The 143,475-nt window shown below is 50.4% G+C and overlaps 1 protein-coding gene across 4 annotated transcripts; it reads right to left on the reverse strand.

Annotated features, from left to right (window-relative positions):
* Positions 1-461: 461 nt before the first annotated feature.
* Positions 462-108,212, reverse strand: WHRN (whirlin). 4 transcript variants are annotated; one of them, XM_037879918.2, is made up of 13 exons: positions 106,745-108,210; positions 79,541-79,756; positions 57,743-57,868; positions 42,209-42,411; positions 41,664-41,700; positions 31,806-32,018; positions 29,745-29,951; positions 26,454-26,486; positions 13,364-13,435; positions 12,344-12,914; positions 6,977-7,155; positions 3,932-4,054; positions 463-1,637 (listed from the first exon to the last, which is right to left on the reverse strand). In XM_037879918.2, exons 1-13 carry the CDS (start codon positions 107,507-107,509, stop codon positions 1,455-1,457), a joined length of 2,928 nt encoding a protein of 975 aa, XP_037735846.1. In that variant the 5' UTR covers positions 107,510-108,210; the 3' UTR covers positions 463-1,454. The 4 variants fall into 4 exon arrangements, with proteins under 4 accessions (XP_043386369.1, XP_037735846.1, XP_037735848.1 ...); XM_043530434.1 differs by lacking the exon at positions 6,977-7,155 and having other exon boundaries at positions 462-1,637; positions 106,745-108,212; XM_037879920.2 differs by lacking the exon at positions 79,541-79,756 and having other exon boundaries at positions 106,745-108,211.
* Between the last annotated feature and the right edge of the window lie 35,263 nt (positions 108,213-143,475).

Genomic DNA, 143,475 nt, shown 5'->3' on the forward strand with positions numbered 1-143,475 from the left:
CACGCATGCCCCCTGTACATGGCCACTTCCGTACTCTGCACTCACACACACACACTGCCTGTGGTACACACCTCCTCTGCACACACACCGCACGCGGCACAAACGTGCTCTGCACACACACACACACACACACGCCCTACACCACACACACAGTGCATGCTGCATGTGCCCACGGTGCTGCAGAATGAAGGCCTGGCGTGGGGTGTGCACATGGGTTTCTCTGTTCTCCTCCCCGCACTTTGTGTGTCTTGGCTATTTAAATGCAAGCTCGTCGGGGCAGGGACTCTCTCACTCTGTGTCTGTGTAGCACCCAATGGGGCCCTGATCTCGGTTGCAATGCAAACAATAACAACAACTCGTAGGTTGGGGACCCCTGGGTACCAATTGTTGAAACACAGAGAGCAACCGCCCCTGCCCAGAGCTGATCGCCACACCTCTGCAGCCGGCCGGGATCGGGAGAGACCCCCACTAGCCAGCCGACTTTTTTTTCGAACCCGTTCGATTTATTGAAAAATTAAAAGCACAAGCTCTGTATATATAAATACACTGACACGGCTGGCAATGTACAAGGCATCCATTACTGTACACGCTGGGACACAAGGCGTGGAGCCTTGATGGAGGCCAGTGTCACGTGCCTGCCACCCAGCTCCCGAGAGAACACATTAAACCAGTGATCACCAAAGAAATCCCTCCTCCGTTCCCCACCCCCACTTCACTGATGCCATGAGCAGCCCTGGAGTTCCCTGCACAGCATGTGTGACAGTAACGTTACTGCATGGCAGGGCACCCTGCACCTATGGCTGCACTCCTTCACCCCACCCGATGTCCCAGGCCTGGAGGGATTCTCTGTGCGGAGGAAGGGGGAATAACGGAGGGGAGAGAGACGCCGGTGGGGGAAGGGGCAGGGTGGGGGTGAGCTCTCAAGGATGCGGCTGGCTCCCCTCATCGAGGAGGAGGTGCAGGGAAAGACCATCTGGAATATGGCTTAAACTGGGAAATGAATCTGAACCACTGAAGAGAGACAGAGGAGGGGCAGTGCCCAGAGTAAATGCCCAGGCAGGAGATGCGGGGATCAGCTGGAGTCAGTGTTCTCTCTCCCACACCCTCCGTTGCTTCCTCTCCCTTCCCTGCCTTTGCCCCCACCCTACCCACGCTCTCCCACAGTCCTTCTCGGCGCTGGGGCCTGTCACCGGCACCGCTGCTGTCAGCCCCAGAAGCAAGGCACCGCGAAGCGCCCGCCTGGGGCTGGCCGCCCATGTTCTGTGCCTGGAACGTGCGTGTGTGTGAACGGGCATATGCAGGACAGGGGACAGCGCCAGCTCTGCCATGGAGGGTGGCTTCTGTGCTGGGGCATGTGGGTGCACGTGTTAACCCGTGTGCCGATCCGCCTGAAGCCCCGTCCAATCCAGCTCCCTCCCTCTTCTGTCCGTTTGGCTCGGGGGCGGCCAAGCCCCCTAAAGTGCGACGTTGAACTCAGTGACTAGGAAATCGATGTGGTCCTTCTCTTTTGTTTTAAAGGCCTCAGCGATGACACGCGCGGCTTCCCGGTGCTCCTTTCCCCGCAGCGTTGTGCCGTTCACCTCCAGGATCACGTGTCCCACCTTCAGCTTCCCGCAGTTGTGGGCAGATCCTCCTCGCTGTGGCAGGGCAGGAACAGACGAGAGGGAAACGCTCACATATATAGCAGCCTTTATCCCCAGATGCTTCAGGGGTCGCTTAGGCCCAGATCCTGAATGGTTTTTAAGTGCCTAAGTCCCACTGATTTCAATTCAGGCACCTAAATACCTTTGAGGAGCTAGGCCTTAGCCCACTCTGAAATGCAGCCATCTCTGGGGCACAACGGCTGCTTAATAGCTCCATGCAACATTACACAACAGTTTAGGACAACGAGTGAAGAATACTGTATCCAATCAAAAACCAGGGACCTTTAAAGAGGCAGAATGTAATTCCCTGGGTTGTGCTCTGGCCAATGGAGCTGGGTTAGCCTTAGGTTTACAGAAAGTGCCCAGGATGTTGGGGCATCGGAGTAGGACACAGGAGACCCAGGGTCAAATCCCAGCTCTGGCCGGCGGCAAATCCCTTCACCTCTCTGTCATCTCCCTCCCTGTGTCTATTCGTTCTGTAAGCTCTTTGAGCAGGACCTGTCTCTCGCTGTGTGTTTGTACAACGCCAGGGGCCGTGGGGCTCTGATCTCAGGTGGCCTCTTTTGGCGTTGCTGTCATACAAATGAATGACACTACTAGAGCTGGGGCGATAGCATTGCGCGGTCTTTGGTTTGCCAGCTCCCCGGTCGCTGCGTTTGCGTTCGTATTTGTTGCGTGCAATACCGTTATTCAGCCGGACTCCCTGATTAGTCTGGACAGGGAGTTCTCAGCCTGTGGCGGTCGCCTGAACCGTTTGCTTTGCCTTTTGCACATTGCGGTGCCTGGTTGCTCGTCTAGTATGAGCGCTGCTCCCTCAGGGAACCATCTTTACTGGAGATGCGTGAACAGCGGGTACCCAAGACCCAGCCACGAAGGGCATAGCTTTGCCGGCATTGCTGGAGAGCCGGCACTCAAATGAGTATTATGGCCACCCCAGCAGCTGAGCTGATTGTTTGAAGCGGTTTGCAACTCTGCTGCTTCACTTTTTGAGCCCAAGGGGGCAGGGCTGAAGAGTTACCATCAGAGACTCATAGAAGATCAGGGTTGGAGGAGACCTCAGGAGATCATCTAGTCCAGGGGTCTCAAACTCAAATGACCACGAGGGCCACATGAGGACTAGTACATTGGCCCGAGGGCCGCACCACTGACCACCACTCCCGCCCGCACCTGCTGCCCGGCCCCGCCCCCACCCCCACTCCACCCCTTCTGTGAGGCCCCACCCGTGCCCCACCTCTTCCCTGCCCCCATTCCAACCCCTTCCCTGTGGTTCTCAACCTTCCCAGACCACTGTACCCCTTTCAGGTGTCTGATTTGTCTTGTCTCCCTGCAAGTTTCACCTCACTTAAAAACTACTTGCTTACAAAATCAGACATAAACATACAAAAGTGTCACAACACGCCATTACTGACAAATTGCGGACTTTCTCATTTTCACCATATAATTATAAAATAAATCAACTGGAATATAAGTATTGTACTGACATTTCAGTGTATAGTATACAGAGCAGTACAAACAACTCATCATCGGTATGAAATTTTAGTTTGTGCTCACTTTGCTAGTGCTTTTCATGTAGCCTGTTGAAAAACTAGGCAAATATCTAGAGGAGTTGATGTACCCCCAGAAGACCTCTGACGCGTACCCCTAGTTGAGAACCACTGCTCATGGACACTTAGTCCAAGACAGGCTGAGGTGTGAGTCTAGCCCACCCTAACCTGCTGCACACTAAGTGTCCACGTGGACCTGCTACTGCACACTAACAGTTCCTTAGTGCGCTTTGATCTCACTTGGAAACTGGAGTAGGTCAAAGTGCACCAGGGAACAGTTAGTGCGCAGCCAGGTCCAGATGGACATTTAGTGCTCGGCGTGCTAGTGCGGGGCGGCTTCACACCCCAGTGTACCGTGGACTAAGTGTCTGTGTAGACAAGCCCCAAGTTACAATCTCATCCCCTAGGGGAAACGCAAGATGAGCCTCCTCTCCTGGACCTAGCTGACTTTTATACTCTCCCCTCCCTGAGAACATGCTCGCCCTCTGCTGGAGACTGGAAGACCTGAATGGTGGCAACACCTTGATATGAGAGGGACGACGTAATCAACAGCCAGCATTCTGTCTCCATCTCCCAGTGAGGGGAACGATAAACCCAGCAGGTGTAGAAGACAGGAGGGAGGCTGGATTCTGGGCATGTCCCTGTTAGAAGAGCCCAGGTGTGAAAATCTCACAAGACGTTTCAGAGCTTGGAGCCACGGAGGAGCATCTGCACCGAGCTACTCCCGTTCCCAGCACGCCGTACCTGTATGGTGACTATCCGGGGCAGAGGCTGCCGGGTGTTGGCGCCGCCCTCGATGGCGATCCCCAGGGTCGGCGCGCTCTTCACCACTCGAATCAGACACGATGTGGGCTCCAGAAGGCCAGGCTGCGGAGGGAGAAACAGCAACGCGATTGAGGAGGGCTGGGTGGGGAGCCTTCTCTCCAGGCCATCCTGCCCCGCCCCAGACAGACCGGACCTCCTGGGTCTGGGGACCCAATGCCAAGCAGGTTAACCCTTTCCAGCCTGCCTTGTTGTGCTTGTATGGGGCCCTTTTCCGTGGCTGAGGAACGTGGAGCCTGCAACCTCTCTGGCCACGGCCCTGTAGCCTCTTCAATGACCTGGTGGGAAGAGCAGCGGAACGAGCTGATTGCCTGATGCGAATGAGACTCTGGGCGGCCGAGATCCGCCATCCTCGGCTTTGCAGCTGAAGTGGGACATCACAGCATCCTGGGGGCAGCCGCAGCAGGATGGTCTCCAAAAGGCCGTCGGCCCTGAGGCACACCGGGCAGGGCAGCTGGGTGGCCAGCACCTTAGTACTACAAACTCCGGCCCATCCCAGCCTGCCTTTGTGTGCGGTGGCCTGTCTACACTGCACACTCCCTACAGTGGCGTGGAGAGTACGGACACTGCACGCCCCCAGCACAGGGCTAAATAGCAGGCTAGATGATGGGGTGTGGTTAACGCGAATAGAGTCCAGACACGCCACAATCCCCAGCCTATATACCCTGCATGGCCCTCTACACGCTCAAGCAGCGCCTCCTCACTGCTCTTGTTAGCAATCATAGCATCGTAGGACTGGGAGAGACCTCGAGAGGTCATCTAGTCCAGTCCCCTGCACTCAGGGCAGGACTAAGCATTATCTAGACCATCCCTGCAGGTGTTTGTCCAAACTGCTCTTAAAAATCCCCAGTGATGGAGATTCCACAACCTCCCTAGGCAATTTATTCCAGTGCTTAACCACCCGGACAGAAAGTTTTTCCTAATGTCCAACCTAAACCTCCCTTGCTGCAATTTAAGTCCATTGCTTCTTGTCCAATCCTCAGAGGTTGAGAAGAACAATTTTTCTCAATCCTCCTTGTAACAACCTTTTATGTTCTTGAAAACTGTTATCATGTCCCCTCTCAGTCTTCTCTTTTCCAGACTAAACAAACCCAATTTTTTCAATCTTCCCTCACAGGTCATGTTTCTAGACCTTTAATCATTTTTGTTGCTCTTCTCTGGACTTTCTCCAATTTGTCCTCATCTTTCCTGAAATGTGGCACCCAGAACTGGACACAATACTGCAGCTGAGGCCTAATCAGTGTGGAGTAGAGCAGAAGAATTACTTTTTGTGTCTTGTTTATAATAATACAATCATAGAAGGGTTGGAAGAGACCTCAGAAGGTCATCTAGTCCAACCCCCTGCTCAAAGCAGGACCAACCCCAACTAAATCATCCTAGCCAGGGATTTGTCAAGCCGGGCCTTAAAAACCTCTCTGGATGGAGATTCCACCACCTCCCTAGGGAACCCATTCCAGTGCTTTACCCGCCTCCTAGTGAAATAGTGTTTCCTAATAACCAACCTAGACCTCCCCCACTGCAACTTGAGACCATTGCTTCTTGTTCTGTCATCTGCCACCACTGAGAACAGCCGAGCTCCATCCTCTTTGGAACCCCCCTTCAGGTAGTTGAAGGCTGCTATCAAATCCCCCCTCACTCTTCTCTTCTGCAGACTAAATAAGCCCAGTTCCCTCAGCCTCTCTGTGTAAGTCGTGTGCCCCAGCCCCCTAGTCATTTTCATTGCCCTCCTCTGGACTCTCTTCAATTTGTCCACATCCCTTCTGTCTTCGGGGGATCAAAACTGGACACAATATTACAGGTGCGGCCTCACCAGTGCCGAATAGAGGGGAATAATCATTTCCCTCGATCTGCTGGGAATGCTCCTACTAATACGGCCCAATATGCCGTTAGCCTTCTTCGCAAAAAGGGCACACTGCTGACTCATATCCAGCTCCTTTTCTGCAGAACTGCCGCATAGCCAGTCGGTCCCCAGCCTGTAGCGGTGCATGGGATTCTTCCATCCCTAGTGCAGGACTCTACACTTGTCCTTGTTGAACCTCATCAGATTTCTTTTGGCCCAATCCTCCAATTTGTCTAGGTCACTCTGGACCCTATCCCTACCCTCCAGCATATCTACCTCTCCCTCCAGGTTAGTGTCATCTGCGAACTTGCTGAGGGTGCAATCCACATCATCCTCCAGATAATGGATAAAGATGTTGAACAAAACCAGCCCCAGGACCGACCCCTGGGGCACTCCGCTTGATACTGGCTGCCAACTAGACACTGAGCCATTGATCACTACCCGTTGAGCCCGACAATCTAGCCAGCTTTCTATCCACAATGGAGCATCCTGCTGCCTCAGCCTGTCCCTGTCACATGTAGCCACACACCACAGTGTGGATGCAGCTTGCTTTTCACTGTGGCATGTAGCTACACATACCCTAAAGCCACTGCCAGCTGTGTGCAGGGTAGACATAGCCTCTGAGTGAAGGACCAGTCGTGCTCTCTCGTGGCTGGGTCAGCTAATGCTAGCAGCTCCATCATCTCCAGGGGCAAAGGGCTGCATGCTTAGGGGCATGTCTCCACTGCAAACAGGGGCGCGACAGCCGCATGTGTAGACATACCCGAGCTAGCTTTGATCTAGCTAGTGCGAGACCCAGGAGCAGCGAAGAGGCACCAGCACAGACTTTACAAGCCCCCCGGGACCCTGGGGATGCTCTGCTTGGACAGCTAGCTCGTGTTGCCGCGGCTTTGTTATCTGATCTCGCTAGTTCAAAGCGAGCTCAGGCCTGTCTGCGCGTGCGGCCGTCACACCTCTGACTGCCGCGTCGACACAGAGCACGAAGGGCCCTGGGTTCTAGGCCTGCCTCCCCAAGCGGGTATGAGACGTGCGGTACTTGTGTCTGCGGGACATGGGGCCTTTATACGCAGCCTGTCTCTTTGCCCAGCAAGGACCACCGCCTATGCTAGCCCTGCTGGGTGCCTCACCGGTTTGGAGGCTGCCTCTGCTGGCCCATCGCTTCTCGGTGCCTCCTTGGGACCTCGGCTTTTCCCAGGGATCTGCTGCTGGGTCTTGTCCCTGCCGCTCAGCTCCACTTCGCCGATGTCCACCCCGCTGTCCTCGCTGAGGGTCTGCCCGCTGTCCGACAGCTGGGAGAGCGTGGAGGCTGGGGGAAGAGCAGGACCAGGGCTGTCAGCAGGAGGGAAAGAGCAGCACAGAGGCGGCGTGGTGGGAGACTTCACTCGAACACCGCAAACTTGGGCTGGTCCACACTGAGAACTTGCACTGGCATAGCTGTGTCGCTCAAGGGTGTGAAAAATCCACCCCCCTGAGAGACGTAGTTAAGCCAACCTAACCCCCAGTGTACGCAGCGCTAGGTCAATGAAAGAATTCTTCCATTGTCTTAGCTGCTGCCTCTCCGGGAGGTGGATTACCTAACCCCTCCTGTCAGCCCAAGTAGTGTCTACACTGAATAACTGCAGTGGTTGAAGTGTAGACATACCCTCAGTTTCCCATTGGGAACCCCCTGCACCCAGCGCTGCCTGGCAAGCAAGACTCCCATATGTCAGTAAAGCCACATCACCCCCCAGTCTGCAACGGTACCTGGAGTGGGGAATTCCCTGATCAAGGGCACCTGGGATTCACGCAGCACCAAGGACCTCACCTTTCTCTGTGCATCATGCAGCTGGGGGAGACTTGCCTGGAGTGTTTGCAGTTGGCTGGAATGGGCCCCGCTGAACCCCAAAATGCAGCCAGGGGCAGCTGCTTCCAGGTCCGGTTTAGAGATGGGCCCTGAGCTGCCACGTTCATTCCAGATTCAGATCCGGACATGAAGGCTCAGACACTACGTCATTGGGAGTTAGGTGCCTAAACATCTTTACAGGTCTGGGCCTAACTTCCCCAATGTTCAGATGTGGGGGGTGGGGGTGTGTGGTTTGGGCTAAGTGTAGACACAGGCCCAAATCACGAGGGCTCAGATTTTCCAATGAACCAGAGGCCCAGAAATGGGGCCAGATCATCAGAACCGTGCACATTAAGAGCTTAGCTTTTTAGAAAATTTGGCCCTAAATTCAGATCTAGGACCAGATCTGAATACAGATCAAGTGGAGGGGATGGCTCTAGGGTTCCTTTTTAGGCCCATCTCTCATTTTGACACAAACTTGAAAGCCAGCACACATTCAGCCAAAGGGTCTTCTCCGTCTCTGGAAGGAAAATACGTCCAGATTCAAGCAAACCAGAGCTAATTCATGGGGTTTGTAATAAATCCACATTCAGTTTGCAATTTCATAGGTTTTCAGGGATGTTTCCAGTGAGATTTGACACAGTCAGAATTTCCTTTGGGGCTTGTTTGAAAATAAATCACCAAGCAAAACATCAGGGGTTCTGCACTCAGTGGACTGAAAGCAGGAACCTAAGCCCCAGAGAAATGGAGCCCCCTAGTTTTGCAGAGCTGTGCGTCTATGCCTAACGCACATCAAGAAACACAGTGAGCTGCCGAACAGCTTGCATTGCGCTTCAGGCAAGCTGATTTAAAACGTTCATTTGCATATATTTGCATGAGATTTATTAACCAGTAATAAATCATAAAAAAAATACACCTCAAATTGGGTGTAAATCGCCCGTTTTATAGACCCACCATTAACTAGGGAAACCGCATTTCCCATGCGCTGCAAAGGCTGAGCAGCGGGCTCAATCTCTGCTGCTGCTCTGGGCAGCCTTTGATGTCCCCTTGACATTGCTTCGGGGCATCTTGTCCGTCCCACCCCCCACCCTCGGCTGAACGCAGATATTTTCACCTGACGTCCTTGCTGCATTCTGTGCAGCAAACAAATGGTTAATCAGAGAACTCAGCAATCAGACCTATTAGGACATCTAGGTGAAATTCCCCCCTACGCAGAGGGCCGGCAAAAGACCTACATGCCACTTAAACCCTCAGAAGAGGTCCCAAGTGGGACTAAAGTGGCATAGAGGCAACGTGGTAGCCCGCTGCACAGAGGAGAATTTCACCCAGAGGCCATTCCTCCAGACCGTGCAGGATTGTCTCCCTGCGGCACATGCAAGCAGCAGTGCTTCTCTGACACTGAACTTTCAATCCCATCTGCAGAGGTTAAGCACTCAGACCCAATCAAAGTGCCAGCGTGGCTGTCCACAGTTCTGGATGGATATCAACCAGGGTCTACTCCACACACCCCTGCAGAGCGTGGGTAGTTCTGCCCCAGAGACATTGCAAAGTGGAGGGGTTCTACCAGGTCTTCAGGACATGTGTTGGAGGGAAATGACCCCCAGGAACGGGGTGCTTCTTGAAATGATTAAGTATTAAGATACTGAGGTAAATGACTATCAGCTTCATTGCTCAGCTCTATCCTGCTTGGGTACCTCCATGGGACTAACTCAGCTCTCAAAGCCCTATCAGGCATTGGGCCAATGTAGAACCTGAGATGAGTTGGGGCTGTTCCAGGACATTACGGACGCGAGGGACGGGAAGGTTAGGTGGGAGAGGTTTGTGACGTGCAGAATGCAGTGCTGAGTCAGGCTACCCTTGACCATGGTTGGGAGGCAATCTAGGGGAGTGCCGGGAACCGGGAGAGAGGCTGGGTGCGTGCACCTGTTTGTGCAAGGGATTGGGCTGATGTCTGTCAGCAGAAGGCTCTCGGAGGAGCCTCCATCCACAGGCTCAGCAACAGGGAATCAAAGCCAGTGTCCCGGCTGAATGTATGTAACAAGAGCTCAAACTGGACTTGAAATGGGTCTCAGTAATGAAAATTCAGTTTCTTATCAACCAAGCCACCAAGCGTGCGAGGAGAGCTAGCAAAGCAGTGTGGTGAAAGCACTGGACTAGGACTCAGGAGAACTGGCTTCTGGCCCTGGATCTGCCATTGCCCAGCTGAGTAACCGCGGGCAAGTCATTCCACCCACTTTCCTTTTTCACACTGTGTCTGTCTTGTGTATTTAGTGTGTTAGCTCTTCAGGACGTAGCCGGTCTCCTATTATATCTCTGTACAGCACCTAGCGCAGTGGAACCCTGACCTCGGCTGGAGCCTCTGCTGCTCCTGGAAGGATAATAATCAGTAATAATAAATCTGAACAAACATTCTTAATGGGATTGCAGGTGGGGACTCAAACCATGACTGGGAGGAAGAAGAGGGGGGATGACGGGCTGTATCCAGAGCTGCACTGGGCCCTACGAACCCATTGGCTATGCCATGGTGGTGGCCAGGCAGAGCACCCTATACAGAACAGAACGGAATAGAAAATCACGTCATCCATCACCCACCAGCAGTGACATCTGCAGTGTGTAAATGGTACCACGAGAGGGAAGCAAAGCCACCTGCATGGAGTGTTTCCAGAGTCTGGTGTCTAGGAGAAGATGGAAAATTGCCCTTTGGGGTTTCCAGGGCTCAGGCCAGAGTCCATTCCAGGTGGGCACAGAAAGCCAGTTCGGGTGTTTCCCCCAACTGTATTTTGAGTGAATCACCAGGAGGTCTCTGCCTGTCACACAGTAGGACAAACTTTGAGGCTGATTTTCATTTACATCAAGGCCCCTTTACAGGGCTCGGGGGGGGGGGGGTGGGGGGGGAGGGGGGGGGTGGGGGGGTAAAGCGAGTCATTGACAGTGTAAACAGGCCCTAGTGACAATGAGAATTGGGTCAAACAAGTGCCAGAGAAATCCAGTCCTGGAGTCTTGGTCACGCTGGAACTGGATTCTGGCCTGGGGACACCTCAGCCAGCCAGAAAGCACTGAGCAGAGGACTGATGGGGTGGAATATCAGTTGACTCGAGTACACCCCAACATCGATCCACTGTCATAGTGACTCTAGTGGGGTCAAACGGCAGCTCTCTCCTTTGGGACCTCATGTTTCCTTCTGGGTAACTTTCCCTTGATGTCCTCTTTGCACTTCCCTTACCCCCCACCCCCACCCCAAACACACGTTTAAAAGACCAACACCTGGTTAAATCGGGCCTCTAAATTCAGCTTTTTGCCAAACAAGCTTTTCTCAACCCAGAGACTACTGGAAAAAGTCCTGGGGTTATTTCTCTTTTCTTTTAGAATTCTACCAGAAACAGATTTTATTAACAAACGCAGCAAGACTTGCCCAGGAGACCAGATGCAATGAGCTGCCTAGCGGAGCTTGGTCTTTAAGTAAAGGTCAGGTAAAATTGCACTGGAAAGCTAGGGGAGGCTTACAAAAGTTCACTGAGCACAAGGTGGTAGGAGGCAGGGTACTGTAATGAGTGCCAAGCCCCGCACCCCGTGCTGACAGCATTGCCAATGCCAAGCATTCAAAGATCATGAAATCAGCTTAAAACTCATGAGATTAAAACCATAATTTGGGCCTCTTCTGAGTTGCCCTCTCGATTTTTGATCCTAACACTTAATAATAATTATAATGATACAACACCTGGTTACATAAGAGCTAGGGATTGTGTTATATTAATTATTATTCTGAAAGGCGATGTCAAACTTTTATTCGCAATTAGGAGACCTAGACACTGATTTTTTTTTAACATGTAATCTGAATATTCTCACATGACTCCAGCATCTGGGGCTTCAAGAACAGCAAAATATTCCAATAAAATCAGGAGAGTTGGCAATGTTGCTTTTACCACCGCACGCAATTATTGGGCGTTGCCCCAATTTACCTCCTTCCTGCGGTTTCAGTAAAGGGCTTGCTTACATGAGGAAGTTATTCCAGAATAAGGTAGGACATGAATTTAAAGTGCAGTAGCTATTCTGGAGTAGCTCCCCCTTGGACATTCTTATTCCAGAAGAGCTATTCCCGTCAGTTTTCTCGTGCAGACAAACCCTTTGAAACAAAGGCCCAGATTGGAGTGTCGAACCTAAATACCTTTGAGTATCTCGAGCAGGGCTGTATTTACAGATATAAGACTCAGTCCTCAAACTCCCCCGTCAATAGGCTGTTCTCAAGGGTTTCTCCCTGCCCTTCCCTCTAGCTCTCTCTCATCTCAGAAAGACTCTCTGCCTTTTCAAGCCCAGATTTCTGGGGCTTCTCTGATCTAGCTGCCTGGGTGAGGCAGCAGAATAGCCCTGTTTTTTCCCATCACTGCAAGTCCTTAGAGTGGGTTTCACTGTCAGTTCCTCCCCCTGTGGTGTTTGCAATGCTAACATCCAGGCCTTGTGCTAGGTCAGGAAATGGAAATGGACTAGAAGTGGCTGTAAAGAAGAGTGAAACCGACTAGTCTCATTGTCCAAACAGAGCAATGCAAAAGAGGAACAGAGAGAACAGAGCGTGAACAAACCCCTTCAGTGTTACTTGCCTGAGTGGCAATTTGTACAGTGGTTCTTTAACCTGGCCATGCCCCCCAGGGTCACTCCAGCAGGCACAGCCACCCACCTCGGGCTTGGGGCAAGGATCTCACTTCATTCACGTCCGGCTCGCTGTTGGGCCGATGCACCTCCACCATGACGAAGTGCTGGTTGATCGCTGACTGCAGGCTGCCTTTGTCTGGCTCCGGATACGATGCGGGAGGGGGAGGAACAGGCATTGGGAGGCTACTGACTGGGGTGCTCTCAGGAGATGGGCTCTTCAGCCTGGTTGGAGACTGAACTCGGGGGAAGGGGCCTATCGGGTGCTGGTTGACCAAGGACAAGTGGGCACCCATGTGCCTCCCGGAGCTGAGAGTGGCAGGGGAAACGGCGGCATAGACGGGACTCAAGGCAGAATCCTCAGTGGACACAGAGGCCGAGGTGGAAGTCATGCTGGCTGTGTCCTTGTCGGGGTGGCTGGGAGGTGGGGTGGGGCTGGGAGGGGCCACGAAGAAGAGGCCTGACTGGGAGGATTCAGAGGAAGGGCGCTTGGGTGTGACTTTCGCGAGCTGGGCAGTGGAGGAGTCCAGCTCTTGAGCCGGAGGAGGAGGTGGGGGCTTAAAGCTGGGCGGTTCCTCAGGGAAAGACGAAACATCGTCCTGTGAAAAACCAGAACAAGAAGCCATTAGATGCCGCTATGTGGGACGAGGGGCCCTTCCCCCGCCTGGACACCTGAGAACTGGCCCATCACCCCCGGAGCCTGGTGTCCTGTCACCTCCAGTGACGCGTGTCAGACGTTTCACCTGGATTGGAGGTGACAGGCTGGAAGTTTCTTCCTGACCTCAGGAGCAATCTGAATATCCCCTGGAGTGTGAAGATTGATAGAGGAATAGTCCTGTTTTTAGCTCCAGTAACTGCGGATGCTGTTCTTATTCACAGACCCCAAGTCCTTTTTTCTAACTATGCTGCATTATTTGTTCCAATCGTGCCCTGCTGCAGTGAGTTCCACAGGTTAGTGATGGGGGAAAGTATTTGAGAAGATGATGCCTTCAGTTAGCATCTGTTTCCTTTTGAGGAAGCACTGGCTAGAGAAGGTGAGATCTCTTACCAGGGAGATGTCCGGCAGGGCATTAATACTGCTTTGGAGTCCCTCTCCGCCTCCCTCCAGGTCTGCGGTGTTCTAGGCACACAAAGGAAGGGGAAAAACAGCCAGTCACTGCACTGTACAGCAACACAAAGCAAAGCAGAGGCCCTAGCACGAGACGCTGCCCAGGGGTTTCGGGTGAATCTTAGAAAACCTCACGTGGACAGAAAGGTTTGCAGCAAATGGAGCTTTTCGGTTGCAATGAGAAAGGTTTGTATTCATGGCAAGGTCGCCCCTGCAGCATGGGAGATCCAAGCACCACAGCTCTGGCAAAGCAACCCGGATGGGAAACTGCTTCTGCCCCACGTGCAGACTAGGAGGGCAAGGCCTTCAGCTCAAGCAGTAGCTTTGTGGGTTCAAGCGATGGACTGTTGTTACATTTGTTAGTTTTAATAATGCAAGGGACCCCTGCGGCCTGCTGCCGCCGTCTGCATGGCCCCAACCCTCCTGTTAATTGCAGTGGGGAATTTTAGGGGAGCAAGGGATGTAACCGTCCAGCCCACGGTTTTTATCTTGGCAGCATCCCCTTTAAACACAGCCCTTTGCTGAAGCCAAAGGGCTGGCTTCTCCTCTCGCCCACTCTACTGGGAATCAGGAGCGCCACCGCTGTGAGCAAGGGGACGCTCCAGTCCGGTGCAGCGTCTGCAAGAGGTGAGAGAGGACTGATCGCCGGTCCATGGGCGCAAACGCCCTTGATTTCAATGGAGGAGGCACTCGTGTTAGTTAAGAGCAGAATTTGGCCTATGATCTAGGTAGCGTCGAGTGCTCAGAGCCACCAGGGTGGGAGAAGGGTCCTTCCAAGTGAGTGGATCTCTCTGGGATCTGCCTTTGCTTTGCTCAGGCCTGGGCCGTCTTCAGAGGTGCCGCTCCAAGGACTGGTGGGGATGGAGCCTTCCAAGGACCAGGTGATGATCGTGGTGCATAGCTGCGCTAGACTGGGGATGGGGCGCAGGGAGTCCCTTTCCTGCTCTAGGCTACCTGGGGAAGAAAAGCATGGCCAGCAACGAGGGTGGGGCATGGCTGAGCCCGCACGGAGAAGGTGCACTGGCTATGACCTTGCTGGTCACGGTGTGAGATCACCGCTGGGCATTTGAGTCTCGCTCTCCAGGTTGGAGGGTCTGGTTACTCTTTGGACTATGGGCTTGTCGGTATTGGGGTGGGAGCCACCCTCACGGTAGCGGCAGCTCTGTGTGGGTGCCTTGCCCCAGTGACTTGCCCTGGTGAGTAAAGCAAACCCCGCTCCAGGAGAGCTTAGCACTGGCGAGATGTGTGGTCATAGCCTCAGACCGGACTCGCCCTGAGTCTGCCGTGACTGCGTTCAGGACCCAGAGGGTGAGGTGGTGTGTGCGGGTCTCCCTCTCTGCATCTGGGCCTCTCTCTCACTTTCCGCCAGGAATTGCAGCATCGCTGCAAAGAGATCACCCTCCAGCTTGGCAGCACTTCCCTTTCCACATTCCCTTCCATTTCACATCCTTCTCCCCATGCTTTCCCCCTAGCAAAATGCTTCTTCGGGAGCCAGCATGCCCCAGGAGCCCAGTGCCGTTGGCTCGCTCCCCTTGCTCGGCTGAGCCACTCTCATGGTTTGACCCAATCATGTTTTCACTTCCTGGTGGGATCTTCCACTCTTTGCGGGCTATGAAAGGGTTAAATCAAGATGCTCCCCCCCATCCCGCGCACACACCGCCCTGACACGAAATCAGACCAGACGGTTTCCGATGCAAATGCCTGGCAGATGTTGGGTGTGTTGGGTTTTTTTTTTCTTCATTATAATTATAGCCAAAATTAATGATCAGATGTCAAAATACAGCCTGGAATATGTCAACGCCGTCAGCAGAGCCCGAGAAATCAGCAAAAGAATTCAATGAGTTCGTTAGTCTCTCGGCACGGTGGGGCTGTCAATCAGGGGCGGGGGAGAGATGGGTAACGTCAGCCGGAGGAGAGAGGCTCGGAGCAGTGAGCGCCTGGCTAATGAACGCCGGGGAATTCAGGGAAATGTCATTTCCCTGCACGGAGGGGTTGTGCAGATCGGCGAGGCTGACGCAGCACTCTGCATCCCCGTGGGGCTGGCACAGTCCCGGCTGGCCCAGCAGAGGGGAGGGCAGGGGCCCTGGGCTCCAATCTGACTCCACCACATGGCGGGAGTTTGCCTCAGATGGGCTATGACCCCTGTCCCAAGGCCAGAGCCATCACTTTTCTGCCACCATGGCCCCTGCTGATTAGAGCAGCTCCCTGTTCGAAGTGTGACTCCTGGCACTCAGCACCCGCTAGGATTTCAAAGCACCTGGCACAGCAGGGGTAAGGGGCACAACTTACCCCTTTCAGCCTCTGAAAGGCTGAGAGTGAGACTCCTGCCATCTAGTCCTGCAGGCCCTGAGTGTGAATCCAGGCACGAGTGCCCTGGACCGTGTGAGTTCTACTGCGCTCCACGCTTGGGAGTGTGAATTGTAACATGCTGGGTGGGGCCCCTGGCGCTGATAGGCTGGGAGCACGAATGCGGACACGAGGGCGTCATTCTCACTGCATGTGGGGGCAGGGAAGGAGAGAGAAGGCAGGCCGCTGTGTCCCCCTGCCCATAGTAGCGTGCTCGGGGCCTGTTGCAGAGCATGGCTTGATTTTGTCTGTGTGGAGGGGACGGAATTGGGTTAAAAGCCCAACGATCAGATTCACCCTGGTTTTAGGCCAGTGTAAACCCCGGCAGAGGGCCCAGATGGATGGTGGCAAGTCCTCCACAGCATCAGAGTGGAGTGGCATACTGGGACTATACCCCCACTGGTACTAGGGGACAGAAGGGGGCCAGCACAGGCTCCAAATGCTGGCAGGTAAGCCCAGAATCAACCTGCTTGTGTAACCCTGACAGACCCCACTCGCTGGCGAGTGGGATCGAACCTGGGACCTCTAGAGCTAAATGCACGAGCCTGTACTTCATGAGCTAAAAGCCACACGGCCCTTCGCTCAGGCTGTAGAGCAGACTCATTAATCTCTCCCGAAGTGGTCTCGATGCCACTGGCTGGGACAGAAACCACACCCAGGAGGTGTGTGGGTGACACTTGCAGAGTAGCGGCTGCTTGCAGGGTTTAAGTTGGCTTCCTCCCGCAGGAAACCCGAGGGAGGGCCGTGGTGGAGAGAGCTCCCTGGGGTGAAACTCCTGGGTTCCAATAGCACCCAGCACTGTAGTATCCAAGCCCTGCAGCCTTGCTCGCCTGGAGGTGGAACTGGCTCTGCAGTGTGGTTATAACATCTCTTGATCCCACGAGGCCAGGCAAGAGCAAATCACGCTCTCCAACACACTGTCATTTGGAGGGAACCCGGACAACTGGATCCTCTCCTTCCCACCCTGGAGAACCGCTGTGCACTAGCGCTCAGATCCACACTCACAGGCCATGAGTGCAATGGGACCTATCTACCGGGGGAGGGCGCAGGGGGCACTGGTGCTAGGATCCATGTGCCCCACATATAAGCACAATGGGATCTCTAGAACGAGGGAGCGGCATTTGCACCAGGATTCACACTCATGCTCAATGACACTTCGCCAACCAGGTAAAGCGTGTAGCCCAGAGGGGGGCTAATTAACAAGCAAATCAAATGTCATTTGTATTCCCATGGGAACCAGTTTATTCTCATGGCGGGGGCATTTAGAAAGAATAATATACAGCTCCTGCTGGATTAGCAAAATGCCACTTAACCCACTTCTATTTAGACTGATCTCGCCTGCCTTCCGCAATTAAGTCAACAATCAGGCAGTTTACATCTGCAGAAACACTGATCCACAGCGTATTTCCTTTCCCTGGCATTAATGAGGCTGTTGGTTCCTTTGTGCTGGAATGGGCAGGGTCCAGACTGTGTTTAACCGCATGTTGTCTAGTGTCGGATAAACAACCGGTTTGTTTGAATCTGTGGTACATGTGCATTTCCCCATCTGCTGGAAAGCACTCATCCCAAGGCCTTCCACCCGTTAGATGACTCACATCCAAACCAGGCCCCGCAGGCACCCTAGGCAGGGAGAACATTTGAAGAAATTGCTTCTCCTCTTTGCAGCTTTAGGACAGGGACTAGGGGGCGGGGGAGAACGAGGACTTGAATGGACATGGCTTGAGAGCAATGGTAGCATGGGAGCCCGTCCCACAGCCTGGCACACCGGCAGGAGTAGAAAGCAGAAAGCCTTTGTTTCAGGGCAATGAGTTCTCATTCCCAGCGAGCCCAGTGTTGGGCCAAGGGTTATTTGGCAAGAAGGATGGGTTTCAGTGGGGTTAGGCTTTGGGGACAGATAGCCCCATTAATGGATAGGGGATGAATTCATCCTTAGTCCCAGCCTGGCTAGCTGTGGGGCGGGAATTTCAGGAAGGTCTGATTGCATGCAGGGTTAAGGTGGGCCAGTGGATGTCAATGGAGGCGGGGTGGGGGGAGACAGTGATTTCAAGAAGAGACAATTTTAGGGAGCGTGAACTTCAGTCACCCCCCACCCATGCGATCCAACAGAAGAGGGGGACACAGTTACTGGGCCAAATTCAGAATTGGGCTAAGCACCTGCAGTGAGCTGCACCCTCTTACCCCGGCTCCGTACCCCCTCGCAGGAGAGAGCCGCCTAAATATCACCGTCTCCTCCATGATACGATCTCCAGCTGCTGCCCCTAAGCCTATAATCCCACCATGGCTTGTCAATAACCACACAGGAAGTGGTAGCACTTCCAGTCCCCTCCCCATGTCGCTGTGGGGGGAGGCAGCTGGGTCTGTAACCCTTCCCTGGCCAGACTTTCAACTGCCTGCCTGATGTGCCAGAGACAAGAGCTCCAAGCTTTCAGGCTGCCACGTGAGCCAGGATGTTAACAGTTCACCAGCCATATGCAGCCCGGAGAGCTTCCAAAATGCACATGCTAGACCAGGGGTGGGCAAACGTTTTGGCCCCAGGGCCACATCTGGGTATGGAAATTGTATGGGGGGCCATGAAGGCTCATGAAATTGGAGGTGGGGTGCAGGAGGGCTTGAGGGCTCCAGCTAGGGGTGCGGGCTCTGGAGTGGGGCTGGGGATGAGGAGTTGGGGGTGCAGGAGCGTGCTCCGGGCTGGAACCAAGGGGTTCAGAGGGCAGGAGGATGATCAGGGCTGGGGCAGGGGCACGGGAGGGGGTCAGGGGTGCAGGCTCCAGGCGGCGCTTACCTCAAGCAGCTCCAAGAAACAGCGGCATGTCCCCCCTCTGGCTCCCCTGCGGAGGCATAGCCAGGCAGCTCTGTGTGCTGCCCTGTGCGCAGGCACCGTCCCTGCAGCTCCCATTGGCTGCAGTTCCCAGCCAATGGGAGCTGCGGGGGCGGCACTTGGGGTGGGGGCAGCGTGCGGAGCCCCTTGGCTGCCCCTACACGTAGGAGCTGGAAGAGGGACATGCTGCTGCTTCCAGGAGCCATGCGGAAAAGGGCAAACCCCAGACCCCGCTTCCAGGCGGGAGCTTGAGGGCTGGATTAAAATGTCTGGAGGGCCAGATGTGGCCCCTGGGCCATAGTTTGTCCACCTCTGTGCTAGACCCCCAGCACCTTTGAAGCCTGAAGCCCTGCAGGGTGAAGTCCACTGAGTTCCTGTTCAAAAGATCTTCCCCTGGCAGGATGGGTGAAATATTAAGGCTCCAGAGCCTTATAAATAGGGAAGCTTAGGAGACAGGAATCGAGACCCACCTTTAACATCATTGGGTTAAAAAAGTTTCCAGGGAAGGTGGAGTGAAGAGAGAAAGTATTTACAGAGACAGTAAAGTCTGCTCCGCCACACCAGGCCTGTGTGGCTACAGATGGCCTGACAGCTCCCGCTCTTACACCATGGCCATCACCAGGGTATCTAAAGCCTTTCCCAAAGACCTGGTCCAATGTGCAGTCTCAGTATCAGCACTACACAGGTAGGGGAGTTTGCACTCTGGTTTGATGGATGCGCATTGCAAAGCTCTCCTGTATGGCGCAGGGCTGCTGGCAGGGTGGCTGCTGCTTTCTCTCCCTGATCCCGGTGCAGTTCTACTCCAGCCAGGCCTCAGAGCTAATGGGCTCGGTGAGGAGAGTGGGAGGGACGGGGTGTTTCTATTGCACAATTTGGCTAGCCTGGGTCTCACGGGAAATAAACAAAAAACCTGCCCACACTGATCAGGGAACCCCTGGAGAGACCCTGCCAGTAACAACCAGGCCTAGGACCAGGTGCAGCTCGCTCAGTTTGGATTATCAGCAGGACCTGGGCTTTCTGGTGACTGTGCCCTTTACAATTCCTCTCCCCCTGCAGGGTGAACAGCACCGAGTTCCTTCCCTTCCTGCAGGACAGGAGGATTTCTCAAGGGTCACACTGCAGCAAATCTTTACGCTGACCCATGAGTAGGGCCCTACCAAATTAATGGTCCATTTTGGTCAATTTCATGGCCATAGGATTTAAAAAATTGTAAATTTCATGATTTCAGCTATTTAAATCTGAAATTTCACCATGTTGTAATTGTAGGGGTCCTGACCCAAAAGAGGCCTGGGGGGGGGGGGGGGGGAGTTACTAGGTTACCGTAGGGGGGGTTGTGGTATTGCCATCCTTACTTCTGCGCTGCTCCTGGCTTCAGAGCTGGGCAGCTGGCTAACAGCTGCCGCTCTCTGGCCACCCGGTGCTGACGGCACCACAGAAGTAAGGATGGCAATACCGCCACCCCCCTACAATCACCTTGCGGCCCCCCCCACTTGTCTCCTCTGTGGAATCTGTATAAGACAGGGTAAAATGACACAAAAGACCAGATTTCATGGTCTGTGACGTGTTTTTCATGACCGCGAATTTGGTAGGGCCCTACCCATGAGGATACCCCCCACTGGTTTACTCTGGCGGAGACTACAGGACTCCTGTGATTTTACATCCATTCCACCCCATCTCTGTTTTGACCAGGCTGTTCCTGTATTAGATCTCAGCTGGAGATACTTCTGAAATGTTCTGCCATAGTAATGGGCATTTCAGGGAAAGGGCTGGCAGGCTGTCTGTCTCCAGACATGCCAGGCACCGTGTGCAAGGGGAACATACTCACTGAGTCAAGGCAGCCTGCCAGTCTTCTCTTTGCTGCTAGGGGGTTCTCAGCAGCCCCCGGGCTGCTCTATGCCTAGGCCCTGCCAACAATGCTGCTGACCCTGGCTGTTTTCGGCCCGTCTGCGTGGAGATATAAATATGGTTCCATTTTTTGCTGAGCTGCCCTAAAAGAGGACTGGATTTCCCTTATGCCTAATATTTCTGGGCAAAGTAGAAATTGCTCCTGGCCGTAAAAGGTAATGGCTTTTAAGCAAAAACGTGCCTTTAGGAGCTCACTCTATTTTAAGATCAGGTTTTATTGGCTCTCACTTTAAAAGGCCACTGAGGCCCCATGCCACAGCTTTGAAAAACAAGTGTTTAGAAATAGCTCTGCTCCTATCAACCGTCTATTTCTCCTCCCTCTAATGTACGTTATTCATGGATCCTAAGGGCAGAAGGGGCCTTTGTGATCATCCAGTCTGACCCCTGCAGAGCACAGGCCAGAGAATTTCACCCACTGATTTCTGTACTGAGCCCAACCTGTAGCGGAGCTCGGGTGTAATCTTTTAGAAATATACCCCGTCTTGCTGTAAAAACTCCAAGTGATGGAGAATCTACCACATTCCTTGGCCATTGGTTTCAATGGTTAATTAAACTCACTGTTAAAAATTAGCATCTCCTTTTTCCCAGTTATTGCTAACGACAGGAGCCGGGCAGAGAAAGGTCATTCTATTTCGAGGAGGGTTTTGGTATTTTGAAATCTGGTCTTATTCAGAGTTGGAATAAAATTGAAAATTCCCCATGAAAGGGAACAAAGTCCCGGCGCTGGGACAGTCTGCCTGGTGGGCTGCCACTGAGTCCCCGACCCTGGACGGCCCAGGGATACCAGGCTCTCAGTTCCCTGGCAGCCTACAGGTGGTCTGCTGGGGAGGTGGGTAGGCAAGATGGCAGGAAACCGGTGGAAACCTAGTTTCTGTTGGAAGTTCGTCAAATCAAACTGTGTCCACAGAACATTTCAGTTCTGACAAAATAAAGTTTGTCAAAGTTTTTCCAACAGCAGTACTAACAACATGGGCATGGACACAGGGTAATAATAAAATAACTACTTATATGGAGATGTATTTTATATTCTCAAGTCCCACTGCGCTTTACTAACATATATTGCTATACAACTGGGATCACTTTGCCCTCGGCTGAAAGGTGACCATTTCTGGTGTGTAGCTTGACAGCGGTTTAACACCTCTGAGCTACACTACACATCAATGTCATTTTAGCACAGGAGATAACAGATATCCCACCTGGGGGGCTGCTTGGCATGGTTCAATTGTTTCCTTCTAACCCATGGAAATTAGCTTCCTTTCTCATTTTGTCTGTATGAAATTTTAGTTTGCGCTGACTTTGCTAGTGCTTTTTATGTAGCATGTTGTAAAACTAGGCAAATATCTAGATGAGATGACATACCCCCGGAAGATCTTTGCGTACCCCCAGGGGTATGTGTACCCCTGGTTGAGAACCACTGCTCTGGATCATGCTGCCTTCCCCAAATACGCAGGTGGGGTGAAGGGGTGGAAGACCTTTCACGAAACACCTTAAAACATCGGACTCCATTCTTTCAGCCACAGCAAGCAATATTGTGATTTCCTGCCAAAATTCCTTGTGCTTCTACTGAGATGCTATCTAAACCCACTGCAGATTCATGTGAATTATTACTTGTCAGAAATGCCTGGGAGTTCCAGATTCCATGGTGATGTTAGCAGAGACCCACCTCCAGCACCATTACATTGTTAAGTGAATTTATTGGTCCTCTTGCTTCATTAATTGAGTTTATTATACTGAGAAGTGGGGAATCTGAGAGCACTTCTAGAACTTCAGTCTCAGAACTAAGTTTTCAGGATGAACAGAAAGGTCACTGCTGAATGGTAAATTTGGAGGAGATGAACTGAGATAATTTAAAGCCCCTGTCTAATCTCCCCTCTATGTGGATTTAAGATACAACAGCCACAACCCATCATTTCTTCAGGAGACGGGAAACAGGCAGGCAAAGTGACTGGGAAAACAGGTATTTCGTTTCACCACCTGCAGGAACCTGGGATCATTCTAACACCTTTTCCAGTTGTTCTCAAGCACCTTCCATTTGAGGGTCTCAAAGCACTTCCCAGATATTAATTAATTAAGTCTATCAAGTCACTGGTCCCTCCCCAGGATGGCAGGGCAATACACTAGTCTAACTTTACAGTTGGGAAACTGAGGCACAGGAAGATAAGTGACTTAGTGATCATTCCCTGGGGTTGGTGGCTGAGCTAGATGCAGGGTCCAGAAGTCTTGACACCCAGCTCCTTGCTCTAATCACTAGATAACCCCACCTCACTTTTATTTAGACCTCTGTCCCTTTAAAACCAGGCATGGCTGATCCATTTTGGGTAAAATAAGAACCAAAACTGAAACTTTGTTCTGAACCCAACCCCAAGCTAGGCCTTTTCAGCTACTGGTGAGCATGGTCACTCAAGGATGAATGGACAAGGAGATCAAGTTACCCTCCCCATCTCCTGCAATGAGTTGTTCCACCCAGAATGGAGTTCATGCTTATTCGCAGGGGTCAGGATGTGGGAGGACACTGCTGCCCTCTATGCAGTGTCTGTTCTGGAGCTACAGGGCCCAATCCATCCTGGTGTCGAGCGCCTCCCAGGAGCTGCTCAGCCCCTCGCAGGATTGGGCTCTGTATAGAGAACTATGCTGTCTGTCAATCTGGCACTACATTCGCTACGAAATAATGACCACATAAAATCAATGTAGATTTCAATTTTGTAATCATAATAATTACACAGCCGGGAAAAACCCAAACCCCTCTCCAAATCCCTCAGGACTAGCTCGTTTTTAAGCAAATTCTACAATACCTGAGCTCCTGTGATCAAGAGACTGCAGCTGATTATTACATTGTACAATTAACCCCTGCTTTGCAGAACTGAGCAGAGAGCCAAAGACACATTAAACTAGGAGGTGATAACCAGGTCTGGCTGGGTCATAGGAGGAGGAGAAGGACCTTGGAGTATTGGTTGATCATAGGATGACTATGAGCTGCCAATGTGATATGGCTGTGAAAAAAGCTAATGCGGTCTTGGGATGCATCAGGAGAGGTATTTCCAGTAGGGATAAGGAGGTGTTAGTACCGTTATACAAGGCACTGGTGAGACCTCACCTGGAATACTGTGTGCAGTTCTGGTCTCCCATGTTTAAGAAGGATGAATTCAAACTGGAACAGGTACAGAGAAGGGCTACGAGCATGATCCGAGGAATGGAAAACTTGTATTATGAAAGGAGACTCAAGGAGCTTGGCTTGTTTAGCCTAACTAAAAGAAGGTTGAGTGGTGATATGATTGCTCTCTATAAATATATCAGAGGGATAAATACCGGAGAGGGAGAGGAATTATTTAAGCTCAGTACCAGTGTGGACACAAGAACAAATGGCCTCAGTTTCCCCATCTGTAAACACCTTTGCAAATGCTTTGGTCACTTACAATGATTTAGTTACAAAGTATGATTATTACTACTACCTGGGGGTGACACATCCCCCATGATGGGAAGGAATACAGATGGCCTGCACACCAGATGGAATCATGCGATCCGCGTGGCTCATGTAAGTAAGTCCCTTTATCAGATAGAGGGCCAGAGTCTGCTCTCAGTTATACCTAGGTATATCCCAAGTAACTTCACTTAAGCCCACATATATACACGGGATTTTCTGCTGGTGTAAATAAAATAAAAATCTGGCCCTTAGTTTGGTGTGAAGTGGCACTTCCCAAGTTTCTGCTTTGTCAAATGCATTATCATACAAACTAGTGATTAAAAGGGGTAGCCAATCATCTAACTACCCTCGCGGTTCATTTTTAAAAATGTCCAAGAGACCAAATAACCAAACGTAGCCAAATGTATTATCTAAAGACAAAGTACCACGATACGAAAACGAGATATACATGCCCTGCTTCCAGGAAGCAAATTCTTACCTTGGAGCAAGTTCACTTCACACTGAAGGTGTGCTTCAAAGTTAGACATTTCAGCTAGTAGAACTGATAGTGTGATGTTACAAGTTACAAAACTCTTTACACATCACTTAAAATTTAAGTTTGTCCCACTACTTTGTGCCAGCTTGTCCTTGGTACCTCCCTATACTTTCCAGAGCTCATTTTGAATGCTATATTCCAAGCATTGATGAGCCATAACAAAAGTACTCTCTGGCTGTACTTGGTACGAAATGTTCATGCATCTTTGCCTTGACAAGTTTCCTCTTTTTTAATTCCAAAGCTGCTTTCAGTTTTGCAAAGTGTTGTGGGATAGGTGACATGGGTGAAGAGAACTGTGGGAAGCGAATAATACATTCAATTAACATAACTTCCCAATACCCATATATATAAATACCACGTGCATACTACTTATTAACATGCTGTATACTACAGCTAACATATATACATTGGCTAACGGACCCCAAACCACTCCATTTAACCTTCATTGTGCTACCTTCCCAGCCTAAATAGCACCTTTCACCAAACACGGCGCTATCCCCTCTTCACGGGAGCATTCTGACAATCTACGGGACTTCCCAGAGAGCGGGGTCATTAGATGGTGGCGGGGGGGGAGTGCACAGCATGAGGGATTTATGAAGTTCCTCCTCTTTCCCCAGAGATGCCCCCCCCAGCTCACATCCAGCGCAAGGGGATACTAAGCCCATCTGCACCAAAGGAGACACTGACAAGAGTTCATGGCAGGCAAAGTCAGGGGTTAGCAAAGCACTTTGAAGCAGAGTTGTCCAGTGAGGTAGTTCTCATTAGCCCACTGCTCACTCGAAGCACATTTCGTCAGACAGGTATGCATTTATCTCCGCATGGACTAACTTCAAGCGGTCCAAATGCAGGCGCAGTTCCACTGAAACCAATTACTACACCAGCTACAGTCCAGGTGCTTTACGATTCCACCTGCCCTGCAGGGTGAATTCCATCCAATAACCTTGAGATTCCTCCCTGCAAGATAGAAGGGGCTTTTAAAGGTCCATTACGGGATGCACTCAGCCTCACAAATGAGACCTTGCAATCATTCACCGTACAGTGGGGTCAGGCTCAGCCCCTGCGGGATTCCCGTGCAGCTCAGCAGAGCGGCACTGGGGATGAGTTTGGACTGGTGTTTTTACACACCTGGACCCTGTAATTTAGCCTGCTGTCGTGTATGATTCCGCCCCGGTTGCAGCCTTTTGGGGCTCAGTGTGTCTGGAAGATGTTCTGCAGACGGATTAGAATTGCAGTACATGAGAGTGCCGGGCTTCTCAACCAGTTCTGTCCTAGAGCCCATGGTACAGCAGAATACAGTTTCAGCAGCCCCTCCCCGAAACATTTTGAGACCCTCTCCCCATCTAGCCATACCAAAAAAGGAGAGTGGTCACGCCCCCTAGGTTAAGAACCCATGCTATTATACATTGCTCTTTATGGCGCTTGAATCAAAGACAATGTGGACCTAAGATGGCCAATGTGGCCTGCCCTAGATGGCCAATGTGACCCCCCAGCCAGGGCATAGACTGGCTGATTACACAGAGCAGCGGACAGATGTGGTGCCATGATGGAAGGAGCAGGTACAAAGGTATCATGAGACAAGCTGGAATGAGACAGTAGGTAGAAAGGACAAACAGGGATAGATCAGATCAGCCCAGGAGACTGGCGCTGAACTTGCCCTTCAAATCTGCCACTGTTGCACCATCAAGTGCACTGGGAGCTTTAGTGTAGACAGGGCGCCAGCATTTTCACGTGGCCCGAATCGGGTCAGAGGGCATGGCGGTAAAGACTTCAGAGCCGTGTCTACACTGGAGCTCCAAGCATCGCTGCCCCAGCAGGAGTTCCAGGGAGGGAGATGCTAAGGAAAGGCTGAGAGCTGGCAGAGGCAAAGGAAATGAAAGCAAACACCGAACGAGAAGGCATCAGCCTCTGGCAGCAAACAATTGAATTATGCCCCCCCCCACTCCCCCATCTCTTTCACTATGGAAACCACAGCACGCAACTCCCCACCCCACTGAAAGGACCCTACCTCCATCAGGTCTATTAGCCACAAGAGCCGCTCCTGGGGGAACAGATTCAAACAGACATAAAAGGGAAAAACAAAATGTTAGGGAGGAAACAGAACAAACGAATGACACAAAGAAAACACTGCACAACCCCCTCCCCATCCCCAACCTTGCCATCCCATGGAACATGCCTTGGGTTCTCTCCAATGCATTCAAATAAAGGCAGCAAGAGCCCCGTTCAGAGAGAAGAGCAGGGAGATGGGGCCAGATAACTAGCATCGGTGGACTACATGGGCCCTTTCTTGGTTTGCACAGAAATAACAGGCCCCCTTGAGTTCCCCCTCTGTCATCTCCTCCTTCGGCATTACTGGGCAGAGTTAAAGCAAAGGATCAGGGTTTTAGGGGCGGGGGCGTTACAGGAGCTGGCTGATCTGGCCACACTGGTAGCACTAGACTGAGGCTGCAAGTCTCACGTGTGGAAAGGAAGAGCAAGGATTGCCTGAGGAGTGGCTGTTTTGCATGCCCTGGCTTCCCTACAGACCCTGGGGCAAACCCGGGGCTGATTTACACCCCAGGCAATCCCACTGATTCCTATGGGGTATGGCTCCGTGTGCTCCGAACAGGGTGTAATTTGGGAGGGGGCTGCTCACCCTGACTCCCGCATTCTGAAGCTCTATCCCGTGTGCCCAGAAGCAGGAATCAGTCCGTGGTTGGAGAGTGGTGGATGAAGGCAGGAATGCATCCACCTGCCCATTTGGGATCTGAAGGAGTCACCCATATTTTCCCAGCCTTCCCTATCCCCCTGGTAATCATTTGACTTCAAAGAGCTAACCCCACTCCTGGTTGAGGATTGTTATTTGCCAGCACCTTCTCCTGCCTTCCACAGCTCTGGAGATATTTTGCTGGCAACCTCCTATGCCCCAGAGTGACTCTGGAGTCTCCTGTTTGGACTAGAAATGTAGAAAATCATCCAAATCATAGAATATCAGGGTTGGAAGGGACCTCAGGAGGTCATCTAGTCTAACCCCCTGCTCAAAGCAGGACCAATCCCCAATCTTTGGCCCAACAAATGGTCCCCTCAAGGATTGAACTCACAACCCTGGGTTTAGCAGGCCAATGCTCAAACCACTGAGCGATCCCCACCCCCTTGATCCAGCACGCTGCTTTAATCCAGCTCAGCTGGTGCAGAAGGTATTAACTATGGGACTCCCATTAAAGGCTGAAAAACCATGCCCAGTGCCATGAAAAACTTTTAGGACCTATTAGGAAAAACTTTTTCACTAGGAGGGTGGTGAAACACTGGAATGCGTTACCTAGGGAGGTGGTGGAATCCCCTTCCTTAGAAGTTTTTAAGGTCAGGCTTGACAAAGCCCTGGCTGGGATGATTTAGTTGGGATCGGTCCTGCTCTGGGCAGGGGGTTGGACAAGATGGCCTCCAGAGGTCCCTTCCAACTCTGTTATTCTATGATTCTATGAAACTTATGCTCGGAGCTCAGATCGGGCTGCCTCATCCCCAAGAAAGGCCCCTCTGCTTCTCCCCTGTTGGCTGCAGAGCCTCCCATTAGAACAGAAGCCTGGCCTGTTTTCCTACTGCCCCCTCGCCGCGCTGATCGGGCAGCAGCCGCGGTTGTCTGTTCCTTTCATGGAGGTTTTAATTTCCAAGGCAGCTAATGTGTTTATGATGAAAGCCAATTTACGGCTGGGAAATTAATTTTGTGACCGCGCCGCTGCACGCTTAGAGGTGATTATGATAACTTAATGAGATGGTGCACGCGGCGACGACCCCGAGACATTGTCACTCACGCGCCAGGAGGAAGAGGAATGCAGATGGCGCGATTTCCATCATCCCTGCTGGGACGGGGAAGGGGGTGGTAGGGAGCACGTGTGGTTATGGGGGCATGGGGAAGAGGGGGACTTGTTTAAAGGGACAGCTAGTATCATCACTATAATGGCAGGCCAGGGGCTGGGAAAGGCAGTTGGAGCCCGGGCCTGTGCAATGAGAAACGGAGGGCGGTGATATAAGGAGGGATTTTCAAGCGGGCTCAGTGTTGGTCAGACTCTGCTGGCACTCCCCACTGACTTCAGCGGGGGCAGAGTGTGAGCACCCCACCAGGTTCATCACCTCTGCGGTCCCCAGGACCCTGCAAATGGCCCTTTCCCAAAGACCAGGTGTGTCATCTCCAAGGTCCCGCATGACCTTCAGCGGACGTCTCCTCACAGATCATGGACACAACCCCGAGGGCCCTAAGGACTTACAACCGGACCCTCCCTAGAGGAAAGCAGAAATCCTCCCGCTTCTTTGGTTCCCTTTGGCCCATAGCGGCAGGAGGGTGGAGTGCAGAGGGTGATTCAGTGCACTGGTCTCCAGCACAGCTCTGCCCCCTCCTGCCCCCATTCCCACTGGAGATCAGGCATGTGACTGCTGAATTGCTTACAGGGCGTGCACATGCATTTTCCATGTGCTTCAAGGGTCTCTCCGTTTGCCCTGGCTGCCTGGATGGGGTCCACCAATACCACTCGTACACAGGTCAGGGGAGATCTCGGGGCACGAGTCTGATGCTTCAGCACCATTTCTGGCTCTCGACCAACCCCCACCTGTTACTGAGCCCATGCGTGTGGCATCGGGGGTAGAAGTGCTGTCACGGAGCCACCGGGGGAGCCTTTCCAAGCAAAACATGATATTCTCCAGTATTATAGCTATACCTCGGTTATTCAGGGTTACAGGGTTTGCCCAATGAGAGCCAATCACAGGCCAATCAAAGCTGGCACCTTGCCATCAACAGTGGCCCAGTATCTCTTGCTTCAGCGGGAGAGATTTCCTCTTCTCTCACACAGTTCACTCAGCTGATTCTGCCATGCTGTGGAGGTGGAGGAGGGGATGGGCTAGGGGGTTGGAAGGTAGATTCTTCCCGGATGCCTGTGGCGATCTGCTTGTGCCCTGAAGCATGTTCGGTTTGACCACTTTGATCTTAGCTTCAGAGCCGTGGGTGCAGTGAATGGGCAGCAATTTTAGACCGAAGCCAGCAATGCTGTTCTCCTGCCCCCAGGCACCTTCTCCGCCCCACCTCTGCATACGAGACGAGGGTCTCCGTGATGCCTGCAACCCACTGCCAGAGTGGAGCCCCTGCACCGTGTGAGCTTGGCGATCATTTTGGAGAGCCGAGGGGGAGTAGGTTTGTGGAGGGTTTGGGGGGGGGGCGGGAGGGGTTTGCAGGAGGACTTCACGAGATGGCAGGGAGCGGGTAGGGCTTCACGGAGAAGCAGGGTGGTTCGGGAGGCTGACTGGGAACGGCAGGAAAGCCGAGTGTACTCACCCGAGCCGAGCTGACCGTGGTGGAGGTGAAGTGGCTGCAAGTGGAGGAGCCGGCGTCGCTGTAGGACGTCATGGAGTAGGAGTCGGCACTGGGCACCGAGGGCTGTCGGGCCTTCATGGACTCGATCTCCCGCTTCAGAACCAGGGTATTGAAGCGATCGAGGTCCTGAGGGGCTATCACCCCCCTCACCTCAGATAGCAGCGAGAACTGGATGGGGGGGGGTGGGGGGGAGGAAAAGGTCAACATGAAGATAGTGCATGAGACAGCTGGCCTTTCGCTGCACCATGATGCCACGCGTTTTTTAACGCCTTGGTGCCAGGTGTTGGAAAGCCGAACACCTTTGCAGCCAGGCCTCCTAAGCAGATCCCGTAGTATTTACAGGTTTGCCTGGTCACAAAACGACCACGTGTGCTCCAGCCAGCAATAATGCAAGCCGGTGACCATTGTGCATGTAGAAATGCACAGATTTGCATGTGCAAATGTTGCATTTACTAACCGTGTGTGCATCAAACCCAGCTGAGCCCATAGCCCCATTCAGAACAATGCTCTCGGCTCTCAGCACAGCGGGTGCGTTCCACAGCCTAACGGAGGAGGGCTGAAGAAACCCCAGTAAACTGGACATCCATTTGCTTTTCACTCTTCCCTCCTCTGGCAGCAAACTCCATTTACTCCCCTTGTGGCAAGGAGCCTGGTCTCATTACGCAATCGGTAAAAGCAGAGTGAGCTTCTGTTCCCTTACTTAACCGCAGCAGTAGGGGCCATTAGGGTGTAGCGGATTTAGAACGAGACCTGCCCCCTGGTTAGCCGCAGCGGGAGCGGGAAGGGCATGCGGCATCTCCGACTCTGCTATTGCAATGGGGGACACATGCTGGCAGCCCTGTTACCTGAGTCCCGTGGGATGGAGGCTTTGTGCTGCCTGCAGCAGCCCACATCCATCCGGCACTCGTTAGCTAAGAGCAGTATGGGGGGGGAGGTCAGGGCAGTCAGTGACCACCCCCATTCTCAGGGAGAGGTGTCTTTCAGGATGTGCCCCTCCCACTTTCTTGCCCCTTTGCTCTGCCCCCCGTAAAGCCCTGGGTGATTTCATTGCCCACCTGGCGGCTGTGGAACGGATGCCCCATCACCCGGGGGGAGGGATAGCTCAGTGGTTTGAGCATTGGCCTGCTAAACCCAGGGTTGTGAGTTCAATCCTTGAGGGGGCTATTTAGGGATCTGGGGCAAAAATTGGAGGATTGGTCCTGCTTTGAGCAGGGGGTTGGACTAGATGACCTCCTGAGGTCCCTTCCAACCCTGATATTCTATGATTCTATGATTCACCCTCCTTCAGAGACACTCTCCAGCATGGTTGCTGGACTTGCCTGGGTTTAGAGGGGCTAAGCCCATGCTCCTGCCCTCTGTTGGCTCCAGGCTTCCCTCCCAGCTGAGCATGAGCACGAAGAACTGTGTGCATGGCCAGATCGCACGGGGGCTCTCTCCACGGGGATGTCCGCTATCTCCAGCCCTATGGCTGGAGTGACTCTAAGCTCCTCAAACCCTGGGACAGAGTTTGTGCACACGGGCATTCTGGTGAGGTGGTTCAGGCTGTAACCAGCTGCCATCACAGCCCCTTGTCTCAGCCACTCCCTGCACCCATAACCAGTCATTAGTTGTGTTGTGGCAGCACCTAGAGGCTCCAGATCAGGGCCCCATTGTGCTAGGTGCTGCAGAGACACAGGGAGAGACAAAAAGTTTACAATTTAAACAGACATGGGTGGGAGGGGAAACAAGCCCAGAGAGGAGCTGTGACTTGCCCAAGGTCACGCAGCAGGTCAGTGGCACGGCTAGGAACAGGCCCCCCAGTCTCCTGACTCCCAGTCCAGTGCCCTCCAAGCAGACCATGCGGTATCTCTGCTGCAACTTTGGCTTGGGGAATTCGCTGGCCTACAAAACCGCCCCATTTACTAATGGCTCGCCAGCTGTGGTGTAGTGGAGCTGGCCTGACTTCAGCCACAAGGTGCGGTTCCATTTGCTCTGCTGTGGGTGAGCCGTGCTTCCCTGGAGCTGGGGGTGGCTCTCCCTTACCTTGGCGTGTGTGTTGAGTAGCTCGAAGAGAGCCATGACGAGGGAGTCAACAGAAATGTTGGTCTCCTTGTATTCGTCCAGGTAGTAGGCCATGGTCGCCCGCTCCTGTTCATTCAGAAGGTGGCGAGCTTGCGCCTCTAGCATGACGCGGGTCTGGTTCACCAGGCTGCTCAGCGTCACCTGGGAGCCAGCCAGGCCCCTGTAAAACACGGGCTGAAAGAGAACACATGGGAACTGGTTTACCCTGGGGCTGGATGGCTGAGAAACTGGCCTCAGCAGACAGAGAGGTCGACCGTAGCACCACGTTAAAGGTTACATCCCACAACCCAGGGCCCCTGCTCAGCCATTCCTGGCTAGCTAATACTGGCTTCTGTCAAGGCTGAACTGAACTGAGAGCTGGGGAGAGGTGCCTTGACAGAAGGCAGCGTCTCTGATCTTCAGAACCGGTGCAACGTGGACAGCAGCAAAGCCATCTGCTCCCCAGCCCAGAGTTGCCGTGCCTCAGCCCAGGCTGGGAGGTACCAGGTCTCGGGTTGAGAGGGGAGTGAGGTCGTCTGGTCTGGTTGATCCTCGGCCGCCCTGCTCAGGCTCCCACTGGTGGTTTTTGTGAGGCGGACGCTGAATGGAGAGCGCAAGCTCATTTCCCGCCGGCCACCAGGTGCTATTGACTCAGGCCCCCTGTAACGGGGGAGTCCGCCACTGAGCGCAGCAGCGCCTGGTGGTCAGCCCACCCCACCGGCTGGCATTACGGGTGCCCAAGGGTCCAGTAGATACATCTAGACCTAAGGGTCCTGGGAGTGAATGGTGCTTGGGGAAGGAATCTGGACACGGTACCTCTAAAGGCCTGAAACCTTGCAGAGAAAGCAGGGCAAATGTCCCCTCTCCCCCAGCTAAGTGGGAGAAGGGGAGCAGCAAAGAGGCCGCCAGCTCCTCACATAGGGCAGGCGCTGGTGGGCGGAGGAGTGGGAGGCTAATTGGGAAGGGAAGCCTTGCAGTTCACTTCATTCACAATCCCAGCTCCAGGAGAAGGGCTGGGGAGGGAACCCTGCCTGAAGCAGGGCACAACTGACTGGCCTAAGGCTGAGAGTCTGGGAGAGGACCCTAGCTCCAGAGACAGGGCTGAGCGGAGCTCCTGCCTCCAGGACCGTAGGACTGACCAGTCCCAGGCAGAGGAGTGACTCTTCACAGGCCAGCTGCTGCAAGAAGGGCTGGGAGCAGCTCCAAAGGGGCACCGCCATAGCTGCCAAAGAAGAAATGGAAAGAAGTCCTAGATTCCAGGCAGGGATAGTAGAATCCAGAGAGCTGGGGAAAGATGTTGACAGGCTTGGAGAAAGGGAGGCGCAGCCCCGGGAGAATGGCAGAGGGAATGAAGGGAACAGTCCTTGGCCGCCTAAACAGGGCTGGAACCCGGAACAGAGGGTGGGCCTGGGTTCCCCGACCCTTCCCCAGGCCAAGAGCGAAGGTGTGGGCATCAGAAAGAGAAGAGGCCAAACATCCTGGGTCCCAGATGGAGGTCGAGGGGCCCAGGCTCAAAAGCCACTAGACTGTGGGTCCTATCCGGCACTTTTCTGTTAACCCCGGAAGGGGAACGGCCTGAGCAGTGCCCTGGCCACAGGTCACATATAATGACAGACCGTTGTGGCATCGGAATGACTGCAGGGGGTGCTAGACTGAAAAAAGCCCTGCAACACCACACCCAGGCCCAGGGAGGGGCTCTGGAGGTGAAGTGTGACAACACCCCCATTTTCAAAATCAGCCTCTCCTTTTGGGTGTCCAGCTCTGGCTCTCCAGTGGCGCTGAGCATCTGCAGTTCCCCTGGGCTTTAATTGGAGCTCTGGGCACTCAGCCTGCTTGGCAAACAGCACCCACGTGCTCAAGGCTGGGCACCCACACGTGACAGCAACTAGCACTAGCGGCCACTTTTAAAAAACGTTGGCCTTTGTCATTACTAGGCTGGATTTGACTTGGCCTCTTAAAGGGGAGGGAGCTCGCTGGTCCACTCCCAATCCCCCTGAGCCATCCAATCTTTCAAGCTGAGAGCAGGCTCCTAGCTGAGATTCTCCACTCCCATTATGTGCTTCCAGCAGAGCCATCCCCTTTAAAAAGCCGCCTTTATGAGAAATCATCGCGAGAAGACAACCCCGCCCAGATTACTTCTTAGCCCTGAAACAAGAGGTTTGTTATCGGCTTTACGTTGAAGTGGCTCCACAAGCCACAGGGTTTTAATATTAATCTTTTCCTCTGGTCCCAGTTCACATCCTTCCATGGGACTAAAGCCTGATATTTAAAGAGAACTTATTGATGTCCTGCACATGACTCGTCTCAACAGCAAGCTACAGAACTGCCTGTTATTCGTTAAACAATCCACTGTAATTGCAAGGTGTCGCTTGACTGAAATCAGACGGATAACTCTGAAAGGGGGTGTCAAGGTTCCTTCCCCACTCTGAACTCTAGGGTTCAGATGTGGGGACCTGCATGAAAGACCCCCTAAGCTTATTCTTACCAGCTTAGGTTAAAAACTTCCCCAAGGTACAAATTTTGCCTTGTCCTTGAACTGTATGCTGCCACCATCAAGCGTTTTAAACAAAGAACAGGGAAAGAGCCCACTTGGAGACGTCTTCCCGCAAAATATCCCCCCAAGCCCTATACCCCCTTTCCTGGGGAAGGCTTGAGAATAATCCTCACCAATTGGTACAGGTGAACACAGACCCAAACTCTTGGATCTTAAGAACAATGAAAAATCAATCAGGTTCTTAAAAGAAGAATTTTATTTAAAGAAAACATAAAAGAATCCCCTCTGTAAAATCAGGATGGTAAATACCTTACAGGGTAATCAGATTCAAAACTTAGAGAATCCCTCTAGGCAAAATCTTAAGTTACAAAAAGACACAAAAACAGGAATATACATTCGCTCCAGCACAGCTTATTTTACAAGCCATTAAAAAAAAGAAAATCTAACGTGTTCTAGCTAGATTCCTTACTAACTTAACAGGAGTTGTAAGGCTGCATTCCTGATCTGTTCCCAGCAAAAGCATCACGCAGACAGACAGAACACTTTGTTCCCCGCCTCCAGATTTGAAAGTATCTTGTCCCCTCATTGGCCATTTTGGGTCAGGTGCCAGCGAGGTTACCTTTGCTTCTTAACCCTTTACAGGTGAAAGGATTTTGCCTCTGGCCAGGAGGGATTTTATAGCACTGTATACAGAAAGGTGGTTACCCTTCCCTTTATATTTATGACAGGGGGTGTGGCATGGGGAGCTCGATCAGGTAAGAGACGCTCATTAGTGCTCTGTGTAATGAGAATAGTCGGAAGCTTGTCTCTCACCAACAGAAGCTGGTCCAATAAAAAATATTACTACACCCACCTTGTCTCTCATTTCTGTAGGCATTTGGCAATCTGCTTTCCTTCAGAGCTGGCAATGATCCAGTTCCCCTCCATGGTGCCTAGGGCTCTGTGCCGAGATGTGTCACTCTACGTTGAGGGGTAAGATTGAGATCTTGACCGCTTGCAGTCATGAATGACCTCCTGGCACTATTCAGAGTCCACAGCCAGCCGTCCTGGCCAGATTCCAACCTGGGTCATTCAGCCAACCTGACCTCCTGTTGTTTGAATTGGTTAGGATGTACCTCACTTCTGTTCTGCCCTGTTGCTGGGCACTGTTAAGCAGCTGCTATGTTTCACCGCAGAGGTGGCTGCCCTTCAGTGCTGGGCTAAGTGATTCCTTTATAGAAAAGTTTAGGAAGTGCTTTGGCTCCATTTGGATGGTAGGGGAGATAGCAAGGAAACATCTTTACCATGCGGTAGAGCTAATCTTATGTTTCTAAAAGTAACAGACACCTCTGTGGCGTAGGATGAAGCTGTGCTGAAGGGCCCCAAGGAAAGTCCCAGCCAGGTCTCTTGGCAGGAGTGACAGCACTTTGCATGTCTCCAGTGCATCACAGCTGAAGATCTCCCACCCTTGAGGTGAGCAAACTGTATTCAGATGGACAAACTGAGGCACAGAGAAGCAGGACTGCTCCCTCCTCAGCTGTGACTCCCCAACACCAGTTCCATCGCACTCACAACCATCTCTGATCATCCCTAGGATGTCAGCAACACCCCTCCTGCCAGGACCTGGCCTAAACACACCACCTGTTTGCCCTCTGGAGCCAGCCCTTCTACACGGACTCTGCTAGGAGATGAATGTGGAAGAAGGAAGCAAGGGAAGACATTGAAGAACAGGACTCGGGAGAGGAGAATTGAACAAGTGAGTGCTAAGATCAAGGGAGAGCTGCTAGTGGCATACAGGTGTGCTGTGTGATTGGGTGGGTCAGAAGAGGTCCCTGCAGCAAAGTGAGGAGAGGTCATTCAGTGCAAAGTCAGTGGGGCCTAGAGGCCACCATGACTGTCGTGCTCCACATGAGTACAGAGAAAGGCAGACAGGGACAAACAGAACCCAGGAGTCCTCACTCCTCGTCCCCTAATCTGACCCTGGGCCCACCCACAAGCAGGAATAGAACCCAGGAGTCCGGAGTCGCAGGTCATTGCTTTAACCACTAGACCACACTGCATCTGCCAGTGAGTAGGTGATGTGAACCAAAACTGCAGTATCCCTAGGTTCCTGCCAAGAAAGTAGTCCCCCGCCCCCAGAGATTAAAGTGTGACTATCTAAAGCTGTAGCTATATAGAGCTAAAATATTACTGCACAGCAGCTGGAGAAACAAAGTGTTTGCCCTGTCCCCCTTCAGCTAGCCAGGAAGTTACGCCTTCAATAGCTACTGAGTTAACACCAGGTTGTATTGCTCCCGGGGTGGGTGAGTGCCAGGCTTCTTTCTATGTGAAGGGACAAAACAAGATCAACCACAGTTCCCTCCCGCCCACCCCCACTGATGCAAGCTCATAGCAGAACCCAGACTGAAGAGCCTGCAGGGTATACAAGGCAGCCAGCAGCTCCCAACTGAGTGCCAGGGAGATTTTCAAACCTGGCTGAGTTGAAAGGGCGTTTTCTTTTGGAGCAACTTCTAACCTGATGCGTTCCCTGAAGAGGCCAGGGGTCTGTTGTTCAGCCTTCCTACATCAAGGATGCAAATTGTTGTAAAGAAACAAAAGCCAAGCGAACGAGACACGGGGAAGCAGGGAAAAGCATGCAGACCGTGCAACATGTTTTGCCAAATAAGGAGTGTACATCTGTTATCAGCGCATTCCACCTGTGAAACTTCCCAACTCATTTCCATTTAAAAGGAGGAGGCTGCACCGAGAGAGATGCCGATAATCTCAGCAAAGCGGCAACTCCCCGTCGCCGGATTCCTGGCTGCGTTGTGATGTGCGGTGCCCGGGTGGGGAGCTACCCGGTCTCAGAGACCTGGCTCCGCTCAGACTGCTGGGCGTGGGTGTGCGAACGTAACATAGCCAGGTAGAAGATTATATTGGCGTCCAGGATGTTTCAGAGTTCTCAGCTGGCAGTGACCGGTTCTGCTCTGTCCCTTTTTCAACATATAATTATTCTCAGTAAGAAGGCAGCGTGATCTATTTGAACTCATTAATCACAATCTGACCCTGCTGTTTTCCCTGCACTCTTAGTTCAGAATTAACCGCCCCCCCGCTCCCCGCCTGCAGCATCTCCTCCCAGGCACAGAGCCACATCTGGGTTCCTGGATCTCTCTCCTGCTGATGCGTCTTCGATTTTGCTCCACCTCTGGGGTGCAGCTCAGTAAAGCTCCCATGGGGCACAGCCCCGGGAGGGCCAGCAGTGCACCACCATTCGCTTGCAGGAGGGAAATCACCTACTAACACTGCAGCTCTGAGCCCCGGTTGAATGCAAAGCTGTCTTGGGCAGAATCAGATTGAAGAGCGTCTCCACTCTCTAGGGGCATGCCAGGGTGACTTGGGGGGGTGACAGAGTCATTTAAATGTACCCCTTCGGATGATCATTCGGGGGAGGCGGCTTTCCAGTCTTCATACCCACTGCTGCAAAATAGACCTTCAAACTCAGCCGCCACGTTAAGATAATCGGTTTCTATGCCCCTCCTCTGAGCAACGATTATAGTGTAGGCAGCTGTCCCCTCCGTGTCCTCTCAATCCAGGTCTTAAGCAGACCCGAAGGGGAGCTGGTGGGCAGGTGAAAGAATGTGACTGCTCTCAGCCCTGTGGCGCTCCAGGGCTTTGGAGACCTGGGACAGCACAGGGTTTGATTGACCAGCTGAGGAGCCAGAGAGAACCCCAGGGTCTCTCGAGGGCCAACAACCTCAATAAAAAGAATTTCGTTTATAGTCTTTAACATTGAGCCCCATCTCATCTTGCCTGGAGTGGAGGAGGATTCCGGATGAGCTGAACAGAGCCTTCAGGGTGGTGGCTTATAAAGCCATGGGATAGGTCCAAGGGCTGCTTCCTATGGTCTTTCTCTCCCGTTCCCAGGGCTGAGCGCTGTATCAGTATGGCAGCAGCCGGCAGAGACAGAGACAATAAAAGAACCAAAGCGAAATGGAGGAGGGTGCATGCCTGTGTCAGGCAGAGCTTTGCTGATCTCCCTTCTGCCTCCAGTCTCCTGGCACTGCTGCGTGAATAGCCTCGGAGTGCAGCTGAGCACAGCACATGGGCGCCCGCGGTGTGGCAGACCTGCAATATCTGCCAGACACCCTCATGACGGACTAGACTCTCTCTCCACCCACAGCCTTGAGCAGGTTGAGCCTGCCAGGTATTACAGGGCCCTGGACTGAGTCTGATGGTTGCCAAGTATCCCCATAAGGTCGCTGACCTTCACCTTTGCCTGTAGGCTTCCATCAAGTGAGTATAAGCTAAGGACAGGGCTACTGTTAGACTTGTCATTGTGAAGGGGAAAGACAGAGCTGGTGGCACACAGGTCCCTGCCACACCTCCCACCTCCTGGGCACGCAGGTGAAAGGGTGTGGCTGCTGGCTGTGGCCTGGCCTGGCCGTGGTGCGTTGTACCAGCCCTCTAGAGAACCAAGACTTGCAGACCTGGTCACCCACCTGCCCCCACTGGGACCCAGACCCAGTGGTACATACTGTCCCAGCCCCGAATGGCTGGAGACAGAGGAAGGGATGTGATAATGCATCAGGATCAGACTGGGATGGAGATGGCTGAGATTAGTCTCTAGGATGTCCCCTCTGCCTACTCTCTTGTAGCGAGGATGCAGCTGTTGATTCCCGGTTGGTCACGGGTGCTGTAAGAATGGCAAGAGAAATCCAAAGCCATCTGTCATCCTCTTCCCCCTCCAAGAAAGGGCACTATCAGTGTAATGAACTGGAGTTATGGGATGGGGTGGGGGGGAGGAGAAGCCTTCTATCTCTGCTAGTCCATCCGGAGAGTCTAATTTCCACAGCGCAATGGACGAAAGCACCACCAGCGAGTTATCCCATTGCCCAGCAGCCTGGGTCGTCTCACTCATGAAACCATGCAATGCAGAGATATCTGCAGCTGCCAGCTCTATCCCAGGGCCTGGCTCTTTCACTCTTGGGTTCAGCTGTGGCCCTTTATGACTTCCCCCAGAACTGACACATCACCAGGGAGATCTGAAGAGCGGGGAATGTGAAGTTCCCCTCACCTTTGCAAGAGTTTGGCTCCATCCTTCTAGCTTTTGTCTGTTTAAATATCTCTTCTTTGATGCATATGGGAGATCTAGAGATAAGCAACCCCCACCGTAGCAGAGCTCTCCCCTGGAGCAGGGCTTTGGCCAGGCTTCCCCACCTTCTCACCTTTTAACCCATCTGGCAATCAACTGGATTGCCTTGCCTGATGGAAACTCAGAGCATCCCCATCCTCACTGGCGTCCCGATGCCAGTCACTCCCCAAAGGTCTACAGCACTTGCACCCATGCATGGGCAAGAGGGTCTCGTGACCCTGACCACAGAAGGTGGCTGGTGGAAGGGAGGGCAACAGCCAGTTCTCATGATGGAAGGGGATCAACCTCTTCCCTCTCTCCTAAATAAGGGTCAGACACCAAGGCCAGCTGGAAAGCACTGACGAATCAGGAAACATCTGCATGCTCTTGAAGAGCAACATCTGGGTTGTCTATCAGAGTGGGTGAAAACATGTTTGGCTATTAAGGTTCTTTCTTCTTTCCTGCAACTTTCTTATTTCCAAGCCATCTCTTCCTGTTTTAGAGCGGAGCCCACTGGCAGGACACAGGGCTAAGCCGGGGCTCGCAGAGCAGCTCCGCCCCGACACTGCACGGGGCGGTAAGACCTCGCTCTGCCTGAGTTATTAAAGTACTCTGAGATCGAGATCACTTTCCATCAAAGTGCCACATAAGTGCTCCGTATCATTATTCTGTCATTCTTGGAACTACAGAATTAACCATCTGGGATCAGTCAGTTGGTCCGTCAACTCCCATATCCTACCTCCAAGGTGACCAATACTTGATGCTGCTGGAGGAAGATGAAATCCCTGCCCCAGCACACAATGCCCCAGGATAATTGTGCCAGGCTGCACATGAGGGAAGGGAAGAATTACACCCTGACACCCTTAAGCAATCAGTTTATGGCCCGGAGCATGTGATCTGATGATCATTACACCTCCGCTTGCATGACTGTTGCTATTTCTGTTGGCCATCAAAACTATTTAAAAAGCCAGCCACCATATGCATCCTAGGCAAGATGCATCTTCTTTCAGCACCAGAGCCTGATGAGAACTTCCCTTCAGAGCTGACCTTATTGCCAACTCAAAGATCATTCAGAGGTGGCAGATAAAGATCTGTGTATCTACTACCCTGTTTTTTATCATGGCCTGCAAAACCTCTCAGAAAGTCGGAATCCAGAATCCTTGGCCACTGCAGCATTTCCCCAGAAACCTTTGCACTGTCACACTATTGCATCCTGCCACTGCACTGTTGCAAGACCACCATCTCATGCCACCGAATGTCACTGCTTATCTATCACTATAAAAATCAGTGTGCCCCACGAAAACCCACAGTTGATCCCACCTCTTCTCCCCCTCCCCAGTGATAGGAAATGGAGCAGAAACTGCAGTGCACAGGTGAAGGATTGAAGAATCAGAGCATCATAAATCACAGTAGCCTGCAAAACTCATTCTCCGAGAGGGAGGAGGAGGGAAAGAGCTGGGAATGTCTGATGGGGTGGGGGAGGGAGCGGAGAACTGCTATGGTAATTAAAAGCAACTTACAAGCTTTTTAAAGTTCTTCCGCAAGATAAACCGCTGACAACTGGACATCAGCTACCTGCCAGCTGCACCACCCAGAGCAGCTGCTTCCCGCCCAGATCCCCGTTGCTCCAGTAGGCTGGCCCTAGCTTCACAAGAGATGAGCAGCTGGCGAGCATTAGGAAGAGGGGGCTATTGAAAGGGAGGGGAATTGCAAGAGGTGCAATGGAACGAGGGGGCCGAGCAATGGGCTATCCCAGAGCAAGAGTCTTCAAGCTGGGAATACGCTCAACCCACAACACGCAGAGCTGCATTTCCAGCACCGTGGTTTGTTTGGGTCTTTGGTTCAGTGGGCTTAAAAGAGAGGGTGCCGGATTTGGATCTCACACACCGGTGCTCCGTTCGCTTGGCTGCAGGGACTCTGCATGTCCGCTGGAGTAACAGCGATCACAATCTGGCCAACAATTGGATCAGGACTCGGATTCGGATTCCAAGTGCTCCTGGAGCATGGGGGGGGGGTTTAGTTTCAGATTGCAGGAGAAGGGGGCTTATCTCCCAGAGCACGAGATTTGTACTGTCTGACCAAAGAAGAGCAAGGCAGCTATGCAAAGATGGTGCTCCTCTCCCCGGGGAAGCTGTGCTGTCTTTCACGCATTGCTGGTGTACAACTGGCTCTCCAGCTTGCCCAGGGCAAAGCCTAATTCCAGCCCGCAGGGGCTCCTCGGGCATCTCGTTTCATCTCCCCGTGTCCGGAGTCTTACCTTTGCCGTTGCCTCGGCTGTGTGATCACCAGCTGCCCTGTGAGGAGAGAGAACAACCTTTAGCACCGACCCAACTCAGAACAGTCCGAATTGGCAGGGTGGGACTTATTGGCATGGACCTTATTAAAAAGGCTGCTTGCCCCTCCCCCATTGTGCTAGGTTACCACTAGAATATTAAATTGCAGGCCATACGTCACTAATGGCTTCTAGACCAGAGGGAGACATGTTCTAGACCCCAGGGCACTGTCCCATGCTGCTGGGTTCTAGGCTATGGGCACAGTCTGCTGGGTTCCAAAATATGGTCCTAGGGTACAGGTTACCAGGTTCTAGGATAGGGGGTGCTAGGTTTCAGGCCACCGGTTGCTGGGTTCCAGATTACAGGTACATATAACGGGTTCATGGACCATAGCAGGCCAAGTCATGGAATACAGGCCACTAATCTCACAAAACGACATCCAGGCAACTCTCTACATAACCCCTGGGATGCTGGCTTGCAGGCCATACAAAGCAAGGTTCCACAGATCTCACGCTGAATGCATACAAACCCTGCTGTGTTCACCGGGGTCTCTCCGATCTGGGAGCTCGCGATCCACTGGGTCTCATCCACAGTGGTGCGGGCGTGCGGCAGCCTTCCAATGTCCTTCACGGTCATGATGAGGTGCCGTGAAGACTTCAGCAACTTCACCGCCTCGTCGTGGGGGATGCTGAGGAAGCTTCTGCCGTTCACCTCCAGGATCTGATCTCCCACCTGCAGACACAGGGAGAAATGAGTGACCTGGGTGAGCCCGGCAGACATCCCAAGCATCTCTTCATGTTAGAGCCAAGCATTCCTCTCGCTGGTGTTACCAGGTATCCACCGCGTATCCTGGTGTCATGCCTTATCTACAGAGCAGTGCCCCTCTCCTGGCATTACTGCATCTCTAGCGTTTCCTTTCTTTTTGATACAGCTGCAAAACCCCTTCCTGTGATGGTCTCCATCTTGGCCAACTCACTGGGGTGTTGAACTGGGGACCCGCAGAACTAAAAGAGTGAGCTACTACAGCTTAAGCTAAATCACCCAACTCATCTCCTCTGTGGACCAGGCATAGAGAGGGACCCATAACACACGCTCACCACTGGGTTACATTTCCATCCTCCTTAAGTAATGCTGAATCACCAACACTCACGGGGTAAGATATTCTAAAGGGATCAGCGGCCTTTAGCAAGTGAAGGTGTGAGTCTAGCATGGGTATACCTACCTGGGCTAGCTTTAATCTAGCTAGCATGGGTAACGATAGTCGTGTAGAGATGGTGGCACAGGCTAACAACCAGCGTACAAGCTGGCCAGGGAGCCTGGGTATGTACTTGGGTTGGTAGCCCATGCTGCTACAGCTACACTGTTATTGTATGCCTACACATGCTACAATCACACCTTCCCTTGCAGTGTAGACGTACTCTTAGGGGGACCAACTAAGTGGCTGGGTTTTCCAAAAAGTTCAGCACCTGGGGTACACGCCGGGTGCTGAGTGCTTTGAAAACCTGGCCCTTATTTAGGTGTCTCAATAAGTCTACACGGCAATTAGACACCTGCGGCTGGCCCGTGCCAGCTGACTCGGGCTAAGAGGCTGTTTTATTGCAGATATTTAGCCTTGGGCTGCAGCACAAGCTCAGGGACCCTCCCACCTCGCAGGGTCCTAGAGCCAAGCCTGAATATCTACACTGCAATTAAACAGCCCTGCAGCCGGAGTCAGCTGGCACAAGCCAGCCATGGGTTTTAACTCCAGTGTAGCCATGCTCTACACAGGAGTGGAGCTCTTCTGAAACCCTGGTTCCAACTGTGCGCGATGAGCAGTCACTATCCGGTTGCCCACTGGGCACAGAAGTGAGGGATGAATGTTGCTTTGGGGCAAATACGGATTGGCTGGTTTTTGTTTTTTTTAAATGGAACATAGTTTCGTATTTTTCACCGACTGAGTATTTTCCCTGGCCACCCCTCTGCTAGCTGCTGCGGTCTACCCACTGTCCTGCTTTGACCTCCCACTAATACCTCCCTCCTTGAGTTCAACCTCTGCATTTACACTAGCTCCAAGCTTGCCCTCAAATTCTCTCGCAGTTCCTCCTCTCTGGCAAGAAGCTGAGCTAGCAGGGTTTCTCCTCTGCCTGGTGTCTCCGTATCACAACGCTGTCCTTAGCCGGAAGCAGAAATCAGTCGGATGGTCCCTGGTTAGCTGTATTTGTCACCCAATAGACATGTAGGCAATTAAAGGCTTTGGCGCTCCAGTGGGGCAGGGCTGCATTGATTCCTCCGGTAGCCAATCTGTGTCTCTGCTGATGGCTTCTATAGCTGGGACCTGCCATGAGCTAACACACTCTGTAACCTCTTCTCTTTGTGCTCCCTGGGGGAATCACCTGTTTTATTACCATCCTGGCCCTGGGAGTCTAAGCCTCATCTCATTCAAACCAGCGGGATCTGGCCCTAGGTTCACTGGCTGGATTAACACTGTCCCCTTATTCTGTAATCACTCCTAAACCCCCAGCTGATTTCCGAGCCCCCACATGGCGCTTACAAACCAAGCCAATTAAACAAATCAGCCGGAAGCTGGGAAAACACTCCACTCCCCTGATCAGTGCCCTGTTCACCCTTCCAAGTCCGGATGAAATCTGGGCTTGGTTCCGTTTTGAGCTGCAAACCCTGCTCCGCGGCTCTGGGTAATTCACTCCCGGGGGCGCACATTCTGCATGATACATTGCACGGTTTTTAACAACTCTCCTCTGTTAATCCATCTGCACCCTTCGCCCACTCGGAGCAAGAACCGTTGCTGCCTCCCATGGGTTTTTCATTAGTTTTCCTCTTGCAATTGTGTGTCTGCAGTGGTAGCGAACTTTTCTGCAAAGGAGTCACAGCCTGGACTGTGCCTCCTGTATCCATGCTCATTATTTTGGCTTCAGCTGTAGCTGACTGAATCTGAGTAGCAATGGTTATTGCTTTTTCTCGTGTAAGTTGTGGTTCTGAAGTAAGCGTTCTCTTACACGAAGCATGGTTGTTTTCTCAATGAGCTGGTCTCTAATCATCTCATCTGCCATATTCCCAAAGTCACAAATTACAATCAGACTCCTCAGGGAAGCAATATACTGCTTTATAGTTTCCCCTGATTTCTGCTCACGCTGGCGAAATCTGTAGCGATTAGCTACTACATTCACTTTTGGCACAAAAACATTCTTTAATGCAGTGAGTGCAGTCTCATATTTATCATCTGCAAGGGGAAAAGCGTAAAATATACGCTGCCCTTCTGCTCCAAGGCAGTGGATTAGCAGAGCACGCTTTCTTACTTCAGAAATCTCTGTAGCACTGATTGCAAGCAGATAAATCTCAAACATATGGATCCAGGTAGTAAAAGCAATTGGAGGCTCACCTGGGCTTTGCAGAAAGGGTGCAGGTGGATTCAGAGGCAGAAGATCCAACCTCACTGCCAAAATATTGTATCAACCAGGCAAGATACTAACAAGCTTCAACAGCTTGTTCAAGAGGTTTCCACTTTATTTTCAAATAAAATAGAGCAAAACTCTATTTGCTCTATGCTGTTGCACCCTCGGTAGCTCTCTCCCAGCCTCTCAACTCCTCCCCCGCCCCCCGTCCTTTCAGACTCCCAGCAGCCAGTGCTCCCAATTCTAATAATTACAAGCAACATCTAAACACCACAGTTGGCCTCTTGGAGCTTCATCACACGGTCTCAGGGGAAACCAATGTATAATCTCTTTGGATCAGGCTTCCATGCTGCTGGAGACTGTCACCTTGCAGCCAGATAAATGTTGGCTGCCTGGAGTGTCACATGGATGCATCATTTTCAGCACAGCTGAGAGTTTTATCTGCAGCAAGGAGTCCATCTCTTGGCATGACAGGGCACAGCCCTTAGCAAACAAGGGTGCAGCCGACACCTTGCTCTCACTCCCCGTCTTGAAAATCTAATGGGGAGTCACCTGCAGAGAGAACAATTGGCCACTTCAAACATTTCACTAGCCTATCTATCAGGGCCACTTGAAATATCCTGGCAACATCAAAGACAGAACTCAGATCCTGAACCTGCTGCAAAAGCACAGCGACTACCAGCTGAGCTAAGGGAGAATCCCCATCAGCCGTTAGCAGTATAACATATATGACACACAGTGGAGCAGTGCTGATTCAATGCAGTAAAGGGCATTGGGGACACATTGGTCAGTTCAGCACGGTCACTGTGAACTTAGTTCTTCCTGGTGGAGTTTTGCTCTATGTTTGTGGCTTTACGTTAGCACTAGGCACCCATACAGTTAGCCAAAATGGGCCAAGCTGTGACCCTTGAAGGAGCTTGAATCCAGGGTTCCAGTCTAGACCAATCTCCCCGCTCCATTTATTAATGTGCAGTGCTCCAAAATCCCCCTGAGTTAAAAATAACGCCAAACTATGCAAAGACAGAGGTCTTCTCCACCCGCTGTGAGTCCTCCTGAGTGGAATGCTGACAGCAGACACCTTTTCAATCTCTGTCCCTGCTCACTTGCATGCAGTCGACTGGCCATAAAGCACCCGCCAACAGTATGAGAGACTCCAATCCCTCATTGCAGTCTCTGGGGTTAATTCCACAGTGTCTCACTCCTGCTTCCAAATCCAGGCCAGCTTCGGGGTTGAGGACAGGGACAAGACTTCATTTTTCTTCTGCCTCTTTATCCCCCCATCCTTTAATTAAAATAATCTGTCATTTCATTTCACGGCCCATAGTTCCACTGTAATCGGAGGCTTCCTCAGGCTGCTCCACACTGCTTGATATGCACCATTGTTTTGGGCCTTTTTTTTTTTTTTTTTAACTTGGCTTCCAGTGTATCCAAATCAGCTTCTCCCTCCACACTGTGTCACAATCCCCTAAGTTTCTGATAAGTGGCGGCTTTGAAACAGCTCCTTCATATCTGCTTAACCACAGCCTTCTCTTTAGACCTTTGTTCTGACAAAGCTGTTGCCTTTATGCTTTGATTTCAGTGGAACAAACCGTTCCCTTCAGTAACTCCCTGTCTGGAGGGGAGCCAGAATTTCTGAAGCTAAATATAATAAAATGAAAAATCAATTCCAGTGTGGCTCATTCTGCCCACCATGGTGGGGCTCAGAGCTGGCCAGCTGGGTCTTGGGGGTCCTCCGGGCGCCGTGGGGCCAGCCGGGGTTCGGAGCTGCTCCAGGTGCCGGCTGTCTGGCTGGGGTTCGGGACTGCTCCGGGCGCCAGCCGGGGTTTGGGGCTGTGCCAGCAGTCCAGCCTGCGAGAGGGGGGCAGCAGAAGGGGCAGAGCCGTGGGTGGAAGAGACAGGGCGGTGGCTAGCCTCCCCGAACAGGAGGTGCATACGCTGCCCATGAGTTTTACTGCTGTAATTCCACTGATTTCAATACGACTGGGAGCAGAATCTGGCCCGGTGTATCAAGGATAAAGCATCAGGAGACACAGGTTCTTTTCTTGACACTGACTCGCTTGCGAAAGTCATTTAACATCTGTGCCAGTGGGTGTGGGGATAATGATCAGTCTTGTAGGGATCCGTTGGCTTACGCCGCCCTCATTATCACAGTATCTGAGCCTCACCCAAACCTTGAGGTATGACAGCGCCAGCACCCTCACTTTATAGATGGGGAGCTGAGACAGAGACTAAGTGACTTGCCCAAGAATTAAACTCGGGTTTGCCAAGCCCGCGACTAGCATCCTAACCACCGGCCCGGCCTCTCTTCAGAACAATGTTCATGCAACCTTGGCTAAGTCCACCAAAAAAAATGCTACCCATTATTACTGCATTTATTACTGTGAGTGTCAGGGCAGGGGCGGGAGCTGCCAATTACCATACGCCACGTGGCACCAGAAAGTATTGCAGCCTCGGCCTTGAAAGGTCTCTCGTTGGGCAACACTGGAGCAAGGCCAAGGCCAGTCTCTGCTCTCCAAACGTTAAGATTTCAGCCTGAGTTCCCCAGCCTGCCGGGAAGGGTTTTAAGGGGCTGTTTGTGCTCTAACAGGGTTAGGTAATCTGGTCACAGTGCATGATGGCAACAGAGACACTTGCTCTTGTCTGCCTTTGTCATCCTGGTGCCATAATCTCCTGCTGAGCCCCTTAAGATGCAAATGGCTCCTTGAATTGCACTGCCTAATGCTAGCCAGCCTGCGCTTTCCCTCCTGGTGCTGGCTATTGAGACATTCCACAGAACTGATCTGAATGGCCCGGAAGAGACCCCTCTGTTTGCTGGGTGCTAGGGCCTGGCTCACAAGCTCGTCCTCTTTCCTTCCCAACGCTGCTCCCAGACGAGGCGCGCACGTTCCACACAGAGCAACATGTTAGAGGGCCAGCTCGCACCTCTCCCTGTCCCAAATACGCGATGTGTAATGGACTATACCTTTAAGAGATTTGGTAATGGATCATACTAGGAAGTGCAAAGGGCTGGATCTGGGTGTGGTAGATGCAGAAGGAGTAAAACGGAAATAAAGGGCTGTTGGACCCTTCTGGCTTGTGTCTCTGTTACACTGAAGCTCCACCCTGGTTGTGTTGCACAGCATTGTCTGATCCATATTGAGGTGCTGTTCCATCCCAAAGACGGCTAGATGTCCGTGGTAGGTGAACCGATCCCTGTGTATAATTTACAAACTACTCTGGGTTCCTCTGGCGTGAAATCCCCATCCCACAAAGGAGAGTTCTAACTAATGACTTGCTCTCTGCCTGATAAACCAGGACTCCTTTGATCCCTTGAGATCTCCAAGAGTGACATGGAAATCATACCTATATTAGTAAATGCACATAACTGTGGATTAAACACAAAAGCCTCTGGAAATGAAACCTGCATCATGTGAGGGGGGGGAACCCAGGAGAGGCAAGATCTGTGGATGACAAAATTATTCAGACTCAAAGACAACAAGAAGGACCTAACAAAGTTGGGGGACTGACTGGGCAAGACAGTGTAGGTAAAATTATTTGTAGAGTAGGGTAGGGTCACACGCATCGGAAGGAACGACACATGCACTTTGATGGGTGCTAAATTAATAATAACTAGTCAGGAAAAAGACCTCGGCAGCATGGTGGACAGTTCGACGAACATCTGCTCAATATGCAGCGGTGGTTTAAAAAAAAAAAGGGGGGGAACAAGATTTCGTGTAAAGCCAGAAATAGAGCATAGCCCCTAAATTGTTCTACAGCTCAACTGTATGCCCTCACTCTGAGCTCACCCTTCAACTCTCCTCTCAGAAAGGATACCAGCAGAAATTGAAAACGGCCCCAGAGGAGGGCAAAAAAGATGACTAGCATCATAGAAAGGCTTCCAGGCAAGGACAGAGTAAAAAGATGAGGACTGTCACATTTAGAGAGCAGACATATGAGAGAGGACATGGCAGAGGTATCCAAAATACTGAATGAGATCGAGAAGATAAGGCAGGTGCTCTCACTTACCCTTTTTCATAAGAAGAGAACAAGAGACATTCGATTAAATGGAAAGGCAGTACATTCTAAACTGATCAAAGGAAATCAGTTGGGATCCTGCGCACGATCTGTGGAACTCCGTGCTACAAGTTAGCACTGAGGCTAAAAAACTCAGTCAGCTTTAAGACGGGATTAGGCATTTATAAGAGCTAAAGGCACAGTACTGTAACTCAGCCAACCTGGGTTCTAGTCTCAGCTCTGCGCTTGGCCTACTGGGTGACCTTGAACAAGTCACCTCACCACCGTGCCTCAGTTTCCTCCTCTGTAAAAGGGGATAAAGATACTGACCTCCTTGGTAAAGTGCACTGGGATCTGTAGATATAAATTATTTTACATCCATATAAAATAAGTCCCAGAGTTTTTCATGAGTAGACCGCCAAGTGCTTTACAAAGGTCAGAATCATTAGCCTTACTTTACAGATGGGAAACTGAGGCACAGGGAAGTGAAGTCATTTCCCAAGGTCACCCAGCAGGCCAGTGTCAGAGCCAGGAATAGAACCCATATCTCACAATTCCCAGGCCAGGGCTCTAACCAGTAGACCACAGTGCCTCTCCTTCTATAGTTAAAACTAGAATAAAAAAGAATCTGTAAGGGCTACAAGCCCTCATGCTTCAGGTCCTGAACAAACCAGTAGCTGGTGGGGGTAAGGCAGAAACTTTCCTTGCGAGCAGGTTATTCCATAAGTGTCCAATGTCTGCTACAGATATAGAGCCCCAGTCTCTTCCTACGTGCAACTCCCCTGGAGTCAAACCGGGGTAAAGCCAGCATGAGTTGAGAATCAGGCCCAATGTTTTCTGAATTCTGTATAACTGCAGGTGTGTTAGAAACAGGTCCTGCATCTACCATCTCTGCAGAACCACCCCATCATGTGCTATTGCAGCTGAGGGCATCTGACTATTGTCTCTCTCCAGCAAACAGGTCCGATGCAGTAACCCACGCCTCATTCATGCAGCCCACATGAAAATGGCACTTTCCAGCAAGTTAAGAGTCAGACTGTTACAGCACCCACAACAGGGGCCCAGTCAGCAAAGACAGATGCAGCTGCTCCTCTTGGCTGGACCATTCCCCCATTCTGAATACCACCTCCTCCCTTGCATGGCCTAGCAGAGGGGTAGGCAACCTACGGCTCGCGTGCCCAAGGCGGCACGCGAGCGGATTTTCAGCAGCACTCACGCTGCCTGGGTTCTGGCCACCGGTCCGGGGGGCTCTGCATTTTAATTTAATTTTAAATGAAGCTTCTTAACATTTTAAAAACCTTATTTACTTTACATACAACAATAGTTTAATTATATATTATAGATTTATAGAAAGAGACCGTCTAAAAACGTTAAAATGTATTACTGGCACGCAAAACCTTAAATTGGAGAGAGTAAATGAAGACTCGGCACTCCACTTCTGAAAGGCTGCCGACCGCTGGCCTAGCATCTTGCATCGAAGAAACCCAAAGTGCTTTGACAAGAATCATCATCATCCCCAGGCAGCAAGAATTTCCCATCATTGATCTCATGGTTGCAGAGAGGGTTGCTAGGGTTAGATTGTTGATTAATGAAATGTCAGATAAACTAAGCTCAAACGGCTTTATTGACCAGAGAAAGGGTTAATATTTTACCCAGTCCTGTGAAGCAGTTTTCAATCTGTGACTGCTCCAAAGGGTGAGCTTCATTTGAGTTATTTGTATAGGGTGCTTGTTTACAAAAAGCAGGAGATTAATATACCTCACTCCTTTTTCGCCTCTGTGTTCCATACAATACCATTCCGGATGCCAGTAGACCATAAAGTACAAATAGTATTAGACCCACAATGTGAACTACTGTTTTGTATTCCAGTGCCTAGCAACATTCATATATAATACTCCGGAGAGGATCCCACATGCACGTACAAAAAAACCCAGCCTTGAACAATTTAACTCCTCAGTAAATTTCCACAATATAGCTTAACATAAATGCAAAAGCATGCAGGAAGTTTGGTTTCTAGCTCAGCATAAGCATCCTGGTTCATTTTATAATACTGGCTAACAGGATGGTGGTAAAACACCTGTAGCAGCTGATGTCCTGCATGGTTGCAGCCCCACCACCTGTGGAGCTGCTAGGAAGAAAGGGCTGGTGTAGACAAGGCCAGAGACTCACTCCAAACCATACCAGGAGTCTGAACTTGGGTCTCCTACCTCCCAGTCCCCTTTGTCACTGAGTAGAGCCCACTAGGACATCAGTGTTGGCAGTACAAGGGGAAGAAGAAAACCAATAGTTGTAACATAGCCTCTGAAAGGCAGGGATACAAAACAGAGCTGGTGACTGGTGGCCTGGAATCACAGCTCGCCACATTTCTGTATGGCTTCCTGCTGCCTTTCCTGGGAACAGCAGCAAAGGGTTTGGTGCAAGAGGCTCATAACAATCATTGGCCCTTCTCAGATTTGCTCTGTTCCCTCCTCGGCTTTCCCCAGTGGAAGGTGCTCCAGGATCAGGCGCTGAGTTTCTACGCTGGCTCTGGAAGCAGATCAAGCTGAATGTGTCTAAGTTGGTGGGATACAGAACCCAGGCCAGCTGGAGAAAGAGCTGCGGATGGGGTCAGGCAGACAGCAAACCTGGCAGCCCCACTGCTTTGTTAGAGTGAGTTTAACTCACAAATGTCATGAGTTCTGATGTTCTCAGAGAGCAGAATTCACAAATCCCCTTCACACTCCTCTGGCTTTACACCAGTGTTCAGAAAATTCCTAACCGCCATAGAAACAACTAGGGTAAATTATGCAACAGCCTAACCAGCTAAGACAACAGCACGTCGGGGTGAAGAAGCCTTGAATTAAATGTGCAGTGAGCATCATCTCCTGAGCCTCTTTAATGCACTGAGCAATCCATACTGGAATGGAGTTTTGCTGCTAAAATAAGGAGTGTCTATGGCACTGCAGTACTAAAATGATGAACATTCAAGTTCTATCAAGGAGTTTTATCGCAATTATGAATCTTTAATAGTTTTTCATATCAAGTATTAAATTTTCATATTTTTTTTGTACAAGACAGATATGCAGTTTTAATGAGCCATCTGATAACTATTTCATAGAGGTCCAAAATACCAGCAAGCCCTTTCCATAATAAGGAGTCTAGGGAGGGGATCAGACAAAGGAAATGAAGGAGAACTAGCACCACGATTAGATCTCCAGGGCAGATGCCTGTGGTGGGATGCAGCACAAGGAGTTTGTGCTGTTGTAACAGCGCCTTAGGATGACAGGAGAACACAGTCTTAGCCAGCAGTTTCTGGTACTGTTTTGTGTGGGGTCCAGCAGAAGGGACACTAACTTGGACTCAGAAGACCTAGGATCTTGTTGTCTCTGCCACTGACCTGCCGTGTAACCTCTATCAGCAACCTCTTTCACCTCCTGCTTGCCCTTTGGCTATTTAGCTTATAAAATATTCATGGCAGAAACTGTTTCTTACTATGTGTTCTGTATAGTGCCTACCATCATGAGGCCCCGATCTCCATTAGGGCCTGTAAGTGCTATTGGAATAATAATAAGAGAGGAGAAACTACAAGCAAAATACACCTATCAGTTACAGATCCTGTAAAATAGTTATTGATGAAAAGCAAATGATGGAATACTTGGGAAAACTGAGCATACACAAATCAATCAGCCTGCATGATACACATTTTTTGCCAGGGATTTTACTAATTAACACCAATAACCATTTTTCATAAACCAAGGACAACTAATGACCGGTGAAGGGAAAATGTAGTACCAGGTTTGGTTTTGTTTTTTAAGTTGATCCTGGCAATTACTGGGCTGTAACTCTAGCTCCTACAAGGGGAATAGAGGCAGAAATAAGAGGAGAAGTATTCAGAGAGAAAAATCACCGCAGTGGACATGGTGGGACAGATTTTCAAAGGGCTCATCACATTGGGTGTCAACACCGGGAACTACTGGGAGCTGAGCACTTTTGAAAATCTGCCCCAAAATATTGGTGCTGAGCACCACCCATAGAGGGCAATGGAACCAGCAGCAAGAAGCAGGATGAGTTCATAAAGAGCAAATCTTGCTGGACAATCTTGGTGGCTTGTTTGGAGAGAATTGCAAGATGACTAGATGAAGGGAGGTGCAGTGGCTGGAATATAGATGGATTTCGGTAAAGAATTTGACACTGCACCTTGAAAAATTAATTCAAACTGGCTTGGGGAGGAAGGCAGCCACGTGGACTGAACGCGAGCGAAAAGCCTGGAAACGGAAAGGTAATGCTAACTAGCATTTAACTGATCTGGGAGCAAGGTGGCTAATGGGATGCTACAGGTGTCAGTGTTAGGACTGGCCTCATTTAACATCATTACTATACCAGAAGATGAAGGTGAAATGACATTAATATTAAACTAGAAGGAGTTGCAAACCGCAGCCAGGATAGAGAACTAATACAAAGACCTAGAGAGATTCAAAATATGGTCAGAAAAGAAAAAAAAAAGAATCAACTTGGACGAATGTGATCTAATATATAAGGGCATATAACCGGAGACACCGGATGCAATCAGTGGGAGGCAGTAATATGGAACAGACCTAGGTGTGATGGTGGATAGCAAATGAGACCAATGCACTTGTCGTCGGGCACATGCAAAGGCATCTCATTGCAGAGCGGGGAAGTCAGAGCCCCTCTCTATGGAGCTGGTCCAGTGCCCATTAAAACCAGCGAGAGTCTTTCCATTCACTGCACTGAGCTCTGATGAGACTCTGTATGCCGCGGCTGACCAATCACACCTGGAACACGTTCTGAGGCTAGTACCTCTGAATTGCAGTAGGATTTTAATTAGCTGGCAGTGGGCTTTCACCGAATGTTTTGCATTGTCCATGTAAGGATCAGGAAGCCTTTAACGAATCTTGCCCCTGTGAGTAAGTAGTATTTCCATTGGGCTTTGGGGGTACCCGAAGCACAGAGAGGCTAAGGATGATGCTTTTAAGACTAAGAAAGTACAACGCCCACTGGCTCCTTGGCGGCTCAGACAATGTTCAGCTCCTTTGAAAAATCAGGCCATGGGAGCCGAAATTTACACATTTAAACCCCTATTTGTGCTCTCCTCATTTGTTTATTGTCTCCATTGGCTGCTCTTCACCAAATACTGTTTGTCTGTAAGTGACTTATCCCAGGTCAAACTGGGAACCTGTGGAAAAGCTGGGAATGAAACCCACATCTCCTGAATCCCAGTCTAGTACCTTAACCATTAGGCCATCCTTTAGATGGCTGATATTTGTTGGCTCCTTGGGTGAACACTTAATAGGACTGGAGTTAATGATTCACTTATAAAATTATCATTCACCATATTAAATATAGCTGAGGGCAGATAACGTAGTTTAATATGCATAGAGATAGCCGGTAATTTAGGACCTTATCCAACGCCAATTGACGTCAGCTGGAGTCTTTCCATCAACTCCAACAGATGTTGGATCATGCCCCTAGGGAACAGAAGTCTTTCTATTTGCCTGGTATAACCCGTTACTTGGAAGGACTTGTTTAACTTCAGTTTCTTTCCGCATCTTAGAATCAGGTCTCTCTGTGCCTCTGCCCATCTTAGCTTAGGGAGTATGCAAATACATTCTATAGTATCATTTTACGTGGATAATAACAAGACACAGAGACCCCTTTCTGTTCCTCCCGCCACCAAAGATTTCCAAATTTACAGCTTGCAGTGTACGGAAATCAGGGAGAAGGAACTATATACAAGGATGCAGACCCTGGTGTTCAGCAAAGCGTCCGGCTTCTGGCACACACAAATCAGTTACAGGAAAACAGCACAGCGAGGAGCAAGGCATAAAGAATCAATAAGCAGAGATGTAATGTGAAGACAATGCTCGCGGCATGAAGCCTTGCATAGAAAACACTGCCGCCTCTTAAATCCTCACTGGCTAACGTGGAAGAAAATAACACAGGATTAGACAGTGCATTTTTATAGAAGTGTCTTCAATTATTTCCTTCCCTCCACCGCCTGGGAGATGAAATGGTAGGTGGAGAGAGAATGCTGTGTATTATAAATGGAAATAATCCGAGAGGGTGATAATAGAAGGCTGTATTCTTATATGGCTGCTATTATTTTTTCCTATACGTATTTCCCTTAGCCCAGATGTTCCATTAGCTGCTCTGGCCTTCTGGCTGAGCTAGGGAAAGTAGCAATTTTTTCTGGGTGGTGACGGGGGCTGGTTGGGGGAGCTTGGTGGAACATGGAGGCATCGATTATGAAAATAATCTCAGGGAATGGGCACCAGTTCCCCTCCCTCTCCTGCCATTAATCTTGCAGTGTTTACAAGGGGAAGCCTGACAGGTCGGTGCTGGGGACACATAGGTTTGATCTCACCTCAGCCCAGTGACTTGCGTTATGTCCGAAGGCAGCCCCGGGTGGCACGTCTGTTTTCTCTTTACTTTAGGGGGGGAAATGCAGCTGCTGTGCAATGGTAAATATGAGTGGGATAACAGTGCTGCCCTTCCATTTCGTCCGCTACGGAGCACTGTTCCCGCTGCCCCTCATGTACATGAACTAGGGGAAGTGTCAATGTCTTCCCGGGGCCAGGGGTGAGCCTTTAACTCAAAGAACAGCTGTTTAAAAAGTTCTGACATGTGGGCAGAGTGGTTCCAAAGGGAGAAGCCCACAATCCCAGAGGCCATGTGACAAGGGTGGTATAAACACTGAATAGAATGGAAATGGTCCAGCACGGGAGGTCTGTAGGGCCAGCTGGGAGTAGAAAGACTGAAGGAAGATCAGCTCTCAGTCTTTGTAAGGGATCTACCTGGCCCCCAACACTGCAGTACTGGAGTACCTCGATCTTTAATGGGTTTATCTGCACAATACCCTGTGAGGCAGGGCAGTGCTATCATCCCCATTGTACAGATGGGAAACTGAGGCACCAACAAGTTGAATGATTTGCCCAAGGTCACACAGGAAGCCTGTGGCAGAGCAGGAATGGAACCTGGATCACCCCAATCCTGGATGAGCCCCCTAACCCTTGGCCCATCCTTCCTGTCCAGCCTCCACTCTCAGGCAATTTAGCACACGCTGCAGTAGCGTCAGAAGGGCAGTGCCGTGAGGATGTGGGATTAGCGCTCCGCTGCAGAAAGTTTAGCAGTGAGGTAGTGGGAGTCATTTGCCAGCCCATCACAGGGGCAGTGGGATCAAGGTGGATTACACCTTGATCCCTGATAATCCAGGCCTTTGTCTATGTCTTGAGGGAACATAAACAGCAGATTACAAGGAGTTTGTTACCCATCAGCCCTACACTGAAGCAACAGATACAGTCTTATCAATAAATTTCCAAGGGAACCCCCCACAACACCTTACCCTCAGTCGCTGCTGAATCGCTCTGAACCAGAGATGAGGAGCACGAAGTTGCGACCCTGAGGAGATGGGCCATTTACAGAAAAGCCAAACAGAACTGGGTTATTTTGAGCAGCACAGCCAGAAATTACAGCCCGTAAACCTGCTTCTGAAACACGCTCCCAATCAGAGGAGCTAAGGACTATTCCAGAGTCCAGTGGGTCTCTTTACAACTTTACAATTTTACTGTCTGATATTACATCATTTTCTACCGCATCTGCCCCCAAAGCCTGAGCCATCAGCTGAGCTCCTGCATTTCCCCTGCCGAGACCTCTCTCCTGGCTAATGACTGGGCTCAGGGAGTCCTTCGAACCAAGCAGAAAAAAGACCTTGCCTAATGCTACCTCAACAGTGACCGTGCACCAACCCCTGGGCATGAGGGCAACGCAGCTGCAGAGAGAATGCCATGGGAGATGCTGTGGCAGATCCTCGGAGAGTCCTTGTATCGCTGAGAAAACCCTGAAGCAGGTGTTGGTCCTAACAGTAGGAATTGAATACGGAGATGCGGAAGTGGCCAGAAGCAGATGTAAGCGGCATCAATTTCGGCTGCCCGCAGACGCACGCCGGCTCAGCCCTGCATTTGCCACCTACGGTGCCGATTGTTAATGGAGATTACTCTTGCAAATGTCACTGAAGCGGAAGGAACCCAACACAGACATAGTGTCGTGCCAGCTGCTGCTACTGCGAACCCAGGCCCTCGAAACCCGACATCACTGCAGCTAATGCAGACTCCCAAGGAAGTACCGAGAGGAAGAAGTTCAAAACTGCAGCTCCAAGCGGCTAGCAGTGGCAGGTTTCTTTGATCAGGCTGGAATGAGAAAGATGCACTGGGTGGGGGCATCAAAGCCGGTCACTTTAATAGGAAAAAGTCTCTTCTCTTGCAGCATGGGGAGGCGGGACAGCGAGACTTGCTTTTCCCTCCAGATGCCCAGCTTTGATTGCCGCCTAGGATTTCGACGCTGGGCTCGCTCCCAGCCCAGCTCCTAGTGGCGAGACTTCCATTCGGATTGGAAACAAGGTCACACGGGTCGCCACGTGGAGTGCACTAGTGCCGAATGGCAGGTGCCGCCTGCTCTGGAGGGCTGAGTCCGTTGTGTACAGCGCGCCTAATGGGATGCTACAGGGGTCAGTGTTAGGATTGCTGAGGTGGACTCCGAGAGGCCCAGGGCAGCGGCTGGGTTACCGCGTCGGCAGCACGAGCACTGAGACCCACATCGGTTTGAGCTCCTGCTCTGTAAATGCATTCCCAGCTCCCAGATGAGCCCCAAACCTACCCCCCCCACACACTTCCGCGCTCGCATCTCACCTTCAGGCCGGTGCTCTCCGCTTCCGAGCCCTTATCCACGCCGGTGATGTAAATGCCCAGCGCGTATTCTGCTCCTCCTCGGATCATGAGGCCCAAGGACTTCCCTTCGTTCAGCACCAGGTTCACCTGCGGAGAGGGAGAGCTGGTATTTACGGAGCCCTGGAGACGTGCCCGATACTTTACGGGTGCAGGGAAGAGGCACTGCCCCTACCCCAAGTCTGGGACAACATGGTGTCCAACCGCTGGCCATCGAGGCTGGTCCTGGCTCGAGGGAGATGGTGTTTAGAAGACAGCGTGTACCTAGAATCGGAGAATCTGGCTGATTATGAACTGAAAATGTGCTCCTTGTACAGGGTCTGAATCAGCCCCTTTGCTATGAGGAGGAGAGAGGGGGCAACGCCTCCCCAGCCCCTCCAGCCATCTCCCCTGCAGCCCCCGAATGGTTCTGGTGTGATGCGGGCGCAGTCTGAGCCGCGGCAGTCCCTTCCCTGCTACGGCAGTGCTGCAGCGCCCCACCTGGCTGCCTGCTGCATTGCAAGGGAGGGGAGTGAGTCATTCCAGTGCAGGGGTGGCCAGCCTGGGGCTCCGGAGCCCCACGCGGCTCTTCAGACGTTAATATGCGGCTCCTTGTCTAGGCACCGACTCCGGGGCGGGAGCTACAGGCGCCAGCTTTCCAATGTGCCCGGGGGGTGCTCACTGCTCGACCCCTGGCCCTGCCACATGCCCTGCCCCCACTCCACCCCTTCCCGCCCCCTCCCCTGAGCCGGCCGTGCCCTCGCTCCTTCCCTCCCTCCCAGAGCCTCCTGCATGCCACGAAACAGCTGATTGGTGGGACTGCTGGTGGGTGGTAGGCGCTGGGAGCGGCGGGGGGCGGGGGGAAGCTGATGTGGGGGCTGCTGACGTATTACTGTTGCTCTTTGGCAAGGTACATTGGTAAATTCTGGCTCCTTCTCAGGCTCAGGTTGGCCACCCCTGTTCTAGTTGCTCCTTTTGCCGACTTTCCTGCCACGCTAGCGGAGACCCGAGGAGAGCAGGATGGCGAGAGGCTGGCTCCAGGGCGAGGGAAATAGCTGAAGGATTGGTTGTGGGCCCTTGCCATGTTTGTGTGGGTGATTATGACAAACAAAAATAGCAAAAAGACGAAAGGTCTCTCCAACCTGGAGCATGTGGTATCAAGTAGAGCCTGCCACATTGCAGCACTAACATGTGTCAGACCTGACTGCTCTGGATCTGAAAAGTCATTATGGAGTCCAGAGCATATTCCTCTGCTGGACCAATCTTAACCCCAAATCTAGGGAGCAAAGCTGCATATCGGAACAAATCTGATTCCACTGAATATCGGTAAGGGAAACGGAGAGCTCTTGTTCCTGTTTCCTTCCAACATTGTCAGGACTAATTGCCCGTTTGCCTGAGGGCTGGCCAGTGGCTAGATAGTCAGCGTAACATTTTCAGAAAGCCCCAAGGATCTGTGGGGTCCAGTGCTCCAAAGATATCCACCCCAACCGGTGTTGCAAAGCATGTCTAAGTTGAAGGTATTGCCATTCCTTCTTTGGGACCGGTTGGAATTTCTCCCTCAGGAGAGGAAAAGGCACAAAGGAATCATTTTCAGTTATGTGCTCAAGATCCCCTTCGTAATCCAGCACAGAACAGGTTGATGGGCAATTAAAATGTTCGCATTACCCCAAACTGAAGGCTGAATGTAATAAAGGGTGACATTTAAACTTAGAAGCAACCAGATATCCGGATTTCCTTGCGGCCACAACTGTGACTGATTTCTCCTCAGGGAAACAGGAGAAGTCTGAGTTTAGGACAGATGCTAGTGCAGAGGTGGGCAAACTACGGCCCACGGGCCGCATCCGGCCCATGGGACCATCCTGCCTGGCCCCTCAGCTCCGGCCGGGGAGGCTAGCCCCCGGCCCCTCCCCTGCTGTCCCCCTTCCCCCGCAGCCTGAGCAAGCCGCGGGGTGGCCCGCCGCTCTTGCTGGGCAGTGCGACGGCATGGCTGGCTCCAGCATGGTAAGGGGGCGGAGAGTGGGGGGTCCCAGGGTGGCAGGCAGGGGACAGGGAGCAGGGGGTGGTTGGATGGGTCAGGGTTCTGGGGGGGCAGTCAGGGGACAGGGAGCAGGGGGCAGTTGGATGGGGTGGAGGTTTTGGGGAGGGCGGTCAGGGGACGAGGAACGGGGGGGGGGGGGGGTTGGATAGGGCGCGGGAGTCCCACGGGGGCCAGTCAGGGGTGTGGATAGGGGTTGGGGCAGTCAGGAGACAGGGAGAAGGGGGGGTTGGATAGGGGGTTGAGTCTTGGGGGGCAGTTAGGGGCGGGGGTCCCAGGAGGGGGCGGTCAGGGGACAAGGAGTGGGGGGGTTGGATGGGTCAGGGATTCTGAGGGGGGCAGTCAGGGGGCAGGAAGTGGGAGGGGGCAGATAGAGGGCAGGGGCCAGGCTGTTTGGGGAGGCACAGCCTTCCCTATCCAGCCTTCCACATAGTTTTGCAACCCTGATGTGGCCCTTGGGCCAAAAAGTTTGCCCACCCCTGTGCTAGTGGGAGCGGGGCTACAATTTCTCTTCCATGCACAGCCAGGCTGGGGGCCCGGGGTGTCAGAGGGTCAGCCACGGTGTCAGTTGGCTCAAAATTGAGGCTAGATAGTAAAGGCCAAGATTGGGCAGACCACAGCCTTTGGATTGAAAACGCAGCTTCATTTGGTCAAAGGATAATCTGGCAACAAGCCCACATGCCCCACAGCCTTTAAAAAGCTGTTCATTCTGGAAAAACAAACAAACCACAGGGGGAATATGAACCATCAAGGAGCTAAGAACAAATAGAAGTTTGAAGAGGACATTCATCTTTATTATACTAACTCAATCCCAAGTGATAGGGGGAGGGCCCGCTGTCTGTGTAAATCCAAAACCAGCTGTGTGATAAAAGGATTGAGATGCATTTTGCCTATTTCTTTTATGTTCCTAGGAAAGAGGACTCCCAAGTACCTGACTTGCACCTGCTGCCAGCAAAAAGTGTTACCCAAGAGGTGGCAACATGCACCCATCTAGAGATACTGAGCACCTCCGACATGTGCCAAGCCATCGATACCCTGCGATTTCCCCAACCAATTCAATAGTTTGTAGAATCTGTGGGGGATGGCCTGAAGGGGTTTGCTGATGAATAAAGGTAAATCAGCATAGAGGCATATTTTTGTCTCTCGGAGCTCTATTTTATCCACTAACACTCTAATTTTTATTGCCAGAGGCTCTTAGGCCAAATCAAACAGGAGTGGAAACAGCCCTGACTGCTACCCAAGAAGGGGAGACATAGTGATTGGTTAAGACACAAGAGGTAAGACTGGAGTACAGAAGTCTAACCTGGAGCAAATTACAGCAACAAGGGAAACAGAAGATAGTGCTGATTAGAAGCTATTTGCCGGTAAGTCTGTCTTTTCGTTCACTGTTTGTACAGCACCCAGCACAATGGGTTTAAATCAAAGGCCACCAGGGCTCAAATCGAGCAGCTGTTATACTTTCCCAAACTTCCCCTGGAGAGACTGTCCACCCTTTGACAGCTCAGATCTAGGTCTTGCCGGACACACATCACTACGCACACAAAGGGGCACATGGCTGTGACCGTCCCTCCTAACGCAGCCCACAGAAGCAGAGAAGGAAGATGTGCAAATGGAGTGAGACACTGCTGGAGGAGTACCTGAAACAGGACTGCCTCTCTGCTACTCAGACACCTCAAGGAGCTGTTTTACATCCTGCATGCGCTTTTGCTGTACCACAGGCAGGGTACGATTTGCCCTGGTGAGGGTGCAGGGGAGATCAGAGCGAAAGCTAGCCCTGAAGAATCTAAAAAGCTCTGGACTTGCCAGGAGCTCTGCCTGGGATGAGGATCAGTCCAGTATGCACGGTCTGGGACCCAAGTTATGCAGAAAGGCAGAGGCAGGCTCTCTGGAGACCTCTGAGTAGATTTTCAAAATGGGGGAAAGCAGGATTTACATGGATACCTGCTCTACACTGGGAAAGAGTTCAGAACTTAGGGACCACGATGTAAACATTGGGGGGTTCGGAGTAAATAGGGAAAGAAATGCAGACGTGCTGCATCCAAAGGGTAACACCATCATGGAGGTAGCTCCTGAGAAAGTGACTCAAAGAAAGAGTGGGGAAGAGATCAAGAGATGGCGGCATGTGTTTTGTGGGGGAGGAGACTGAGGGATCAAGTAAACAAAAAAAGCAAAAACAGAGAGATGTAGGCCCTTGACTAGGACTCAGGAGATGTGGGTTCAATTCCCAGCTTTGCTACAAAAACCCTGGGCAAGTCATTTAATCTCTCGGTGCTTCAGTTCCTGACTTGTAAACCAAGGAGAGTGATTCTGACTTTTCTATTGCTTGTGGGCTCTTTGGATCAGGGCCTGTCTCTAACTATGTGTTTGTGCAATGCCTTAGGGCAAGGGAGAACCTCCTCGATTGGGGCTATCGAAATACAAATTCTTGACACACACCCAAGGCTGGTTCAAACAGCCTTTGTCTCCCCATTCCAAAACCGCCACAACACCCTACTAACTAATAAATGATGGAGAATAACCACACTCAACATACAGCAGTATATCACCTCTCCTTCAAAGCTCTCACAGCACTTGACACTTATTAATTAACCCCCCTGTGAGGTAGGCAATGATTATTGTTACCCTCAGTGTATAAAGGGGGAAGCTGAGACACAAAGAAATAGTAAAAAGAAAAGGAGTACTTGTGGCACCTTAGAGACTAACAAATTTATTTGAGCATAAGCTTTCGTGAGCTACAGCTCACTTCATCGGATGCATTCAGTGGAAAATACTTCAAGTTTGAAGTGAGCTGTAGCTCACGAAAGCTTATGGTCAAATAAATTTGTTAGTCTCTAAGGTGCCACAAGTCCTCCTTTTCTTTTTGCGAATACAGACTAACATGACTGCTACTCTGAAAGAAATAGTGTAACTTGTCCAAGGTCACACACCGAGTCAGGAATAAAACTGGGAAGAGAACCCAAGAGTCCTAGCTCTCACATTTGCTTGTTCCAGATACGCTTTCTGAGCCGGAGCCTCAGCTGGCAGAAATCTGTGTAACTCCACTGACTTTGATGGAACTGGGCCAATTCACAACAGCAGAGGATCTGTCCCACTGCCCATGTTCTTATGTAAACATGAGATTACAAATGAGTGACACGCTTTTATACGGGTTATGAACTAGACTGAGAGTTCTCTCTCCCCTTTATGCCAGCACATAGCCTAGGAGTCAGACAGAAGCAGTAGCTACAAAGCTGCTCCAGGTGACCTCTTCTTCCAGAATGACACAATAAAGGAACAGCAGGATGAAAAGAGGCCCTCAGAAGGGTGGGGAAGGCCTTTGGATCAGAGCTCCCTGCAACATCCCAAGCCACTGTTAGTGAAACAAGTACTGATCTGCAAGGAGGGAGGGATAGCTCAGTGGTCTGAGCATTAGCCTGCTAAACCACAGGTTGTGAGTTCAATCCTTGAGGGGGCCATTTAGGGATCTGGGGCAAAAATTGGGGATTGGTCCTGCTTTGAGCAGGGAGTTGGACTAGATGAGGTCCCTTCCAACCCTGAGATTCTATGAAAGCAACAGCCATGGCTTCAAGGCAGAGATGAATTATGCAGTCAGTAATCTCTTCCTTTCTCCCATACAAATGTCTGTCCTGCATATTAGGGAGGGGAATTACAAAGCCTGCTCAGAAATACAGGGGGAGCCACCAGTCAATGTATTTCAAGCCCATCAGGCATTCTTATAGGGCCAGATTTTCACAAGACCTCTGAGCCAGATTTTCCAAAGGCTCAGTACCCACAGTTAGATCCAGATTGTCCAAAGAGCCAGCAGGTACCTGGTGTGCTGAGCTTTTAAAATCTGGCTCACAGGTGCTGTATTCCTTCTGGGCCCTGGTCTGGTTATGGTACTCTATTGTGTACACCCATGAGAGACATTGCCCGGGACTTAACTCTGTGTTTGCTCAAGAACAAGCCAGGGCTTCAGGATCCCCCTGGACATGTGTGTGTTATCACTAATGAATAATACAAACACGGACTCCACCCTGCCCAGGGACAGCTGGCACACATGCCGCAACAGACAGGTGTTAATTACTTTCCACAGACATCTGGCAGCATCATTATCAGGCAAACGTAGGGCTGACATTTCCCCCCTGCCATAAGCTGACACACTAGACCGTGGAGCTGCTTTTACAGAGTTTACAGTTATACCCTATTTTCCCATAGCCTCTCAGATAGTCACCCTTAATTTTTCCCCTGAACATTCTGCTCTAAAAGTTTGTCTACATGGGGACAATCAGGAAAGTTAATCTGAATTAACTAAAGTGGTGAATTTAAAATGGATTAGTAAAGCCACATCAAACCCTTGTATGGATACCCTCATTCAGAATGAAAGTGGCCTTAAATCAGTTTAGTTTCCGGAGTGTTTTGTTCTCATATAGACGAGCCCTAAGGGCGGTAGGAAGATTGGGTTCAGTAGAAGACAGGAGGCCAGGTCCCCGCTACAAAAGTTTGTTGACATAGGTGCGTCAGTCAGGGGTGTGAGAAAACCACAGTCCCTACCCGACCTGGCTATGCTGGCAAACCCCCCAGTGTACATGCAGTTATAGTGATAAAAGAGTGTGTCAGTCAGCGTAGTGTACGTCATTCTGGGAAGCAGCGTCACTATGTGGGCAGAAAAGCTCCCTCCGATGGTATATGCAGTGTCTGCATTGGGGGCTATGCTGGCAAAGCGTCTGTAAGGTAGACAAGGCCAGAGGACGGGAGAGCAATGTGGAATTCTGGTCATTGTTTAGGTAGCACCAGTGTCTGCAGAGCGCTGGATACTTTCCAGACACCGTCCCTTCCCCTGAAAGCAAACGATCCAAGACAGAGGTTATAGAATCATAGAATCTCAGGGTTGGAAGGGACCTCAGGAGGTCATCTAGTCCAACCCCCTGCTCAAAGCAGGACCAATCCCCAATTTTTGCCCCAGATCCCTAAATGGCCCCCTCAAGGATTAAACTCACAACCCTGGGTTTAGCAGGCCAATGCTCAAACCACTGAGCTACCCCTCCCCCTTCTGAACTCAGGTTCCGAACTCAGGAATGGCAGACAGATGTCAGGAGAGAATCGCTTCCTGTTCTGGGAGAATTTAAGATTTCAAACATTTTTCCCACCCCAAATCGGGATGAAAAGTCAAAATCTCGAAAATTTTTGGCAACTGACAAATTGGGGGAGGAAAAATTAGTTCAGGTCAAAGTGTTTTGTTTTGATAATTTCAAAATGTTTCCATTTCAACTTTTTTTCCTATTTTTAAATCTTTTTAGTCTAAATTTACTGAAATTTTAAAACACAATAGGCCGCGTGACCAGAAAAACCCAAACTCTCCAGTTCAAAAATGTCAAAATGGGGACATTTGACAATTTCAGAATGGTCTCCAAACAGTTTTTGAGTCAGGAGATTCCCTGTTTCAATTTAGATGAATTGGCATTTTTCAGCAATAAAACAGTTCATAAAAAAAAAAAAATTCTTGACCAGCTCTAGTCACGACCACCTTGTTCGGGGTGTCCTGGTATTGACCTAAGGCAGAAGAGGGAGGGGGAAGGCTTTGAACAGAGTTTCTCAAAACCTTCTTGTAGCATGGACCACATCATAATAGACTGGGCATCTTCTCCTCCTATTTGTGATGGCATGGACCACCTTCCCCCACCTACACATTCATGACTACAGAGACCACTTCTCCCATCTGCAACAACAGAACATCCCTGGGGCAACTATTTACATGGGAAAGCAATGTTAGGAAAGTAGTTCATGCATTTCCAAGGGTTTCCAGTGCAATCTGGCAGTTGGAAAGGAAAGGAAAGGAAGACCCAGTGTAGTAAAGTCTCCTCAACTCCATGCATTTACCATCTTGGAAGGGCTCCTTCCAGGCCTTCTTTGCCTGTAGTCTTAGCCCCAGCCCTCTCGGCTGGACAAGGCTGCTCACTCACAGCAAACTCTGGTCTCGCTGAGCATCCCCCCAGCACTTTATAGGGAAGCAGGTGTTCCCTGTTCAGCTGTACCACCTTAGTGATCAGAGTTGGCTGGCCCCAGGACTCTAGCCCTTAAGGGGCAAACCGCCCTGGTACAGGACCAGATTTGCAAGGTGGCTCAGCCCACTGGGCGCTGAGCTCTTGTGAAGATTTGGCCTGCCGTGACCAGATAGCTCATAGAGGAGCACCAGCAAGGGCTCTGTAGACATCGGTGGCCGTGGGAAACTTGAGAAATGCTACACTGTGACAGGCAAACTAAGGGCCTGATCCGCAGCTTGCCGAGGACAATGAGAGTCTGTCCATTGACTTTAGTGGGCTTTGGATCAGGCCCTAAGTGATCGAGGGGAGGATTAGGTGCTTGTCTTGTTAGTTACATATTTGTTTGCTAAAGTTACATAATCAAATTCCCCACCTCTCACATGCTCTCCAGTCCAACCCACATTTTTCCTCCCACTCACCAATGGCAATTCAGCTTCAGGGTCTTTAGGACCCTCCCTCTGCCTAAAGGGGTGGCTCACTCCTAAGATAAATCAATGAAGGCTGGGATTTTCTAAAAAGCCTAAGGGAGTTAGGAACCCAAGTGATTCCTGTCTATATATGTTCTTATACCATGCTCATCACCATAGTGTTTGAGCCCCCAGCTCCCACAGGCTCTTTTGAAAACCCCAGCCGAAGGAGATAAGACAAGGACTTAGTTAATAAATCCTTAGATACAAGAAACTAGCTAAGAAAAGGCAATAGATGTATTTACAAGGTTAAAGCAGGTAAACAGATGCACACAAATTAGTTACGCTCTTAAGTTCCAAAAAGTAACAGAAGCTGCTGTAATGTGTCAGCTCTATATGTCCTGTAGGGCTAACTCAGGCTAAGCCGCTTGGGGATCCCTTGCTTATGCTTAGAAATATTGCCCTCTCCAAATTCCAAGTGGCACAGCAATCCAGTACCGTCTGGGAGTTTTATTCCCTTCCCCCAGAGTTGAAGCGGTGATGGGACAAGCATTTGTGCACGTGCCTTCTTCATGGGTGTGAGGAAAACAATCAACAAAGTATTTTGTCCCCTGATGTTCCACAATGGTTTGCCTGGTGTCTGTAGGCCTTCTTCTGTTGGGCAGGAGATGACACCTCTTGTGGTAAATTAGTATTTCACATTTGGTAATGCTTCTCCCCTGACTGTGTGAATTTCCAGTTTCATAGCAAAGACTTTTATAGTTACAAAGCAAATACTTAAATCTTGCTTTATAACATGGGATGCAGATATTATGAGTGAGATTATGAAATGCTTGTGAGTTGCTGCCTGCATTAAAGTCCAAACACTAAACACACTCTTATAAACTTAACAGCTGTTTTAACCATGCTAACACACAGGTGAGCCAGATGTTTCCAGCTGTGCATTAGTCAGTGTTCGGTGAGGCCTAGGGGCCTTGGCATGAGCTGGCACCTGGTCTGCCAGCGTCACCGTGAACTGTCAATTGGTGTCTTAGCAGCAGGGCAAAATGCCAATTCCAAATTCATTGCATTTTATGAGCTGGATCCAAAGGCAGTTCTCATTTTTATAACCTGATTTTATAGCTACTTTGCAGGCCTGCTAATGTCCCATTGTCACCCATTCAAGTTTTTACGGGACGGCCAGCAGCCAATCGGATAATGACTTGGTGCATATTAGTGGACTCTGCAGAGACTGCTCCATATCCACCCCAGCCTTGTAGTTCCTCACCTGTTGTTCCCTTTTATTACTGCTGGCTTATAGAAAGAGAGGGCAGAAGGCTGCTAAGCTGACTTCACACTCTAATATGGACATCATTAGCCTTATCAGGGTGGATGAGAAAGAATGAGAGGAAGGCTTCCTAGCCACTGCAGCCAATTCATTCATGCTGTCTGCGTTCCTTGGAATGGCTACAGCTGTGAAGGCTAGATAGTCATACATACAAGAAACTAGCTACCTAGGACCTCCTCTTATCCATGCCTCCCAAATGTTTACATTAATTGGTTTTTAACCCCTTCATCGCTTTTAGGGGCACAAGGTACTGAAATCAATTATAGGGTTACATAGTCATTAAAGACTTGTATCAGGCCCTCTGCTCTCCATGCTAGACACTAGAGCTTGACAACAATTTGCAACCAACATTTTTTCTTGTCAAAAATGGGATTTTGGCTTTGTGGAAAAAATGCTGTTTGGGACCAAAAACTAATTTTTGATGGGAGATTTTTTTTTCTGTTTAGCTTGTTTTGAATTGAATTTCGTTGGGTGTTGTTTTCAAAAACTGAAAAATATCTGATTTTTCCCCACCTTTTTCCTTCTTTCCCCTTTATTTATTTATTGGCCAGTGATTTCAATAAAACTAATTCTATTTAGGGTTCCCTTTCCCACACACGTTTTTCCTCTCTCTTTTCTTTCTTCTTATTCCTCACTAACTTTTCAAATCTCCTCCAACTTTGGAAGAGTCACAGAGTGGGAAAATGAAAAACAAAACTAACTCGGCATTGTTACAGATGAGTCAATTCCATACTGTTCTATAGATGTTCTTATATAGCGTTCATCCCATAGTATCCGAGTGCTTTCCAACAGTCCATTAAGCAACAAGACTAACATCTGCTATGTGCTTATTTGCTCACCCTCTCCCCTGGGGGAGAAGTGGATCCAGTGGAGTTTCTTTTTTTGGTGGAGTTAATTTTTTAAATTTGTTTTAAACATGCACTAAGACAACGCCCCCCTTTCCCAGAAGATCCAGAGTGCTCCAAGAGCTAGAACAATGCAGCCCAGAGTGAAACAATGGTGCAGGAAAAAGAACAGCCTCATAACAATACCAGCAAACAACTGAAGGTGGTGACAAATCTCCATGGTCTGTGACTGGTGGGTACCTCCCAGCTAGTCACACACTGATAGGAAACCTTGGGTGCCTATAGTACCTGCTGCCATTTTGATAGGGTGCTGGATTTTTTGGCGGGGGGAAGGGGTTGTTTTTAATATACATGCTGCTATGCATTTAGAGGAGACAAGGTCAAAGAAAGATTAATGTAATCAACCACACATTTCGTGTGCTTAAAGTTCAGCACCTGCTTAAGTACCTTGCTGAATTGGTGCCTTAAGGATCAAGGAGCGAAAATAACTAAACTCAGGCCACTGGCAACTAAAGAGTAAAAAGCCCCCCCCTACATCATGAGCCTGAATTACTGGGTAAAAAACCCAAGCACTGCTTAAAAATACACAGCTGCTGGCAGCCACAGAACACTGGGATGGCAAGAACTTAATTGCATTTCTTAATCAACTAATACCGAAGGCTCTCAGATAAACACTGAAGAAGACCCAATTTATATTAAGCTGCAGGCTGCCAAAGAGAACATCAACTGGCAGCAAGGGACAAAAGAAAACAATCACATTTAGAGGGCCTGACTTCTTGACAAAAGGCAGATCCACGCTGTAGCCAAGAAATGAAAAGGAATTGAGTGTATAAAGGAGGAGATCTATTTCTTTTCTGATTTGGGGTCAGTAGCCAGGCAGAAAGGAGGAGGGCCAAGAGTACACTCCAGGACCTGAACATGGAGACAGGCTTATTACACTTTAGTACTTATTGTACTAAATGAAGAATGAAATACTGGGATAAAAGCTACGGGCTTTGAGATAAGAAGTCAGAAGCTGTGCCAGAAAAGGTGCAGATTTTATGCAGGAACCTCTCACTTCTTAGGGCTTGATCCTTCACCATTGAAATAAATGGGACTTTTGCCACTGAGTTATATGGGAGCTGGATCAGACCCCTTAAGGAGCAAAAAAGGTTAAGGTTCTTCACAGACGGCCCAGTCTGTCGATCACCTGCCTTCCATAGGTCCTTGAACTGGGGGTGCTGCCACACCCACCGGCTTTAAGTGCTTTTCATCATATAAGGGGTTTATAGTTTGGTTCAATGGCTCTCAGCACCCCCACTGTACAAATTGTTCCAGCATTCCTTCTGCTTTCTTCAGATTCTGGACTGCTTCAGGAGCCAAAGCAGCTCTGCATAAACTGGAGCAGCCCCAGGGGTGCTCTAATTTATAGCAGCCTTCCTGGGCATGCCCTGCAGTTTGAAGTAGTACAAAAGTCTCCATAGTCATGAGTGCTACAGACACTCCCCTGTCTCACTCCCACCCCCAGCACATCCTCTGAACTGCAGCTAGCCAGGGCCCCTTTGCAACATGCTGTCGGCCCCTGTGCACTGCTGGAATGGCATACAGCGGGCAGGGAACAAAAATCTGTCCCTAAATTATTTGCATCAGCTTTCATTTTAGTTCCACTCACACAATTTGGGGCAGTTGGGCAGAATTGGTTTGATCTATCTTCAGGTTTTATAATAGCCACCCGAGGAGCTGAGTGTATTCCATGTAAAATTAACAGAAATAACAGAGGCCCTAGTGAGTGGAATTCATGGAGTCTCTGGCACTTTTCCCTTATGGAGGTCCAAACGTTTGTTGGGGTAGGTTTTAAGATTTTTATTAATTTCCTCTTCTTGGTTGGGATAGGAGGAGGTGTCACTCTTAGGGTGGAAAGGTGTGTCAGATGTGTTATCGGTAACCATCAGAGAAGTTTAAACTCTGTACCCTGTATCAAATACAAAACAATTCCACTGAGCTAAATAGAGCGGGTCAAAGATTTATTAACATTTTCATCCAGATTTTGACACAAAAGGAAATAGTTTGATGAAATTTATGCTACATCCTTCCCCCCCGCCCATTTTCCAGCCAGCTCTGCGGCTAACTATTAAGTTAGTTTAGGGCCTACACAGCTGCCATTTAAAGTGGGGGGCACAGATTTACCTCTGCCTGACCCTCCTCTTCCCCTTTCTGGTGCCCCCGCATCAGCAGCCTGAACCCCCCCAAGCTGATGAGCCCCAACACCCACCCCCTCCAAATCTGAGTGAGTGGCATTGTGACCAGGCGCATAAGGTTGAAGCGTTTGGCTCAGCAAAATGCTCTGGTCCCCCAGCTCGGAGGGCTATGGCTCTGAGTGACAAACTACATTATGGCTTGATATTACAGGGACACAGAATCGTTTTGAATTGTACAATCATCATTGCAACAAAATAGACAGATGCAGGCGCCTAACAGGCCCTTAATGGTACATGCATGAGAAGCCCCCATTGAGTTCAGTGGGGCTACTCCCATGTGTAAAAGTAAGTATATCTAAGGCTATGTCTGCACAACAGTTTATGGTGGCATAATTTGTGTCACCTGAGGTGTGAATAAGCCACCCGAGTGACATATGCTACACCGGCGTAAGCACCAGTGGGGACAGCACCATGAGGCCAAGAGAGCTTCTCCTGCGGACACTGCTACCGCCTCTCACAGAGGTGGTTTTATTATGCCGCCGGGAGAGCTCTCTCCCATCAGCATAGGGCAGGGGTGGGCAAGCTTTTTGGCCCGAGGGGCACATCAGGGAATAGAAATGACATAGCAGGCCATGAATCCTGACAAATTTGGGGTTGGGATGCGGGAGGGGGTATGGGCTCTGGTTGGGGGTGTGGCCTGGGGATGAGGAGTTTGGGGTGGAGGAGGGTGCTCTGGGCTGGGACCGAGTTTGGAGGGCGGGAGGGGGATCAGGGCTGGGGCAAGGGTGCGGGCTCTGGGGTGGGGCTGGGGGTGAAAGGTTTGGGGTGCAGGAGAGTGCTCCATGCTGGGATCGAGGGGTTTGGAGAGCGGGAGGGGAAATCAGGGCTGGGGCAGAGGGTTGGGGCATGGGGAGAGGCTCGGGGCATGGGGAGAGGCTCAGGGGTGCAGGCTCCGAGCGGCGCTTACCTCAAGCGGCTCCCAGAAGCAGTGGCATGTCCCTTCTCCGGCTCCTACGCGTGGAGCAGCCGCCGACCCTCGGAGCGGGACCATGCGGCTGCTTCTAGGAGCTGCGTGGTGCGGCCCCAGACCCAGCACCCCACGTGGAGCGCCGGAGCGGGCCTGAGCCCCAGACCCTGCTCCCCAGTGGGAGCTCGCAGGCCAGCTTGATTCGGCCCACGGGCTGTAGTTTGCCCACCCCAGCATAGGGCATCTTCTCCAGACGTGCTGCAGCACTGTATGCTTAGACAAGCCCGTGGTGTTTGCAGGATCAATACGGCAACTTTCCTCTTCTCCCAAGCAAGGATGGAGACAATGAAAACGCCATAACAACATCTTCAGTAAGGAATAAGTCTTAGGTCGATACTGGTGAGATTTTTTTTGGTTGGTTTATACAGTTACCTGGAGATGGATTCAATATCTTTTAGAAAAGCATCTGCAGGCAGGACTTATTCCATACTAGATCAATTCTACATGTGACTGTGTTCCAATTTTTAAAAGTTTCATATTCCTGATGTTATCTTGGTGACATTACTGCTAGAATACAATACAAATAAAGTTTTAAAAGACAGATAAGGTCCCATTCATACCAGGATAACTCTACTGACTTTAACAGGGTTATTACTGATTTACACCAGCATACAGGAGCAGAGGATCAGGCCCATCCACTTTGTATCTAATCGAATGCACCGTACATTTGGATGGGCAAAATTCAGATCTGAGAAAAACAGGTGAAAGGAAGAACCGAAAAAAAATAAAAAATTAATCTAACTAAAATTCTGCACACTTGATTGCCTCTAGTAATAACACTATTGTCAGCATTAGTGCTTTGGACATTATTATTTGGACTTGTAAAAAAAAAAAAGTCAGTGGAATGATTTTTTGTGGAAAATGCCTGCTTTCCTTTCAAACGTTTGATTTCTCATTGGAAAACCAATTCCCCTCCGCCACCGAACAGCTGAATTTGCAGCTCAAAGCAGAAGCAAAAAATAATAAAAAGCCCGAACGAGAAGGAACTGTATCTTTCATGCTGCTAGGACATTGAGTGGGCAAGGACGACTAAGCATAACAAAAGATCCCCTGTGCAGAGCTTGCTTATTATAGAAATTTCTATTACCTTTTGAAACTTATGACTAACTCATCTCTGTGTGTGTTTACCTGCTTTAACCTTGTAAATAACTCTGATTTCCTTTTCCTAGTTAATAAATCTTTAGATAGATAGCCACTCTTATAATAAACTACAAACACTGTGGTTGGTGTGAGATCTAAGGTGCAATTGACCTGGGGTAAGTGACTGGTCCTTTTGCATTGGGAGTAACTTGAATAGTATTGTGATTTTTCATGTAAGGGACCATCTATCACAAAGGCAGCTTCCCAAGGTGACGAGAGATCAGAGTACCCAAGGAGACTGACTGACTCCATCTTATAGCGCCTAAGAAGTTCACACTGGATACTTGGTTGGTGAAATCTAACAGAACTCACAACCAATTTGGGGTTTGTGCCCTGCTTCTCACAGTCTGCCCTGAGGTTGGTACTTATGTTCTTGAGCCACTGCAAGACAGCCTGACCATTGGGGTAGAGCTTTGTTTAACTGCTAGGTCCATGATTTCTTGCCATGTGAGATGCTGACAGTGTGTGGTCAGGGTGACTTCTGCGAAGGCAAGATCTTGCTGGGAACATTTAGCCATCCACTCAAGATGATGCGTATGATCTGGAGTTAGAAAACGTGAATCCAGATCCCTGTACCATGCAGCAAAGGGGACAAGACAGCCCTGAGAAAACAATGACCTAGTGCAGCCAAAGCAGCCCTCGTCAAAGAGACCATTGCTAGAAGGACCTGGGGCCAAATCTTCAGAAGAGTTCCGCACCCAACGTGCACCTGATGGGCTGAGCTCTTTAGAAGATCTGGCCTATGGGGCATATCAAGGCTTACAGGTTCCTCTTCTTCTCCCCCTTTTTCCCAGCTAGCTGAGGTCAGGTCTCCAGATCAGTCTTTTCCAGGCTTCCCAGTCCAGCACTTGTTGCATATTCATTCCATCCTTCCATCTATCCACCATTTTCTTGGCTTTCTTTTTCTTTGTCCACAAACTCTAGTCTCAATTGCTTCCTTAGCAGGCTGTCCTTCTTCCATTCTTCATACGTGCCCATGCCACCTCAACTTCCTCTCTTGCAACTTCTCTCTCCTGCAGACCTTGATCTCACTCCTGGTGACATTATTCCACATATGGTCCAGCAAAGTCAACCCTCTCACTGCCCTCCAACATCTCATTTCAATAACTTCAGGTCTTCTCAAGTGGCTCTCTTTGGTCACTCAAGCCTCTGATCTATACAGAAGCACTGGTCTTGCTATGGTTTTGTCCAGTACCCCTTAAGAAGTCTGGGCATCTACTTATAATAAATCACTCCACTTATCTTGACCCAGACTTCCCCTACACTCAGAAACCTTGCTTGCAGTTCTATGATAACGTCTCCATTTGCGGCTAACCAGCCCACAAGGTTCTGAAATGCAGAGAACTGATTTAGGCGCCAGCCCTCAATGCTGATATTCATCTGTCTTGGTTTTGCATAAGTCACCCATATGACTTCAGTCTTTTCTTTACTCCTTTTGAGGCCTTCATTTAGTTCCTGTTCCAGATATCAATTGCCTGGACCAATTCTTCCTCACTATCAGTGGTCCGCTCAATATTGTCTGCATAGATCAACTTCATACCATTTTCTATTTGTATTTGCTTACTTATGCAGTCCATCACAATTCTGAATGGTAATGGACTAAGTGCTGATCCCTGGTGGAGACCAACCTTCACCACAAAACCCGCTGTTACACCAAAGGGCATCTGCACCTTTGCCATGGAACCACCCTACAAACCCATCACCATCTGGACAAGGTCCTCCAGTGCCCCACAGAATCATTGCAGGGACACTAGCAGTCACCTATGTACTTTGTCTAAGGCTTTCTCCACGTTCAGGAAAACAGCGACTGTGCTCAGTGTTCCCCTCCCATTTGCCACCAACTATCTAGCAATGAACGTACCGTCTATTGTCCCTTTTCCTTTCCTAAAGCCAAACTACTCCTTTCCTAAAATGGGCTCTGCTATTTGGCAAATGCAACGAACTAGGATTCTCCATTTCAAGCTGTAGGACAGCAACTTAACTCCTCGGTACTTTGAACAGTTGTGTACACCACCTTTTCGTTTGTCTATTGGTACCAGTATGGACTTTCTCCGTGCTCTGGGCATTTTCTCCTCTTTTCAGACTATGCATGGGACTCACGCGAGCCGGCATACATCAAACTCTTTCAAGGCTTTGATCATTTCTGCTGTGACTTTGTCCGGACTTGCTGCTTTTCTGGGTGCCATCTTCAGCAATGCAGCCTTGACCTCTGCCTCCCACAGGTCATGAAAAGCCAGGATTGCTGGTTCACACAATGGCAGTGTAGCATATGAATGGTTCTCATCATTAAGCAGACCCTCATAATATTCTTGCTATCAGGTACGTACTAACAGCCTGCCCCTTGCATCCTTCATAAATGAAGTGTCCACTCGGTCTTTCTTCCTTTTGTTTTTTGTCCGAACCATCACTTATATTTTCTTTTTGGGAAGTTGAGGGCAGATGTTCAACTCCTCATACAGCTCCTCTAAAGCTGGGTTTCTCGCCTGTCTTGACTGCAACATAATTTGCACAAATGTGGGCGCATGCACCCACAAAACCATCCTTCTCCATACCTTTGACCCCATCACCCTCTCTCTCTCTCAGACACACACATTCCTGCCTCTCCCCAGATTGGTTACACTGCTCCCACCCCCCCAATAGCAGCTGTTTCCATTTCAAGCCTTCCTTATAATGAACGCTCTCACCTACAGATAAATGAGCTTGTTAAACAGTGCTACAGACAGCTTCCTGCCGGGCACACAGAACAGAAGTGCCAGGGAAGAAAGCTGGCTGGGAACATTTCTACCCCGACAGGTGTGCGATGCCTGCTTGGACCTTGAGTTTAACCTTGCAAGAAGAGAAAACGACAGGAGCATTATTCCTATATTTAGCTACAGCCCCTCCCTCTCCAGTTAACCTTCTGTTTTGCGTCAGATCTATCCCCAGGTCTAGGGCTGAATTCAGATCTCTGAATTGTTCTTCTCTTTCAAATGCCACTCATTCAAGACATCTGAGTATTTATTCCCAGACATCCAGGCTAATTAGAAATGGAAGCTGTGGGGTGGGGAGGGGGGATCTCCAACCCTTTCCAAGGATTTTAAAGCTGGCTAGACATCAGACACCACCCTAGGCTTCTGTCACTCCTGCCTGGCAGTGCTGAGCTATCCAGGGACATGGTGCATTTATTGACATTTCTAAGCAGGATAGCCACATTCATATGAAAGGCAGAGGCACAGCGTGGGTTAGGGCCTGATCCCAAGGGGAGTAGCTGAAAGCCAGTGGCTCCTGTTGAAATTGATGGGAGTTCCGGGTGCTTAGTACCTTTCGGGATCAGGTCCTGCAGTCTGGGACATGTTTTGAGAGCTCTGTGGTGCACGCTAAATCAGGGCAAAATGACTTGGATAATTCATCCCTTAAGTGCACCCTAGGACAAATGTTATCCCCCAAACACGCCAAAACAGCCTCCTCAAATTCTCTTGTAAGGTCGCACTCCCCTTCGCTCCCAACCGTGGCTATTGATCGATATAGTGCCGTCTGGCAGAGCGAGGCACCTCTCGGTAATCAGCCTGCCGGGCAGCACTGAATAAAATAAAGCATGCTATGGCCCAGGGCTTTCTTCCGCTCCACATATTGATGAGGCTTCAGGAGCAGATTTTTCTGCTTCGCTCAGAGGACAGTGTAACGGACATACCATACTCTGCACACTGGTGCTAAAAAGCATGAAAGGGTTGGCTTGCAAGGCAGGCGCTGAAAAGCTGGAGAGCTTTGGGGGAAAAGGAGCCCCACCCCCTTCCTTCGGCACTTTTAGCCTGTAGTCTCGCACAGCAGCGGGCCAGGCTCAGAGACAGCAGGCACGGAGGGCTCCCGCCTTCTGAGCATTTTGCATTCATACAAAAGGAAGAAGAAGAAAGAGAAAGGAAAGGCAAGAGGAGAGTGACATGCATGAGAAACACTTCCAGGCTCTGACTTCAAAGAACCCACGGCCACCCCCCTGGATCCACATGAAGGTGACACAAAGCAGGGAGGAGGGACACGACCAAACCAATCTCCCTCAACAATGGCTGGTTTTCTCTTCTCCTTATATGAAAATAACAGCTCCCTTCTCCCTTGGGGCCGGCCTGACTATTTCATCAGTGAAGCAAAACATCTTGTCCCTTCACAGATTTTTCTTTGCCACCACCCGGAGAGGTGCTAGCTCACAGGTGCCTCTTCTCACATCAGGCTGTGCTAACAGCCTCTTGGGTGAGCAGTCAAAGAGCCTGGAACTGTTAAAGCAATTGAGGAGAAACCTCAGCCTGAGTGGTTAGAGGCCTATCAAGGCCCAAGCAGCACTGGGTCTCAGAGCTGGGTCAATTGACTCAGGCTTGTGGGGCTGAAAATAGCTCTGTAGACATTCCCCTTTGGGCTGGGGCCTGGTCGCTGAGACCCTCCCTCCCTCACTGGCTTCTCACTCCAGCTGCAGCCCGGGCTCTGGAACATCCGCACTGCTCTTTTTAGTCCTACAACCCCAGTCAGTTGACCCAGGCTATGAGACAAATCTCCGTGGGTTTTTCTTTGCAGTGTAGACATAGCCTTAGAGTTGCTCCACAAATAACTATGCTTCCACGGGTCACAGAGTGAATGGGTCTCCCATGCACTGACATCGATAGATACAGTAGCTGGATAGGTAGTCCTATCTAATAGAAAGATACTCATCTGTATGTCTGTCCAGCCACATATATGTCCCTCAACATCACTGTAGTGTCTGAGCACCACAGTCCCAGCAAACTGAAGATGGCAATGCTTCACCAGCTTTCTTCCATGGGTAACGCCGATGCCCCTGGGTGGGTCGGTGTTAATGGGGATCAAAGCTGGGACCTCTGGATCTTAATGCGCAAGCCTCTACTGCCTGAGCTAAGACAGCCACTTCTTAGCCCAGGCTATAGCAGGTTCATCGATCTGCCGCTGGCCTAACGCTCTAGAGGGGGACACGTCTCCTGAGACTCAGAAGGATGGAGAGGAAACATCTGACTCCCCTGGGACCAGGCAGTTCTGCACATGTGCATCCAACATTGGCTTCCTTTCAAACATTTCTCGTTTCAAGAGGGCGTGGACCCAGGATGTCTGTCTCTGATCCCAGCTTTGCTAGGAGCCTGATCCAACGGCCATTAAAGTCAACAGTAGTTGGACCAGTTGCTGTCCTGCTGCGAGTCCTTGTGCAAGCCACTCCATCTCACTGTGCCTCTGTTTCCCCATCTGCAAAGTGGATAAAATACCTCCTTCAGAGGGGAGCCATGAGGTTTCCGGCTCGTAAAGTGTTTTGAGACCTTTATCTGTAAGGCGCTATGGAAGCACAAAGCATTATTTCAAATCTCAGCCACTAAATACTTTTTTTTTTTTTACACCAGAAAAGACAGACAAGGAAGGCAAAACCAAGTTGGGTCGATATACTTTCCCCCCACCAAGCCCTGACTCCTATGCTTTCTGTTTTGAGGACTGTCTGGGAGCTGGACGAGAGAGGAAGAGAAGTAGAGGAGCAAAAAGGATGAGAGAAGAAGTAGGATTAAGTGAGAGAAAGAGGAAAAATACAAAGGTGTGAAAGAGGAAAGGAAGTTTGGAATAAGTCAATTTCCCTTCCTCCCCTGCTCTCTCCACTCACACCCATGCATACAAGGTTGTGTCCAAAATTCACCCCTTCCTGGGAATTATGGTTAAGTTACAAGCCTTTGCTTGGCTTCTTCCTAGATCTTCTATGTTTGTCTCCAATTCCCTCTAAGAGCCATGACCCTGGATGGGAGTTTATGAGCCTCCCCATATCTGGCTGTCATGTGAGTCAGCCAAATAACCCTGACTCTCGCCACAGAGTCCTAAACCCACATCCCTTGATGGAGAAGAAAAGCAGATGAGAGGTGCTATTTGGAGAGAAAAATCCTGAAGTTCTTACTCAGGCTTTTTCCAGCCTTTATCCAGGCAAGACTCCCACTGAAGCCCCTCCCCCCCCCAAGGTTTTGGCATTTGGCCCAAAATTAAATGGTGAAAAACCCCCAAGAAGGATCCAAGATGGAAGGAAAGCAGCAATAAGTCCTTTTGCTATACAACCATCAGAAGAACCATGCCCCAAACCACCACAAGAGAGGCCAGTGTGGATTTTTTCCTATTAATCAGATTTGTTATTAACATCAGAATTAATGGTCAGCATGGGAAACATCACAGAAACAGGTTCTGCTCTGATCAACTACTTCCCAGCTGCAAGTGCCACTGACAGTCCTATTTGCATCTGAAAGAGACTTGTTTCCATCTCCAGTTCAGGAAGGGTGTTGGCGCTTTGATGTTCAAAACCACCTCTGATTCTAAAAGCCTGTAAGAAGGGCCTCATTTTCTATTCCATTCTATTGAACCCGGTTATATTTTGTCAGGGCCTTGCTGGCTTCATTCCCATTCAGTTCTGCATGATTCTGCCATTACAAGGATCTAGAAGATGGAGCTCAAACTAAAATCTAGACAGAAAAATCACACAGAGGTGTTTTCTGGGCATCACCTGGAGAGTCAAGAGAACAAAGCTGTGAATTTGGGGAACGGATCAGAGACCTGGGGGTCCTCTTCTCCATCACCCTGCCCACTTCTGTAGTCATTTGTACCACTGCAAAGTGAATGCAAAACACCTTGGAAGCATTCTGCACTATGCATGGTACAGGGCAATGGCACAGGACCTAGAGAAGCAAAGGGCCAGCCCTTGTTCTCGTAAGAACCGATGGAAGATGGAATGACAGAGTGGAGGGGGCTTGAACTTCCGTGACAAGAGGAGATGAGGCCCCAGGGCTTTGAATTTCTCCCCCACACTCACCTTTTTCTCATCCCCCTCTTGCAGAAGCTGCAGGTGACTCCTCTTCTCGCCGTCCTTCCGCAGGGAGCTGCTCTGGTGCTGAGGCAGGCCCATGGGCGGGGACGCGCTCCGCCCCTGGGGATCCACCCAGGTGTAAATGTGATTGGTGACATAGCCCCCAGGGATCCGCCCAACTGAATGAACTGACAGGTTCAGCTTCTTGGAGCCTTTCAGAGCCTGTGAGACAGTCCGGGAGAAAAAAGGAATTAATTTCAGAGCCCAAGGGAAAGAACAGCAATTAACGCTAATGGAATTTCAATAATCCCAAAGCTTTGCTTTTCTATGGAACCGTTCATCTGGTGATCTCCAAGAACTTTACAAACATGGATGGAGCAAGCCTCACAAATCCATGAAACGGATACAGAACTCAGGATCTCTGAACCCTCTGCTGAAATGCAGCCACTTCCGGGGTAGATCACAACAGCTGTTTAACAGCCCACATTGTCCCTACAGGACAAGCAGCAAAGAAGAGCTCATAACAACTTGAAACTGCAGCAGGGTCAGAGGGAAGCATGTTGGAATGAGGATAGGACACTGGAGTTAACTCTAATTCTTATGCAAAGCACCAGGGGATTGAGAATGATCTCACATGGGCAGGATGCTGTATTCTGTCTAATGTAACTGTGGGTACCAGATGGGTCTCCTGAGTTGCAGGCAAGTGCCCTAACCACTGGACCATCCTTCCTCTGCAATATTTGCATCCGGATCTACTGTATGCTCTTGCCATATTTGAGGAGCAGCCACACACTGTTACCCAGAGTTACATTAGGCAGGGTGCAAATGCTTTAGAGGAGATATATTTCCATGTCTCTGGGCATAATCCAACCCCTACAGCATGGGGTTAGGAAGCAGCTCCTCTGATAGGCAGGCTATTCCATACTCATGCACTAGGGGTTTTCTTTTCTTGCACCTTCCTCTGAAGCGGCTGGGTCTGGTCTCTGCCAGAGCCAGCCTCTCAGGGGACAGGGACCATGGGTCTGGCAATTCCCCAGGCCTGCTCACCCCAAATTCCACACACCATCCTCACCACATCCCAACCGCAGGACTCCTCCAGTCGTCCAGGACAGGGGATCTCTGCTGCTCAGGAGCAGCCTAGGACTGACCCAGGTCTGGAGACGGAGCCATTTCTCCTCCTTGGGAAAGAAGGCCAGACCAGGACAGGGCGACATGATCGACAGGGACTGGCGCTTGTGGAAACCTGCCCTGCCTCTGCCCAGGCCATTGAAGACAATTGGAAAGATTCCCATTGACTTCACTGGGCTTTGGACCAGGCCCATGAATGAGAACCTCAGTCTCAGGTGCCATTCGTTACCGTACGCCTCCCAAGCACAAATAGTCAATTAACATGTGCAATAATTAGTTAAAAAACCTCCACCCCACCCTGAGGGGACCAGGAGATCCAGCGGGGCCTGTTTCCCCTCTGGCAGGTACTGCAAAGGGCGGACGGACATTCTGTAGTTAAATGTCATGTAATTAACACTAGGGAGCTTGACCAGCTGCTCACAGGGCTCAGTAACAGCGAGGCAGCTCAGCATTCACAAGCGGCCAGTGGCTGCATTGCTGCTTTAATATACATATGCCTGTGGGGCAGACACAGCAGATGCTCACCTTGAATGGGTGGCAGGGAGCGTGTGCCAAGGAGCCCAGCGCGTAGAAGGGGCTTGGGCAGTGCCTGGGGCAGCAGCAGGGCTGGGGGCAGCTGGTGGGGCAGGCATTCGCCTTGGCCCCAGAGATGCACAGCAGACTGAGGAAGGGGACCAGTCAGGGCACCTGGAGCTTCAAGGTATCCCCACACCCCAGCCCCAGGCACTCACAGCAGCTGCCTGCCCAGATCCCGCTGCTGTTTTCGTGCAGCTGGCAGCGGCAGCCGCCCCCGCCCAGGGGAGACAGCCTTCCCACCCGCCCAAAATGGCACAGATCTGCCTGGCTGCCCCTTCCCTGCCCAGCCCAGCTCCAGGCCCCCACTTCCAGGTGTTGAGGGAGTTAGACCAGAAGAAAAGGGGGCCCAGGCTGCCCCACCTCAGACACTCTCCAGGTTCAGAGGACATATTGTGGGGGCAGAAAAAAAATAGATCATTCCTCCCCCGACAATGTTTCTGTGACTGGGATGCTCGCCCCCACCCTCCTCCTGGTTCTTTCACCCGTGTTTGGGGGCCAAGTCTCCTGGTGAAACTAAGTGAAGCACCGTGCCTGGGGTGGGGACTTGCCAAGAGGTGCTGGTGTTGGCTGCTCTCAGATCCAGGAAATGGGATTAGATAGACACCTGCACTGATCTGGTGGGGCAGTTCCGATGCTCCCCCGCAAGCAGATCCCCATGTCGGCTGCAGAGAGGAAGCCCTGGATCCAGCACATCACCCATTCCCTGATTCCCAAGCTTCACCACGGTAGCCACTGGCTGCAAGTTACCTCCAGCCCACTCAGGGAGTTTAAGGGAAGTGTCACTGAGACTGGTCACCACTGCAACCCTGCTCCAGACACGTGCTGCCACTCCCAGTCCCAGTTAAGAAGGTTTATTCCTTTACAGCAAAGGTTAAACAAACAACCGGAGAGCAGCCTTAAGCCAGCACCTGGTCCCCAGGCTTCAGGGCCACCCCTCCCAGGGGTCTCTGACACTCCAGCTGCTGGCAGCTTCCGAGCCTCAGCCTTGGAGCAGCAGTCCCAGGGCTGCTTCTCTAAGCCCTCCCTTGCTCCAGGGACTCCCCACAGGAATTGGCCTTTGTAGCCCAGGGCTTTGTTTATCTCAGTCCTCCTCTCAGCTGCCTCCTAGCAGCCATTCATAGACCCAGGTGTAACACAGCCCTCCTTAATTAGCTGGATTAGGCTCACATGCTCCAGTCTGGGGCACTGGGCTCAGGCTATCCCCAGAGACAAGCTACCCTGTGATGGGGAGGGGCTTTTGTGCCTGCCCACTTCCCAACGCCCAATAGGGAGATACCCTGTGACAGGAAGTCTTTAAAAACAATGCATGCCCTTGGATCAACGGCAGTGACTTCTAAAGCCAGCAGTCTGCTCAGGGGCTGCACCACCACCTCCACCCTGACAGGTACCTACTGAGAGAGCTGAGAGTCCAAACATGAATCCACCCTGGCTTTGCCTTAGCAGTGAGTGCCCTGTCCCGAGCAAGGAATATAATCAAAAATAATACCTGACAGCTGTATAGTATTGTACAAGCATCAGCTAATTAATGTGGCTCATGAACTAGTTGATCTGTTCTGTATGAGCTAACATCCAAGCCAGAAGACCAAGAGAACAGATTTAAAAATTTTATTAAAGTTAATGTTTAAAATCCAATTTACACAAGTTAGGAGGGAAGGTACTGTACATCTGGGGTATCTACACTGCAAAAACCCCCGAACAAAACAAAACAAAACACACACACACACCCCTCGGCAGTTTCGGAGCCCAGGTCAACTGACTCAGGTTTGTGCTATGGGCTAAAAGGAGCGGTGTAGCTGCTCCTGCTCGGGGAGGGGCCAAGGCTCTGAAACCCAGTGAAGGGGGAGGGTCTCAGAGCCCAGGCTCCAGATCCACTTTCCCCCTCTACTAACCAGTAACAAAGCTCTGAAACCAGCAAGCCCCAGATGGGTGACGGAGGCCCTGAAAACATGCCGCAAAGACTCAGAATGTGAAGGATGCATGGAAAAACCCCATAGCACTCAGCCTACAGTGATTTTTTTTGAAGCAGAATAAAAACGCTAAGATAACAGCCCTACAACAGAGAATGTAACAGAAAATGAGACTGTCAGTCATTTTTTTAACCAACCTATAAAACATAAGAATTATTGCCCTGCTATTCAGTCCTACAGCGTGTGTCGAAACAACCTACAGAAAGGGTCGTGTTCTCTATTAAATGCTACAGGGTTTTAGAGCAATTTCTTTAGAACCCTGTTACATTTCTATATTCTATAGAACACTGTTCATTTCAGCAGAGACAACAAGCCACGGCCAGCAAGGTCTTTTCCTTGCAGAGGACTATACCAAGTAATCACAAATAAATGCAAAAGAGCAGGAAAACAAGCAGAGGTGGTTTTGTCTAGTGGACAGGCCACCAGGTTGGGAGTCAGGAGACCCGCGTTCTGTTCCCTGCTTTACTGCATGACTGGCTAATGGCTTCACCCCCCCCCCCCCGTTTTCCCCTCCCACCTTTGTCTGTCTTATATATTAGAGCGTAAACTCGAACTGGGTCTCACACAGCTGTGCTGTCCACACTGCACTCCACAGACCTTCTGACTCTGGTCTGCAGCTTGAGAGACGTCCACACTGAAAAATGACAACGCTTGGACCGGAGTCACAGAAGGACTCGGGCTCTCACCCACTGCCCTACCAGGGTCTTAGGATTCAGGTCCTGAGTCCTTGCTGACCTGAGTTAGCACGGGTTTAGTGTGCAGTGTAGACATACCCGTAGGGGCCGCCAGAAATTGTCTCTTATTCGGTGTTCATACAGCCCCTAGCACATATTTGTTACCACAGAGCCGAGCGCCATGGGGCCTTGAACTTGGTTTCTAGGTGCTACTGTTACTTAATGTTAATAAAGAGAAAAACTCCTCACCGGAGGGTCAGCTCAGACTGATGACCCTGGCTGGGCAGCCCACCCTTCCCCAGTGCATTCTTCTCCATCTGTCTCCTAAGCATCCATCCCAAAGGGCCTGATTCCCCAGCACCCTAATCAGCACTGAGAGCCAAGCTTCACACCCAGAATTAGTGCAAGCTGGTGCAGGGATGAATCCTTCCCCAGTCCTTCCTCTAATCGCCTGTGCAAAGGAAGGGGGGAGCTAAGCTGAAGTTAACCCCTGATTTGTCATGCGGCAGGTCCTGCCTGGCAACAGTGAGGCTAGAGAGAACCTGAGCTCGCCTGAGAAAGCTTGCCCAACCATTGGCGTGACCTCGGTCAGGTTCCCAGCCGCACCACGCCTGGCCTTGGTCTGACACGAGCCCGTACAGCCGTGACATTGCAACACATGTAGGAGATAAAAATGCCAGAAAAGGCAGTGGGGGAACCGGGGTGGGAGCCTGTGGGGAGGAACAATCATGACCATTGCCGGTGGGAGGAGATGAGCGGAGGGGTGGCTCTTCCCTTCCTTCTGAGCTACCTGTCAGCCCCTGGCAGAGTGGGAACACCAGGGGAGCTGCTCTCGGAAAGCTCGGTAAACAGTTTGAGAGGCTGAGCGGCCGGAGATTTACAAGGTACTTTTAAGGTCCCCCTGGTGTTCCTCTGACCACCCTGCCGGGGAAATGGAATCTCAATTAACGGCCAGATGTTTTATGTATGAAGCTGACAGCAGAAACTCTGGGAGGCTTGGAAAGTGAATGCAGAGACCTGCAAGGCAGCGGCAGGGAGTGGAAACGGAGGCACGGTCTGTCACCAGGCCCCTGCAGGCGGCTTTCCAGAGCAGCTCTCCCAACGGAATAGGCCATGACAGGATGGCGGCTGTGGGACCCAATTCATCCACGTGACCGAGCTGAAACAAGCACAGGGCCTGAGGATGCCTCAAGCCACCTTTGCTCCTTCCTTATTCTGGAGCCTCCGGCGGCCCTATCGTACCCGGCCGCTCATGGCCACAAGCGGCTGTTATATAGCAGTTCACCGACCATGCCTGTGGTTCCTCCGGAACGGCTCCAACATCCGCCCCGCCCGCTGCCGCCAGGGACTGCCGGGAACCCTTGTGCTGTCTGTGTAAGGATCTGCCCGACACTGGGGGAATTCCCCAGGATCTGGCTCTGCCAGGCTCACCGCCCTTTGCACCAACACAGCTGGCACAAAGGGGCTGTGGGCCAGCTGCCTGCCCAGTGCACCATCAATAGAGGGGCCCCTCTGAACAGCCCAGCACTGTGGGGCCCTGACACAAGTGCCCTGCAGTGACCAGCACAGGGACAGTTATACAGCCCCACCTAGCATGGCCCAAAGCCACGGCCACAGCTCGCAGGGGAGGCAGAGGAGAGATCCAGGAGCAGGAAGAGGACAAGGACCTGCCAGGCAGCGAGGGTCTGGAAGTCAGAAGATGGCATATTTTAAAGGGATTAGAGCTGACTAGTGGATCCTGTCCTCATTTATCTCCAGTTTATTCTCTCACACAGCCATCACTGTGAGGCAGGGCAGTGCTGTTATCCCCATTTTACAGATGGAGAACTGAGGCACGGGATAGATTAAGTGACTTGCCCATGGTCACACAGACAGTCTGTGGCTGAGCAGGAACTGAACCCAAGACTTGAGTCCTAGCCCAGTGCCTTGTCTACTAGACCATCCTTCCTACCCCTCAGCCAGGGGTTTGAATGCACTGGAAGCAATCACCGAGACATACAAATCCCAGCTCTGGGGGCAGGTGACCTATCCAGTTATGCTGGTAGTTGGGGTTGGTTTTTGCTCCAACAAAGAAAGAATTAGAAACAAATATAAGGGAAAAAAATTGACTCTGTAATCCTGACATTGCATTTGCTACATCTAAGCAGCCACATCTAATGGGATGCCGGCGCAGTTTCCACTCGAATACTGATGAAATGGCTCCATTTGTCTTTAACTTCACAGTAAAGGGGCTGCTGGAACTTTGCCCTTCACTCACAAAATGCTCCTGTCTCAGCTTTTAAAAACAATTGGTTACTTACTTCAAACTGCAGCATCAGGCAGGGAAGTTAATCACCAGCGACAGCAGATAACGAGCCCCCTCTACCACCATCAACTGTGGCTAGAAATCACGTATGCCGGCTACCCAAACTAGATCTTTTCTGCCACAAAGATAACATTTACCTGCCAGCTACATTTCTTCCTCCGAGCTGGTCCCAGCTCCCACCCCAGCCTATGCTCTGGTGAGCTTGGAGGCAGGCAGGACGCCTCCTAAGGCCCTCAGTGGGATGGAGTCCCAGCTCCAGCAGCCCCTGTCACTCCTTCTGTAGCAGTAGCTTCATAGCAAACCACCGCCCCCTCCTGCACCCTGTTGTACTAGGGGCTGGGCAAACATGTGTGAAGAGACAGTCCCTCCCTCAACGAGGGTATAACCTACATTGGCAAGATGGACAAAGGGAGGGAGGGGAAAATGAGACAGGAAATTGCCCAAGGTCACGCAACAGGTCACTGGGCAAGCTGGGAATAGAAGCCTGGCCTCCTGGCTTGATGCCCCTTCTGTTAGACCATGCCGTCTACAGACTGGGTTCAAATAATCCTAGCAAGAACCCTGAACATCTCTGTGGTGGGGCGGTGCCCCACACCCTGAGAAGAAGGGCTGAACCAGGCCAGAGAGGCTGCGCAGACCTGCAGCAGCCAATCAGAGAAGGCCTGGGGAGAGCCAATCAGGGCAGCAGGAGAGGTAGCCAATCAGGGCTGGCCTAGGCCCTGTATAAAGGCTGCCTAGCAAAGAGTAGGGCAATCTGTCCCTGGTGGTCAAGGGAGGAGGACTGGGTCCTGAGCTGAAAGGTAGTACCTTGGACAGAGCAGTGCTGGGGAAGGGTAGAAGGAGCTGGGGAGCTCTGGCCAAGGAAAACCCTATGCTGCCGGCCTAGCTACCAAGGGCCAGGCAGGTGCATAGGGCCAAAGGGAAAGTGGCCCAGGGACAATAGCAGGGCAAGGAGAGAGAAGGAGGGCAGAGAGGCTGCTGCTAGAGGGTCCCTGGGTTGGGACCCAGAGTAGCAGGTGGGCCTGGGTCTCTCCCCCTTGTACTACACCTGGCTGAAGAGGAGTGTGCCCTGGTCCAGGCTGTGGCTGGCCCTGTGATGAAGGGGCTAGACTCTGAGGCTGCAGCTGGCCACTACAGCAGGTGCAGATGGTAGACTGCTGATAATGGAAGGGGGCTAGACTGGAGCAGTGGGCACTGCCAGAGTGCAGTGTCCTGAAGAGGATGCTGCTGAGCAAGGAGCTACGTGGGTCCAGATGCCAGCAGGGTGAGAGATGGATGGGACACCACCAGCAGAGGGCGCCCTGCAGAGGATAGCGCTAATTCCCAGACGTGCCAGCAGGAGGTGCTGCAGTGGTGAGTCCCAACCCCCATCACAAGCTCTATGGAGTCTTGTTCTGCAGGTAAAACTGCATCTCTGTTCTCACGTGCACCTGTCTGACACCATTCAATTCATGGGGGTCCATGGGTGCAACTGAGGGTAGAATATGGTTCTGGATGTTGAGATTATTTATCTGTCAATCAGACCAGGTGTGCAGCTTGTATGCATCCTGCCATCACACACAGAGACTCTTCTAATGCCATAGGACAAAAGGTGAGTTAATGATTGTCCGAAATCCCTCCTGACATGTATGGGCTCATGCCAGAATCTTTATTTTAAATTCAGCCTTTATTGGGTTAATATCCTTTCCAAAAATTAAAGATCATTGCAACAATAAACCTTTCATAGAAACACATGACATTAGAAAAATAGGAAGCTAAATTTATATACTGCCTGAAGGATCCCAAAGCTGTGTATTAAATGTGTTGATATTTATGTGAGTAACTGCGTGAGTGCAATAAATCACTTCATGCACCACTGAAATGCAGCCACCTCTGGAGTAGAACATGGCGGCTGTTTAAGAATGTCCAGCAACACTATGCACCCGTTGCAGAAAGGAAGAGAAGAATACCATATCCTATTAAAAGGTTTGGTGGGGTTTTTTTTGTTTTTGTTTTCCTCCTGGAAAACAGACCCATAGGGGTTCTCATTGAAGAATGCACATCGGCATGTGCTTAACTTTAAGCATGTGCTGAAGTCCCACTGTCCTCAAGAGGAAGTCAACAGGAGCTTAAGCACATGCTGGGAAAGTGCATTCATAGATTCATTAGATTGTGCCAACTTGGAAAGCATTTTTATGCAGCTATTTCACAAAATATTCTATCTGGAAATGCCTCAACCATCTGCAGTATGGAGCTATAAAATACACATATTAATAAACAATAGTAACTTTGCAAGTGGATAAATATACCAGGGACTAAACTCAATCCTGGACACAGCTCTGTTGCAGTCAATAATTACACCTGAGATGAGTTTGACCCTAGGGTTTCATCTCTGGGGACAAATCCATCTTTTTATATAGGTCACAAGTCAAAATAGTTCGGGGGGTCTCCTCCTTAAATCCCTAAAAGAATGTGTCCACACTGGCAAGCCACAGCCCAATTCCCTGCTTAAGACAGGGCTCGAAAGTGGAAGAGTAGGATAAGGTGCTACAGGATCCAGATGCCTTTAGCTAGGTGGCTATGTTAGGACACAAAGGCATTGGTCAGAGCAGCTTGGATTATTATTCTCTATGCTACAGTCATGCCTAGAGGCCCCAAGCGAGACCAGGGCTCCACTGGACAAGATGCTGCAAAAGCACTTAGAGTATGTCTACACTGTAATCAGGAGATGTGATTGCTAGTGGCACAGGTTAGACACTCGAGGATGCACCCAGGATCCTAGGCAGGTCCTGTTGCTGTTTGAGTTAGCTACACTGAAGTTAGCTAGGGCATGTCTACATGTACTCCAATCACCCTTCCCGATGGCAGAGTAGACATACCCATCCCTGCCTCAAAGAGTTTACAATCTCAATAGACAAGAGGAACAAAGTAAGTATTATTATCCTTGTGCTACCGATGGGGAACTGAGGCACAGAGATAAAGTGACTTGCCCAAGGTCACACAGCAAGTCTACGGCAGAGCAGAAAGTTGAACCCAAATTTCCTAAGAGCCACTCCAGTGTTGTAACCACAAGAACATCCTTCCAGGTGTAGGTGTGTTAGCAGAACAGACCAGGGCAATGGAGAAAATCTCTCCCGAAGCCCTGGGTGTATCAACTGTGAGTCAGACAAGTGAGTACAAGGTCCAAGTTACTCCAGGATCAGAAATCCTCAGGGCATCTGGAAGCTTGCAGCTCCTCTGGAAGCAGCAGTGGGCGTGGATGAATATTGGTGCAACATGGAGGAGGTGAAATGGTGCTTTCCTTTGCACAACGGCACTGGGCACAGAGGGGAATGGAGCACAGAAGCTCTGACCCAGATTTTGAACTCCTTCACACGCTTGTGCACTAAAATGGACCTTTATGAAACACTGGCAGGCAGAGCTATAGAATTAAGAGGCTTTGGCAGAGCTGAATGGGAGAAGCTTCAGACTATATCCCAATGCAGCTATCGCTCACTCAGCCGCTTTGGCAAACCCCAAGTTAACCCAAATATTTTACTGTTTTCCCTTGCTGGGGAGGTTGTTGGCCTCAGCCAGAGTCCCCCTATTTCCTCCCACCTTCATTTTTTCTTCCTCTGTCAAAGATGGCCGGCCAAGAGGGGCCTCTTCAAACTGCTGCGCTTGTTCTCTCTAGCTTATGGGCTGTAGTACCAGAGCACCTCAGAGCAGCACCACAATACCTGTGTGAGGCAAGGAAGTATTGTGTATGGCCCAGATCCTCAGCAGGTATTTAGGCTCTTCATTCCTATTGAAACTTTGCATTGCATTGGATAGAAATGAGGAGCTGAGCCTAAGTGACTTGCATAAGGCCATATGGGAAGTCTGTGGCAGAACAGGGACTTGAAGCTGGGTCTCAGATCCTAAGCAATGGCCTGAGTGACTCGACCATCCTTCCTCTTGCTCATGCTGTTGGCTAGGCGGGGTACAATAGTGACTTCAAGAGAACCCTCCTGCACAACAGGTGGAACACTCCCGCTCTCAAGGCCTGATTAGCTGCTCCCCTCCACCTTGCCTCCTCATTGACCCCAGTGCAAAATGACTGGAACACGTTACCATCCTGATCTGTGAGCATTTCACACTTGCCAATGACTACACAAGAGCAACCATGATTCAGGTCCTCCATCTGCTCAGTGGCAAAGGTCTGACCTGAAGCTCAAAGGCAGATCCGTGGGTCAAGTGAGTTATCATATCTCATGCTTTCAGAAGCGGGATAATAATGAACCCTTGGGTCCACAGGCCTCTGTCCCTGCCCCCGCATTGCACGATCATCTGTGTGCATTATAGGACTTTTTTCTTTTGCTTTCACCAGAAGTACCTTGTATTGGCCCCAGCTAGGGGCAGGATGTGGGACTTAGTAGCCAGGATCTGATGTAGCTGGGGAAATCCTAGACTTGCCAAACCCCATGTATCCAACGCTCCATATTGTTTTAAATTTCTTTCCAAATTACTATCATCCCCAATATTTTTTTGCTAGCTCCCTCCACAATTTCCCAAAAGTTGCAGTTTCAAGGACCTCTGCAAAATCTGTGTTTACCTGGATGTCCCTCTATTGTACTACCATTGCCCCAGCATGGCAGAATCAGTTGCTTTTGTTGTTAATAAACTTGTCTTGTTTTGTCTTAAACCAGTGTGTGTGGAAATCCTAACTTGGGGCAGAATGCTGTGTATATTCCCCTCCACATTGAGGGAGGGGGCGAATTTCATGAGCTTATGCTGCACAGTTCCCTGTGCAGAGCAAGATGGTATAATTTTGGGTTTGCACTCCAGAGGAGGGTGGGCACTTGAGTAACTGGGCAGTTCCTTAGCTGAAGCCTTCCCATGCAGAGGCTAATCAGAAAGCCTGTTTGCATGTTACAACAGCTGGGTGTGTCCCTACATGTGTGCTGGTGAAAGTGTGAGACCAAGAGCGTGTCTGCAGCTTGTCACAGCAGTACAGTTGAAGGGAGCCCAGACTGGTGGGTCAGGTGGGCTCAGTGGTACCCCAGTTCCCAAGTGGCACCCGTGGGGGAGGGGAACCTGTCACATCCTTGTTGATCCTCATTTATCCTCTTCATTCCAGTTGGATGTGCATGGCCATCAGTGCTCTCAATATCATAGAATATCAGGGTTGGAAGGGACCTCAGGAGGTCATCTAGTCCAACCCCCTGCTCAAAGCAGGACCAATCCCCAATTTTTGCCCCAGATCCCTAAATGGCCCCCTCAAGGATTGAACTCACAACCTTGGGTTTAGCAGGCCAATGCTCAAACCACTGAGCTATCCCTTCCCCGCAAGGAGAGGGGGTGGCTGACTTTACTTTTTACCAGGGGAAAAGTTTGCAGGTAATCTTCTTATTCACTGAAAAACGTTACCTGAGGCCTTTTGAAAGTTGTCAAAGGAAGAGGAGGTAAAATAGCCGACACTTACTCCTGGCAGCTGTTTTTGACAGCTGTGGAGAAGACTTCCTCCAAAGGATACCTCAGGCCCATCGGGCCACCTTCAAAGCCATCATCATGGGCAAGGCTGCGCCCATAAATTATTTAATTCCATCCTGGGCTTGTCATCTTTTATTGCTTCAGCATGGGGACACTGAGTGGATTTAATGGTGCAATTTAATGCAAACGACCAAGGTAATGAAGTGCAGCCTGGAGATGTACTACTGCTGGCTGAGTTCTTTTGTAGCTCTGACACGCTAAACAGAGCTGCCCCTGATTAACACGTGGATGGGAGACCTGCAAGGAGCTACAGGGAGTGGTGGTCTTCCCTCTCATTCTGCCCTGAGCGGCTTTCCGGAGGCACCGAGGGGACAGCTTTAGAATGAGCTGTGAAGCGAAAGTCCTGTTACAAGATTCCCCTCGATGCCGTCTGGAGAGGATGTTGGGTTGAAAGGTGCTGTATAAATGGAACCTGTTCTTCACCACTGAACCAGAGGGTGGCAAGCGCAAATGGGCTGAGACAGAAAAAGGGCAATGGTGGTAGAAGTCTTTCTGCGAGCCCTCGAGGAGTATTCCGGCCCAAGGGAATGCGAAATACCCCCATTCCAATACACATACAGCCGGATTCTGTGCTGAGGTACCCAGGCAGGGTAGCCTTGTGGTTAAGGCATCAGATTGCAACCCTAAACCCCAGAGCCAAAGGTGACTTTACACCACTCCATGCTGGGCCAGTCGTTGACTGATTCGGCCCCTAGGGTAGGTTAGAGGGGCTGTCCTAATGTGCTCAGTTGTCCACTGCTCCTACAGGTCACTGCGTTAGCCAGGAATAATCAGGAGGAAAGGGAAGTTCTAATGAGGCCCCTGTTCCTTGGGAACAAACCCAGCAAACACCCCACACTGGGGACAGCAGAGACTCAGCTACTGACTACACTGGCAAGACACCCCCTTGACTTCAGGGGAATTCCCTGGGGACAGCCCCTTTATGTCAGCAGGGAGCCATTGGACACCCATGAATGGAGCCTAGGTACCCAGCGTTAAACCCATAGAGCAGGCCAGAGTCTTCCCTGGTGCAACCGAGAGTAGTGTCGTACAAATCTGAATGCCCATTTGCTCCATATGGTCCTGCAGGGCAAACTCCTGTGCCAGCCCACCTCCTCGGGATCCCATGCCTTTCAATGGGCTGCGTACACTGGGGTGACAGGAACACCTGGAGGCCTTAGTCAAGATCAGGGCCCCATCACGCTGGGCATTGTACACACGCAGTGAGACAGTCCCTGCCCCAAAGAGCTGACAGTCAAAGCAGAGAAAAGGTGAGAGAAAGGAAGCAACGTTTCCCCCTTGTCACAGATGGGGAAAGACTAAGTGACTCACCCATGGTCATGCAGGAAGTGTGTGGATGAGCCAGGAATTGACCTTAACTCTGTACCAAACTCAGTATGTCACAGGGATGAAGTCAGCCCTGTGGATGGGAGACCCCCAGCTCCTGCTGTAATTGCGTTCTTTTCCCTGTGCTTCTCACCATCCACTGACATCAGTGAGTGGTTCCTGATCTCAGCCCAGCTGTTCAGACATGTTTCAAGCAGGAATTGTATCCCTCTCTCCTTTATTTCATCTTTCAGTGGCTTCAGCCTTGGTGAGAAGGGGCTGGGTTGACAGCCCTGGCACCAAAGGCCTTTCAGTGGGCCACAGAACAGGCAGCAGCCAGGCCACCTCCCCACCAACGTGTCTTGACCCTGGCTGGGGGGACCATCTCCAGAGAAAAGAGTTCATTCCCCAGGCTCGGCCAGCTCTTGGCCTCTCTGCTACATGTCAGCAAGTGGGAAGTTCCTCTTCCATTCCCACATGTGCCTGGTTTGTTTCATCCACAGGTTGTACCTAGACTGTAAGATCTCTGGGGCAGGGACTGCCTTGGCATGAGTGTTTGCATAGGCCTAGGGGGCCTGACTGAGCATGGGTTATGGGGGCAGCACTAGCCCCCTGGCAGAGCGGAGATTGCGGCCAATTACCACCAATACAGTATCCTCAGTTGGCAGATGATCAGCAGGGGCCTTGCCGCAGGACTCACACCTCCAGAAGCTGGAACAGATCAGGCCTGGATTGGCAAAGAGGGTGAGAGGTTGGGATGAGACAAAAGAAAGGGCAGACTGCTCTCAGTGTGAAAAGGGAAAGGAACAGCTGCCCAGAAGTCCAGTTTCCCATCAGCGAGTTCCGGGAGCTCATTCCATCTTGGAAAACAAGGGCCTCTGAACCCTGAACAGATTGATTCCTTGCTGGTACCATCAGGCTGTTCGTAGCAAGCTGCTGCCCATCCAGATTCTCCTTAAATCCCCAAGGCCAAACGGGGCCTGGGGGTCTCCTCTTTCCCACTCAAGATTTTTATTTTTTTCCAGCCTTTGAAATGCTGGTTTCATGGGGTGGAATTCAGTCCTGACATAAACTGGTGCAACTCTATGGACTGCAAGAGAGCTTTACTCACACCAGGGCTGAATTTTGCCCTGATCCCAAATCTTAAAGCTGTGTCACAAGCCTTCCTTCCTTTAACCGAGCATTCGTGGCTGGGAAAGACTGAAATCAATAGCAGAAATCAGACGGTGCAAGCAGGAGCCAACCACCAACTGTATTCCCTGGAGCATTGAGGCTGATGGTTCTCAGCTGTCCACACCATGATTCCATGTTACAACAGGGATAGGTTCGGGGACCTACTTCTTCACCTTAGAAAGGGAAGGTGGTTGTGAGGCCCAAGTTGAGAGACCATAGTGGAGAACCTTTACATAGGCTCAGTATGTGAAGAAAAACCATGGTGCAGTCCTCTTAAAGTCATTAAGTTCTCTCTGAGCCTTTGAAAGTAGTGATACTATTGGCCAAATAACCGCTTAGGTAGTTACAACATTTAGACTGTAAGCTCTTCAGGACAGGGTGTTTTTTCTATGTCTGGAAAGCATTGGGTACATTTTGGCTGAATCAGTGAATTAAAAATACTGCTGCTTCCTTAAATTCCCCCAGCAGTGTCAACTGGACACAGACTCCTTCACTTCCTTTCTCCAACTCTTTTGTCATCTTGCTGTGCGCTCTTGGCCGCTGTGATCCACCCCAGAGGCAGCTGCATTTCATTAGTGTGCAAACTGACTGTAAAGTGCTGTTTAGATGAAAGGCTCTATGCAAGTCTGTCAGACAGTGGGAGGGCGGAGGGAGAGAGGAGATAAAGGAAACAAGTCCTAGCAACATTGGAGAATGGTAGCATCAGGGGACCACCCTCACAAAAATCACAGCCAGGAAACAGACACTAATCATTGTAAGTATTATTATGGGAAGCAAGTGCCAAAGACCGGGACAGGACAGATTTTATAAGGCTATTGATTCCCTCCTTTCTTTAATTGTCCATTCAGCCTTTCATGATTTAAGTAGATTTATTTTATTTTAAAGCACCTTTTAAAACAGCATATTTACCTCGAAATCTCTAGCTTTAATGAGTCGTTAATAGAAATACCCTGCCTGCTGCATGGCTTTAGTTGCTATTAAATGGATTTGCAATACAGCATTCTATTTGCTAGGATCAATGTTCTGACATATTCCATCCTCCAGGAAAATTCATGTATGTCAATAGTGCCTAATGAGATTAACAGAATTTGTTTCCCTTCTCCCTGCTCTTTCTTTCCTTGACCGGTCCTCACCCTGAGGAAGCCGGAAGAGAAGCCTTCTTAAAACTTCTCCCTCAGAAGCCCCTCAGCAGGAACGCAGATGTCATAAATCAATGGCCATTAATCACAACGAGTTTCCTGGCAGCCTGAATAAAAGGCCCATCTCGTAGGGCTGCGGCTCACTCGCTTACCTTCGCTGCTAATGAAATGAGCAATCTATTCCAAGTCATTTGGTTAGTGGCACCACTGTAGATCACAGCCGGATACAAGAAGCATTAACTCTGGGCCATCCTTCCATCCCTCCTCTTTTTTCCCCCCCTCCCACCTCTTCTTTCATCAATAACAGACTCTGAGGACCTGTTTGGTTTCTTGAGCTATTCAGATGGTAGGAGTGCATTCCTCTGCCTGGGTAATTATCCCCATTTGCAAACTGCAAAGACTAGTGCTGAGGTTCTAGATAACTGAAAGACTCCCACCCAGGTTTGCATTGATTCCATCCAGAATAGAAACATCGGGCATGAAAGAGCAAAGGAGCGAGAGAAAGAAAGGGATCAAGTCTTAACACACCTGGAAGCATGGCGGAAACAACATGCAGAAGTTTGAACAACCACTGTTTCCTGCATTCTCCTGGCATGTCCCTATTAGAAGAGACAGGTGAATCAAATAGCTGAACATCCTCGACTCTTGGCCCTTTGGACCCAATTAGGCTGGACAAGAACAACCATTTGTCGATAGCACAGAGGAAGCTTCCAGCGTTATGGAGGACAGGTGGGGATGTGGGGGAAGAAATGCACTTTTAAAATGAGACCATTTGCTGTGTCCCTCTGTGTCTATGGGTGGAAGGGAACAAGGAGCAGACAATCCAGGCATACAAAATGGGGAAGGGGCAGGGGGTCACTGAAGCACACACTCCTTATCCCCCCAGAGACCACCTCCCCGGAGAGAGAACACTGTTGTTATTAATAGTATTCCAGCAGCAACTGGATGTCCCAGCTGAGCCTGGAGCCCCATTGTGCTGGGTACTATACAAACCTATGAGAGACACGCCCTGTCCCAAAGAACCTGGAGTCTAAACAGGTGAGTCAGACAAAGGACAGGAGGCAAAACATGCCCAGAGAGGGAAAATGAAGTAAATTCCCCAAGGCCATAGAGCAGGTGGGTGGCCAAGGCAGGGGTAGAACCCACAGTTCCTGAGTCCTATTCCAGAGCCTTAGTGCTAACTGGGACCCAGTCCGGATAACTGCCTCCCTTACTGGCAGCCTATGAATGACCTATGAAGGCTGCTCTCCCTCTAGAGAGGGTCACTCTTGGCAGGGCTGGGTAGAGGCAGTTGGAAACTACCCATCCTGTACCTCTGCAGAAAGAGAGGCCTCCATTCCCCAGGGCTGCCAGCCCAGCACCTTTCACCAATGCCAAAAAATTACTAAGAGACAACAAGAAGCAAACCAAACCTAGCCGGGGTCTGGCTCCATCCTGATCAGAACTGCAGCACCAGCAAGCCCCAGGCTGTAGTCTTCTGTCAGGCTCACATGTGACCTGAGTGAGAATATGTAACGGCAGAACTGGACCCACTGTCTTCAAGCTAATTTGACCTGTCCGGCAGTGCGATGAGCTGAATTGAGCTTATACCGTTCCAGCGGGGGCTGAAGGACAAGGCCGGAGGAAATACTTTACTACAGCAGTTCTGAGTGTGGTTTGTATCACGAACACAGGGTCTGACGCATTTCCGGGCCGGCCTAATGACTTTGCGGCCTTGACCCTTCCCATGAAGGGCCTGTCTCTGACCTCCTCTCCACAGGGTTTCAGCTGCACCCACAATCCCTCTTGTCAGTACCCTCATTGTGTCTTCCCCATTCACCCTAATTTCTGTGGCTCCCCACTAGAGCAGCCTAGCCTCCGGCTTTTGGCTGGAGGCTCGGGCTTTCCACTCTTTGCCCCTGCCCCATCGCTGCCTTCTGCTGCTTCAGGATTTACTTGGCAAGAGGTTAGTCTTTTCCACAGCTTTCCCTCCCAGCTGTCCCTGGAGCCTGCCCTGTGCGTAAAGTGTGTGCGCTATGGGCCAGCTGGGAAGGGACACGGACAAAGGAGATGGGGCAAGACAGCTGGGGAAAGAAATCGGAGTGCGGGAGGGGGGAGCGCAGACAGAGAGGAGGCAGACTTGAGATTTCTCCGGGGAGGACGAGCCATGAGAAATGAGAACGGGGGGGGGAAAAGCACAACAGGGACAGTGAGACAGGAGACTTCAGGTGACCTCGCCATTTTTTAAGGACCAGGGCGAGCTGCCTCTGGAGTCAACACAGGAGGGGACAGCCAATCCGACCCCGAAAAGTCTGGAAATTAAAATATATTTTGGTTTTCAAATAGGCTGTGAACATGCAAATGAATGCAAATGAGCACACATGCTTATGTAAATATATGCACATTTGTTCACAGGTCTTTAGAGGGCACAGTGCGGGGTGTAGGCAGGTTTGATCCCCACCTCTTCCCTAGGTGCAGGCATGACTGAGGATGACTGAGGAAAGCTCCAGGCTCCTAGGGCTTTCTCCCTAGCTACCCTAGAAGCCGGCTGCATGCTGCAGTAGAAGGAGCTAGCCCAGACCTGCTGCTGTACAGAGATTCTGGCACTACCTCAAATCTCTTTGATGCCCAAGCCTGGAACAACTGCCCTGTGGGTCCTCATCTGCAGTACAGCCCGGCAAAGGCTACTGAGGATTTTTCACTGAACGTTTGAAAAGAATTTTTATTTTGTTCGGAATTTTCTGGATAATAAAACAGACACCGCCCCTCTTCCCCCCCCCCCCCCCCCCACTGGATTTTGACCATAAACCAAAACATTGGCATTCTCTATTTTTTTTCCTCCAGTTCTTTCCTTTTTCTTTCCCCTATCCCCTCTTCCCCCTATCCCCTCTTCCTCTCCCACTCCCCTCATCAAGCATGTTGCGGAGAAAAGTGAGGGGGGGAGGGGGGGAGAAAAAAGAAAAATTCTACTGTATGTGTGTGTCTGGGGGGGACGACCTAAAAGCAACATTTTTTGGTATTTGATTTTTCATTGAACAAAACAGAAAATAATGAAAGCAAATTCATGGAAAATGAAGTCCTTTTCCATTTAAAAAAAGAAAATCAACCAGGTCTAAATACCAACAGCCCCCAGAGCCTTTTCTAATGGTGACTCCCTTCCTGGTGTTGTGCAGAATGCAACATTTTAAGCCCAAATAGTGAGGGTTGTGTGCTTGAGAGGAAGGGGCAGGGTCATTGATGTCTCTATATTCTAGGTGGATCCTAGAGCTGTTGATTTTCTTTACAGTGGGATAACATGTGCACTCTGCATTTGGCAATGAGGAACATTCGGGTAATGCACCATCTAAGAAGCAAAGCAAAACAACTCCTGAAGGACGACTCATCACTCTCACAAATCTTGGGAGACAGGCCAGTCCTTGCCTACAGACAGCCCCCCCAACCCGAAGCAAATACTCACCAGCGACCACACACCACACAACAGAACCACTAACCCAGGAACCTATCCTTGCAACAAAGCCCGTTGCCAACTGTGTCCACATATCTATTCAGGGGACAACATCATAGGGCCTAATCATAGAATATCAGGGTTGGAAGGGACCTCATGAGGTCATCTAGTCCAACTCCCTGCTCAAAGCAGGACCAATCCCCAATTTTTTGCCCCAGATCCCAAATGGCCCCCTCAAGAATTGAACTCACAACCCTGGGTTTAGCAGGCGAATGTTCAAACCACTGAGTTATCCCTCCCCCAACATCAGCCACGCTATCAGCTACACTATCAGAGGCTCATTCACCTGCACATCTACCAATGTGATATATGCCATCATGTGCCAGCAATGCCCCTCTGCCATGTACATTGGTCAAACTGGACAGTCTCTACGTAAAAGAATAAATGGACACAAATCAGATATCAAGAATTATAACATTCATAAACCACTCGGAGAACACTTCAATCTCTTTGGTCACTCGATTACAGACCTAAAAGTCGCAATATTACAACAAAAAGATTTCAAAAACAGACTCCAACGAGAGACTACTGAATTGGAATTAATTTGCAAACTGGATACAATTAACTTAGGCTTGAATAGAGACTGGGAGTGGATGGGTCATTACACAAAGTAAAACTATTTCCCCATGTTTATTCCCCCCCGCCCACTGTTCCTCAGAGTTCTTGTTGCTGGAACTGCTGGAAATGGCCCACCTTGATTATCACTACAAAAGGTTTTCTCCCTCTCCCCCCACCCCCCGCTCTCCTGCTGGTAATAGCTCATCTTAAGTGATCACTCTCCTTACAGTGTGCATGATAACACCCATTTTTTCATGTTCTGTGTGTATATAAATCTCCTCACTGTATTTTCCACTGAATGCATCTGATGAAGTGAGCTGTAGCTCACAAAAGCTTATGCTCAAATAAATTGGTTAGTCTCTAAGGTGCCACAAGTACTCCTTTTCTTTTTGCGAATACAGACTAACACGGCTGCTACTCTGAAATCTAGTAAATGTGTTGTCAGTTTAAATGAGACTGCCAGTGATTTAGACTTCTGTAATTCTCTGAGTAGGCATGACATTGAGAAAAGTACCCCAAATCCGTCAGCCTAACAGGAAGGGAGGGGAAACGGAAAATAAAGAATTTAATCCATGAATTACTTTGCACCCTATCTTTCAGTTTTCTTCTAATACATAGTTGGGCTGAAAAGAGAAGTTTCTCTGTTGGGTCAGTGTGTGTATTTCTTCACTGATGCAGAAATGTTTCTTTATGATGTTCCAGCAAATGTCATGGGATTTTCTTATAATTTATATTCCAGCATTGCCTACTGGCCCAATCAAGACTGGCCCCTAATTTACCCTTTGGGTACACAGTACCTAGTAAGATACAGTCCCTGCTTTGAAGAGCTTAGTATCTAGCCAGACTAGAGAGACAACGGGTGGGAGAAATGAAGCATTATTAGCCTTGTATTACAGATGGGAACCTGAGGCACAGAGAGACTTACTGCCTTATCTCTTTTACACTCGTGTCACTCCTGATTTGCTGGTGTAATTAAGAGGAGTAGCAGACCCTAAATGATGTGCCTAAGGTCTTGCAGGAAACCTGTGGCAGAATAGAGAATTGGACCTATATCTCCTGAGTCCCACACCAGTATATTAGCAACAAGCCCAGCCTTCCTTTCGGTAGCTGGACCATTTCTGTGGACCTGTGTTCAAATCCTCCCCCAGGTCCTAGATAAGATGAATGTTGTCATCTCAGCTTAGTCCACAACACCAAAAAACACTGCCCTGTTCGTCACAGTCTCTGCTCAGGAGCAGTTTGGCCCTTGACTCTCAGGGCAGTTCTGGGGCACATTGGTGGCTCAGGACTATAGCAGAGGGGGCCAGGTGAGAGGTGCACCAGCAGAGCTGTGTGGGAAAACATGCACATCACCTGCTGGCTCTATGCTCGATTGTTGCCGGCCTCCTCTTCCTTTCAAGAGCATTAAAACAACGTTAAAATACAAACGTTTCTGACTCAAAAGAGCCAACCCATCCCCTCTCCTCGACTGGGAAATCCTGGTGACTCTGATTACTTCCCCTGTCCCCTTGTGAGCTCAGCATGCTGCTAGAATTAAAATGTACATTGCTTGCAGGAGAGCAAAGCAGAGCAGGAGCCCAAGGCTTGTTTTTTAGATGTCTGGGTTTGAGATCGTTTTTCCCTTGTATTGATTTTTTTTTGTAGTGCAATTAAAAAAACAAACAAACCCACTCCCATCCAAGACCCATTTACCAAGGATTCAGATGTCGCCTCCAGCTAATTATCGGGGCAGATGAATGGTAATCCTACTATGCACACCCACCCTGTCCTTGCTACGACCACTCTAGAGATTCAGTTTTGGCCACTGGTTTGTACACCGGCTTCTAAAATGTACAGATAAGCTAACCCAGCACAATCTGTATAAGTAAAAGCTTTTATAAGAACAAGTCTGATACCTTTTGGGGAAACGGGGATCTCTGTGTGTCTGTCTATCTTGCCTCACCACTCATTTGTCTGGCAGCCCGGAAAAAGCAAGTATCAGGAGGGTTAAAGAGTACATTCGTCCCTACAAACTGCTTCAGCTGAATGTCTGGTGAAATGCAATGGTGATTATCGATTGTAGCAAGGAAGCTGTGTCAAATATGCTAATCGATTAATTGGGCAGCAACCAGAAACGACAAAATGAGGCTTGCGTTCTTTTAAATTGCCTGGGAGGCAGGATTGTTCTAAATATATTTTCAAGCTTCAGATCAGCATGTCCCTTTTGTTGCTTTTCAGCAGTGCCTTAGCAATGCTGCACGGTACCTCACTGGAGAACCAGCAGCCGGAGCTCTTTATAACTTGGACAGAATATTACAGCCTTTTAAAAGATTGCCCGGCTTGCTGCCTTGTGTATCCAAGTGAATAGAATGTTAAAATAATTCAAAGGAGATCTGATTATTTTTTTTTTAAACGCCTGCTTGGCAGAGGCAGAGTGTGAGAAGAAAAAAACATCTCTGAGTGAATTAAAACCCTGTGTACCAAACTGAGGCAAACAAGTACAAATGGATAAAATCCACCCTCTGGCCACCTGAGCCTCTTCCATCACAATCAAGTCTTCTAAGACAGAGCTGCACAAGGGGAACACACCTGCTAAAAGGATAGACTATTTGTGAGCTGTCACATCGCTCTACTGTATTCTGTATTTATTTTGCTTTCCTACAACAGATCTGTCTCATCACAGCCTCTGCCCTGGCTCCTTATCCCTGAAATGAGATCACAGAATCCTTTCAAAGATGCTGATCTGAGTTACACTGGTGCAAATCTAGGGTGGGTCCACTGACTTTGGTGAGGTTACTCTGGATCTACGCCAGCATGAATGAGATCAGAATCAAACTCATCGAGCCAGATCCTCTGATATGGTAAATCCATGCAGTTCCACTGATGCTGGTGGAGTTACTCTAGATTTACATTGGTGTAGCTTAGATTGGAATCGTACCCATTGGAATTCTGCTGATTTACGCCAGCAGAGGATCTGGCCCAATTATCTATTTCCTTCAAACTGAAACAAATGAAAGGGGTGAGCTGCAAAATAAGAACCTGACAATAAGTTAGGGTGACCAGACAGCAAGTGTGAAAAATCGGGACAGGGAGTGAGGGGTAATAGGTACTTATATAACAAAAAGCGTCGAATATCAGAACTGTCCCTATAAAATTGGGACATCTGGTCACCCTACAATAAGTGAAGAGGAGAAATGTCTCCGGGTGTGATACATAGCTCACATTGTTTTTGAATTGAAAGTGTGTTGGACAAAATATTATGGCTTAGTGAAACATACACTCATTTGTCTGTTGCTATAATACCAAGGATTATACTCTAGCAAGAGTAAACACAGCCAGGTGAGCTCTAGAAAGCAGAGACAATGCAAACATCTTCACTTAGAGTATGATTTAAATTACAATGTGCTTTTGATAAGCCCCTGAGTGCCAGAGTGATGGAGCTACAATTGTAATGAAGTCATTTAATTCTGATTTGGATGAAACACACACAGACTACGGAGCAGGCTAGGCATAAAACCCCAGCGCTCGCACTGGGTTAAGAAGCCAGTCATTAAGTGAATTTGATTTGGAGTGCTCAGGCAATCTAGCTATTTATGTTAGAATCCTACTTTTTCTCTCATTTACACTAAAATAACTTAGCCCAGGTCATGGTACAAAAGTAAATTTCCAGGTAGAATGGTATGTAACTCATAATTTATGTCTCCTTTGTCTGGCTTCGTGGCACTCTTATCTTGGAGCCAAGTTTCCACTCTTAGGATATCCTGTCTTTGTAAGACTCTGTCAAAATGATTACTATTCTATGAATTGTCTATGGGGACAGCAGCCAATAGAAAGAGGAACTGCCCCATGTCAGACTTGGTCTCTCTCGCTTCCTTCATGGAAGAATGTAGGAAAGACGAGATTATTTTTGCAAGGTCAAATAAAGGATCAAATGCTAAAAAAAGGCAAAAGTGCCTGAACTACCTTGGCCTACTGAGATGAATGTATCAGTCGCTCTGTGAATTCGTTTAATAGATTCCATGAACCTATGTTTTTATTTATCTTATCTAAATGACTGACTGTTTGCCTATGCTTTTGTACAGTACCCATCATTGTTTAATCTGGGCATCTGGGAGGTGCCATATTGGATCAGACCACTGGCAGGCTATGATTCTGTCCGTGGTCAACATGTCATGCTTCAGAAGAAGGAAAGAAACCCATAAAAGCAGCAGGCCGGGGGGTAGGGGGAATGGCAGAATGAGTAGAGAGGAAATTCCTTCCTGACTCCTGTGGTGGTCACCTTGTACCCTGAAGAATGAGCTTTGATTACTCCTATCTTACGGTAGCATGCTTTGCGTATACTGAAGTCTCCAGACCCAGACAGTCAACTTTTGCTGCAGGACAATTAAGATCAGAATGCAGTAGGGAAGGCACACTCCTTTTCAGCTAAATGGGGAACCAGACTAATACCCCTCAGAAGACTGGAAAGCACACTTTAATCAGACCGCTTTAGAAGGAAAGCTACTGTCCCCTAATAATTTAAAGCAAACTTCTGGACAAGACAATGTTCAGGGAATCTTATTAGAGTGATTTATGTTTTTGTGCTAGGAAAGGACCCCAGCTGGTACTAAACTCTGCTCACATTTTATATCAGCAATAACCCTAAGTCACAGGAAGAAAAATCGCACACATTTCTCTGGGCCTGAATTCTTGTGCACCTTAAACTCCCAAGGGCCAATTAGCCCTGGCATTAGCCCATTGGACCAAATTCTGTTATCATTTATGCTGATATAACGCACTGACGTAGGTGGAGGTTTCCAGATTTAGCCTGGTGTAACTGAGAGCCCAATTTGGTCTACTGACTGTCGTGGTGTTGCACATGCTTACGCCACGGCTGAATCTGATCTCTATTGATTTCAGGGGGGAGGTTGGGCAAGGAGTGAAGGACTGGACTCTCTGCTTGGAAAATATCCTTAACTCACTTTGTCATTGCAGCTCAAATGGTGTAGAAGATCCTCTCAAGTGCTCAGGAACCTACTATAACTGCATACAACACAGTGAGTTATGGACAGGGGGGCTGGTACCATTTTTATAGTGGGGGTGCTGAGAGCCACTGAACCAAACTGTAAACCCTAGATATAATGGAAGCTACTGCAAGCCAGGGGGTGAAGTAGCACCGCTAATTCCAGCACCTATGGTTATGGATGGCATTTATACCTTAACCCTGAGTTGTGTCTTTTGAAGTCAGATCCCTAACGTTATTTGAAATAGGTTTTTAGCTTCACATTTCCTTGGGGTTTATTTCAAAGGCGTCACAGCAATACGATGCATTAATTTCACTCAGTTTTAAAATCTCCAGAGGAGCCATCCTGGCTAGCTATGTTAATCGTTATGTGATGCCTTTTAAAAGAAGGAGCAGGGTTTCTTCAGTGCCATCGAAGTGTACTATACGCATCATTCTTCATCAACAGACCACAAGAGCTTTGAAAGATGCCAGTTCCCCTGGATATGTGATGAAATGGTTGTTTGAAAAAGTTTCAGCCCATGTGTAGATAATTTCTGAGCTTCCATTTTATACCCTGATCATTTCAAAATACCCACAAGGAGACCTTTTATGGAATAGGCCCTTGACAAATTTTATTATATAATATAATATATATTATATATGTTCGGACAAGAAGCTCCAAGTGCTTTACACAAACACTAATGAACGAAGCCTAAAAATATCCATGTGAAGACGGTAGATATGGTTATCTACATTTTACCAGTGGGTAAATGGAGACACGGAGCTGTTAAGTGAATTGCCCAAGGACACAAGGTTGAGTCAGTGGCAGAGCTAGGAATAGAACTCAGGAGTCCTGGCACCCAGTCTCCATCTCTAATCACTGCACCATGCAACATACATTTTCTTTCAGTTTTGCGAGCACAGAATAGCATATTAAATTGATAAGATTCCATTTTTATTCTCCTATAATTTTTCTTTAAATGTCAGAAACTTCAGGCTGGTCCTGAGATTATTTATACCTACATTTCAGCTTGGAATAAATTTCTTTCACCGGGGGGTAGAGATTTTAAAATGTTGGGAAGGGAAAAGCTGACAGTTTAAAAATGAAGGGTTTGATCCTGTATATTTTTATGCAAGCAATTCTTACTCAATAGGTCATCCCCATTGAAATCACCGGGACTACTCACAGGAGTAAGGGATTGTCGAAGCAAGTGCTGGTGAAAGGTACCAAACTGACTGGGCTGGAAACCAAAGTGCTTCAGTTATCCACAGACGAACTAAAGCCCAGGCAACTAACTGCACGGCAGCCTGACCTCCCCTCCCCAGCTCTGCCAATGTACCTCAGCCCTATGGGCCAGACTGACTGGCTCATTGAACCCTTGGCCATTCTGCTAAGATTGCCAGCTCTTGTGCCATGGGACATCTCTGGATTGAGCCCACCGACCTATTTCGCCAAAACATCTTGCTGTCAGAGGGCAACAACTTTCGGTGACTCTAACCTGAGTTAGGTTCACACCAGTGAGCTGCAGCTGTAAAACTCCTTCTGTGGATACCCTCCCCCTAGTCCCCTGGCTGGCGAACTCTGATGTATGGCACCCCTATCCTTCTTATTTATTTGTATTACTGTAGCTCTCAGGGGCCGGTTGGGGATCCGTTGTACGGAGTGCATGCAGGGAACGTTCCTGAGCGGCTTGCAACCCAGGTGTGTGACTATTCTCTTTTTCATCCTGGTCTAGCGGTACGAAAGGGGACCTGGGTTCTATTCCGAGCACTGCCACTGAATCACTGTGGGTTGGGGGGTGAGGGGAAGTCATTTTTCCACTCGGTGCCTCAGTTTCCTTACCCGTGGGAGGTGGTAGGATGGTCTAGTGCATAAGATACGCGGCAGACCAGGGTTCAAATCCAGGTTTAATCACCGATTTCCTGAATGATCTTGAGCAGGGCACTTAGTCTCTTTGTGCCTCAGTTTCCCAACTGCAAAATGAGATGACAGCCCTGCCCCCACAGAACTGCAAAGGGGGCGGGGGGATCCTTGAATGTTACTGAGGTGCTCAGACACTGTGGTAATGGGGTCTCTAACTGGACAGACAAACATTTGGACATAGAATAATGATACTTGTCCACCTTTGAGAAGCACTTTCAGGTCGTGGCTGTGGGCAGCATAGTCCTGCCCTTTAGTGTTTGTTATGATCTCTACATGCCACTGACTGGCATGTCCCTGTGCATTGTTAACGCCTGTTTTTTTGCCCTTCCAGCATGCCACGGGACTGATCCTGATCTCTCCTTCAGAGGTGCGAATCAGGGGCCAGGCTGCTGAATGTTTGGAGTTGCTCAGGATTTACACCCCTGTGCCAGAGACAGCATCCTGCCCCCGGCCTTCAGGGGGTCTAAGGTTCACAATCCGGGGGGGGTCAAACCCCTGCCGCCCTTCCCACATTGCTCACTTACCTTGACAGCTTCGGCGTGGGTCACTCTGTCCAAGGCCTTGTCGTTGGCCCTCAGGATCTGGTCCCCGACCCGGAGCCCTTCTTTCTCCGCCAGGGAGCCCGGCTCCACCAAGGAGACGTAGATGCCCACCCCGTGCTCGGCGCCCCCTCGGATGCTGAAGCCCAAGCCGTCGTTGGTCTTGTTCCTCTTCAGGCTCACCTCCCGCACCTCCCCACGCAGCTCCTCGGCGGCGGGGGCGCCCAGCCCCGCCGGGGCTCTCCTGGCAGGGGGCAGAGGAGCGGGCTGGGGCCAGACACCAGCCGCGGGTGGGCTGGGGGCCCCCAAGCCCGCCGCGCCGCAGCCGGGCAGGAAGCCGGGCTTCAGGTAGAGCCCCTCCGAGGTGTACTGGTCGAAGAGCAGCTGGTCGGAGCGGGGGATCACCAGGCGCAGCATGGGCAGCAGCTGCCGCTTGCCCGGGCTGTCGAGCAGGACGCGGAGGGTCTGCACCAGGTCGAAGACGTTGCGGCGGGCGTGGTAGACGTTCAGGCAGTGGATGAACTGCTCCCGCTCCGGCTCGCTCAGCAGCAGGGTCAGGGCATGGTGCAGCTTCCGCACGTTGGCCGAGAGCAGCCGGCTCCCAGCCCCCGACGGGGTCCCCGCCGCCGCCGCCGCCGCCGGGCCCGGGGAGCTGGAGCAGGAGGAGTTCACCGACGTGCGGTCCAGCTCGGCGCTCATCTCCCCGCTGCCCTGGGCGGGGGGCCGGTGTGCGCCTCCCAGGCAGCGCATCCTCCAGCAGCCCCCTCCCCAAAGGGCCGGGCCAGGCCCCGGGACCTTGCCCGGGACGGGCGCCTCGCTCCCTCAGCCCAGAGCCGTCGCCGGGGCGGGACGCGCGGCTCGCAGGCTCGGCCAGTGGCTCAGCCCCGAGGGCGGAGCAGCCATCAGAGAAGGGGGAAGCCCCCTCCCCGCAACACACAGGGCTCCCCCGGCCCTGGGGCAGAGCCTGCCGCTCCTCCGGCGGGGAGACCGCGCCGCGCCCCGCGGAGAGGCTGGAAACCCGCTGGAAACCCGCCCCCGGGCTGCCTTTGCCCGGGGTCTCCTGCTGTGCCCAGCCCGTCCCCGGCCGGGGCGGCGCGGTCTCTCCCCACGTCCCGGGCGCTGCAGCCGGGATCCCGGCGGGCTTCGCCTCGGCAGAGGCGGGGAGCCCCGCGCCGGGCTGTCTGGAGCCCCCCACAGCCCCGCGGCAGGGAGCAACCGGGGAGCTCGCTCCCGAGCCCCAGTCCGCCCCCCGCGGGCCAAGAGCCGGTCCCCCGCCACTCGGCTCCCTTCCTCCAGGTCGCCTGCTCCCAAGTCGCTTTCTCCCGCGGCTGAGCGGCCGGGGTCCCGGCCCAGCCCCGGGGCCGGCGCTCTGCTCCCGCCGGGCCCCGCCGCCGCGGGCTCGGGCTCGGGAGAGCGACTTTGCCAAACTGTTGAGCCAGGTCCCGTCCGCTGCCCGGCGGCCAGGGCCAGCCCCCTGTCAGCGGCTCTTCAGGAAATGACGTCTCTACACACCGCTCTCCGGTTGCCAGGAGACAGGGTGATCCAGTCCAGGGTGATCCAGTCCGGTTCGGTGATGGTGCGTGGGGGGGCCTTTCACTGTTGCAGGCTCGTTGTGAGCTTGGATACAGGAGAACTCCGGTGCCTTTTCCTTCCTTCCTTCCTTCCTTCCCTGTCAACGTTATACAAGCAGAGACAACCTCTGCAATCACCCATTGCCATTATAACCGCAGGGGACAGGCAATTTCACGCAGTAAGGGAGCATGCCTGGAGACACTCTTATAGAGCAAGTCAGCGAAGTGTTTATTAAGCAAAGATGATGTAAGAGAAGCGCAGTTGAGAGGAAATATAATGAATGGACTTGCAGATCTCACAGCAGGTGCTGTCCTGGAAGGGGATTGTGAAGTGTCTCTGAGTTTGAACGTTATGAGTCTGATTCTGCTCCTATCCTGTACGCTAGGATAAATCAGGAGTGACTCCACTGGAGTCAAAGGAGATACGCCAGTGCAAAACCGGTGCAACCGAGAGATGTCAGACCTTCTCTTTGTTGTCAGTTGTTTAGACATACGGACATTCTCTTTGCTACGTTTTTAAAAAATGTACAAACAAGTTGTCTGAGGTGTCACTGTCAAACGTGGGAATGAATTGTCTACCCAGGAGCTAATTTCCCTGGCATATGGTTAATGTTCAAATGGCCTTAGCTTGGTTTTCCCATTATACTAAAAATAATACTTCATATTTACCCAGCACTTTCCATCTTCAACTTGCTTGAGGAACATCAGGCAATTCATTCTCAGCGCACACCTTTGCTGGGTAGCTCACATTCCCTGATATGATGGTGAGATTGCAGAAGTGCCTGGTGACTCTGGGGGATGCAGTGCTGGGGTTCATACCCAGGCACCTGATTTTTCCAGTGTGAGTGCTGACCACTTTCTAAAATCAGGCCAATTTATAGTCAGGCACCAGAACATTAGGCAACCAAAAGTCCCTTTTGTAAATCTTGGCTATAATAAATGCCCACAGAGATAGATGGATAATGATCATCCTTGTTTAATAAGATTGGAAGCAGAGAGGTGAAGTGGTTTGCCTGAGCCCACAGAGTGTGTCTGTGGCAGAGATGGACTTAGATGTTTAGGCCATTAAACCATGCTGCTTTCCTCTCTAATTATAGTTGTCACGACTGGGTTTAATAATTCATCTCCATATGCGATTAACCTCTAATCTGTTTACTAATAAGGATAGTAGTTGTATGATGGGGCTTAGGGACCTCAGCTGAGATCAGGTCCCCTTTGTGGTAGGTGTTGTACAGACACAGAGCAAGAGACCATACCTGCTCCAAAGATCTTACAAACAAAGGTCCTGACCCTGCATTGTCAGCTATGTGGGTCTGCCCCCAGGCAGAGCCGCATAGAGATTAATCTGGCTCCATGCAAGCGCAGGGCTCTGTCTCCATGCAGCACATTGCAGGATTGGAGCCCAAATATGGGGTTTAGTTTGTTTGTTTTGTTTTGGGTAATAACAATGTTGTACAAATCGGAGACCTGATCCTGCCTTCCTTGTCCAGCCATTGATTTCAATGAGAAAAAGAGAGTGCTAGGAACTGTGGATCAGACCCATTGGAACTAATGGGTCATTGCCTAGGGAAGGATCAGGGTGTGAAAATGGTGAAACGGGATTTTTTCCATCCCTTTAACATGCAAAATGCCTTTCCCCCCTCTCCCCCATGTGATCACAAGTCCTCGCCGTACAGTGGCAACAGGCTGGAGGGGGAACAGGCTGATATTTCACTGGTAGCTTTCCCCCATCCATCTTGTCTAAGTACCTTCAGATCTGCTTGCAAACTAGTTTACCCTGGTGTTTTTGTGCAGCTGGGACCCAAAATTCTGTTTCCTCCCTGATAGTGACTTAATTGTTTAGAAATGACATGATGGGAAAGGAAGATCTCAGTGTATCTAAAAGCTGCTCTGGGCCAGCCTATAGGTAAGAGAATAAGAGTCAGTTTACACACTGTTCTGAGAGAATACCTTGGCCTGGATGTCCACTGCCCCTTCAGAGTGAACTGGTTATTTGACCCTTGAGAGTATTTTTTCCATTGCTGATGTGCCAATCCAAGTTGTTAATAATAATAGCAATTAATAATAGCGAATACGTTTAATAATTATTAATTCTGGTTAATAATAATAATAGTAATAAGTCATCTACACTAAAGCTGTGATTTATCAAAGCATTTAAGAACATGCTTAACTTTAATCACATTTACATCCCATTGATGTTAACGGGACTTAAGTACGTTTACTTTTCTGAATAGGGACTGGCTTATGTCCCTGCTTAAATTGAAGCAGGTACATAAATGCTTTGCTGACTCTGGGCCTAAGGGCCTCATCCAAACCCATCGAAGTCAAAGGGAGTCTTTCCATCGACTTCCTTGGTATTTGGATCACATAATACTGCTTCGTTCATTCAGCAGACTCAAAGCACTCCATAAACATTGGCTGAATAGCCTCACAAAATCCCTATCTGGTACATTCTGGCTACGTAGGGTTCATTTACACTTACAATTAAATGCAGTCACTCCTCAGTGGAATCCTAAAGGCAGCTGTTAAACATCACATGACAGCAATCTAGGACAGGAATTGAAGAAGGATACTACATCCAATTATGACAGAACGACGAAATGTAAGGGAGAACATTACCCCAGGGAGATAGCTATGGCCAAAGGGGTAACACCCCCATTTCTGAACAGAAATGTTATGGTAGCTTAAATGACCACAAACGATCAGGGCTTTAATGAGGCAACATGGTCTAGTGGGCAGGGCCGGATTAACCTTTTGTGGGCCCGGCGCCAAACATACCTGTGGGCCCCCATGGAGGCAATGGAGCGTGGCCACAGGGAGGTCAGTCCCCAGAGCGAGGGGCCAACCAGAGTCAGTGGGGCATGGCATGGCAGGGGCGGCCCGGCTCAACCGAGCCCAGTGCGAGGGCATTATTTACGAACCGGCAGTTGCCAGATGCACAGTGGCCCGCCTGGCCATGTTCTGCCGGCATGTCCCTTCCCCTCGGGGGCGGGTCCACCCAACAACTCCCCAACTCCAGAGCCCCCCCCGGACCCACTATGGCCAGTGATCCCCCAGACCTCCCCCTCAAATGCACAGCACCCTGCACAAAACCACCCCTGCCCAGAGCCCCCCTGCCCACAACCCCACCACAACTGCCCAGCACCCCACATAGAACCCCCAATTCCTAGTGCCCCCGCACACGGATCTTCCCTGCCTCCTCAGCCCAACACTCCACCCCAGTTCCCCGGAGACCCACTCCCCCATGCCCTGCCTCCCAGCTGCACTCATCAGCCCTGCTGGGAGGTGACTGTGTCTGCCGGGCTGAGCCAGCAGCGTAGCCAGGGCTTGTCCCAGGGCCGGGAATCATTTCAGTCCCTCGGGAGTGGCATGATCAGCCAGGCCAGGGCCTGCCCCGGCCAGGATCCCTCAAGACGCACTTGCCTGGAGGGGCCCTGCCAAGCCCCGCACACTGTCACCCCCCCTGAACCCGGCTGAGACTGGCCAGGCTTCTGCACCAGTCCCAGGTGGCTCAGTTCCAGGGAGAAAGGGGGGCCCCCCCCACAGGTGGTGGGAAGCAGAGACTGCCCGGAGCCGGAGGTGCACTGGGGTCTGGCCAGGGGGCAGAGAGGAGCAGGGTGCGGAGGGGCCAGGGGGCCGAGAGGAGACCTTGGCCGGCCAGCGGGCAGGCCGAGAGGAGCAAGTGGTGGGCGGGGGGAGCCAGCGGGGTCTCGGGGCGCAGGGCAAGCGGAGCAGGCCAGGGCCCCTTCTGAGCATGGGCCCGGCTCCGTGGAGCCACTGGCGCCATTGTAAACCTGCCACTGCCAGTGGGTTAAGGCAGTAATTTGGGGCTCAGAGGAGCTTGTTTCCGGTCTACACTTTGCCACCAACCTGCTGTGTGACCTTGGACAAGTTGCTGAACCTTTCTTACTGCTCCTACACTGTCTGTCTTCTCTGTTTGGATTGTCAGCTCTTTTGGGCAGGGGCTCTCACTCACCATGTGTGTGTACAGTGCCTGGCACAATGGGGCCTTGGTCTTAGTCCAGGCCTCTGTATGTTACTGTAACATAAACAAAACAATAACAATTGGAGAGATGGACCCTCTGGCAGCACAGGGTCCCCTGGCAACATACCGGGGGATTGGATCCCTTCCCCTAGCTGTACTCTGCAGGCCTCCCATCCAAACTGGGGCCAGCCCATTGCTTGAGCTGGAATGACTGCAGGCCCGGCCACGAGCATTCTTCTTTCTAAGGCAAGATCACACCTTCAAATTCATTTCACTTGTGACCTTTGCTAAGATTAGAACATGAAGCTTCAGGAGAAAAATGCATTGCGACTGCAACCCATTGGTTGATTCCATTTTTTTATTATGTACATTTTCATTTAATCTTTCATTTTCCTCTGTCTTTGGCACATGAGCGAAAACCATTTTCTATTCCAGAGTCATTAAAGTCTCTCTTTCGCTCTATCCTTTGCTGAAGTGCCTTCTATCCAAAGCCCTAGAGGAGGATTAAACTTAATCGATCAGATGCATCTCGATGGCAATAGAATCCATTTTATTCACGGATATGATGAAAGGGCTTTAACAGCTGCATTACAAATAGTTTTATGTACCAAAGCTTTGTTGGCTCGTGCGGGGCTTTGTTTAAAGCAAAACAAAAACTGGCAGATTCCTAATTTGGGTTCTAACTCTGATAAATAAGCAGATGGAGGAGCCCAATGTAATTGGGGAAAAAAGACAATGCAGGATATGGCAGAAAATTGAGCAAAGCTAAACAACACAACAGCAGCAACAGCCATTTAAAAAACCAAGGGAAGGGCAAAAAAGGTAAAGAGTTAACAGTAGAATAGAATCCCTTCAATTTCGTTGTTACCAACCATGCTATAATGCCTAAAAAACCCCCGGGGAGAATCTGTCTATCTAGCATACTTGTATGTCCCTCATCACTGTAATATCTGAGCACCATGGGAGGTGGGTGAACCCCTCCACATCGGGGAGGCTAACCCCTTGGCCCCTACTACCCAAGGCCCTGGCCCTATCCCACCCCTTTCACCCTCCCTCTTCTGCTGCAGCCCTGGGCCACCCCTCACCGTGGCTGGAGGAGCCCCGGCTGAATCGCCCCAACCCCTGGGCCACCAGCTGGTCCAGGCACCAGTCCAACCCTGGGGCTGGCGCACCTGAGCTGCCCTGAGAAAGCCCACCCAAGCTGCCCCGGGCTGCTGGCCGGCCCGAGGACTGTCCCGAGCCACCAGCTGGCCGGAGCACCAGCCCATCCCCCAGGTCACTGGCCAGCTCGAGCACTGGTCTGATCTCTGAGCCAGCCAGACCCCCAGGCTGGCCCACCCTAGCCAGCCTGGGCTGCTGGCCAGCTGAGACCCAAGCTCTGGAATGATTCTGCTTTCACTAGCAGTGTTAACTCCAGAGACATCAGCTCTCCATTCAGCTGTCTGCCTACCTAGGAATATCTACTGCACTGGGTAATATCTCAGTGCCCAGTTATTCTGGGCTTAGATCAGTGTAACTAAATAATATTCAGGCCCAATAATAATAAATATTTCTGTCTCCTATAGCACTTTACAAAGGCAGTCAGCGTCATTATCCCTATTTTACAGACAGGGAAAGTGAGGTACAGAGCCATGAAATGCCTTGCCCAAGGGCACCAACAAGGCCAGTCTCAGGAGTCCCAGTCTAGTGCAGCCTAGGTCACACTGCCCACCTACACTAACATTGCATTTGACACCTGGAGTGAGGGCAACACAAGTCATGGGTCTGATTCTGATCTCATTTCCAGTGGTGCTATTCAGGTGGAATGCTCTGGGAGTTGCTACTATTTAACATGTAGCAGGAGCTTTTAAGTTCCCTTACAGAACTGGTCCCTAACAGTGCCGCTTTGGGTACAAGTCTTGTGTGTGTGTGGGGGGGGGGGGGGGCGGGGGGTTGTAAAGGAAATAGAGCTAGAAACATGCAGGGAAGCAAAATAATTTGCATCGCTTTGGGGCAGATCTTCGGCAGTGTAAGTTGGCATTGCTCCTTGGAGTCAATGGGGCCAAATCCTGAGCAGAGGTAAATTGGCATCAGCTCCATGAGGCCAGTCCTCAGTTGGTGTAATTTGTCATAGCTCAACTGATTCCCATGGAGCGAAATCCTGAGGATCTGGCCCTTTTAATTTACAAGTGTGAAGATGCATGTAAAGAATGTAATATCCTACAGGGCATTTTGGATGTAAAACCTAATATTAACATAAGCCAAAGAAGACTGTAGTAAATGTCAGGTTTCAGAGTAACAGCCGTGTTAGTCTGTATTCGCAAAAAGAAAAGGAGTACTTGTGGCACCTTAGAGACTAACCAATTTATTTGAGCATAAGCTTTCGTGAGCTACAGCTCACTTCATCGGACACATCCGATGAAGTGAGCTGTAGCTCACGAAAGCTTATGCTCAAATAAATTGGTTAGTCTCTAAGGTGCCACAAGTACTCCTTTTCTTTTTGTAGTAAATGTGTAGCCTATGTGAACCAGAGATCCAGAGAGGTCGTGAAGTGGGTAGGGCATCGGTCAGAGTTCTATTTCTAGCTCTGGTAACGGTGCACTTTATGACTTGGGTGTGTCTCATAAACTGGGGCTTATGACACTTATCCCATCTTCTTCTAACACTCTGCAGGCTAGGGATGGGAGCTAAGTATTATCATGCCTCTGCTTCCCCCAACACATCCTATACAGCCTTGTCAGTGTATCACAATCCTTAGCTGCACATCTTGCTACTACAGAGTCAGGCATCTCTGGAGCACAGACTGCCAATCATGGCAAATGGCCAGTTGCTTTGGTAACGTGGACTGTGTTACACTAGGGACGACGAGGAGATCAGTGTACTAGTTTCAGGGGGCAGAATGAAGTCAACCCTGGTCATTGAGATACAAGAGGAATTGTCAGTCCGCTGTGCCCCCAATAAGATTGTAATCCTTCCATGAGAGGATCGTTTGGAGCTACAGTCGCTGAGACAACTCAAGCTGCCACAAGGGTCTGTCAAGACTTTGATGCTGAGTTATTTGAACTGCTGCCTTCCTGTGTCCAGAGAGCGCGGCTGTGTTATGGGGCCGTGCAGCCTGTTGCAGAGTGGAGGAGATTGAAAGCGAAATTCGAAATAGCAATTTGCTATAAAAACCCCCCCAAAGTAGGGACTTTATAAGAAGCTTATTGTTGACCCTTGCAGTCTGTGCTGACCCTTTTAAATAAGATTACAGCCCATTCATCTTCAGAGCAGGCAACGTAAATCCAAGAGCTAAAACTCGTAAGATTTCAGATGGGAAAAAAAAAATGCAGGATTAGATTTTCAAACCAGCTCAGGGCCAGGTTTCCAAGCACTCAGCTCCGGCAGCTGGAGCCACATTCCCCAAAGAGCTCAGCTCCCATGTAGGTATCTAGCCAATGGCCAGATTTTCCAAGGAGCTCAGCCCCCTAATGTGCTGCTTTAAGGGCCTGATCCAAAGCCTGGTAAAGCCATTGTGTCTCTTTCCACTGGCTTTCATAGGCACTGGAATGGACCCTAAATACAGGAGTCATGCCACTGGACTCAGTGGAGTTACCCCAGTGTAATACTGAGGGGAACGGAGCTCCAGGAGAACTAAAGGGCCAGTTGTGCTGATTTATACCAGCTAAGGATCTAGCTCATTGTGTTTGAAACCAACTGTACAGTTCAGGTCGTCCAATTCATCCTTCAAGTTCCCAAAGAGAAGACACTGCTGGGGGGAGGGGGGTGGTGTTGGAGGGAATATTTGAGGGGGTGCTGGAGGGATGGGTGTGTACTCTGAGCAGGGGTTATTGGGGGGTGCTAAAGGGGTGTGTGTACTGGGAGGGAATATAGTTGGGGGAGTTGGAGGGGGTACAGTTGGGGGGTTCTGGAGGGGGTATTTATGAGGTGCTGGAGGGGGACACGGTTGGGGGGGTACAGTTGGGGGAATTGCAGGAGGTATTTAGGGGGTGCTGGAGGGGTGTGTGTACTGTGAGGGATATTTGGGGGTGTTGGAAGGGATATTCGGGAGTGCTGAAGGGGTATTTGGGGTGTGTGTGTCTATATTGGGAGGGCGTATTTGGGCGTGTTGGAGGGGGTACCTAGGGCCCCACACTCGAGATGGGGAGCAATGTCATGCTCCCTGTCACGGTGGCAGGGTGTCAGGGCGGCTGGTGCAGGCCTGGGAGGCAGTGCCAGCCTGTCAATCAGTGCCCCCCTGTGGGCCTCTGCCCCTCCCCAGGACGGGGAGCCAGAGCCTGGCCCTGTCACCCCTCCTGGCTGGGTTCAGAGGCCCCACAGTGGGGGAAGGCAGCCTGGCTGAGAGATGCTTGGTGGCTCCGCTTACCTGGCGGGCTGGGCTGGGCCGAGCCGGGGTGGGCGGGATGTGGCAGGTGCGGATGCAGGGGAGGGGCCAATCGGGGCGAGATGGCTCTTTCTGAGCTGCAGCATCTGTTTGCAAAAATCCCAGACATTTCCTCTTATGCAAAACCCCTCCTGGTCAGAGGGCAGAGGATCAAAAAGAGGTAATGTCCAGGAAAACCCAGAAATATGGTAACCCTAAATTCAGGGCTAAATCCCTTCCCAGCATGTCTCTGGCACAGTCATGAGCGTTACCCAGGCCCTCAGAACGGACAGGCCTGATTCTGCGTTTCAGTGGGGTTACCGCCCACTGGCACCGACGTAAGTCGGGGGAACCCCAGGCCACTCACGAGCACAGCAGTTCCAGTTCCCTTAGTCTGAGCAGAACCTTTCTCTGCAAGTGGCTCCATTGAGGTCAGTGTGCCAGACGGTGACCTACGCTATGTGCGGCAGTAAAGGAGCTACGTACCCTGTGGGTCCAAGCACGGGGTGGGGGGAGGGAGACGGCATCCTCTATGGGACCATGTGACAGGGCGAAACAGCCGGGAAAGAGTTAAAAGCTTCCTGCCTGTCACATGACTCAGCAGGGGATTTAAAGAAAGGGCTTGTCCCTGTTTTTGGGGGCTGGGAGAAGCAAGGGGAAAGTCTCTGTGGACTGCAGCCTGGTTCGCCCTCTCACTTGGCCCCAGGCCTTCAGGTTGCCCAGGCCTGGGTGTTAGCTGGCGTGGGGGTGGCTACCCCTCTCCTTCACGTGTGGAAGTTCCTGGGCGTGGATTTAATGGTGCCGCCCCTGATCGCCCCCAATTGCACATTCCATGCCAGCCTATGGGGCTTAATCCTGCCCCATGGAAGCCCATGGGAGATTCTTCATCAATGTGACGGGGCGCAGGTTCAAGGCAATACAGCTTTGTATGGAGCCCACCTCCCAGAGGCACAGTGAGTGCAGAAACCAGTCCTACTCTGCTCCTAACCACCCCCCATGCGGAGGTCCTCTCCAGTCAGTGATTTCCAGCCTAAGAGGAGCATGCTCTTGTTTCCCGTAGGCGACGCAGGGCAGGGAGAGGCGATGCTTGTGTCAAGACACAAGTGCTTCAGAGCACGCTGGAAGGAAGCACTGGCAGGCTGGCTGGTTGGTGGGTGAACGCACAATATGTAACAGCAGCCCCAGCAGCGGGACTCTGGGGACACATCTCAGGTCCGAGGGTGCATTTAAATGCCCGACTTGTGTAGCGCGGGAATTGATTTAGTCCTATCAGTAATCGCCAGAAGAATGAGTGCTCTCTCTTATTCCTTCAGGATAAAATAAATCCAATGCCCTTGGAGAGTGCCAGACAAATACACCGCCTAGCCTTTCGCTTTAATCCAATTGCCCTCGCTTCCCAGAACGCCCTCCTGAAAGCTGGCTGTGCAGTCTCCAGTGCCTTTATGCGCCCAGGTAAAAGAGCCGTAGCGCGAAGAGGATGGAAAGCACATTTCAGAATGGCAATTCCGTACTGCCAAGCTGGAGGATTTCACTGAACTGTGAGAAAGCAGGGAAGGCTTAGGAAGGAAGAAGGAACCCTCCTTTGCTGTCAGGCTCCTTAAGAGAGCATTAGGAGAGAGGCTGTGTTCAGGGCTGTGTCTTGGCTAAATCCTGGTTTAGCAGATTTCCCCACAATCCTCTCCTGATAGTGCCTAGGATGTGCTGTATGAACACATGCTGCTCCCTGGGGTGGATGGGAATCAACTGCGAGTGTCTGAGTTTGGGTGATATTTACTTTATAAAAAACTGCTCCAAGGTGGCAGGGGGAGGAGGGGAGGAAATGAGTTGGTTGCAAATATTTTTTAATAAATAAGGAAATTCTGGGCCTGGAACAGGTGATTATTTGTATTATGGTAGAAGCCTCAGTCCTGGACCAGGCCCCATTGTGCTCGGTGCCGCAGGAACACAGGACAAAGAGACGGACCCTGCCCCAAAGAGCTTCCAATTTCAATACAAGACAAGAGACATCAGGTGGAGACGGACGGAAAAGCACAAGGACACAACGAGGCATAACTTAATAAATAATATTTAGTTAGGCTGGGATTTATAAAAGGGCTGAGTTAGGAGTGTCACCAGTTAGAACTGGTCAGCAACCAGAATTTCCATTGCATTGGAAATTTTGACATTTTGAAGTTCTGAATGGGAATGAAAAGTAAAAAAAAATAAATAAATAAAATCCAACAAAAGTTGAACATAGACCATCAAAATGTATCATGCTGATAAGGTAAAACCAGGTTGTTTTGACTTTTTCATTTTGTTTAGACTTTGTTACATTAAAAAAAGCTAAGTGAATCGAAACAGAACATTGAAACAAAATGTTTTTACCATGCCTCAAAACATTTTGACATTATCCAAACAAAACGATAAAGTCCAAACAAGTGGCTTAGACTTTTTCCTGTCAAACGTTTTATAAAAATTCAAGTATTCCCACGGAACATTTTGATTTTGACAAAACTGCGTTTTATGATGCAAAAACTGTTCCATCAAATATTTGTTGGCCAGCTCTGCCCTCAATAAAGCCCCAAGTAGAGCAATGCAATTTAATATAAGCCAGCCTTAGGGCTCCAGGTGACTTAAAAACTCAACCTCACCCCTCCTGGCATTTCCCCACTTTTACAATCCCTCCCCCCCATTTTTAAATGCCTGGGGGACAAAATGCTTTACGATAAGAGCTTCCCTTTTTGTGCACCACAAGACAGCTTTGATTCTCAGTATAAGGCTGAGTGCTGGGGGTAAGGAAGAGGCAGACAAGGCTTGCTGCAAAGCATGGGATTTCATTACATCCTAGTCTCCAACTGGGGCTGCTTGTTAGCCTGTTTGTATGATTTTATGACAGACTCATGTCAGCTCCTGTGCAGTGAAGTGCAGAGGGTTTGCACCTGTGCGCTGCTGGATGTCTGTAGATTCAATCAATAGGCGAGCGAGGTCTCTCAGCAGCCTGCAGAGAGCACAGGTTCTGTACACATCAAGGACCAGATCCTCTGATGTAAATTGGCAACGGTCCATTGAAATCAAGGGAGCAATGCCCATTTACACCAGCTGAGGCTCTGGTAACATCTCAGGAACACAACCACGTAGATAAAGTTAGGGGGACGAGGGGTGAGGCTGCACATAAAGCTAGAATCATGCTGAGAGGGACAGACATAGGGTGGGAACAAATTGTGGGATGGAAATACGCTCCTCATCCCCAAAGGGGTGCACTTCCTCAGAGCCTGGGGATCTATAGCCTGCCTGCAGAGGGACAGCATGGTCTGGAAATTAGGAGACTTGGGAGACCTGGGTTCTATTCATGACTGGCTGAGTGACCCTGGACAAGTCACTTCCTCTCTGTTTGGGCCTCTCTCTCCCCTCCTATCATCTGTCTAGCTGGTGTATTTAGCCTGTAAAGTCTTCAGGGCAAGGACTGTCTCTCACTGCGTGTTCGCACAGTGCCTAGCACTATGGGGCTCTGATCTTGGCTGAGACCTCTAGGTGCTACTGTAATACAAATAATAACGTAGGTCAGACAGGCTGCAGAGAGCCCTAGCAGGTATAGTCCCACCCAGCCTGTGTGCTTTCTCTTAATCATACGCCACCTGAGGTCTAGAGCATAGAATAATTGCCAGGCTGGAAAATACCAAATGGATTCAGGGGGGAAATGCAGTCTATCGATGAAATGGGATATTCTAAATTGGTCTGAGCTTTACAGGCAATTTGCTCATTTTCACCAGCTGAGCCTCCTAGCAGGTGGGAGAATCCGCGGCCTTCGCCCACACAGGGAGAGTTGACAGAAACCTGCACCGTGCTAATTCTTTATTAACAGATCTAATGTGTTCATTATTCGGGCAAATTTGTTCCGGTCTGTTCATTTCTAAAGCTCGTCCATTTAACGGGGCCAAACTCCACACTCAGTGACACTGGTGCCAAATGCTGCTTTCAGCGACAGGGGTGTCAAGCCAGAGGGATTCCACTGACATCAGCGGAGTTCCTCTAGATTGAACTGAGCCTGCTGGATCCAATCGTTGAGAATCCACACTTGCTCGAGGGGTTGGTTTGACTGGATAGGCATTTGTTGGCAGCAAGTTGGTTTGCTCTTCACAATGGCTCGATGGCCCCTCTTTTTTCTGTGTGTACATTGCCTAGCGCGGCAGGGTCCTGGTCTGTGCCGGGGGCTTGTTGGTGCTATGGTAATAATAGTCAGAGTGGGTGCAGCACCCCTCTTCATAGAGCCTGTGCAAGTCCCATGCACCTCTCAAATCCCACATAAGCTCACCGGTGCTGGGCCTTGTGCTGGCTTTCTGCAAGGGCTGCATTTCATCCACTGTGAACTGCTGGGTTGGGAGTAGCAGGGGAGAAGACATCGCCCCCCGGAGACATTGCTAAAGCCCCAACTCCACCTCCCCACACCAGCAAATGAGTCCTGCGGGTTCCCCTACCCCCGGCCTCTCTTGCGCTATTGCCCTGCACTGACACCAGGCTGGTGGGCAGATGTGTCTCTCACCCTTGAGTAGGTTTATGACACGAATAGGTATTTCTTTCATGGGCCTCCCCTTGCACTGCTGGAGGCATGTTCTCTCTACTTAGCCACTGTTGCTGAGCCACAGGGCTCGGATGCATGTCCGGAATTAAAGGTCCAGAGGCTCCAGTTCTGAACAGCTGTTGGCCAAGTTGGTCCGTCACATCGCCCGGCTCTAGTGAGGCACAGGATGTGTAGAAACACTAAAGCTCAGCATCCTTTGCCCTGTAATTCATCCCAAGGCTTTGGAAGGGAATGGAAGATACACACTCTTACTCACATGAGTAATACAGGATCAAATGCCTTGTCTCTACAGTATAAACATATCTCTCTGCCGCTCCTCTTCCCAGAGCAAATCTGCCCAGGAGGCCAACGTGGAGGTGGGGGACTGTGCTCCCCGCTGAGTTATTAAAACACTGCAAGAATAGAATCAAAAGAACATGGAATAGGTTAATGAAGTACTAATCTCTGCTGCTTTGTGGTATACGAAGCAATAAACAGCTGCTGCAATTGATTAAATGTAGAAGCAGAGAAGAGGCTCTTAATCAGTCACATAAGCCTTTTTCTTTTTTAAGTTTGAAATTAATTTAGTGCCAACAGAACAATAACGGGAGCCAGAGGGCTGCTACTTAACCCCAGGAATGAAGTTGTCTGGATGGCCACAGAGTGAGCTCCCCAGGCACTCGATCCCTTGCCAGCTGTCTTACCCCCGCCACCCAACCCAATACCCACATCATCATTACACTGAAACTCAGCTGGCTTCAGGCTCCATTCCATCTGGGCAGGCTGCTCCTGAGGAGGGAGATCAGCAGGATTAGGAGCATCGAAGGAATCCCACAGACCAGGGAGCAGGGCCAAGGTGTAAGACACAGGAGGAAACGCCCGAGTCATGCCACAGGGTCCCCCCATCCATTCAGACCTTCCTTCCGAGTTTATCGGCACCTCTGTGCTGCCATTGCAGCTGATCAGCCCGTGTCGATACTGATCCCCAACAGCGGATAGCTCAGTGGTTTGAGCATTGGCCTGCTAAACCCAGGGTTGTGAGTTCAATCCTTGAGGGGGCCATATAGGGATCGGGGCAAAAATTGGGGATTGGCCCGGCTTTGAGCAGGGGGTTGGACTAGATGATCTCTGTGGTCCCTTCCAACCCTGATATTCTATGATTCTATGTTAGTATCTCAGGGGAACAAAGGCTTCCGGCCACTCCTGAGCTTTGTAGCACTTGGATACCGCCACGACAGAGCAATGTCACAGCCCTCCATGGCCTACCAGCTCCACTGTTGTAGGGAAAGTGTTCAAAGCAGCATCCAGAGAAGTAAATGAAGCAAGCAACCTAGGCTCTATGTTGGCATCCAAAACCGACTAGCATCCCTGTTGCTCAGGATTAAGGTCCCTATGGCATGACTCAGGTTAAGATCAATTGATGGGGCAGTTTGAGGGAACCTTGCAGTGGCCTTGCCCATGCTGTCACTGTCTTGGGGATAAGCAGAGGGATATCGTCTCTGGGGAATCTCCATCCAGTGCCTGCCAGCAACACGGAATTCACAAACAGAAAAGGAGTACTAGTGGCACCTTAGAGACTAACCAATTTATTTGAGCACAAGCTTTCGTGAGCTACAGATTATTTTGGTAGATGGGCCAGCATCCCAGTCTGGGTTCGGCCCCCCTGGAAGAGAAGAGGAGCAATTGCACCTGGCACCAAGGCCAATCAGGAGGAGATACTTCCCTTGTTGTAACAGAAACTGGACACAGATTGAGCTTTCAGGTCAGCATGGTCCTACCTATTGCTATAGACCCAGGCCAGTTGGGTACAACAGAGTAGTTTTTGAAGCAGATATACTGGCCACTGGATAAGCAGTTTTCTGTTCCCTGACTGACCAGAGCAGGGGCTGCTCCAAGCTAATGAGAACACCTGACTCCAATTAACCTGCAAAGAGTCAGGTGAGGCCATTAAGGTAATGTGAACACCTGAGTCTAATTAAGGCCCCTCTGATACTATAAAAGGGCTCACTCCAGTCAGGCTCAGGAGAGCCAGTGTGGCTGAAGGGCTGGTTAATGAAGACACCCTCAAGCCATCAGTAAGGGAGCCCTACGGTAAGGGTGAAGAAGAGAGAAGCGGGAGAGCTGTGGCAAAGTGGCCCAGGGAAATGTAGCAACTCTGGCAGTGAAAGGTTGGCTGCCAACAGCTGCTACCATTAGGGTCCCTGGGCCAGAACCCGGGGTAGAGGGTGGGCCTAGGTTCCCCCCAACCTGCCACTACAGAAACACCTCCTGGGAGGGGAAGACAGACTCCTGTCAGGACAGGAAGCTAAACTGTTCTGAAATAAGCCCCTAGGGACAGCAGAGACTGTGGGAGTTCTCTCACCAACCTCCTTGCTGGCTTATCATGAAGAGGGCTCAGTAGACTGTAACCCTGGCCCTAGAGAGAGAAGGGTTACGTGGAGGGTCACAGTGAGCTGCTGAGGCTAGCATAAACTGCCTAAAAGTGTGGGACGCACAGGGACAAGGTCAGAGCTCTGCCACGCTATCTACCACTTACACAGCAATCTATCCTGTCTATTCCCATACATAACCATCTAGCTATGGTACTTATATGGCCTCCATTGCCATAATACCTGAGCACCTCTCAGACTTTACCGTATTTTTCCTCTGTGAGGTAGGGGGCTGTGCTATTATCCCCATTGTATAGATGGAAGACTGAGGCACAGAAAGAATAAGGCCCAGATCCTCAAAGGTGTAGTGAGGCAGAGTGGCCTCCAAGCGTCACAGGGAGGAACTAGCCAAGCCAGCCCTACCCCTTGCCCCAGAGGAGACGGGGGAGCTGCTGGGACTGCTGTCCGCTGTTTACCCAGAGGAGCCAGAGGACACATCGATGACGGAGCCCTGCCAACAGATTGTGGTAGGAAGTAGCCCTGGGAAACCAGACATTAGTCCAGGTGTGTGGTCGCAATATGAATTAACTTGTTGCAATGGGATCCCCACTGACCCAGTGGCAGGACCACCCGCCACTGTTAGGGCCCTGGGCTGAGACCCGGTGGAGTAGAGTGGGCCCGGTCCCCCTGACACCAAATCCACAACTGGGATAGCGACCTACTGGCCCTAGGCCTGAAGGTCTGTGCCTTGTGTGTTGGCTGTCTGCCCTAGCCTGAGGGCTGGGCTAAAAGACTGCTCATGGCTCTGTCCCACCCAGAGGGTCAGAGCCCCAGACTGTGCAAATTACTGTCTGCCCCCAGGCTATAGACTGTGTGGTGCTCGGCCCCACCAACGGGGCCAGAGCCCTAACCTAATAACTATGTGCTGAGTGACTGCTGACACCACGCTGTCCATGCTGGCACTTTTGTTGGTGAAACTTTTGTCGGTCAGGGGGATATATTTTTTTCATACCCCTGACTGACAAAAGTTTTACTGACAGAAGTGCTCGTTTAGACAAACCCGTAGTGGCCTCCCTCCAAGCTTCAAGGGGAGGGATGACCACAGGCCACTACACAGGGTATTCAGATACCTAACTCCCATTGATTGCAAGGTTTGATTTGAGGATCTGGGCCTAAGTGACTGGCCCAAGGTCACACATGAAAGTCAGTGACAGAGCAAGGAATTGATCGTGGATCTTCAGAATTCCAGGGTGCAGCTGTAACCACTACTGCTTTCCTTCCTCTCTATCTACCTTCTTAGAGCTGGTCAACATTATTTGACCAAAACATTTTCTTGCAGACATAGGGGATTTCATTAAAGATTGTTTTTTTGTCTTGGGGGAAAAACATTGTTTTTGATATTTTTCAACAGGAAATTTATAAAAAAATGAAACAAAATGAAAATTTCAATTTGTTACTAAATTTCTTGCGAAAAGTTTCAAACAAAATCGCTTCACTTGAAGTTGTTCTCTTGGGAGGAGGGAAGGGTGGGGGTGAACACCAAATTTTTGTTGACCAGCTCTACTTAACTATCTCCTCTAACCAGCTTTCCATCCAATACCTTTGTATCCAGGCTGTCTGGATGGGATTACGGCACGGGGTAAAAAGAAAACAGTAACAAAACAAACCCAACTCCCAACAACCCACGGGACATGCCTGAGGGTGGTGGCAAGCGGGCGGGACTGGCTGAGAGATAAATGAAGGAGGTGAATCCCTGACTTGCACATGCTAATGCCTGCAAATACATCTCTAATGCTCTCAGTTCAAACTCATTAGCCTGGCCAGGGGAGACAAGACAAGCATGTTATGTCATTGGTTAAATCCTGTCACTTTTCCCAACGACTCCAATTACGTTTTGAAATATGTATTCATTTTCTCACGTGGCGGGATTGTCTGTGTCTTCTGGAGACTGGCAGACTCACTCAGAACTGGGGGACCCAGCACTTGGGGGGCTGGGGTGTCTCATCTCCCCCCTATCCTCCCACCCCCCCAGCTCCCAAAGGTCACATACTCGCCTTCCGGCCCAGGTCTTAACACAGCATGAAATAAAGTATTTCCAGCTCCTGTGTGTGGGAGAAGGAAGGGGTATCGCACGCACACAGCAGCAGGGACACACATAGGCATATGCACATGCCCGCACAGACACACATTTGCACACAAACACACTTGCACGTGCCCCACATGGATGCACACACACATGTGCACTCCCACACACTCTCACAGGCATACACACTCCATCTGAAGGCATGTCCAGCCCGTGCTGATTTAGTGACTGCAAGAAACCAACTCTCCTTGGAAGTCCCAGCTAGCAGCTGAAATAGAAGAGACTAAATATTTATGGGCATGTGCTTCATTCATCATCTCCAGCTGGGCCTGCCCTCCCTCCGCCTGGATTAGATGTCTTTGGGCCTCTAATTTTAGCTGGCAGCTCTCCCCTGTAATTTTCCCACTGGGAGCGAGAAGAGGATGGGGAATGCAGGATAATCTGTTGGATACTTAACTAATGACAAGAGCTGTGAAGGGAAAGAGGGGCAGGTGGGTATTTTAAATAAACCTCTGCATCGTTCAGTTGAGGATCTCAAAGCACATGAGGAATACTACATTATTATGGGCCCACTCTAACTCCCATTGAAGTCAATGTCAAGTCCTCCCTCTGAATGCGAAGAGAGCTGGATCAGGCCTTAAACCTCACATCTTCTGACAGGAGCCTGCTATTATTGTAACCATTTTGCAGGTGGCTATGTGGGGAGAGGCTAAGGCCCAGATCCTCAAAAATATTTAAGCACCTAACTCCCATTGAAATCATTGATGGGAGTTGGGCACCTAGATACCTTTGAGCATCTTGGCTGAGAAAACGAAATAATGAGGATCAGGGCCTACATGGTTTGCTAATTGCTACAGAGTGAGTGAGGGGCAGCATCAAGGACAGAACCCAGGTGGCTTAGTCCCCAGGTCTCATCTCTAACCACTAGGCCACCCACACTGATTCTAACCTGTTAGCATCATTTCCCTGTGTGTCTCCTACAAACTATGCAGGGATATTTGCACCCTCTTCTCCCAACTCAGGTGCAGCAGGACTGACCGTTGTGTATCGTGGGTGCAGGTTGTGGGAGCTGCATCTTCTTCTTCGTGTCCCTCTATGGGTGCTCCACTTTGGGCGTGTATGCATCCCACGCACCTTCAATTGGAGATTTTCATGAGCAACATCAGCTCAGCCCGGGCATACACCAGTGATATCCTCATGTCCCACCTCAAGGCTATACCAGGCTGCATGGGGTGGTCTTCCCTCAGTTCCTTCTCAACCGCCTCGGCCTGATACGGAGCTCGGTGTGTCCCTCTGTGATTGCTGAGCACGTTTTTTTTCTTTAGTTTAGTTAGTAGTTACTTCTGGTTTTCAAAAAAAGTTGTTTATTTCCTCAGGGGACTTCCTGCCTGTGAGGGGCTTGCCCAGTTCACCGGGGTTTAAATGTTGTCTCTTATGTAGAGAGGCTGTCCCCATCAGCGACAGACACAAAGTGCGGTTGCTGCCTGGGAGAGTCCCACGCCCCACAGAAGTGTAACTTCTAGTTAGTCCTCAAATCCTGGACTTGGAACAACCAGGAATCAAGCTGTGATTTCTGATGATGGAGCGGTCCCTTTGCCCCGCTTTGGCGCCAGGTCAGGAGAAACCCCCCTGCCCAGTACATCAGTCCCTGCGGTGGGTCTCTAAAGCTCCTTCAACCTTGGTGCTCCCAGAAAGAGGAAATTCTCACAGACCTCCTCTAAACATTCTAAGAATCCCCGCTTCCAGGGATTCCACCTTAAAAAGACCTCATCCTCTCAGCAGGTCAGCAGAGACCTCATCCTCGAGGCTCGGTACCATCAAGACAAAGAGCTCCTCCAGAACAAGTGAATTGGGAATGTCCCTCAGCTTTAAGTCCAAATGGGGCTCTGAGAAGGCTCCGGGTATTGTCTGGTGGAGATGGTAAGAAGATCAGTACTGTCGGATCCCTTGGTACCCTTATCGAGTTCTTCGGTACCATGTAAGCCTCCAGCCACATCAGCACTGTCTGCAAAGTGCTCCAAACCATCAATACCCTCCAGCAAGCACAAGTAGACTAGTTTGTCGGTGCTGCAACACCTCTCATGCCGCAAGATTGTAGATACCCAAAGGACTTCTTGGTGGCTTCTGAAGCAGAGTCTCCTTTGCTGGCAGGTACTGAGCGCCTCTCGTTACTGAGAGCTGCTCAGTCTCTGGAACTTCATACATCCCTGGTATCATCACCTCCCTTTTCCGTTGGAGTTCCTCCATTAGATGAAGAAGAGGAAGATGATGTATCATCAATCTCTGTTCAGGGTTCCCCCACATACCTGCATATGAACCCCCTTTCTCAAAGGAGCAGGGAAGTTGTTTGGGGGCCTTATCGCTCCTGGTGGGAGCAACCCTGGAGGCCAACCCCTCCCTCATATAGTCCTCGATGGCCATAGTGGGACCCCTGGGCAGCTTATCACTGGCAGTTCTCCAGGGCCCTGACCCTCTCCCATGGGGATGGTAAGGAGACTCAAGCTTCTCCTCCCCCACAACAGAAGAAAACTTTTGAAGAGTTTAGAGTGGACAAAAATCCATCCCTCAAACTACCATCTTGTCCTCTTTGCCAGGTGAAGCAATAATGCCTCCTCCTCTATCTATGGCCGATGATTTTTGGCAGTTACAAGATCTTGTTAAGGGGTGACATACTCCCTGTGGATACCTCTTGAGGAGGTCAGAGAATCCCAGCACAGATAGTTGGTTATTCACTTTGAGATGCCATCCAGAGTTGACCTCCCTATCAATGAGGCTCTGCTGGAACCTGCAAAAACCATCTGGCAAACCCTGGCTACAGTAATGCCCACATGTAAGAGGGCTGATAGAAATACTGTGTTCCCACCAAGGACTCTGAGGTCCTATTTTCTCACTCCACCTAACTCTCTGGGTATTGATGCAGTGAATGAACAGGGCAAACAACATTATTATAAGTCCACCCTGTATGACAAAGAACAGACGCACCTGGATCTTCTGGGGAGACAAATCAGCAACCCCACATTTCAAATGACCAGGCACTGATGGACAAATACAACTTCACAAATTATACAAAATTTGGATTGTTTAATAAACACCTTCCTCCTGACCAAAGGGACCAATTTCAGGCCACTATTGCTGAGGGACAATTATTGGTCAGGACATCTCTTCAGGGAGCTCTCAATGCTTCAGATACCACAGCCAGTTCCATCTCTACAGCAGTGGTGTTACACAGGGCTTCCTGATTACAGGTGTCCGGCTTCCTCAGGGAAGTCCAGTATATGGCAGAGGACCTCCCGTGTGATGGACTGAAGTTGTTCACAGAGAATACTGATGAGCTGTTTCATACCCTTAAAGACTCCAGAGCCACATTATGTTTTTTAGGCATCTACACTCCTGCAAACAAAAGAAATTTTACTCGATCACAAACGGCTCAAAGATCCCGCCCGATGCAGTTCTCTGGGTTTCAGAGACCGAAGAAACCTCCTAGAGAGAGACACAGGTTCCAGAGAAAGACGCTTTAACCCACCAGGTGCAGCCTCGCAACAGGCTTCATCATCGAAGCATCAGTTTTGACAGAATGGGTGAGGGTTTGAATCCCGCTCTCTCATTAGCCTTCCAGCTTCTATGTTTTGCCCACCTCCCCCCATTTGGAGACCAACTCTGCCATTTCCAGCAAGCATGGGAGCATATCATCAGGCTACACTGTTCATTTTACCTCCTTCCCTCCTCCTTATTCCCCTTCCCTGTCCCTCTTCAGGGGCCCCCTCACGAATTTCTGCTTAAATAGAACAAACTCCCTTCTTCATTTAGGAGCCAGAGAATTGGTCCTCCTGCAGCCGGAATACCTGTTCCAACTAAAGAAAACTGGACTGTCATTTAGTTCCCTTAGTTCATCTGGCTGCCTTTACAGCTCTTCATGCCACTATTGAGGGGTTCTCCCTGTTTGTGCACCCTGAAACCATAAGGTTTATGAAAGGCCTGGAAAATCTCTTCCCACAGTTCCTACCCCAGCTTGGGACCTTAATCTGGTTCTTCAAAGTCTCCAGAAATCTCCTTTTGAACTGATGGCGACCTGCTTCTTGCTGAATTTGTCTACAAAACCAGTGGCTATTACCTCTGCGGGCAGAGTCGGAGGGATTGGGGCCTTAATGGCACATGCTCCTTTCACAAGTCTGCAGGGATAAGGGTTCCTTACAGCTGCATCCCAGGTTCCATCCTAAAGTGTCTCCTGAGTTTCATTGGAATCAGACCATTTGCCCACTTGTTTTCTTTCCAAAACGGCACAATTCTAGCCTAGACACTGTTCTCCATTCTCTAGCTGTCAGCAGGGCATTATCCTTCTACCCAGAGAGGACTAAACCATTTCATGAGTCCCCTAGACTGTTCAGTTCATTTCCAGATAGATCGAAAGCCATTTCTACCAAGAAGCAATCAAAATGGATTTCTGGGGGTATTATAGCTGGTTACAGTCCTGCCAACATCCCACCCTCTGCTGGCGTGCCAGCTCATTTGATGAAATCACCATCTATATCTATGGGTCTCCTTAAAAATGTCCCAGTTTCTGAGCGCTGCAGAGCTGCGACATGATCTTTGATGCATCCCTTCTCCAGACACTACACCTTAGTCAATACCTCCAGATCTGATGTGGCAATTGGAGATGCAGTTCTTTCCTCTCCAATGGACTCGACTCCAAAGCTCCCCCCTTCTTATGGGGGTACTGCTCGGGAGTTGCCTGAAGTGAAGCACCCCTAGGGACACCTTTCTTCCCCACTGCTGAGTCTCAGCAGGAAACGCAAAGCCAAGGGGAAGAAACTGAGGCTGCTTTGCCCATTCAGCCTGATATAGCCTTGGTGCGGGGCACAAGGATATCAGTAGCAGACGCACAGGCCAAATACTCTGCTAATGAAAATCTCCCATCGAAGTGGACTGCTCAGGGTGAGTAACTGTTCTTTCTCGGTGTACCCTCTAGTGCTTGCAGATGGCAAATGCAGGCATTTAATTAATTGTTATTGCAGCATCTCCAGTGAGACCCATTTAACTGCTTCTGTTGTAGTGGTTGCTGATTTTAGATCTTGGATATTGAAGCAGAAGAAGGGATTAATAAAAAGGCACCAGAAACCTGAATGGAGTCACGTCTCTGTGAAATGCAGCAGTTTACACTGGATACCACTTGGTCATAGCCTTTTGGAAGTGAGGATAAAAAAAACCCCATAAGCAATGCTATGATCCCCCTTTTACTAAGAGCTGGCTTCATTGCTCTCTATAAGCTCCTGTTTATAGTAAATATGCACAAAGCACATTAAGCCCAAAACATAGTGAATTTGCTGTGAATGTTAAATATCTCTCAGAATATTAAGTTTAAAGTCTTCTCTCAAGTTGCCAAAAAGCCTAGAAATACATTAGCCCTAGCCACTTAAAATCAGCTACAGCAAAGGTGAAATACAGGCACCCCTTGTTTTTCAATAAGCTACCTGTCAGGATTATTTTAAGGGGGAAGACAGCATCACTCAGTCTGTAGGAGTGGGCTGGGAGTCAGGAGACCTGACTTATACTCCCAGTTTGTTCGCTTACCTGCTGGGTGGCCTTGGGCAATTGCTTCCCTGCTCTTTGCCTAAATTTCCCCATCTGTGAAATTGGATATATACATTCATTTGTAAAGCCATGGATAAAAAGTGCGATGTAAGTGCTAGGTGTCATTATTATTAATTGAATCTCTGCTATACCGCTAGGGCCTGGTCTTGTATTCTTTGTTCACCCTAAAAGTCCCGAGTCCCGGGCAGGCTGATATTCAGGCAGCTAGCCCTTAGCGCTTAACACTGTCAAACTCCTGCAGAAACATTAAACCAGTCTCATCACTCTCAGGAGTCAGTTAGTGAATACAGCCTCTCTTTTAGAGGTGGGAAAACTGAGGCACAGAGTGGCATGAAGTACTTTACCCAAGGCCACCCAGCAAGTCAGTGGCAGAACCAGGAGCTGGGATTAGAACTCATCAGTTCCTGGGGTTTAGTTCTATACAGCATATCCACTGCCTCTTAGCGCATAAAGGGCCAATTCCAACAGCCAAACACATTACAGCGTCCCCAAGGTTAGACACTTAACTAATGACCCCTTTCACCAGGCAAACAACTGTGGCTGATCCCCTAGGCTGATTGCTGGAGAGAAGATACAACTGTTAAGGAGTAAAAGGGTTACAGTCTGCAGGAGCCAACGCTTTCCCTGGTTGCATCCCTGGCACATACTAAATGTTGAACTCTAACTGCCTAATTGCCCCAGCCTCATGCTTCCCCGTACGTAAAAAGACTATCCACTTCTTCTCTCAGAACTCCCATCAGCCTTCGGTACGTGGCCCAGGTGCACAGCGCCTGATTGCAAATTGAATCTCATTATCCCAGCATCACCACCCTTTCCAGAGCGGGCTGGAGGGTGATGGGAGCTGAAGCAATGTAAGTGAGCCGGCGCCATGAGCCACTGCGAGTGCCCTTGGGGGTCACTCAAGCGTGGCCCTGAGAGGAGTGCAGCCTGCACCATGCGCTTGCTGCTCCATTAACGGCTGGCTTGTGGGGCGGAGGGCTCGGCCATATGGGCAAGGCAGCTCCTCTTGCTTCCCACAAGGGATCACGGAGTGAGCTAGAAACAATTTCTGTCCAAGAAGAAAGGGAACAAATAAAAGCTGCCGCTGCCGCCGCTGTGGGAAGGATGGAATAAATAAATAACGGGGCAAGGCGAAATGCTAGCCTGGCCCTGGAGCTCCTTTACAAACACAGTAACATCCCTGCCTGCTGAAAAGACTCAGGGTGGGAGCTGATCCCAACCAACTCCGGAGCACTGCAAAATGCTGGGGCCCCGCCAACCCTTGTTTTACACGGAGGAGCTGATCTCGGGCCAGCCCTGCCTTCCCTTGACAAGTCACTTTCAATGCACTTCACCCCGGAATGTTGCCACTTGCATCGGCTGTGCACTGCCCTCCCGGAGACCCTGCCCTGCTGCTCCGGGACAGGGGCTGGACGTGTGTTCTGCAGGACAGTGCCACTAGGGGTGTAACTGAGGCAGGCAAAGGAGTTCATGGTGACCCTTCTTACTGGTTCACATGTATTACACAGCCCCAGGGGAAACGTGAGGGCCAGGTCACGCCACGCATCTCCAGCAAAGTATAGGAGCTTCCCAACATCGACATGTAATCACTGCCTCAACGGGAAGCAAACACAGGAGTGCATAAGGCATTTCAGTAGCTGACGTTACAGTGTCTCATTTAACCTGGAATAAACATATCTTGAGCTTCAGCGTTGATTATATTAAGGCTGCGGAATTCATAGCACGTTCTTAAGACCTGCTTGCCTGTTGCACTAAACGAAGATAGCAGCCACATTCCATGTTTCTCCTATTTCCAGGTCCAACCTGGAAAATGAGAGCTGACAGCAGGGATGAGTGGAGTAAATAGTCTGTTCCAGCCCAAAGCTTCCTCTCCTGTAGGATTTCTTGGCATTGGAGATTCGACTCTGCAACCATCTAACATGAATTAGCTGCTACCATCTGTAAATGTTCCTGCAACAGGCCAATTGCATCCAGAGAAGAGAAAGCCGAGACCAGTTTTGCTGTGTCTGAACTGAAACAGATGTTGCTTCGTTTTGACCTAATGCAGGAGCCTAATCGGAGTCAGAACTAAACAGGGTGAGCTGATAATGTCCTGTGTGGGACTGTCACGGGGCTGATACACCCCATCACCCTGTGGGGGTGGGGGAGAGGTCCTGATCAAGTTTGAAGGGGTGCCCTGGGTCTCGGGGCTGCATGGCTCAGGGGCCTCAGTCCTTAATGCGGCCCTTGATAGCAGGGTGGTGTGGCCTATTGGCCAGAGTCAATACCACAGCCCCTGTTGTCAGGGCAGTGCGGCCCAATGGCCAGAGTCAGAACTACTGGAGAGCTGGGCCACCACCATGGGGTGGGTGGTGGCAAGGCTAGGGGGATCCGGGCCCGCCCTCTCCACCGGGTCCCAACCTGTCGGTGGGTAGTTTGCCCGCCACCCGCTTGGCGGGAGTCTGACCGAAACACCACGCCTTTGTCCGGTTCTGTCACCATTTCCCCACAAAACCTCCCTGGGTCACTTCCTACCCGAGTCTCTGGAGTCCTCCGTCTCTGGGATTCTCCGGTCTCTCCCCTCTCCGTGACGTCCCGGCGTGTCGGGGTCCATTTCTAACTGTCTGGCCTCCGCGTCTTGGAATGCAGGCAGTCCTCCCTCAGGAGCTGCCGACATCCCTCCTTCCCCGCCAGCCGTCAGCCCAGACCGAGCTGCTCTGCTGGCTTTTATACCCGGCTTCCAGCTGGACCATGCCCAGCAGCGCGTGTGTGTGTGGCCTCCTCAGCTAAGAGAGAAGGGTTAACCTCTGCTGCACCAGTGCGGGGCTGATACACCCCGTCACACTCTCTCTCCTTTAAGATGACGTCCGAGGGCTGTGCCCCTTCCCCTTCTCCTCCTCCCACCCGGGAGAAGAAGTCTGAGTTCTCATGGGCCTTCCCTGGCCGGTGCAGCACATGGAAAGAGTAGGGCTGGGGTGATAGGTACCAGCGCATGAGTGGTGCGTTCGTTTCCTTCATACTATTAACCCATCGGAGGGTGCGTGGTCAGTTACCAAAGAAAAGGGGATCCCCAAGAGGTAATACCTTAAAGCGTCGACCTCCCTCTTAACGGCAAGGGCCTCCTGTTCTATTGTGGAGTAGCGGGTCTCCCAGGGGAACAGCTTGCGGATGAGGTACCGAATGGGGTGCTCCTCCCCCTCTAACTCTTGCGATAGCACTGCTCCCAGCCCCACCTCCAAAGCATCCGGCTGGAGGGTGACGGGTTTTGTGAAGTCAGGCTGGGCCAGTACTGGCTCCTGGGGCAGCTACTCTTGTAGGAAGTCCCCATTGATGTCCAGCCATCCTTGCCCTTCCCTTGTTGGGGCTTCAGCCAGGGTGTCCTGGGGTTTCCCAAGTGTCCTTCTGTGGGGTCGTCTGGCCTTGGTAGGCCCAGCAATCCCCTCCTCATGGGATGTGCCCCCCTACCTCCTGAGGGGTGTGTGATCCACTCCTGAAGGAGACCAGCGAAACCCTGCCAGTCGCGCCCCAAGACCACTGGGTAGGCTAGCTTCGGGGCCACCCCAACTAGGCACAGTCCTTCCAGATGGGCTGCCTCGAGTCACACCCATATGGGTGTTCCATCTGGGCCGGTGGTCTTGACCCGACTGGCATGGATGATTGTTTGGCTGCATCCTGAGTCCACCAGGGCTGTTGTTGGTGTCCCGTCCACTCGGACAGGAACTAAGATCTTACCTGGCTCCCTCTTCTGGGCATGGTGATCGGCCACCCAAACCTGCCCGTAATTGCAGTCCATGCAAGGGCACTCTCTCCAGAATGCCCTTCTGTCCACCTGTAACACCTGTTATGATTTCCCCCTGTGGCCTGGGGTGTGCTCCGTCCTCCCAATGTGTCATCTCTGCCCCAGGTAGGGGTTGCCCCAATTGGGTCTCTTGCACTGGGCGCTGCTGTGGGCACCGGCAGCCTGGCATAGAGATAGGGACTCCCCTTCGGTCTTGCAGGGCCCCCGACCTGGCGGTCGGTCTCGCTTTCTGGGCCCCCCCGATTTATGGCTCGATCACTCGACTCCCTGAGCAGCCATGTAGTCCTCCATTAGGGAGACTGCTTTGGCGAGGGTCACCGGGCGATGCTGTTGCATCCACTCCTTCCCCCCGGTGGGCAGGATCTGGGTAAATTGTTCCAGGGCCACGGGGCTTCGGCCACTTGGACCCTGGTCCGGTGTTCCAGTTTCAGCCACCGCCAACAGTAATCCCGGATTCGCTGGCCCCCGGCTCTGGGTCTGGCCCCCGGTGGGTCGCTGTCGGTGTGTTTCTGGGTTGATGCCCATTTGGTCCAGGATGGTTGCCTTCACCTTAGAATATTCTAGCCCCTCCTGGGGGTTCGGGTTGAGGTTCTGGTATGCAGTCTGCGCTGGGCCAGTTAAGTAAAGGGCGAGGAGCGTGGCCCAGCGTTCGGGTTGCCACTGAGCAGCTGCGCTGAGCCGCTGGAATGTCACGAGAAACACCTCCGGGTTGTCACTGGGTCCCGTGTGTGTCAGCAGTACCTGGATACCCGTCAGGCCACTCCCAGACTCCAACCCTGCCAGGGTCGGGGTCACCACGATGCCGTCCGTTGGACTAGCCGTTCCTGCTGTGTCTGCGGCACGGCGGCCCAACTCCCACATGAGCTGTTGTTGCTGCTCCGCCATCTGGAGCAGCTGCGTCTGCTGTTGTGGCTGCTGGCTGTGTAGCAGCCATTTCCGAAGCTTCTCAGGCTCCATCTGTCTGCTTTGAGTCCTTCTAGCAGGTCCTGATCGCTGCCCGCATTCTCCATCACTGTCACGGGGCTGATGCACCCCGTGGGGGCAGGGGAGAGGTGTGGCGCAGTCCCGCGATCGAATTTGAAGGAGTGCCCCGGGTCCTGGGGCTGCGCAGGTCAGGGGCCCCAGTTCTTAACGCGGCCCTTGATAGCAGGGTTGGCGCCTGGGAGTGGTCTGACGGGTATCCCGGAACGCCTGACAAAGATGGGACCCAAAGTTTCCACACTGGGATTTAGAATTTTTCATTTGATTCTCAAGGCCGTTAATGGAGCAGCTCCAGCATACCGGACTGAGCTGCTTCCCCTCCCACCCGCCACGTTCCCAGCAGATCATGACCAGCTGAGTTGGCTGGACAGTTAATTTGCTGTGAGAACAATATTGGAGCAGCTCAGCCAAGGCTTATACTTCATGCTCCTGTTCATAAGCCTCACTGGGTATTCGCACTCCAAAGCAGGTTCAGGAATCACCGCTGCACCTAATTTTCCCTGATCACCGTCACTTTATTGTTCTGTGTCGTTTGGTGCTTGTTCTAACATTGTGATTTCTGCATTTAGCTCTGGGAGATGGTGGAGCGACATGCCCGCCAGTATTATATAGGCACACAGCTATCGGTGAAGCAAGGGGGTGTAAACAGAGCCTCAGGTGCTGTAGATCAATATACCTCCCTTGACTTCTCTCGAGCTATGCTGATTTCTATCAGCTGAGGAACTGACCCGCAGACTGAAGTGTGCTGTTGTAAGGCTGTATACCCGACGAGCCCCTGGAACCCTGATGAAAATGAAATCTGCATCCCCTGGGCTTTTTCGATGCAAAGATTTTAAATAAATATAGAAATACACTAATTAACTAGTGTAAACCAGTGGGGATTTGTGATGGGGTGTTCAAACCCCACACTGGGCCACAAGGGGTTAAGGGATTATTCTGGGCTCAGCCAGACCCGCCCCGTCACACCTGCTGCAAATGCTCCATCTGCTGGAGGAATTAAAAGGCCAGGAATTAGCTCATTTGGGTGGCAGAGCCAGAGGTAAGCAGATCTGAAGTCTACAGCTCCAGCAGTGGGAAGCCTGAAGACTGACGCACCTGCCCAAAGGGGGCCCTGAGGGATGGGAGAACTCACCCCAGAGATAAACAGAGAGGGAAATTCCCTGTGAACATTAGTAACCCCATCTTACTTATTGTGCTTTGGATTTCCCCATCAGGAGAAAGCCTTGGACTAAGATGACCTGAGGGGGAATAAAAGGAAGATGCCCAGAAAGAACAGGCTCCTTGGTTGCTACAGGCAGTACTGGTAGCCCAAAGGGCCCTGGGTCAGAGTCTGGTAGAGTGGGGAGGGCCTGGGCTCCCCTCCCCAACCCCCTTGGCAGTCAGGAGTTGTGGCTGCGACCACTAGGCCATGCTTCTCACTCAGGGTCCGACCGGGGACTATTGCAGGATTTTAAAAATTATGATTACTGATTTGGTTGCTTCTGGCTATCAGGAGTTGTGGCTGCGTCCACTAGGCCATGCTTCTCACTCAGGATCCGACTGGGGACTATTGCAGGATTTTAAAAATTATGATTACTGATTTGGTTGCTTCTGGCTATGTAAGGGAAAAAGGCTCATTTTAGAGACCCTTATATGGATAGACCTAGGTGCAGTGTAGTTAGGGCAGCGTATTTCAAATCAAGACTACTTTGTTTAATTCCTAAGTCCTGCCACTGACTCCTCTTGTGACCCTGGTCAATTCACTTCTCCTCTTGTGGTGTATTGAGGACTATCTGGGTAATTGCAAGCTATTGTTAGTGGGGGCATTTCTTGGTCCTGCTTGTGGGCTAGGGGGATCTGCAGGGAAGTGTGTGAACTGAGTCACTCTGCAAAGAACCAGCCTAGAGCAAAATGGGGAAAGTTGTGCTTCACTGCCTTAGGGAGCAGCCTGGTTTGTCTCTCTCTGGTTTGGGGTTCTTGAATTCTAAGAAATAAGGTAGTGTGAGGTACCAACCTTCCAGGAAGAGTACTTTGTTTTTTTATCTAACTTCCCTCTTTGAATGCTGTGAGCATAACACCTCTCAGGGCCTCACTCCTTTGCATCTTGTGGAATCACTTAGACCTGTGCAAAGTGCAAACCAGAACTCCTCACTCATTGACATGGGTAGCTGCATTCTACTGTCAACAGAACAGTCCTTGGAACATCATCTTGCGGCCACAGAAGTTCCTTTGGGGGGTCATGGAGAGATTGGCCAGCAGGTGTCAGGGAGTGGGACTGACCGTTCTCCACTACGTTGTCCCCTCTCCATTCCACAGGGTGAACCAGCACAAACTAACGGTGGCTGAGTCACTTGTGAGTGTTCCCCCTCCCAAGCTAGGGGGAAGGGAGGGTTCAGAAGGAGGATTCAGGGTAGCTTGGATCCATGTATGGTGTGTTTCCTGGTGGCTGGTAACCCAGGGGGATGTGCAGAGGCATAGCATCCTCTGTGTGGATGACTCCTCTCTCTGCTGCACTCCATGGCTCTCTGGGGATCTAAGGGGCAGGGGCAGTCCCATCCCCCTCTGCAGGAGGAAAGTCTGATTGAACTCAGTACCCATCCCTTCAGGTGGGTCATTCCTCTACAAGGTAGCCGCCAACATCTATATTCACAGCACTGTAACGGCAGCAGGAGCCGGGCTCCCAGAGTGCTGGGGAAAGAGTCGGTTACAGAAACAAACACTCTGATTGCCAGCTCTGTGCAGGACCATGCTCAGCAGCCTGCGATCCTCCTGCATCCGAACAGTGAAACTTTGATCATCCTCCCCTTGCCGGGCTGGCTAAGGCAGGCAGCCAGCATCTGTGAGCTGCCCGGGGAGCAGGGAAGATATTGCGAAGAGAATTTTTCTTTCATGCATTGTCCTTTTTAGTGCAAATTCACTTGATTGTGCTTGAGGCCGGGCAGAACGAACAAACAATGCAGTGAGAGAGCAGCAGGGCTGGTGCTCCGAGAGCCAGAGAGAGGCTTTCAGAGCAGCTCCTCAAAAGGCAGTTCTCACTATCTCTTGGATGCAGCTACCGAGACCTGCTGGAAGTGAGTTTCATCCCCAGGCAACAGGCAGAGCCCAACAACAACCAGAGCTGTACCGCATCCTCATTAGTCAGCCTGCTTGGCTATACAGAAGATGATGAGCTACTGCATTGCATGGTGTTGGCTCTGCCTTTGCCTAGGTTAGACTTTAGGGAAAATGTCCTAACTGTCACTTGTCAGCCCTGCCTTCATGGGTATATAAGGGGCAGGGCGCTGCCAGTCAGTGAGATACAAGAACAAAGTGAAGTGAGAGTCCAGATACTGTGATATTGTGAACCTTGTTTTATTGTGTAATTGTGAAAGTGTATTGTGTTTTAATACTTGAAGAGTGTAAGTAGTGACTAATAAAGGACATATTTAATCAGATGCCAGAGTTGCAAATCATGCATCAAAGTCGTGAAATGGGCTACAAAAACGATAAATAAGGTATTCTAATCCCGTTTGATGAGCAATCCAAGGGGAGATATACACAATGCATTTAGCTATAGCAATCCAAACAATTTTTCGTTAGTTTTAATGCAGTTTACACATCAAGTAAATTCTCAGTAACATACTCTTTTGATCTAGGGTTAATTAAGTACAGGGATATATATAATGTTAGGCAATAGCAACCAACAGGTCAACTTAGTGTAAATGTAATTACTGGGGCATATGCCATATAAATGTAATGTGATAACATCCCCCTTTGCTCTATTCTAACAAGTGATAATGTGATAACATCCCCCTTTGCTGTATTCGAACAAGTGAATTGGCCTAAACCTACTTAACATTTCCTTAAAAAGAACAGGCGGACTTGTGGCACCTTAGCGACTAACAAATTTGTTTGAGCATAAACTTTCATGAGCTACACCGATGAAGTGAGCTGTAGCTCACGAAAGCTTATGCTCAAATAAATTTGTTAGTCTCTAAGGTGCCACAAGTCCTCCTTTTCTTTTTGCGGATACAGACTAACACGGCTGCTACTCTGAAACTTAACATTTCCTTGATATTCACACACAAGCGAATTGGCCTATGGCTTTGATCTGAGCTGGTCTACCAGCATCACACAAGGTAGTTAAGCACTGGAACAAATTACCTAGGGAGGTTGTGGAATTTCCATCACTGAAGGCTTTTAAGTGCAGGTTACACAAACACCTGTCAGGGATGGTCTTCTAGGTAATACTTAGTCCTGCCTCGGTGCAGGGGACTGGGCTAGGTGACCCCTTGAGGTCCCTTCCAGCCATATGTATCTGTGATTGTCTGGGGATGAAATTCACTTCCATGCAGAGAACCAGCAAAAAGCCTAAGCACTACTTATATCTCACTTAAGACCTATCATGAGGAGTGGAATGGGACTTAAGGGATGGCTAGGCATTGTGCTGACCCAGTGCATGGGGCTGAATTTCACCCTTCGTGTATTAGGGGCTGTGTGATTTGAGAAGGCAGCTTTCTGTCCACTCTTTCCTCGAGTCTGTTGTTGGCCTTAGATTGATTTGGGCATTGTAAGATCAGCCCGTGTGGGTGATCGCATATGTTATCACTGAATAGGGATCTGTGGCAACCAGGTCACACATAGTTGGGAGGATCTGATTTTAACCAGGACAGTGCTGGCAATGGTCAGTTTGTATCACTTTAGCTAGATCAGTACAATTAAAGCTGTACAACTTTTGGGTGTAGATGAGCCCTAAGGGAGTTAGGCCCTTAGATGCTTTGGAAAATCCCACTAGGCACCTATCTGCATCTTTAGGCACCTAAATACCTTTGAAAATCTGGCCCTAGCTCCATTTGTCCCCTTCGAAAATTCCAGCCCACATCTGCTAATATCAGCTGGGATTTTGAGTCCCAGGGAGTTGAATCCCTGTGGCAGTTGGGTGCCTAATTCCCTTGACCATCTTTGACAGTTCCAGGCATAAAGACATGTATGTCCTGCTAGTTCAAAAATTTAAGTTCATAAAAATTGAATAATTGTAAAAATACTTGGAAATAACTAACAGTGTTAGCCATGAAATGCATGACTAATTAAATCCTCCTTAGTCTAGCTGTGATCAATGCTGGAAGAGAATGAGGAGCTTAAACCAATTTTAAACGAACAAACAGGGAACGAAGAAGCCTAGCACACACCAGCAAAACTAAATAGTTGCCTTCAAAGGTGCCTGCAGAGCAAAGACGTGTTCCTGTGTGAGTACTATTCTGCCTCTGGCATTAGGAGACTGGCCCAATGGGCATTGTTCCATCAGCACTGATGAGCTTTGGACCTGGCCCTAGGTGAATGAGGAGCTATGAGGCTTCTGCTCGTGGTGCTAATGTGACAATGGGGCTGTAACAGATTTCGTCCCCCTCAGAGTAATTGACTATGTTCATGGATCGTGTTATTTTCTGCAAGATGAATTTGTAATGTCTCCCCTGGGATTCCATCGCTCATTCCTGGCCTAGTAAGACAACGTGTGTATGTGTCTCACCCACGTGCACACAGCCAAGTCCTGGAGCAGGCTGCAATTCATGAGGATGTCAGACATCGATGGAGAAGGTCACTCAGGTCTGGAAGGCCTGATGGGGAGGGCCCCAAGGTCTATGGCCCTCTGAGCCCAGGTGACTAAGATTAAGGCAAGCATGTTATCCTATTGGCCTGACTCTCCCCTCCCTTTCCTCATCAAGAGCTCATTGACTTATTGGACCTTCCTGCCCTTTGCGCTCCCTTTTGGGTTCTTCTCTGGACAAAGCTGTTCCCATAAAACAGCAGCTGGGGAGGAGACCCAGCTGACACCCTGTCTGAAACTAAATTTCCCCAACCAGGGTGTGTGGTGAGTGTTAAATCATTAGGTTTGGAAGGTGCACGGAGAAGTTCAGGTAAAAGGTGCTACACCGAGAAGTGATCTGTCCTTTGGGCATGTTGGCCCCCAATCCATTTCATGTTGGCCCCCAAAACTCCCATTGAGTTTTGCCCTGTGACTGAACTGGCCCCCTCATCCAAGAAATGATACAACATCTGATTCAATTCTGCTTTCATCCACACAAGCAAGCAAGTGAAACTGGAGTGGGGACCCAATAGCTTCTTAGGGGCAGGACTATTTAACAAAGAGGACGGGCTGGATGGCTCAGAGGACTGGTGAGTCTGGTCTAGCTTAGTCACGTTCTTATACAGCACCCATCACCATGGTATCTGACTGCCTACAGTACACACAGTTTTTCACCAACAGTTCCAAGCTGGCCCAGGTTAGTATCTGTTCAAAGACCTTTCCCTTCTGCGGCCTCTTTGAGGGGCAGAACAAAACGAACTGTAGGGGGAAGGGGCTCTTAATCTGGTTTCTCACCGGTGCTGTCCACCTCACACTGGACCCCTGTTGTAAAGTGGTCATGGTAGGGTTAACAGTTAACTGGGTTAACTGTTTAGTCTGCGGAAATTTCCCCCCCTCTGTCATGATTCAGTTGAATAAAGCAGCAAGTTCCCAGCCTGCAGTTCTGTGCGTAGACGTATTTTTGTTGCACTTAGCAGTCCCTTTACCAAACCCCCTTTGTTAGCAGTCTCTTGTCAGAGAGGCAAAGGACGGAATGCACCGCAAGGACTGAACCCCTCTGTTCCTTGCAGACATAGCCACTCCAGGTGAGAGATGAGATAAGCTAAGGGGGCAGTACAGTGGAAGCTTGCATGGCCTCTTCCCATGCTGTTCCTTGTGCATGGAGAGACTTTCACTCCCCAGTGCTGTAAATCAAACACCTTTCACCAGCCCTCCATTCACTTCCGATAAAAGGGAAAAGCAATGACTCAGGGATTTTGGGAGACTCATTTCAGAGGCTGCTCTGGGCTGTGATTTATTACAGCAACAGTTGGCATTTCTGTTTGGATCCTTTCCCCCCATCTGTCTATATTAAATACACTATATATGGGCTCAGCCCTGAGATCTTCTATGGCCTCTTTGTGCTGCTCTTCTAGCACACAAGGGCTCTACAACTGGCTTGAAGACCCAGCTGGACATTCCTCCACTACAGAGGGAATCCCTGGGTAGCCTATAACTGGTCCTATGCCTTCCTCTTTCTCCCAGAACCCATCAGGAGGGATGTTTTGAGGGCGTGGACTGAAGGGACGTGGCAAGAGTACTATGAGTTCCAGCAATCCTTAAGTAGACATCAAGCTTGCAACGCAGCTGGCTATGGAACCATGGTGACACCAACTTTATCGTATGCCAGTGAAATGTGGATGCCGAGGAAGGCTGGCGAGCGGTGGGTTGATGTTTAAAAGTCTCGTGCTCTTCATCAGCTACTCCCTATCAAGTGGCAGGTCAAGGTCAGCAATGAGGATATTCGTAGCCAAACCCAGCAACCGCCTCCATTGGCACTGGTTTGGTTTCAGTGGTTTTCTGGGTCCAGCCGTGTTGTTAGGAGAGAAGGTGGACAAATTATAAAGTGTGTTTACCAAGGAATGCTGCTACACGGCCAGCGAACACATAGTCACCAAGA

Source organism: Chelonia mydas, chromosome 16 (assembly GCF_015237465.2).
Source record: "Chelonia mydas isolate rCheMyd1 chromosome 16, rCheMyd1.pri.v2, whole genome shotgun sequence".
Lineage (NCBI taxonomy): Eukaryota > Metazoa > Chordata > Testudines > Cheloniidae > Chelonia > Chelonia mydas.

Excerpts from the sequence above, each read along its gene's own strand:
- WHRN (XM_037879918.2), bottom strand. The coding sequence starts at position 107,509 with ATGCGCTGCCTGGGAGGCGCACACCGGCCCCCCGCCCAGGGCAGCGGG. Across the intron at positions 57,869-79,540 it reads AAGAGGGGGATGAGAAAAAG|GTGAACCTGGTGCTGAACGA; the intron begins GTGAGTGTGGGG and ends CCCTCTCCGCAG. Across the intron at positions 26,487-29,744 it reads CCACGGTCAGCTCGGCTCGG|GAGCGGCTCTTGTGGCTAAT; the intron begins GTGAGTACACTC and ends CTGTTCCCCCAG.